Consider the following 140,918-nt stretch of genomic DNA (forward strand, 5'->3'; position numbering starts at 1 on the left):
TTAAAAAAAAAACCAGTGTTCCTCCAGGACCTTCCATGGAAGCAAGTCAGCTGGTGGGTTTGCTGGCCTTACTTTATCGAATCTAGCAGGCCTACTTCTCTGAGCCCTTCGACCCTTTCCTCTACCATCTCCCGTGGCAGGGTTGGTGGTTTTCCTTCACTTAGTGAAGGCCACGGCTTTGGGTAGGCTTTCAAGAACCATACAAATAGCTAAAATTGTTGGTTCCATCTCCCAGGGCCCTTGCCAGGGTCATAAATCCTATGTTGGGAAAGTCCTCCCATCTTGACCAACTCTCCCTCATCCAGCTTTTCATTCCGTCCCCTGCTGACCCAGCATGCTGGGATGAGTCCCATGCATGGTCTCCAGGCTCTGCTGGGTCCTGCCGCTCCTGCGGGGTCCAGCCCCTTGCTTCCTTAGCGGGCCCAGCAGGCCCAGATGGGAGATGTTGTGACTTGACCCTAGTGAGTGGTCTGGGGCCAGCAGGGGGCTAATGGGGAAGACCCTGAGAAAGGCGTGTGTTGTCTTGCCTGAAGTGAATGGACCTCTGTGTCGTCTTTGAGCAAAGGGGAAACTCTAGCTCTTGGGAGGGACGAGTGCACCACTTCTGGAAGACCAGAAGATTCCAGGGGCATGCAGGATTTTAGATATTTGAGCACATCAATCCAGATGTCTTCGTCTTCAAAATCTCAGTCCCATTCCTTCCCAAATCGGATGCTTCCTCTTGGCACACCAGATTTCCTGGAGTTGAGAAACAAACCTTCTCTGGAGCTGCACTGCCTTCAAAATGATTTTTGAACCAGAGCATTGACTATTTCTGACCTTTGGCTTCAAGAGACAAGAGTTTTAGTTTCTCTACAGCTTGGCAAGCAGGTCCTCTGACTCTCAGCCCGGGGCTTCACGGTCTTTATCCACTGTCCTGGCAACCCCTGGCAACCGCCAACAGATACGGGGGTCCTTTCAAGTGCTGCAGATAGCGCCCCCTGCTGGACTCCCATCCCCCCAGCGGGGCGGTGATTTCTCACAGGGCATCACTTCTGCACCAGATGCTCAGCTCTCCCTCTTATGAAAATTGTGACCATTTCAGTTCAGCTGGCCAGTTTGACTCAGCTTCAGACTCTCAGGTTACAAGCCACTTCCTCAGGCTCCTGACAGCAACTATATAGGGCGGCGGCCCCCGGGAAAGTGGGTCTGTATCCCCAATTCTCACGTGGACGCCCTGGAGTCCTCCCAAGGAGTGAGGTTAAGCCCCTTTGGTTAAGTCTCCCCGGAGAGGAACTCAGCCGGGAGCCATAAGGACCAACAGTCCTGCGGAGCAGGCCTTGGGGGGCCATCCACAGTGTCCACGTCTGTGGTTCTGGACTTTGGCTCCGTTCAGCCGAGACTCACCGTGCACAGCGAGGAGACAGTGGAACCGGCTCCTGCCTTGTGTTCTAGCGTGGAGGAGACGCTGCACACCCAAGCCACGCAGTTCTCACTGAAGGAGGAAGCCGGGAGGAAGCTGACGGGTATCCCCCTGGCGAGGCACCGTGGAATGCAGGTCCGAGGAGGCTCCCCGAGAAGGGACCCACAAGCCAGTGAGAGACCGCGGGGCATGCGGGAGTGGTGGGCTGGCATAGTTCTGGGGAAACTCTGAAGGCTTTACATCAAGCCTTTATAAAAGGCTTTATACCATTCAGACAGGAGCTGTGCGCTTCAGCTCCTCCGTCAGGTGTGGTTGGTAAGGTCTGTGGAGGTCTGGGCACGGGGAGGAGGTGGCGCCCCCCCAACCCCCCGGAGCTTGGCACCTGCCCGCCTGCCCTCCTGTGACACCTTCCCTGGCAGGAAGCCCCGAGTCACATGCGTGCCGTCCTTGCGCTTTTGGGCATACAGAGACAGACTCTGGACACTAGTTAACCAGACTTTTCTGGAAAGGGCTTGCTGGGGACTCTGACAGCAGCTGATTCCTGCCCTTCGTTTGAGAACCAGCCCTCCCCTGGGCAGATAAGATGGCAGCCATGAACCCCCACTCCAGGAAGGCGCCCCCATTATTCTGTGTGTGTTGTCATGGATTCAAGATCTCTCCATCAGGTCCCCAGGCCCTGGGAGACGCTCCTTTGTGGGAACAGCGGTGGAATCCTGGCTCTGCCTGGACTTTTCTGTGGGGCGTTTCTAAAAGGGTTTGTCTTTAGGGCTAATTATCGGAACAGGTGCTTGAACTTGAACGTGAACAAAGTTGCTCAGCCGTGTCCGACTCTTTGTGACCCCATGGACTATATAGTCCATGGAATTCTCCAGGCCAGAATACTAGAGTGGGTAGCCTTTCCCTTCTCCAGGGGATCTTCCTGACCCAGGGATGGAACCCAGGTCTCCTGCATTGCAAGTGGATTCTTTACCAGCTGAGCCACAAGGGAAGCCTGTGTTTGAACTTATTTGGTTCCAATCCCTTACTTTCCTGGTGAAATAGAGAAGGATTAAAAAAGCCAGAGTGGATGAAAATCACAGTGCTGGTTACAGATAAAGTGGCAGCTGGTCACTACTGATTTGGGGAACTCACCACAGGACCAAGTAAGCGCCAGTCTCATTGTGATCGTGATGGACATGGTTCCATGTGAACAGGGTAGAAGTGGCCATCCAGGGCATTTACCAACAAGGCAGCAATACCGTGCTTCCCCCTAAGAGGGGGCCTCCTCCGACAAATTTTAACTTTTGTTTTTTATTGGAAAACTATTATTTATTGAGAAATACATCTAAATCACAACAAAGTACAAAGAAGCAGAGGAAATGTCCCATGACCTCAACTCTGAGATCACGTCTGAAATCTTGAAACTGCTGGACTTATTCACACACTTGCACAGGAGACACCTAACATTAACATAAGATCCTATGGTCGACATAACACATTACTCTGACTTTTTCGTTTAAAATTGTGGTATAATCAGGCCCTGGGCCCGGAAGGGTGATGTGGCTGAGGCTTCGCCGGCCTCACTACGTCTGCCATTTTCAATTTTCAGAGTCTGTTGACTGTAATCTTGCTGCTTATATGTACCTGTGCTTATATTCGATCCTTGGCACCCAGCCTCCCGGACAGAAATAAAACTGGGTTGTTGGGTATATTTTGGAAGTGTGCCAGAATTGGTGAACGGAAGAGTCCTTACGTTGCAGTATGCTGTATCGTGATGGCCTTCAGCATCCTTTTCATACAGTAGCTTGGAAAAAATGCCAGAATTCTTCAGTTGCCATCAGATTTAAATATGACAAAAAAGGACTATCTGCCGAAAATAATGGAAAGAATGGTTAATCCTTTTATCTCTGAACATTGAATGAGCTACATTTTCAGCTGCTGTTCTCTATTTTTGTTATTGGACCAATGTTCTGTATAAATAATTAGGATGCAACATTTAATACTCAGAATTTAAATATGTCTGTAACAGTCAACCTCAGTACTGTCACTACAATATTACATTCTGCATATGTCATTCTGTTGTGCCAGATACCAGTTTTTAGTGAGGTATCTTTAAGGCACATAGTAGAAAACAAAATTGGTAAATTATTCAAGTTCCTTTCAGTGTGATTTGGAAATGATAAATCTTTATAGAATGAGACCTTTTTTTTTTGGACTAGCTTTTTTATTGGAGAAAAAAGTTTCAATTTGTGTTGGTAAGGATTGCATTCATATTTAATAATGCTGGCTTTTCCTCTGGCTATATCATTTTGAGCATTAACCAGAGTACCTCTACTCCTAGCAATCTGTAGTTTATTATAGGTGTTTAAACTATTTAAAACAAGCCTATGTAGTTCTTTAGGAGGAAGTTAAATGAGATGTAACTTAAGAGAAAATGTTATGACTATTGAGAAAATGTTCCTATTTAACATAAAGTAATTCAGAATACGTGAGTGGTGTTATCTCTGAAACCTCTGGTTAAGTATGGATAAATGTCTTAAGCAAAAATTTGACCAGCTCTCATTCTCCAAATAAGACTACATGCTTAGAGTAAAAAGAGCTAAACAGAACAATTACAGAATAATAATCTTGGATGTGTTTTTCATTCTTTTTAGTGTTAGGTCTGTACATTTTAATTACCCCAAAATACAAACTGTATTTTTGTTTTTTTTAAAAAAAAAAATAAAATTGTGGTATAATCAAACCATATTATTTAGAGCCCTTAGGAAAGAGCCATTTCACTAACATATAATCTCTTCAGCATTTGGCAAATAGGTATTGAGTACGGTGTGTGTCTGACAGTGTGGAAGTAAGTGTAGGGATTCAGGGCTGAGCAAATCGACCTGTCTCAAGGAACTGAGTTTCTGGGGGTGACTGTGTGGGAGAGAAGACAGAAAACAAAAAGGCAGATATAAATAAAAAGTCACTTCCAGAGAGCAGTAAGTACTTTGAAGAAAACCAAGATAACCGGCTGGAGAGTTCACGTGTGGCTTACTTTTTTTTTTCGGCCATGCCATGTGGCCTGTGAGATCTGAGTTCCCCAACCGAGGATGGAACCCGTGCCTCTGCATTGGAAGTGCACAGTCTCAGCCACTGGATCGCCAGGGAAGTCCCAGATGTGGTTTGCTTTCGCCATCTCTGAGACCCAGACAACGGCAAGGATGCCACCATATGAAAATCTGGGGCATCACTGTTATTTAGCAGAAATGACCTGCAAGTTACCAAGGTCCTGGGGCAGAAATGATCTTAGCAAGTTTAGGAACAGATCAAAGGTTTTGTCTTCCAAGTTCAATTGGAGAGGAGGGGACAATGCCTTCTAGGCGGGCCCCTCGGGTTTCACAGAATGATGTCAGTTACCTTGAGGTCTCGATGCTGGAGTACACAGTGAGACGCCTGGCTGGCCATACAGTGTGATCCCCGCTCTTCTGAGCCCATCGGGGCCCCAGGCCCCGGGAGGCTGTCCCCAGGCTCCGGCCACTTCTCCTCTCCTGGTACCTGCCTCCCGGCCTGCCCCTCTGACTGACCTACATTCTGGGCTCTTCTCGGATGTGCGGCTCAGGGGTTTGCCTCTCTACCTCTGTGGGCCTTTGTCTCTAGGAATGTTTGCCTCTCTCGGGCAAGGGGAGGTGGAGCTGGAAGCCACCTAGCTTTGTGGACTTTCTCTCCTGGGGTGAGTCATGGCCACGGCTATCTCATTCATTCTTTCAGACACTGCTGATTTCAGAAGCATCTCCTGCCAGGCTTTTATGTTTCAAACACTTTCTCAGCTGTTATTTTCTCGAGTTATTGATATTTAATCAATTATCTTTTGTTATGAGTGACACTTAAAAAAAAAATGTTCCCTGCCCTTTTTCTCTAATCCTTTCATGACTCTGAGGAGCTTAGAGGGAATTCAGGTTACAGACAGCCCCCCACCCCTGCAGCCAGCTCCCAGAACTGGGGGCTCCGGTTGGCCTCCCACCCCCTCCTCCTGCCTCCCCTACTCCTGAGGCCCTGGTTCCAGGTGTCTTTCTTGTTGTTGTTCAGGAGTCCTTGGCTGCATCGCTAGCCCTGCTTCCCCAGGGCCGGCCTGCCTTTGGGTTGTGGGGTGTGGACTTGCCTGGGGACATCGTTAAGGACACGACCCACAGGGACTCACGTACCCTCCACAGCCAGCTCCCCCGGGACAGGCCCTCAGTGGAGTGAGGCAAGCCTGCCTTCCGCCCCCAGACCTCCTCAGATCTCCCGTCCTCTCCTGTGGCCCCACAGGAAGTGTGGGACCTGTGACCTCGGGCCCCTAGGAGGCCTCCTCAGCCTGGAAGGCCACTTGCTGTCCCCAGGCTGTGGGAGAAACTGGAGCCAGGACTCCGCCTTGGGTGGCACTGGCCGGGCTCCTCGGGGGACCCGCAGGGCCAGAGGGCTCGCCACCGCCCCGCCCGCACCCAACTCCTCAGACCACTCGGTAACGGGCCACAGCGGCCCTGCCTGCTCCGGGGCCCAGAGGAGGACTCCACCCGGCGTGGACTTTCTGGGCATCAGGCCGGGGAGACTTGCGGTCAGAGGGCTCCCTGAGTGCCCCCTTTGCCCCCCCTGCTCAGGCCAAGCACAGCCGGGGTTCAAAGCTCAGAGGAGGGGGCTCCCAGCTTGGCCACGGGGCGCACATAGGGGAGAGGCTGGGCGGGACGCTCCGGCTCTCAGACTCCACGGCGCCTTTTGCTTCCGGTGTGGCCCCCGAGGAGCTCTACCTGGCCACGCTGTGCCAGGAACGCCCCTTCCCTCTCTCCCTAACACCTCAGAGCATGGGGCCAATCTTCGTGAACTAAGGGCCCAGCCAGGAAGAAGCGCACAGCTTCACAATGGCTTCCCCTTTAATAACAGACTTTCAGGGGGGCCCCCAAGGTGGGAACAGGTGGTGGGCGGGGAAGGGGAAGGAAGGGGGTGAATACCGTTCTTCACTGTCATGTGAATTATTAGCATCAGTGTGGGTGAGGATGCTCAGAAATGAGGAGGTGGTTTGGGAAACTATTTTATTCTTCTTTAAGGGGCTTGATGGACTGTTTAAGAAGGAAGGTTTGTTTTGGGGAAGCACAGTATGTGTGTGATAAAGATGAGTGTGGACAATCAGGAGGACAGCAGGAATCTGGGAGCCCTGGACGGAGCCTAGTTCACAGTGAACACCATCACCCAAGGGACCAAAATGCCGAATGCTGCAGGGACTGCTCTGCTGAGGCTCTGGGATTAAAGTTTGGATTGAAGAACCCAGACTCTGGGAAATGTACGGCTGGGAGAGTGGGAATGGAAGGGAAGACAACAGCCACCTTGGGTAGAGAGTGGGGTTTCCTGGGAGACAGGGAGATTTGATAAGGCAGGTTTCAGAGGATGGAAGTGTCCTGGCCAAGGGGGGACCTGGAAGTTGGAAAGCAGGGTTAATAACTGAGGTCCACCCAGGAGGAAATCTCTCTGAGAGTGTGGTTCTCCGGAAACTTTCTTCCCCGTGGACCATGGAGTACTTCTACACGGGCAGTGTTATTGATTGCCTTCCCTGGAGGGCTGTCAACTCTTAAGCTTCTCTCAGCCTCTCAGTAAAGTTGCTAACAGTCAGCCCACTTGCAAAAATCTCCAGCATCTAGATAGCCCTCAGCACATAGCAGTTATTTAATAAATGCCTAAATGACATTTGATGGGCTCTCTTCACCAGATATATATCAATGTCCAATAAGTACATGAAAAGTGCTCAGAATCAATAATCACTAGATAAATGCAAATTAAAATCACAATAAGATACCATTACATACATACTAGAATCACTAGAATTAAAAGGACTGGCATCAGGTGTTGCCAGGGACAAGGGGCAACTGAAAATCCCATATGTTGCTGTGTGTATGTGCACGTGTGCTTAGTCATGTCGGACCCTGTGACCCCATGGACTGTGGCCCGCCAGGCTCCTCTGTCCATGGAATTTTCCAGCTAAGAACACTGGGGTGGGTTGCAATTTCCTACTCCAGGGAACCTTCCTGACCCAGGGATCGAATCCACATCTCTTGTGTCTCCTGCATTGGCAGGCGGGTTCTTGACCATTGGCACAACCTGGGAAGCCCATCTGTTGCTGATGGGAGTGAAAACTGGTGCAGCTCCTTTAAAAACAGTATGGTAGTATTTTGAAAGGTTAAGCATATTCTTCATGCACATGCGCGTGCGCGCACACACACACACACACACACACACCATATAGACCAGCAATCCTATTCCTAGGTATTTATCCAAGAGAAACGAAAACTATGTTTATGCAAAGACTTGTATGTGAATGATCTTAGTAGTGTTAGTCACAAAAATAAAAAGCTACAAGTAACTCAAATGTCCGTCAACTGGTGAACAGATAACTATAAATTGTAGTATGGAATTCTACTCAAGAGGAATGACATATGAATGAATCTCAAAACATTATAAGAGAAAGAATTAAACACAAAAAACTATGTACTGCCCGATTCTATTTATATGAAACTCTAGAAAAGGCAGGGCTTCCCAGGTGGCACAGTGGTAAAGAATCTGCCTGCCAATGCAGGAGATACAGGAGACTAGGGTTCCATCCATAGGTAGGGAAGATCACTTAGACAGGAAATGGCAACCTGCTCCATTCTTGCCTGGAAAATTCCATGGACAGAAGAGCCGGGGGGGGGGGGGGGGGGCAGTGGGAGGGCTACAGTCCAGGCAGTCGCAGAGGCAGAGATGACTCAGCACACTAGAAAAGGCATGAGTTTTTTTAAAAAATATTATTTATTTCTTCTTGAAGGATAATTGCTTGACAGAATTTTGTTGTTTTCTGTTAAACCTCAACATGAATCAGCCACAGGTATACATATATCCCCTCCCTTCTGAACCTCTCTCCCATCTCCCTCCCCATCCCACCCCTCTAGGTTGATACAGGGCCCCTGTTTGAGTTTCCTGAGCCACACAGCAAATTCCCGTTGGCTATTTATTTTACACATGGTAATGTAAGTTTCCATGGTACTCTTTCCACACATCTTACCCTCTTCTCCCCTCTCCCCATGTCTACAAGTCTGTTCTCTATGTCTGTTTTTCCACTGTTGCCTTGTGAATAAATTCTTCAGTACCACTTTTCTAGATTCCATTTATATGCGTTCAGTTGATTTCAGTTGCTCAGTCATGTCGGACTCTTTGCGACCACATGGACTGCAACATGCCAGGCCTCCCTGTCCATCATTAACTTCCGAAGTTTACTCAAACTTGTGTCCATTGAGTTGATGATGCCATCAAACCATCTCATCTTCTATCATTCCCTTCTCTTCCCGCCTACAATCTTTCCCAGCATCAGGGTCTTTTCAAATGAGTCACTTCTCATCAGGTGGCCAAAGTGTTAGAGTTTCAGCTTCAACACCAGTCCTTCCAATGAATATTCAGGACTGATTTCCTTTAGGATGGACTGGTTGCAGTCCAAGGGGCCCTCAAGAGTCTTCTCCAACAACACAGTTCAAAAACATCAATTCTTTGGCACTCAGCTTTCTTCATAGACCAACTCTCACATCCATACACAACTACTGGAAAAACCATAGCCTTGATTAGACAGACCTTTGTTGGCAAAGTAATGTCTCTGCTTTTTAATATGCTGTCTAGGTTGGTCATAGCTTTTCTTCCAAGGAGCAAGGGTCTTTTAATTTCATGGCTGCAGTCACCATCTGCAGTGATTTTTGAGCCCCCCAAAATAAAGTCAGCCACTGTTTCCCCATGTGATGGGACTGGGTGCCATGATCTTAATTTTCTGAATGTTTAGCTTTAAAGCAATTTTTTCACTCCCCTCTTTTATTTTCATCAAGAGGCTCTTTAGTTTTTCTTCACTTTATGCCATAAGGATGGTGTCACCTGCATATCTGAGGTTATTGATATTTCTCCTGGCAAGCTTGATTTCAACTTGTACTTCATCCAGCCCCGTGTTTCTCATGATGTACTCTGTATATAGGTTAAATGAGCAGGATGACAATATACAGTCTTGACGTACTCCTTTCCCTATTGGAACCAGTCTGTTGTTCCATGTCCAGTTCTAACTATTGCTTCTTGACCTGCACACAGATTTCTCAAGATGCAGGTTAGGTGGTCTGGTATTCCCATCTCTTTCAGAATTTTCCAGTTTACTGTGATCCACACAGTCAAAGGTTTTGGCGTAGTCAATAAAGCAGAAATTGATGTTTTTCTGGAACTCTCTTGCTTTTTCGATAATCCAATGGATGTTGGCAATTTGACCTCTGGCTCCTCTGGCTTTTCTAAAACCAGCGTGAACATTTGGAAGTTCATGGTTCACGTACTGTTGAAGCCTGCCTTGGAGAATTTTGAGCATTACTTTACTAGTGTGTGAGATGAGTGCAATTGTGCAGTGGTTTGAGCACTCTTTGGCATTGCCTTTCTTAGGGATTGGAATGAAAACTGACCTTTTCCAGTCCTGCAGCCACTGCTGAGTTTTCCAATGCTGACATATTGAGTGCAGCACTTTCACAGCCTCACCTTCTAGGATTTGAAATAGCTCAACTGGAATTCCATCACCTCCACTAGCTTTGTTTGTAGTAGTGCTTCCTAAGGCCCACTTGACTTTGCATTCCAGGATGTCTAGCTCTAAGTGAGCTATCTAGGTCATGAAGATCTTTTTTGTATAGTTCTGTGTAGTCTTGCCATCTTTTCTTAATATCTTCTGCTTCTATTAGGTCCACAATATTTCTGTCCTTTATTGAGTCCATCTTTGCATGAAATATTCCCTTGGTATTTCTCATTTTCTTGAAGAGATCTCTAGTCTTTCCCATTCTATTGTTTTCATCTATTTCTTTGCACTGATCACTGAGGAAGGCTTTCTTATCTCTCCTTGCTATTCTTTGGAACTCTGCATTCAAATGGGTATATCTTTCCTTTTCTCCTTTGCCTTTCACGTCTCTTCTTTTCACAGCTATTTGTAAGGCCTCCTCAGACAGTCATTTTGCTTTTTTGCATTTCCTTTTCTTGGGGATGGTCTTGTTCTCTGTCTCCTGTACAATGTCACGAACCTCCGTCTATAGTTCATCAGGCGCTCTATTAGATCTAGTCCCTTAAATCTATTTCTCACTTCCACTGTATAATTGTAAGGTATTTGATTTAGGTCATACCTGAATGATCTAATGGTTTTCCCTACTTTCTTCAATTTAAGCCTGAATTTGGTAATAAGGAGTTCATGATCTGAGTCACAGTCAGCTCCTGGTCTTGTTTTTGCTGACTGTATAGAGTTTCTTCATCTTTGGCTGCAAAGAATATAACCAGTCTTATTTAGGTATTGATCATCTGGTGATGCCCACGTGTAGAGTCTTCTCTTGTGTTGTTGGAAGAAGGTGTTTGCTACGACCAGTGCGTTGTCTTCACAAAACTCCTTTAGCCTTTGCCCTGCTTCATTCCGTATGCCAAGGCCAAATTTGCCTGTTACTCCAGGTGTTTCTTGACTTCCTACTTTGCATTCCAGTCCCCTATAATGAAAAGAACATCTTTTTTGGGTATTAGCTCTAGAATATAATATTTATCTTTCTCTTTCTGACTTCACTGTGTTTAATAGGTTCTAGTTTCATCCACCTCATTAGAACGGACTCAAATGTGTTCCGTTTTATGGCTGAGTAATATTCTATTGTGTATATGTACCACATCTTTATCCATTCATCTTTTGATGGGCATGGTTATAATGGCAATTGCAGTTGCCTGGGGTTCATGGGGGAGGAGATGAATGGCAAAAGAGCAGGAGAAAATGTTTTAGGGTGCTGGAAATGTTCTGTATCTTGATTGTGGTGGTGGTGATAGCACAACTGTATATAATTACCAAAATGCATCAGGTTCACATGTAAAATGGGTGAATTTTATTGAATGCCAACAATAATCAGATATGAATTTTTAAGTTAAAAACTCCACATCTAGATACATCATGAGCAAAGAACACATAAAGTATGGAGCACTTTGAAAATGGCAAAAATGAATGTAAATAAAAACTATAAAGGTTTCCATCATGCTTAATCGCTCAGTCGTGTTGGACTCTGTGACCCAATGGACTGCAGCCCGCCAAGCTTCCCTGTCCATGTGGATGCTCCAGGCCAGAATACTGGAGTGGGTTGCCATGTCCTCTTCCAGCGATCTTCCAAACCTAGGGATCAAACCCAGGTCTCCCACATTGCAGGCGTTATTTACCATCTGAGGCACCAGGGAGGCCCAAAGGTATCCAGGAGGAGAACTAAAGAGAGGCCACAAAGCATGGGAAGGACCTACTGCGAGCCTATGCGCAGTGGGCGAAGACACATGGGACACAACCACAAACACCCAGCAGAACACGGGCGTGGTTTCGTGCTGGTTACACAGCCCTGGCACATCATTTGGTCCTCACCTCCCTGGGAGTTAGGGAGGCTGGCACCGATTCCCCTGCTTTATAGAAACAGAGGCTCAGAGAAAGGGAGTTACTCGCTCAGTTCATTACCGTCGCTCAGTCGTGTCCGACTCTTTGCGACCCCATGGACTGCAGCACGCCAGGCCTCCCTGTCTATCACCAACTCCCGGAGCTTGCTCAAACTCATGTCCATTGAGTTGGTGATGCCATCCAACCATCTCATTCTCGGTAGTCCCCTTCTCCTCCCACTTTCAATCTTTCCCAGAATCAGGGTCTTTTCAAATGAATCAGTTCTTCGCATCAGGTGGCCAAAATATTGGAGTTTCAGCTTCAGTCCTTCCAATGAATATTCAGGACTGATCTCCTTTAGGATGGACCATGATCTCCTTGCAGTCCAAGGGACTCTCAAGAGTCTTCGCCAACACCACACTTCAAAAGCATCGATTCTTCCGCGCTCAGTTTTCTTTAGAGTTCAACTCTCACATTCATACATGACTACTGGAAAAACCACAGCTTCGAGTCGACGAACTTTTGTTGGCAAAGTAATGTCTCTGCTAGCAGAGACATTAATATTCGCTCAGGAAGCCGTATTAAGTAGCAGACAGGAAAGGGCATGCGTCGTTCGAGAGGACTTAGTCCAGTCCGCCTTAAACCTGAGAAACAGTCCCGGGAATCCTGGAAGCGCTGCGGCCGTCTCCTCAGTCCCGCCGGGAGAAGCAGGCTGAGACGGTCGGGGACTGAGCGCTGTCACTCCGCGGGCACGCAGCCCCACCCGCGTCGGCGCCGCCGCGTGCGCGCGCAGTCGGGCAGGGGGCGGGGCAGGGGGCGGGACAGGGGCGGGGCCCCGCGGCGCGTCCGTTGCTAAGGCCTCGCCGCCCCTGGCGACCGAGGGCCGCGGCCCCGCGCACGCGCCTGGGCGGACTCCGGTGCACTGTGGGATGGGAACCCGAGCGGCGCGTCGAGGCCAGAGCGGGCGGCGGCGGCGGCGGCGGCGGCGGGGCCGGCGGCGGCCGGGGAGCGGGGCTTAGGCTCTGCGACTGACGGGGCGCGGCCATGAACGCGGCGGTGGTAAAGCGGACGCAGGAGGCTCTGGGCAAGGTGATCCGGCGGCCGCCGCTGACCGAGAAGCTGCTGAACAAGCCCCCGTTCCGCTACCTGCACGACATCATCACGGAGGTGAGCGCCGGGCCGGGATCAGAACAGCGGTGTGGGCCGGGTCCCCGTGCGCGGACCGGGTGCGGGCCGGGGTGCGGGCTAGGGTGCAGGTCCGGGGGTCGGGGCCCATGTGGAGTGTCGGGGTGCGGGCCGGGAACCGGGATGCGGATCGGCGGACGGTGTTGGGGTGGGAATCGGAGGGCGGGGGCTGGGGGATTCGGACCAAAGCTGGCGTCGGGATCGGACCTCGCGTCGCCGAGCGCTGCCCTTGCCCGAGGATCCCGGCCTCAGCCGGACGGATGACCGGCTGGGCCACCGTTCCGGGAGTGTCCCGGCTCCTGGGGAGCATTCTTATGTCTTCCGTCCTGCCCCACTCTTCTTAGAGCAGATCTTCCATTCAGCCTGGAGGGGCTGTTTCTGTGACCTTTCCCCTCTTGCAGTGTCTGGCACATGGAGACTGCTTACAAATCCCAGAAGGACAGTATTTTTTTGTTAGCGCCCCACCCAAGTTTCCCTCCACCTGCTCCTGCTGTGGTCACCTCATTGTTGTTGTTCCGTCGCTAAGTCCTGTCTGACTCTTCGCAATGCCATGGACTGCATGCAGCACCACCAGGCTTCCCTGTCCTTCACCGTCTCCCTGAGCTTGCTCAAACTCATGTCCGTTGAGTCGGTGATGCCATCCAACCATCTCATCCTCTGTCATCCCTTTCTCCTCCAGCCTTCAATCTTTCCCAGCATCAGGGTCATTTCCAATGAGTCAGCTCTTCCCCATATTGGATGCTTAATCAATGCCTGTGGGTGGATTTATTGAAGGTGGTTGTTGGGGGACCTGGAAGGATGTAACTGTAAAAGAGCAGGGCTGTATTTGCTGATGGATGGCAGAGCATGCCTTGAGATTAGTTGTCTCACTCTCTTGCCCGCTGGCTGGCAGGTTCCTGAGTGATGGGGACTTGTTTGTTGGCACGTCCCGGGCACGGTGTGCACAGAAGGTGTGCAGCAAACACTCACTGCTGAGTGGAGTCAGTCCAGTGTCAGCGCTCATTTCCATGGTGCGCCCAAGTGTGGTGTTGCCCTTGGGAATCCAGGCATGCTCTCCGGACTTCAGGAATCAGGTTCAACTTGCAGGTGTCCCGGGCTCCTACTCTTGCCCATGTTGGTCCTTAAAGTTCACTTCTTGATCCTTCCAACAGGTTTGGCATCTTACTCTTCCACAAACTGTGCTTTGCTTGTCTTTGCTCTCGTAACTTAGCTTATGATGCGGACCTCTCTGTGCTCATAAGCTGTGCTTAAAACTCTCAAAACTGACCCACATCCCCAGGGCTGTCTTGACTGGCCTCTTTGTTCTCCTCCTAAGCTAGTGCAGCACCTAGACTGCCCTGGACAGTGTCTGGGGAAGGGACAGGGCTGTGTAGGGAGCCTCTGGGGGGAGCCAGGCCTTGAGTGGCATCACCTCTTCGTGTGAAATGGGCAGGTGGTGTCCTCTGACCCAGGAGGGAATCCAATCACTTAGCCAGGTGGTGAGTGGCTGACCGCACCGGTTGCTGCCCCAGCCTGACACTTTGATTTTCTGTGTTAGTCCTGTTTTCTCACTGAAACCAGAAAGCCAGGAAAGAGGCTGGGAGGGGGGGCCCTGCCTCTTTCTGTGGGTCCTGGTGTGGGCTTATCATGGTGGATGCTGTCCCCACCTCCTGCAAAGTTGGAGGGGGGAGGAGAGTTCAGGCAGGAATTGACTCCGTTGCCAGGTAGCCAGACTGTGGGGAAGGAGTTCCGTGTTCCCCATCAGGATCTACTGGTCTGCTTTTTTGCTAAACTAAGGTCAAAAGTAATGTCTCTACATGTTTAAAGAAAAGTATGTTAATTGTCACTTATTTGATAAAGATGTTAGAACAATTGACATATGGAAAGTGTTTTCAAATAATTCATGGCGATTCTCTTAGCAAAATTCTTTACTGTTCCTGAGTATCGTGTTCAAATTGCCATATTTTAGAATTTTAGTTACTGCTAAGCTAACTCTGTATCTTTCATAAATTGAAGCATTGATCCTGTGAAATTAATGCCTCTTGTTGCTGGAAATGATTGCTCGCAAGTTTACACTGTCAGCACACTAGAAAAATCTCAAAAGGAGCAAAATGAAGAAGTTCTAGGAATATTAGGTGCTTTTAATATTCCACTTCACACACGAAAGCCTGGCGTGCTGCAGTTTGGGGTTGCAGAGTCGTGGGGCTGCAACTTAATGACTGAACAACAGCTCTTATGTGCTACCTGTCTTATCAGGGAAAATGACAGCACAGCTGTTAGCAGTTTGAGGCGTATAAGCTGGCTAGTTGTAGCTTGGTCTTAAAGAAGGAACTTGGTATTAGTGTGGCACTGTCTTTTCTTTTCTTTTTTTCTAAAAGCATGTCTTATGGTAGTAAGTAGTCTTCATATCTGCCAGGACGCACACTTATAGGCATACTCATCCTTACTACATACGAGGGTAGTCTGATATTGTCCGATCTGTTTTATTTTTTAAAAATAGGCTTACTGCTACCCATTGCATTGACTTTATAGTGACCTGCCACAAGAGAACCTCTGGTCTGAGAAGACCCAGGGCCCTGGTGTGTCTGGGGGTGGGAAGGGGCAGAAAGCATCCCCGCCCCCAAACCTGACTGAGGGGTAGCTGGAAGGTGCAGGTTGACTGGGGAGAGGGAGTGATGAAGGCACCAAAAAAAAGTGATGTGGCAGCAGACCACCCCCAGCCCCCTGGTCCTAGGAAGCGATTGATGCAGTGGTGCGGAGAAGCGCAGGCCGGCAAGTCCCCTTTCTTCCCCAGGTCCTTGCTCTCCACTGCTCTGAGCAACCCTCAGAAGATGCCCGTTTCTGCTTTTGGACCTCTTGGGGCCTCCTTGTGGTCCTGAGGCTGAGTCCGTATTTCCTGATGGCTTCGAAGGCCATCTGGGTCAGGCCCTTGCTGGCTCCCTGGCCTCAGACCTATCCTGTCGAAGGCCATCTGCCCCTTGAACGGACCCGCTTGGCCGCGGACCTTGTGGGACTGTTCATCTGGCCTGGCATGTGCTCCCCCATATCTGCTCTGGTCTCAGCTTGAATAGGCTTTGCTCCAGGAAGTGCTCCCGGACACTGCGGGCCCTCCTACACTTGCATCAGGGGAGATCCTGTGCCCACTTAGAGCCCTGCAGGTCCGTTGTGTTTACGTGTCCTCGCAGCCAGATTGACTTCGTGAGGATCAGGCGGACTCTGCCTGGGACAAGGCCCCTGCACGTGGCAGACGCTGGAACATGTGTCATGTCAGTGGACGGATGGCGTCTGGGTGTGGACAGAGCCTGGTGCCAGCGTGGGGCGGTGGGCGCAGCTGAGCCCCAGGCTGTTCTAGGGTCCTGACCGTGGCCTTGCCTTTTCTTTTGAAGGTGATCAGGATGACGGGCTTCATGAAGGGCCTCTACACAGACATCGAGATGAAGTCCGACAACGTCAAGGTAGGTGGGAGGCGTTCTCCCCAGGGACTTCAGAAGCTGTTGCTCCTGGGCTGACCTGGGACTGGAGCACAAGGCTGGTGGCTCCGGGAGTGCCCTGCGCCCTCCTCACCTCAGCTTCCTCCAGCAGCTGCAGGGCACGCTATGTCAACCTTCAGAAATGCAGCTAGTGTTCCAGAGGGGGGTGCCAGCCCATCACAAAGCTTTACTGAACTTTTATTTGATGGTGGTGGTTATAGAGAGTCAGGAGTTCTAAATCGGACATGCACCTAAAAATAGCTTTTTGTCCAAACAGGAAATTAGGCCTGTTGAACATCCTTAGGATAGTGCAAGTTCTTTTTCAAATATTTTAATATCTGTCTTTCAAATGGAAATCTTTCAGGATAAAGATGCAAAAATTAGCTTCCTGCAGAAGGCCATAGATGTGGTGGTCATTGTCTCTGGAGAGCCGCTGTCGGCGAAACCGGCTCGGATTGTGGCGGGGCACGAGCCCGAAAGGACCAATGAGCTGCTGCAGAGAATCGGAAAGTGCTGTCTCAGCAAGGTAGCGCCGCCTGCCCCTGAGCTGGGAGCTGTGCACCCCCGGGAGGGCGACATGCCGGGAGGGCGACCAGGCAGGAGGGCGACCAGGCGGGGCAGGCAGGGCAGGCAGGCCATCCCGGGCAGTGCAGCGTTGGAGGAGGGGGTTTAACCCTGTTCTTGCTGTCTGATCCCCCCTCTCCTGAAGCCTGGGGGTTACAGCCGTGGTTTAAAGCTCTGTAATGAACAGATGACGGAGAAGCCAATGGCACCCACTCCAGCACTCTTGCCTGGAAAATCCCAGGGATGGGGGAGCCTGGTGGGCTGATGTCTGTGGGGTCGCACAGAGTCGGACACGACTGAAGTGACTTAGCAGCAGCAGCAGCAGTGAACAGATGAACGAGTGCTGGGCGCAGGTTCCCTGAACTGTCGGTGTGCCCTGGGGTGCCCCAGGCACCGTGCCGGGGGTACGTGGCTGGAGGCTGCGTGTCCAGCCTTCCTCCTCTTGGGCCACCTTTCAGGGCCCGTGAGTGTTTCCAGCTCAGGTGGCAGGGGAGGCCAGAGGAGCTGCTTTTCTCTGTCTGTGGGGCTTACTGGGGGTGTCCCTGTTCTCTACTGGCCTTTACAGCCCTGCTCTGCTTCCTGTCCTCCCCTCTCTCTCCCTGGAGGGGTGTGTGTGGAGCTCTGCTGCCTTCAGAGAAACCCAGAAGCCCTCGTGCGGGGGCTGGATTTCCTGGGGTCCTCACCACCGGCTGGAATCTGGGCCTCTCTGGCCTTGCTGTCCCTCTGGGGCCGTTGGAGGAGGCCTTCCACCCCCCACCCCCGGGTCCTCCTCCTTCCTGGGATCTGAGTAGCTCCCAGTGGAGCAGAGCTGGACCTTTGTCAGGGGCATGGCAAATACAGCCCTTGATGGGCTGGAGGCTGGGGGCTCGCCTTCCACGCTGCTGAGGTGGGAGAGGTGGGTTCTAGCCTACACAGCAGGCAGGGAGTGGGGAGTGGGGTCAGACTGGCTCCTGGGGCCGCAGGAGACCCCAGCCTGGTGGGTCCAAGGCTTGGCGACTCAGCTGCCCCAGATCCTGCTCGACGCCCCCTTTCCAGAAGCGATCTGACCAGTGATTCCCGCGGAATCCTGGCGCCTCACGAAGCCCCGCCCCTCTGGTCCTCCGCCCTGGGCGCCCCCCTGGTGTCTGCCCCCAGGTCTTCTGCCCTGCCCGCTCCCTCGCTCACGCTGCCGGTTTCTCAGGGCCAACCGAGCTGCCTCCCCGGCAGCCTGTGGGGTCGGCTGCTCCTCCTGGGGTCCCGTCACGACCCCCCGGCACGCTGCACCGACTTGGCTGTTGTGTTTGGCTGTCTCGCTGGCACGCAGCGTGGCCTTGGCCCTTAGTCTAGTGCCTGGCATGCTATGGCACTCAGCGCAGGCTTGCGGAGAGAGGAAGTGTGTGGGCGAGGGGGACTCTGGGGGCAGTCAGGGGCGCTGCCTGGGGGATTTTGGCATCTGATGGGGCTCCAGTGAGATGGTCGCTTAGGCCGGGCTCTGTGACCCTGTGAGAGGTGTGGGGCAGCTTTGATACCCTTGACAGCACACATGGCCACGCTTGGGTGGAGGGAAGTGGGGTGCGCTTAGCTTGAGTAGACTCTGGTGTTAAGGATTGCAAATGCTGGAGGGGACAGTTCTAGGCGATGCCCTACGTGGTCTGTGATAAAATTCATTTTCTTTAGGAGACAAAGAGTCCGTTTAATGAGCAGCCTTTGCTGACACTCAAGTGTATTACATGAACTCATTTCATTGCAACCTTGCATTTTATCTCCTCCCGTTGGGACCAGCTCTCCAGTGATGACGCGGTGAAGAGGGTGTTGGCCGGAGAGAAGGGGGATGTGAAAGGACGGCCCTCACTGACATCCAGATCCCAGGAACTGGATAATAAGAACGTGAGGGAAGACGAGTCCACGGTCCGGAAAGACAAAGAGGTGAATGCAGGTTACGTGTGTCTAAAATAGCGGGGCCTTTTGTGGTTCAGGTAGAGAATTTATAAGTGACACTGTTGTTATTTGGCTTTTTTCCCAGGATAGAGGAAATTCTGAAATAAACGAGAGAAGTACAAGCAGAGATCAGAAACAGAAAGAGGAATTAAAAGAAGAAAGCAAGCCCCGGGAGAAGGAAAGGGACAAGGCCAAGGCCAAGGAGAACGAGCGGGACAGGCACAAAGAGCTGGAGCGAGACAGGCACCGCGAAGGGGACCGCGAGCGCGCCAAGAACCGGGGGCGGCCGGACAGGGAGAAGGAGCGGGACCGCGGCCCCCGGGAGCGCGACAAGGACGCGGAGCGCCGGAGCGAGGGCAGGAAGGAGAAGGAGCGGGAGCGGCGGCAGCTGCGCAACGGGGAGCTCTGCAGGGACCCTGAGCCCGCTCGCGAGCGCGACCGGCCTGAGAAGAAGGTGCGCGCCCCGGGGCCCCTCCGCCGCCCGCCCGCCTGCAGAGGGCTCGGGCTCCTCTCTAAGACTCAGACCGCTTTTCGCTGCCGTGTGACAAGGAAACGGCATTCGTTATGTCGCCCGACCTAAAACCATGGCCAGCCCGAAGCCCTCCAGAACCCGAGGGCGCTGTCTGCCATGTGCACGCGTGTCGGGGTCTTTTCTGGCCGCCGGGGAGTGGGCGGACCCCGTGGCCTCGTGAGCGGTGTTCCGAGGCCGCCCTCCGTGTGGGGGGCTCTCCCCGGGCCGTGGGCCTGGCCCCCAGCGTTCAGGGTGAGGGCCGCTTTCTAAGTCTCAGAGGCATTAGCCGCTGAGTACAGTGAGACCCCAGCGTACTGAATTCCTGCTCAATTCAAGTTCTTCGGTAAATTTAGGATTTTCCAGAAAATTCATTTGGTTTCAGGCAGTATTTTTTTTTTTTCCCAGGTGTTCAGGTTATTTTGAAGTCTCTGTAGATAGGGTAAGCCTCCTGTTAGGGCTGGCATCGTGGACTCTGGTTCTTGGGGGACGTTGCATAACTGTAAAGTGTCCTGCAACGGCCCTGGAAATTCTCCAGCCACTGGGAAGGAGGAAGCTGAGGTCTGGACCAGTTCAAGGTCCACCGGAGGGGGGTGGCAGGTGGCAAGGGGCCAGGCTGAGCCCCTCTGTCCTCCCGCAATGGCCATCTGGTTTTGTGACTTGGCATCCCCGGGGTGTGGCTCTGGGAGGTGAGCAGGCTCCTGGGACCAGCCCAGCGCCGGGCCTGGAAGCTGGTCTTTTTGGTGGTTCTGTTGGTAATGTTAGCATGCCGCCTGGAACCTTGGGGTCCTCCCAGGAGTGTCCAGAAGTCAGGTAGGCCGCCATGCTGTGTGTGTCATAAAAACCGAGACACCCCCCCATTTTGCCTCTGTTTAAATGGGATCTAAGGAAAGTCTTTTCCTCTGACCTGGCTTTTTGTGGCGCTCAAACATTCTCATGCATTTTGCTGTACAAGGCAGCCCCTGCCTGGGCGCCTTCTCTGCCGTCTGGGCCTTCACTCCCCGTGGATGGGGTACCCCCTGTGATGTGCCCTGGGGTTGCTGGTGGTGTGCCTGCTGCTAGGGGTGGACTCCCGGGCTGTGCTGGACGGTGAGTGAGCATCTGAGACAGGGTGATGGGACCGATCCTGCTCCCAGCTGGTCATCCTTGGCCCGAGTGGGTGTGCACACACCTGTCGTGGTGATCCTGCTGGCCTGGCTCCTTTGTGTCTGTCTGGGGCTCTTCTGTGGAGCAGGGTTTTGGGGGGGGGGAGGCGGCATTCTCCCCCGGGAGCCCCCCAGAGGCCTGAGCTCCAAGGCTTCTGTGAGGGCAGCTCTGGGAGGGGGAGACGGCTCTCACTCAGGTCCTGCCGGGTGGTCTGATTGGATCCCTTGACGTAGAAGAGACGCTGGTGAGATGTTCTTAGTCTGTGAACCCCCGAGTGTGTCCCTGTGTGGCAGTGGAGGTGTGAGGTTGGAGTGGCCACATCGGGGTGCCCCCTCCTTGCGTGTCTGTGGGCAGCTGAGTGCTGTGGGTGGGGGACCCGGGCACGGAGCCCGGCCCACACAGGAACTGCTTTGGATGCAGTCTGCCGCTTCATAATGAAGTCGCGAGGACACTGAATTGTTGAAATATTGAGCAGGCACCCATCGCTTTTCACAGAGGAAAATCTCAGCAGATGTGTCCCTCCTTATGTTGACACGTGCTGAGAGTTGACTTAAGCGCGAGGCTTCCTAAGGTGTTGCTTTAACCTTTTACAGTTTTCACGTCATGTTTGTCTTGAGAGTGCATTCCTGTTGCAGAGTCTGAAGCCTTTGCTCCATCGGGAAGTGAGAGTGGTTTCCTCTCAGAAGCTGGGATGTTGCCCTGGGTGTCGGAGCTCCTGTCCGCACCAGATCCCCTGTGTGTCCCTGGAACGTTTGCGGGAAGCTTGGCCTGGCAGAGTGACTGGGGGCCGGGAGACGATGCTCCCTGCCGTTGCCCGCTGGGCCCTGCCTCTGATGCCCGTGGCCTCCGGGCTGCCCCGCCACCGCTGGGGGTCGGGACTGGGGCACGGTGCTGGTGCTCCCGTGTGAGGGTTTTGTCTTGCTCTCTGTCAGCCTTAGAGAAAGCGTCTTGACGCTTTTTTAGATGTTATGGACTTGAGTAATTCTACAGTTTGAATTTTTTTTTTTTTTTTTTACAGTCATCAAGCTCAGGAGAGATGTCTAAAAAGTTATCAGATGGATCTTTTAAAGACCCCAAAGCCGAAACAGAGGTAAAATTTGAAAAATAACTTCAAGAGATGTAAACCCCTAGCTGTGCTGAAACAGGACATGCTGTGCCGTGGTCCTCCCCGGTGTCCGGAACCTCACCGTGGGGGCCCACGTTTGTTCTGCTGTAAGAGGAATGGTGTCGGTGGTTTCCTGCCTGTGGAGTAGATGGGGCGTGTGCATCCTCTGGGTTTCTGGGGCAGACTCCAAGGCCTCCTCGTCCCTTTGTGTAACAGGTATGACGAGCGGCGTGCAGAGGGGCCGGGTCATAGTGTGGGAGTAGGTGGGGTGGCTCTTCAGGTCAGTGTGGGGGATTAAGTCACCAGGCAGACGGGGACGGAGGGCTGGCTGGAGGGGCCTGTCCTGCTGTGCCTGGCCCTGGGGGACCCTGCACCATGCTCCCCGTGGATGGGGTACGGTCCAGGCCGTGCCTCCTGGGGGTGTTTAGACTCCCCCTGACTTCATCATCCAAAACTGCATCTCAGAAAGTGTATCTGGGCAGCCACAGGGAGGATGGACGGGCATGGAGTGGACGCCGCGGGGCTGGTTGGGGGTCCACACGGCAGCTTGAGAGAGGGGTCGGGTGGGGAACTGCACCAGCGGCCAGAGGGTCGGCCTGTGCTGTCTGCTGTTTACACAACGTTGAGTAGGCCTGCACTCTCAGAGCTGTTCACAAGCACACTGAAATAATCAAGCTTGTATCGACAGAGGCCGAGTCCTCATAAACTCAGCTGATAAGACAGAGATTCTCAAGGGGTGGTCAGTAGGTGGCTGACCTTTTCAGGGCTGTACAAAAAATGAGGAATTCTGCATTTGGAATGAAGGCGGTTTCAGCTTCCTTCTGACCCCACTCTCAGGTCCTGCCTCACTGGTTGCCTTCGGCTCACCTCTCGGAGCGTCTGGGTGTTGCCATGTTTCCTATTGGCTTTCTCCTTGGGCTTCGATAATAGATCTGCTCATGATGCATGATGTTGCTATGTGGGGCATCAATTAATTTTTTTTCCTTTCTTTTTTTTTTTAAAGACTGAAATTTCCACCAGAGCATCCAGGTCAGTGACAACAAAGACGTCAAAGTGGCGATCCAAGAATTCCGTGGAAGGTACTGCACAGTTTATCATATAATGTATCTGAAAGTATTAGACTCTTGGCCTTAACCACAGCATCCACTAGGGAAAAGCTTTTGTGGATAGAAAGCAGTTTTTCCTTTGGAAGGCATGAACAGAGACTGTGCAATAATGATGCAGATATGTGGCTTTCATACCCGCACGCATGTGCGTGCGCCTGCACACATGTGTGAGCTCACGACACCAGGGACAGAGGACACTCTTTCCTGGAGAGCTGTGTTCTGATCTAAAAGATATGATTCAGTGTTATTTTTCCAGAAGTATTTGTTAGTCTTCTGTGTCTCTCTGACTCTTCTGAATGGGTAGGCTAGTTTCATCCTGATACAGGGTGGACATGGAGAGCATCCTGCCCTTAGACAGGTGGTGTTTATGGGTTGTCTAAAACAGTGTTTAAAACAAGAGCAGAAATTGTACCTAGGGGTCATGCTGAAAGCTGGAGCTGATGCAGACGAGCCTGGCCTGGGTTTGCCCGAGAGTGGTGCCTTGTTATGACAGAATAGGGAAAGAGTGCCAGTCTGTCCAGGGCGGGGAGGGACAGACGGAGGCTGGCAGTGCTGGGGACTTTGAGTGGAAGCATGGAGTAACTTTGAATGAGCAGTAGTGGTTCCTGAAAAAGTCATCTTTTCTCTAAGTTGTAAAACTTAAAAGTAAGTGTAGTAACGATGTAGTAGTTGAAATGCTTCACTGAGATATTAAACTTAGATGGTATGTTTCAATATTTGACATTGATAAATGCGTTAGTGAACGTTTTTGTGCCAGGAACTTCGTCTGTCTTTCGGCCATCTCTGTGGGACAGGTTCCCAGGTGTGATTCCTGGCACAGGGGCCAGAATGGACATCCTGAGGTTTCAGCTGCGGTGGACACTGTCGTTGCCCTCTCCCCCACACCTTCTCCCAGGATTTGTTTTGAGCCCTTGCTGATTTCCATAGACGGAGTCTGAGTGTTCTTAACTTGTGTACTCCCTTAACGTTAGGGACATCTGCCAATTTGGGGGGGCTTCCCTGATAACTCAGTTGGTAAAGAATTCACCTGCAATGCAGGAGACCCTGGTTCAATTCCTGGGTTGGGAAGATCTGCTGGAGAAAGGTTAGGCTACCCACTTCAGTATTCAGGCCTAGAGAATTCCATGCACTGTATAGTTGCCAATTTTTAATTAATTATTTGTTTCTTGTATCTTTTCAGTTTTTTAATTCTAAATATGTTTGGTTTCTGACTTGCCTAGGTGTTTAATTTTTATGCACTGGAATTTTTATGCACCACCAGTCTTTTTTTTGTGGTTTGTCCAGAGATTTGAGAGATGAAGATTTGTGTTTTCTCATGTGTCTCAATATTTATACTTTTTGATTGTCTCTTTAATTCATGATATAAAACGAGGCTCTGAATTTGTTTTTTCATAATCACTCACCAGGTGTTCCAGGGTCACTTCCTGACTAATTATACCTTCTCTCCTGCTCTGTGCTCTCCCCGCAGGCCTTTTGGAGTCTGGAGTCTGGTGTTTTTGTTTTACTCTACTGTTTTCTATTTCACTGTCAGTTCCCTGTCATTTTCCTTCTCAAAAAAAAAAAAAAAAAAAAATTGCAAAGCCATTTTATTTACTTATTGTTGCAGAGACATTTTCCAGTCACTTGAGTTCCATGAGTCAGAGATTCCCACCTCCCACGAAACAGACTTGTCAGAAGGTGCCTGCACTTGGGTGAAGCCTAGGCTTTGTTCTTGGGAAGCCTGGATCCTGCTGCTTTCAAGTTAGATGGGGGTTCCCTCTCCAGAAATGTGTGTGCAGTGCTTGGGTGTGTCTGCCAGTCAGGGATCGCTCAGTTGTTTTGTTTTCAGATTTCTGGAAATGGTATCTTTCTTTACCTCATTAATTTTTTGGTGATCACTGTTGGAATATACATAGAAGCTTTATTAATTTATGTGGCTGTATCTTCAATCTAGCCTGTAGTGAATCTTAATGCAGAGTTGTTGCATTGGTTCTTTTCATTTTCTAAGCTGACGGTCATGTCATCTGCTTTTCTTTTCTAATAACCCAGGATGTTTGCATCTGAGTTGATCAGTAAGCTTGTACCGTAAGGTTCCTTTTATTTGGTTTTTAAGAGATTTGGTTATCAGAGATTTGCTGGCTTTATGACATTAAGCTCTACTGAGCTGTTGACAAATCGGTGACTTTCTCTTCCCTGCCCACTCGCTGAGCACGGACCTGATAACCCCAGGTCCTCACCCAGCATGGTTGGCACTGCCCCCTCTTGTAACGGGTAGCATTCGGGCAAGTGTCTGGTGCCCAGGAGGTGTGAGAGACACAGGCGCTCTGTGTTCCTGCTGAGAAGAGAAGCCTAGAGTTTACTAGAAGCGTGGGGGTGGGGAGAGTATCACATTTGTGAGACATACTGAGCATCCGAAAGCCACTCCAGAATCTCTAGAGGATCCAAAAAGCATTCTGCCTAAGAATATGAGAGGTTTTTTTTGCTTATTCTTAACTGGTGAATTGTAGCAAAGTGAAGCACTTTTAGCTAGTGAATGCATTTTATTTCATTTGTTCAATAAATGCAGCATTGCCAATTAATACATATTTTCATTGTGCAATTTCATGTCAGGAAGAAGGGACTCTAGAACCAGTGAAAATAGTCTCTCCCCTGAAAAAGAACGTAACTCTTCCTACAGTAAAGCTAAGAAGGAGCATACCATGAAACAGTTCGGTAAGACTGAGCCCCAGGGGAGGCTGAGAGTGCGCGCTAGCGAGCTGAGACCTTTAGCTGCCGGATCCTCTGCTTGGTCATGGAGCAGACGGAGCCCTGTGGCTGCTGCAGCGGAGATGCACCTGCTTGACTCTGGGAGGGGCCCTGGTGCTGGAGGACTGCCCTCCGGCGGACGGGGCGGAGCGGGGCAGAGGGGCCGCCCACCCGGGGGTCTGAGCCACAGCGGGCCTCCACACCCCTCAAGTGAAGGCTCCCTGCCACGGCACAGGCCCTGGCCCGTGGTCCACTGGAGCCTTCCGTTGTTCTGCAAATGTTTGTGGGGTCCTTGTGCTCATGGAGAGTACGCTCTAAAGGGAGAAGACAGATAAGAAGGAGAGGTCAGGTGTATACCTTCTGTTAGATAATGAGGAGAGGTCAGGTGTATACCCTCTGTTAGATAATAAGGAGAAGTCAGGGTGTACACCTTCTATTGGATAATATGAAGAGGTCAGGGTGTACACTCTCTATTAGATAATAAGGAGAGGTCAGGTGTATACCCTCTATCAGATAATAAGGAGAGGTCAGGGTGTACACCCTCTATCATATAATGAGAGGTCAGGGTGTACACCCTCTATTAGATAATAAGGAGAGATCAGGGTGTACACCCTCTATTAGATAATAAGGAGAGGTCAGGGTGTACACCCTCTATTAGATAACAAGGAGAGGTCAGGGTGTACACTTTCTATTAGATAATAAGGAGAGGTCAGGGTGTACACCCTCTTAGATAACAAGGAGAGGTCAGGGTGTACACCTTCTATTAGATAATAAGGAGAGGTCAGGGTGTACACCTTCTATTAGATAATAAGGAGATATCAGGGTGTACACCTTCTATTAGATAATAAGGAGAGGTCAGGGTGTACACCCTCTATTAGATAACAAGGAGAGGTCAGGGTGTACACCTTCTATTAGATAATAAGGAGAGGTCAGGGAGTACACCTTCTATTAGACAATAAGAAGAGGTCAGGTGTATACCCTCTATCAGATAATAAGGAGAGGTCAGGGTGTACACCCTCTGTTAGATAATAAGGAGAGGTCAGGTGTACACCCTCTATTAGATAATAAGGAGAGGTCAGGGTGTACACCTTCTATTAGATAATAAGGAGAGGTCAGGGTGTACACCTTCTGTTAGATAATAAGGAGAGGTCAGGGTGTACACCCTCTGTTAGATAATAAGGAGAGGTCAGGTGTACACCCTCTATTAGATAATAAGGAGAGGTCAGGGTGTACACCTTCTATTAGATAATAAGGAGAGGTCAGGGTGTACACCTTCTGTTAGATAATAAGGAGAGGTCAGGGTGTACACCCTCTATTAGATAATAAGGAGAGGTCAGGGTGTACACCCTCTGTTAGATAATAAGGAGAGGTCAGGGTGTACACCCTCTGTTAGATAATAAGGAGAGGTCAGGTGTACACCCTCTATTAGATAATAAGGAGAGGTCAGGGTGTACACCCTCTATTAGATAATAAGGAGAGGTCAGGGTGTACACCTTCTGTTAGATAATAAGGAGAAGTCAGGTGTATACCCTCTGTTAGATAATAAGGAGAGGTCAGGTGTACACCCTCTGTTAGATAATAAGGAGAGGTCAGGGTGTACACCTTCTATTAGATAACAAGGAGAAGTCAGGTGTATACCCTCTGTTAGATAATAAGGAGAGGTCAGGTGTACACCCTCTGTTAGATAATAAGGAGAGGTCAGGTGTACACCTTCCTATTAGTTTAGCAGAGTCTTTTGATGGGAGAGGAAGCCTAGAGAAGTGGGGGCGGGGGGTGGGGTGTCTGCAGAAGGTCGGCTCGGGTTGCTGAGTACATGAGCTGCGGGTGTCCAGGACTGGCCAGAGGCCCGTCGCTGGGACAGGCCTGCCTGTCTGTGAGCCTGGGAGCCAGGTGGAGAGGCTGGAGCAGAGGGCAAGTGACCGGAGACCGGGCTCCTGTGTGGCAGGCTGGGGTCTTCGGGGGTTGCGTCTGCCGGGCGGGCTGTTTAAGTGTGAACGCAGCCCCTGGGGGTGTCCAGCAGGACGAAGACCGGCCCAGGCTTGAGAAGCGCCCCCATTAAAACTGCAGGGAGCAGGAGTGATGCGGAGAGCCGCCGGGGGCTGCGGCTGTGTGTGGGTGGCAGGCTGTGATGTGGGGCTCAAGGGTCCCCAGCAAGAAGACCGGGGTGGGGTGATGGGCGTGCTGACGCAGCGGGCGGCCCCTGTTCATGGGGAGAGGAGTCGGAGGGAGGGTCAGTCCTGGATTCCGGAGCCTGACCCTGGATGGTGGTGTTCATGGATGTGGGGAAAGCTTTGGGAGAAGCTGGTTGGCGGATGGGGTGGCTGGGCCAGGATTTCTGTTCTGGAGGCATTGCATTCAAGGTGCCCATGAAACAGCCGGGTAGAGGTGTTGGGACTGCGGGCGGGCTGTGGCCTGGGGTTCAGGGAGAGACCTGGAGAAGCTGGCGTTAACGTGAAGAAGCTGGGGGTTCCCAGGGTGGCATAGGACCTTCACGCAGGGCCTCATCTCGGGGAGCGGGGCACCCAGGATTCTCCCCTCCAGGGAGGCTCAGAGAGGAGGGGGCGGCTCTGAGCAGAGGAGCCTGGCAGAGGAGACACAGGCCAGCACGGTAGAGGGGAGTTTGGAGAGCGGGTGTCCTGAAGCCAGGGAAGGGGGGGTGTATATTACCCAACATCCCGTGGAGTCGGAGAACTGACCATTGAGTGGACGGGACAGCTAGTTGGTGACCTTGGCAGAAACCCCTGTAAATCCCAAAAAGCCAAAGCAACTAAACCCAAAAGCCTTTGCAGTATTTTAATCTGTTGTTAGCTATTTCGTGTCAGCAAGAAAGGACAGTAACATTTCAGCTAAAATTTTAGACCCCATAGTGTCTGGATTAAATAATGAACCAGATCAGGAAACTAAAACTTCAGAAATAGGTGAGAAAAATATATTCTTTAGTTTAAATTCTTCACTGCATTGATAAGAAATATTTACATCTCAGTGTGGTTTTCATTTTTTTAATAAATTTTCCCACCATTTTAATGTTCATCCAATTCTTTTCACAATGTATTGAAGACCCGGAATGACTTGATATTCTGTTTGCTTTAATCTGCTAAGTTTTACGATGAGAAAGAGTAACTCAGCTTGACATTAACCTTTTCATTAAGGTTAACCTTAACATTGACATTGCCTTTTTATGTGTGACACTTCTGAATCTAGTTCAAAGTGCTTTCTTTTATCTTGCTGCTGGAATTTTATGAAATGGTGTAGATAGATAGAGAATTATCTTTCATTTCTCCCGATTGTTCTGCTGTGTTCTATTAAGAAAATGCTCTACAATAAATGGGCTTCCCCCATGGCTCAGCGGTAAAGAATCTGCCTGCAACGTAGGTTCCATCCCTGGACTGGGAAGATCCTCTGGAGGCGGAAATGGCAGCCCGCCCCAGTCTTCTTGCATGGAAACCCCCTTGGATAGAGGAGCCTAGGGGGGCTGCAAAGAGTCGGACTCGACTGAGCATGCGCACGGCCTTGCCGCAGTAAATACTTTAAGACGCCTGCTCGGAGCGCCTGAGGCGGCGTCCCCGTGGCACACCCTTTATGTTTGAGGCTGGCAGCATGACGTGTGCGCACATCCTCATCCTGCTGATATGGTGAGGACAGATGTGCGGATTTGGGATTTCAGTGGAATCATCCGAGATGACAACTGAGTGTCGTCCCCTGTGATAAACTCAGTGCTTCAGAAATGTGGCAATTCTTGAGTGACATTTAAGGGAGAAAATAGTGTAAATCTTGACTTCAGGGAAAGGTAAACATCTTTCTGGACTGAGATGGCCTCAGCTCTGTCTGGTTTGTAAAAACTCAGTAATTGTAACTAGAGTAACAGCAGGCCCGTCTTTCTATGCTTGTGTTCTACTTTCCTTGTTTTTTTGCTTTTCTAAGAGATGTGTATGCAAGCCTTCTGTTCCATCATCAGTTCAGCAGTGACGGTTCGTGGTGGTTCTGTTCCAAGTAGGTCAGCCCTGTGCAGTGTATCTGGGTCTTGAGCAGTGTGGGGGACAAATGACCTACATCGGGGTAGGGCGCTTTCTTATGGATGGACACCCTGTTCTCAGTGACCCCACGGGTGGTGCCGTTCAGCCGCATCTCGTGATGGTTTATTTCACTTCTGCGGGAGCTTTTCTCAGCCCCTCGGGGGTGACGGAGCCGCGGGAGCGGGGAGCAGGCTGGGGGTGAAGCTGGAGTGAGGGCAGCTGGGCGGCCCACGTGGACGCACCTCACCTCCAGGCGCAGACCTGTGTGCCCGCTGGGCTGGAGCGAGCCGCAGGGTGTGCTCGCGAGCCGGCGTCTCCCCGTGGGTGCCGGGGGTGAGGGACCTGCCTGGGGGTCCGTGCGGTGGCTGCCTTGTCATGGGCATGCTGCGCCCAAGGGCTTCAGGGCTGATCAGCTACGCAGCTGCGGAGCCCCCAGGCGGGGTGAGCCAGCGCTGTCCGGAGCGGGCGGGATGGGTTTAAAGTCACGTCGGAGAGCTCCTCAGCACTGTACGATCTTTGTAGACCTTTTTCTGCAGCTGTGACAATAATGGAAGTTGCGCGGTGAAGGAGCACAGAGCGCTGGCCGGGGGCCTCAGACCAGTGCTTTGTGGAGCTGAGGGGAAGCCTGGTGCCACCTGCTGGCCATGGGCTGAGTCCCACGCGCTCGCTGTCCTCGGGTGAGGTCCTGGTGACCTGGGCTTGGGGGCCCTCCCCGCAGGCCCTTCCGCCCTCGAGCCTGTCCCTGCGCCCACCCCGGGTGCCCGTCATCACATGCGTCATCCTGCCCCGGCCGTCACTGGACTCTCGGAACCCAGGGCTTGCCAGCGGCGGTAAACTTCCTTAAGCCTCCAGGTCCAGTGGCGCTGGTCTCTCTCAGTCCCCGTCCACTCCCGGCCAGCACTTCAAACTGAAGCTGTGCCTTGTCACGCTGACTGCTCCCGGGCCAGCCAGCCGGCATTGTTGTGGGGAGTCCCGAGAGAGTGCATGGGCTTGGTGGTTCTTATTTGCCTGTTCAGTTCAGTCGCTCAGTCGTGTCCAACTCTTTGCGACCCTGTGAACCGCAGCACACCAGGCCTCCCTGTCCATCACCAACTCCCGGAGTCCACCCAAACCCATGTCCATTCAGTCGGTGATGCCGTCCAATCACCTCATCCTCTGTCGACCCCTTCTCCTCCTGCCTTCAATCTTTCCCAGCATCAGGGTCTTTTCCAATGAGTCAGCTCTTTGCATCAGGTGGCCAAAGTATTGGAGTTTCAACTTCAGCATCAGTCCTTCCAATGAACACCCAGGACTGATCTCCTTTAGGATGGACTGGTTGGAACTCCTTGCAGTCCAAGGGACTCTTAAGACTCTTCTCCAACACCACAATTCAAAAGCATTAATTCTTCACCACTCAGCTTTCTCTATAATCCAACTCTCACATCCATACATGACCACTGGAAAAACCGTAGTGTTGACTAGACGGACCTTTGTTGGCAAAGTAATGTCTCTGCTTTTTAATACGCTGTCTAGGTTGGTCATAACTTTCCTTCCAAGGAGTAAGCGTCTTTTAATTTCATGGCTGCAGTCACCATCTGCAGTGATTCTGGAGCCCAGAAAAATAAAGTCAGCCACTGTCTCCACTGTTTCCCCATCTATCTCCCATGAAGTGATGGGACCGGATGCCATGATCTTAGTTTTCTGAATGTTGAGTTTTAAGCCAACTTTTTCACTCTCCTCTTTCATTTTCATCAAGAGGCTCTTTAGTTCTTCTTCACTTTCTGCCATAAGGGTGGTATCATCTGCATACCTGAGGTTATTGGTATTTCTCCCAGCAATCTTGATTCCAGCTTGTGCTTCTTCCAGCCCTGCGTTTCTCATGATGTACTCTGCATATAAGTTAAATAAGCAGGGTGACAATATACAGCCTTGACGTGCTCCTTTTCCTATTTGGAACCAGTCTGTTGTTCCATGTTGTTTGCCTTTTCAGGGAGATTGAAAAGTTCAGCAAAGGATTTGTCCATTTATTTCTCAAAACACAGGCACTGTCTTTCCTGGCTCTCATTGTCATGCAGGCTGTCTGAGGAGACTCAGTCCTCCTGCAGCCATTTGACAGTCTGCGATCTCCTGGAGCCTTATCCATCCATCTCTTTATTTTGCCTGGGTTCCCTCATTTCATGTTCTTTTGTTGTTTTCATTATGAAAAATATATGAAAGTAGGATAGAACGATTTGCACCTGTGTGCCTCTCATCTGAACTCGGTGGCCCTAAGGTTCTGGCATGTTTGCTTCATCTATATTGACATTGTTTTATGAATGATTTCAAAGTATGTAAAAGATATTTAAATATCTCAAGTATTCCGTCTGAACACTTCGGCATGCACTTACGGAGCCATGAAGTGACTGTTGCACCTAACACACTGATCCCCCCGGAGCGTCTGAAACCCAGGCTGCAATCTCCCTTTTCATCCTCTTCTTTTTGACTCTTCAACCTCTTTGAATCTGGAATATACCCCCCCCCCAACTTTTGGCCCCAATGTTGACTTTCCAGAGCGGTGTGGTTGCTGGTCGGGTGCAGCGTGTCTGTCCACTTGTTCCTCGTGGTGTCATTTAGCTTAGAGCCCCCCCCCCCACCTCCCATATTTCCCTTCGATCTAAGGCCTGATCAGACTTGGGCTGAAGAGCCTGCTTGCCCTCACCCTGCGTAGGTGACACTGTGCCCTTTGCCTCCCATCCTGTCAGGATGCACTCAGCGTCTCCGCACCCCAGGATACGAGGCCGAGGCTGATCCCTGTGCCAGGCTGCTCCCCTGGTATGAGCCCTGGGTGTCTGCGTTTGCCCTTAGATACGGTCAGCGGCTCTGTGCGGCTAGACGCTGCCCAGAGCCCTGCCAGAGAGCGGGGTGCTTGTGCTGTGCTGCGGGCCACATACTGGCTGGGGCGTTTCCGGGAGAGTAGTGAGATCAGTCCTGGGTGTTCACTGGAAGGACTGATGCTGAAGCTGAAACTCCAATACTCTGGCCACCTGATGTGAAGAGCTGACTCATCTGTCTCCGGATCCCTCTTAGATGTGGGGGGTCAGTGCTGTAGTAATGGGTCAGGTTTCTCCCTGGTTCTTGCCACAATCCAAAGTGTGTCCCCTCAGCCCCCCTGCTTTTGTTTTTAATAGAAATATTTTATTTCTCGGACACTTGATATTTTTTTCTATTTTGGCCAACATTTGCTTGTCCGTCAGTAAACAGTAGGCAGGTGTGCCGGAGCTTCCGACGAGTAGGCCTGTGCAGAGCCAGGGGCGTTTTCCTCTTGCTCCTGCTGTCCTGGAGCTGCAGCCTCAGGTCATGACTCCCAGGCTGGGCCGTCGTGGGGAGACCAGGGGGACTGGTGGTGTCAGGCTGTCCTGGAAATGGGGGGGCCCGGCCTCTGCCTCGGCTGAGTGGGTGGGGCCTGCCCACTTCCCGGCACCCCTTCCCTGCTGCTGATCCCAGAGCCAGGCTTGAGGGGAGCCGTCCAGGTGCATCTTCTCGAAAGCTGCCCCAGGTCTTCCCTGGCGCGCTGGCCGTGGGGAGGCACAGATGCGTAAGGTGCCTGCCCACTTCCTGGGCTCCCCTTCCCCGCTGCTGATCCCAGAGCCAGGCTTGAGGGGAGCCGTCCAGGTGCATCTTCTCGAAAGCTGCCCCAGGTCATCCCTGGCGCGCTGGCCGAGGGGAGGCAAGACACGTGAGGTGCCGCCCGTGACCCCACTGCATGCTTCTGTCTTAATCACCCGCTTTAACTGTCTGACGTCAGGAACGAAAGAAGCTAATACTAACTCAGCTAGTATTTCAGATGACAATGCAGCCAGTCTGTGGAGAGGCAGCGCTGAGTCAGAGCCAGCCGTGAAGCAGAAAGGTAAGGCGGAGGCTGGTCACCCGTGTGTCCCCCACACGGAGTGTCCCGGGGTCATAGCCACAGCCTCGGGCTCCCAGGCCTCTGACCCCCCCACCCTCCTAGGCCCAGCACCTTGTCGTCCACACTCAGGACTGAACGTGGCTGGTGACTTGCTCTTGCCTGTATGATAAACTAGAGGAGCACGTCCTAGTCCCAGCCCGAGGGCAGCAGGCCTTCCTGTGTCCCGACTTCCCCCTGAGCCCAGAAGTGTCGGGGTGACCCAGGGACAAGCCTCAGTTGCTGCTGGGCCACCTGGAGGCCGGGCTGCAGCCCCAGGTTTCCCGTCCAAAGAGGACCTCCCAGCAGCTTGGAGGCTGTCTCCACTGTGACTTTTCTGTGATGTTCTCTGTCTCAAGTCCTCCCTCTCTAGGGTTCTGCTCTCAAGCATGATTTTCTTTCTCAGCATTAAAAAAAAAAAAGTTGTAGTAAAGTTACACATTCAGTATTTGCTTTTCTTAAGAAAAGGTTTTTATTGGAGTACAGTTGCTTTGCACTGTCGTGTTAGGTCCCGTGGTACGGCCCAGTGAACCGGCTGTGCATGCACACACATGCCCCGTTTTCTGGACCAGCATGTGCTTCTTCAGCCCTGGAGTTCCTGCCGGGTGCGGAGGGGCGTCCTGCCCGCAGCCCCCGGGCCGTCCCAGCGCCGGGGCCGCAGGGGTGTGGGCAGGTGAGGGCCGGTGTTTCCCAGCCTGTTCGGCAGAAAGTGTCTGTTGGAGGCCTGCGGTGCGCTTGGCCCTCGGGCAGAGAGCGCCTGAGTGAGCTGAAGGGCAGGCACAGCAGCAGTTGCTGGGGGTGGTCTGTGGGGAGACGTCACACCAGGGTCAGGGAGGGCCTCGGGGCCTCGGGGCCTCGGGGCGGAGCAGGGGCGGGAGTTGGGGCCAGTGGCCGAATTGGGAGCTTAGAGACAGGACGCTGATGCTGTTTTTAGGGGTGAGTGGCTTCATGATTCTCAGCTCATGTGGGAAGCATAGCACGTGGTCCAGAGGCCAGATGGGCCCGGGCTCTGGGGCGATGGGGTGGGACAGAGCAATGAGGTCGCCTGGAGGCGTGTGGACGCCCGAGGGTGGATACGCCCGAGTGCAGAGGAGGGGCTGGCAGCCTTGACCAGGGTGGTGGTGGTGCCCTGGCCAGGGACGAGGGAGGAAGGGAGAGGGGGCCTCAGCCCGGGTGTCTGGGTGGAGGCCGGGTGGTGCAGACAGGGCCCAGGGCCGGGGGCGTCCACGAGGCGGGGCACCGCGCTGTGCTGGGGGCAGGCTGCCTGTGTGTGCAGCACCCGGGGTCAGCTCGGGCCTCCACCGCCCTCGGAGTCCCTGTGGCCCACAGCCCCGCCTGGCTCTGAAGAGGGCCCAGGGCCGCGGTGTCTGGGCCTCGGTGGCAAGGCAGCTCTCGCTCCGGTTCCTTCCCCAACACCCTGCATGTCCTCCCAGGCGGCCCCGTCTTCCAGACTGCCCTCTGTGGGGCCGGACCTCTGGGAGGCAGGTGTCCGAGGCCCAAGGCCGGGCCTTCCGCCCCTAGAGCTGGCCCCTTTGGGGCAGCGTGTCTGTGACTCTGACCTTGGTGTCCGCAGACCGCCCTTGGGTCTGGCCCTCCCCACGTTGACGCGTGCGTCCTCCGGGTCACCTGGGCCGTCCTGGCGGCGTCTGTTCTGTCCTGCATCCAGGGAGCTTTGGCTCTTCTGCGCACGTGTTTGTGCATTCTAAGAGTGTAGCACAGAGACCGTTCTGGGCCACCCACCCCATGGCGCTTCCCTCCTTGGTCGTGGCCTCGGCTGTCACGTTTGTCCCCGTAACGTGGCACTTGAAGGAAGAGTCTGGGGTGACGACTGCTGAGGGCAGACGCCCTCCAGTCTGGGAGCCGATGGAAAGACATTCGTGACTGACTTATGTGAGACGGGCCCCGTTTGCCTGCAGCTGGCTCTGTCACCTCTCGCCTCTGTGTCTGTCACTCATCTCCGTGACTGATACACTTTCTCCTCATTCCTATCTCCTGTTTTCAAGGAATGATATATTATGATTTGTGGTTTTGTTTGTCTGTCTCTCTCTAAAAATAAAACAGTGGCAGTAGGAAGCTGGAAAAAAGACTATGAGGAAATGACCATTTTTCCCCTAATGGACATCCAAAGTTATTACTAGTATATTTTTCTGAAATCCTGTTTTGATCATTTAATATACTGAAGTTTTCTGACAGAAATTTACTCTCTGATGTACTTTTTTTTAGGTGACTGTCCTAGTGATGCAGGTAAGTAATGGCCTTAAATAGATCTGTTTGGTATAAATTGTGTCCACCTGTACAGATACTAACATGTACTCTCAGATTTATGTTTTATACATTGTGTTAGTGAAAGTAGCCTAAGGAAATGTAACCACCAATTTAAGATTTAACTTTTTATGTTTTAAAAGAATGTATTTCAGGAATTTTTTTCTTGAGTATAAATTATATTTCCAATAATCAAATTCTGGTTTTACTATTTTCTAATGTATAAAGCACTTTTACTTTAAATAATAGAGTAAATTTAATTGTCTTAATAGCTTGGGTTTATTGTTTACTGATGAAATCTTTATCAAAATGGACAAAACTTTATTCAGATTATAAAAATAATATGGTACAGAGCCAAAATAAAAAAGTTTAAAAATGCAGAAAAACATGAAGAAAATGAAAAGCATTGGTAATCCCAGTGCTCATAACTTGAATGAAAGTCCTTTTAGACCCCCATCTATGCTATGTAACATACATTACCCACTCCAGTATTCTTGCCTGGAGCATCCCATGGACAGAGGAGCCTGGCGGGCTACAGTCCGCGGGGTCACAGAGAGCGGACACGACTGAGCGACTGGGCACCGCGCTGTTGATTACGTGTGTATTAACATGATGACTATTCTATACGAGGGTGTGACCTGGGACCAGACCACAGTTTCCTGAGTTTCCTAGCGTCTGTCCCTGTGATGATGATGGTGGCTGAGCATCCTGACGTGTGCGTGTGTGCACATATGTGTCCACGTCTGCCGTTAGGCTGTATTTTCCTTTCAGCTACTTGACAGACCTACCTGTTGAGTTCTGTTTTCTTGAGAAGTTGACCCAGTTTGTATTTCGAGTTTGCCTCTGTCCCCACACACCTACCCCAAGTTTAGATACCAAGCGTCTGTTTTAATTTCATCAAAATGATGAGGAAAATTTCATTCATATTTGTTACTGTTTTGATGGCTGTCTCTTCACACATTTATTTGTTGTTTTTTTTTTCTTCCGCGAATTTGCTGGTGGGCCGGCCGCCTGTCCAGAAGGAGACGTTGGAGCTCCCGGCCAGGAGAAGAGCGAGGCGCCGGAGAACCCCGAGCCCCCGCCCGGCGAGCTCCCTGCGGCGGTCAGGTCTGTGCACCCCGGTTCCGCCCCCGCCTCTCCTTGCCGCCCCAGCTCGTGTGCTGCTTGAGCTCAGTCGTGAGCAAGTGTTTGTTCAGAGACAGCAAAGCCCGCTTAATCTTCTTGTACCTGAGGTGCACCTAACTCCTGTAGAGCGTTTCAGAGACTAAGGGAGATTCGCACTCACAGCTAAATTTTGTCACAGGTTTGATTCCTCATAGTTATGTTTACCATTCTTTTTACCTTCATGAGATTAAGAGGTGGGTGCTTTTAGACTTGTCAGGTTAGTGGGATATTCTTAATGTTCTGCAGACCATGTCTTAACTGGCAGGTTGAAGGTGGCCTGGAAATTGGCATTAGCGTAGCTGTTCTTCTGTCCACTCGGAAACGTGCAAGTGTCCTGTGTCTCTTTTTAGGCGGATACCTCGGCCTGGGAGCGCTCGGCCCGCACCTCCCCGGGTCCGACGGCAGGAGAGTGTGGAGGCGCTGACCACGGACAGGTGGGGCCCGGGCAGCCACGTCGGTGTCTCGGCACCTGGAGTCGGGGCGGGGCTTCCCCAGCGCAGGTGGGGCTGGCGAGGGTGGAGCACATGCGGAGGCGGGGAGCACAGCACCTGGGGGGGGCCCTGACCTCTAAGCACGGGCCAGACCACCTCCACACAGGGGTTCGTGCTCTGCAGTCACACCTTTGCCATGATGCGGAAAGTGTGTGCCTTCCATCTCTAGATAAGAGGATTTTCTGAGCATGAAGACAATCAGGGGGGAGATGGGATAAAAGAATTTAAAGGCTTAACTGCACAAAAATTAGAAACAAAAGATAGAAAGTCAGGGCTTTTATAAATTTTACGAATCTCCTTGTGGATCCAGTGTGGACACAGTACAAAACATCAAAGCGAAGGAATAGGAAAAGGAGAACGGGCCTGTCGGAGTGGGCTTCAGCTGGGTTGGGAGGTGGGGCCTGGAGGCGGCATGGGTGTGTCTTTTAAGCCTTGTTGCCCAGGGAAGGGAAGGAATGAGGCAGCATGTGGTAGTGGGAAGGCCCCAGAGAAGTTAAAGAGTTCCTGTTTTTTTTTTTCCCTCCCATTTATTTTTCTTAGTTGGAGGCTAATTACTTTACAATATTGTAGTGGTTTTTGCCATACATTGACATGAATCAGCCATGGATTTACTTGTGTTCCCCATCCTGATCCCCCCTCCCACCTCCCTCCCCATCCCATCCCTCTGGGTCTTCCCAGTGCACCAGGCCCGAGCACTTGTGTCATGCATCCAACCTGGGCTGGTGATCTGTTTCACCCTTGATAGTATACTTGTTTCCATGCTATTCTCTCAGAACATCCCACCCTCGCCTTCTCCCACAGAGTCTAAAAGTCTGTTCTGTACATCTGTGTCTCTTTTTCTGTTTTGCATATAGGATTATCGTTACCATCTTTTTAAATTCCACATATATGCGTTAGTATACTGTATTGGTCTTTATCTTTCTGGCTTACTTCACTCTGTATAATGGGCTCCAGTTTCATCCATCTCATTAGAACTGATTCAAATGAATTCTTTTTAATGGCTGAGTAATATTCCATGGTGTATATGTACCATAGCTTCCTTATCCATTCGTCTGCTGATGGGCATCTAGGTTGCTTCCATGTCCTTGCTATTATAAACAGTGCTGCGATGAACATTGGGGTGCATGTGTCTCTTTCAGATCTGATTTCCTCGGTGTGTATGCCCAGGAGTGGGATTGCTGGGTCATATGGCAGTTCTATTTCCAGTTTTTTAAGAAATCTCCACACTGTTCTCCATAGTGGCTGTACTAGTTTGCATTCCCACCAACAGTGTAAGAGGGTTCCCTTTTCTCCACACCCTCTCTAGCATTTATTGCTTGTAGACTTTTGGATAGCAGCCATTCTGACTGGCGTGTAATGGTACCTCATTGTGGTTTTGATTTGCATTTCTCTGATAATGAGTGACGTTGAGCATCTTTTCATGTGTTTGTTAGCCATCTGTATGTCTTCTTTGGAGAAATGTCTGTTTAGTTCTTTGGCCCATTTTTTGATTGGGTCATTTATTTTTCTGGAATTGAGCTGCAGGAGTTGCTTGTATATTTTTGAGATTAATCCTTTGTCTGTTGCTTTGTTTGCTATTATTTTCTCCCAATCTGAGGGCTGTCTTTTCACCTTCCTTATAGTTTCCTTTGTTGTGCAAAAGCTTTTAAGTTTGATTAGGTCCCATTTGTTTATTTTTGCTTTTATTTCCAGTATTCTGGGAGGTGGGTCATAGAGGATCCTGCTGTGATTCATGTCGGAGAATGTTTTGCCTATGTTCTCTAGGAGTTTTATAGTTTCTGGTCTTACATTTAGATCTTTAATCCATTTTGAGTTTATTTTTGTGTATGGTGTTAGAAAGTGTTCTAGTTTCATTCTTTTACAAGTGGTTGACCAGTTTTCCCAGCACCACTTGTTAAAGAGATTGTCTTTTTTCCATTGTATATCCTTGCCTCCTTTGTCAAAGATAAGGTGTCCGTAGGTTCGTGGATTTATCTCTGGGCTTTCTCTTCTGTTCCATTGATCTGTATTTCTGTCTTTGTTCCAGTACCATACTGTCTTGATGACTGTGGCTTTGTAGTAGAGCCTGAAGTCAGGCAGGTTGATTCCTCCAGTTCCATTCTTCTTTTTCAAGATTGCTTTGGCTATTCGAGGTTTTTTGTATTTCCATACAAATTGTGAAATTATTTGTTCTAGTTCTGTGAAGAATACCATTGGTAGCTTGATAGGGATTGCATTGAATCTACATAATTAAAGCTATATATGACAAACCCACAGCAAACATTATCCTCAGTGGTGAAAAGTTGAAAGCATTTCCTCTAAAACCAGGAACAAGACAAGGGTGTTCACTCTCACCACTACTATTCAACATAGTTTTGGAATTTTTGGCCACAGCAATCAGAGCAGAAAAAGAAATAAAAAGAATCCAGATAGAAAAAGAAGAAGTGAAACTTGCTGTTTGCAGATGACATGATCCTCTACATAGAAAACCCTAAAGACTCTACCAGAAAATTACTAGAGCTAATCAATGAATATAGTAAAGTTGCAGGGTATAAAATTAACACACAGAAATCCCTTGCATTCCTATACACGAACAATGAGAAAACAGAAAGAGAAATTAAGGAGACTACCATTCACCATTGCAACAAAAAGAATAAAATACTTAGGAGCATATGTACCTAAAGTAACAAAAGACCTATACATAGAAAACTGTAAAACATTGATGAAAGAAATCAAAGAGGACACAGAGGGAGAAACATACTGTGTTCATGGATTGGAAGAATCAATATTGTCAAAAAGACTATGCTACCCAAAGCAATCTGTAGATTCAATGCAATCACTAAGAGTTCCTGTTTTTAAGGTGGGACCAGCAGCACGTTTCTCTGGTGGTGGGAATGGCGCAGTCGGGAGGGGAGACTGGAGACGCAGGTGGTGTGGGTTGGGGGCAGGGTGTTGTGGGAACAGAGAGCGGGTGGACGGACTGGCCTCATGGAGAGGGGGCTGGTGGGCTGGTGAGATCCTGGGCGGTGAGCTCCTGGCTCTTTGTCTTTCTCCTGAGCTGACGGTGAGTCTGGGAATGGAGGCGCGGGGCTCAGAGGAAAGAGAGGAGGGGCTGGACTGGACTGGTGGCGAGGTCCTCGTTCGGGGCCGCCCCAGGGACGTTTTGTGGCATCGGGACTGAGGAGGACGTGGAGACGAGGCTCCCGGCATCCAGCTGGGCTCGGGGCTAGGGGTGCTGCTGAACCTACTGCCGAGAGCAGGCCGCCCACCCCAGAGGTCTGCAGAGCGTGGAGGGGCAGAGTGTACTCACGGGCGCCCCCAGGACATGAGGTGAAGGATCCAGTCAGCTTCGCGTGGACTATTCTCCAGCTAGAGATGGGAAGACTCGGGTGGGGTGGGGTGGCCACGGAGCAGGGGCTTGGATTCGGGGCTGAGCGTCTGCTGTCCACGGCGGTGACCAGGCCCCACCGTAGGCCTGTGGCTGAGAGAGGGATGCCAGAGCATTTGGGGGCTCCAGAACCCAGGGACTGGGTGGGGCCTTTCCAACTCTGGGAACCCCACGGAGTTAGGGCAGCAGCCCGGAGTGCAGTGTGAGCCCCAAGGCTGGCGGGTGAGGGTGAGAGTGCTAGTTCTCAGAGAAGCTCAGTCAGTTCAGTTCAGTCACTCAGTCGTGTCCAACTCTTTGCGACCCCATGGGTTGCAGCACGCCAGGCTTCCCTGTCCGTCACCAACTCCCGGAGCTTACTCAAACTCATGTCCATCACATCGGTGATACCATCCAACCATCTCATCCTGTGTCAAATGACAGATGACATTAATCTGTTGTCAGAGAAGCTCAAACAACACGAAATTCATAGTTGGCAGATTTTAGGGAGCGTAGTCTAGAAGGCACTGTAACATAAGGAAGACCACGACCTTCCCCTGCACCTGGAGAATGGAGGCCTGAGGGGGAGGTCAGCTGCTGCCTGAGGGCTCTGGGAGGCCTCCCAGTGCACGTGGGTGAAGACGGGGGAAGTCTTGGGGAGGACTGGGATACAGTTCCAGACGCCTGGGTTGACGGGGGCATGTGACTGGGAGAAGGTTTCTAACGGAACCCAGTATCTCTTTGTTTAGGACAGGGAGTGGTAAAACTGTGTCCAACGTGATCACCGAGTCGCAGAACTCTGACAACGAGGACGACGATCAGTTTGTGGTGGAGGCCGCCCCGCAGCTCCCTGAGATGTCGGAGCTCGAAACGGTGGGTGAGGCGTGGCGCGCGTTGGGGCATCACACGCCGGGCCGAGACCTCCTGCCCTGAGAACTGTGTGCGCGGAGTTCTCCTCTGAAGTTTCAGTTAGTTTTCCACCCTCTTTCACCCAGTCCCCATGATGAGACCCACGCGGGCGTGGTCTTGAGATCTCAGCAAGCCTGAGCCTCCATTTTCTCTGCTTCCTCTCCCGCTCAGGCCCAGGCAGTGGAACTGGAGGAAGATGAGAAGCACGGTGAGTCGTGGGCCGGTGTGCGTGCCCCGGGGGGTGCTCTCTGCTCTGGAAGGACCTGGTGAAGTGAGCTTGGTCTGCACTCGGGGGTCTGAGTAGCAGTAAAGAGGATGCCGTGGACACCGATGCATCCTCGGCGTGTGGTTCATCCTGGAGACGGTGCAAGCCGCTGGGGGGTGCGGGCAGGACCCGGAGGTCAGCAGTGGGCACCTGTGGAGAGGCCGTCCCTTCTTACCCGCACGGTTAGACCGTGGGATGGGAGGGCTCCTGAGGCCTGCTCCAGGTCCACAGTTCTCTATTACTGTTTTCTTCCCACGCACAGTGTCTTCCTTTTTTTTCCGGCTGTGCCATGAGGCATATGGGATCTCAGTGCCCCCGATCGGGGATTGAACCCCTGCTCCCTGCGTTGGCAATGCAGAGTCTTCGCCCCTGCACTACGAAGGAGGTCCCCAGAGTGTCTTCTTTTAGCTCAAACGTTTGTAAAGGCCGAGAGAGTTGTCTGGCGAGCCCTGGGCTGTCACATAGCTTTTGCAGTTAGCGGTCATCTTGTCTTACCTTGGTCTCCACCCGAGGTGACCCCCCACTCCCCACACTTTTCACGTCCTGGAGAGCATCATTTCTGCTGTAAACATGTTCGTTTTTTTTTTTTTTAAAAGAACAAAATCCATATTTCCATTATTGCCTATAAAAAGCAGTCATTCCTGCTTCTTGTATCATCTAGCGCTTGTTTTTCCCCCAGTTGTTCTGTGTTTTTTCCAGGTTCCTTTGAGTCAGAATCCAGGTGAGGGCCCTGTGTGTGCAGCTGACTGGTGGAGCTCTGAATTCTCTCTGTAGAATCCCCCCCTCCCCCGGCTCATGCCCCCGTGATTTATTGTTGAAGAGGCTGGCTGCTTGTCCTTCAGGGTCCTCACAGCTGGCTGTGGCTTGTTCCCCCTGGGGTTGTGGGTTTTTCTTTCTTTTTTTCCATGCTCTTCTGTTCCTGTGAGTTGGTTCTGGAGACTTGGTCAGGTTCCATTGTTTGGATGAGGTGGTGGCGGCGGTGTTGGCTCTTCGTCACGCCCACTGCCTCTGTGCTGGGCCGTGGGTCTCTGGGTCTCGCTGTTGCTCCGCAGGGACTGTGGGCAGTGGCCTCTCGTCCCCGCCCCCCAGCACATTTTGGTCGGTGCCTCCAGGTCGGCAGGCTTTCCCTCCCCAGGCGTTTGCTGCCCCGCGCTCCCCCTTTAGTGATGGGTTTTCCTCACAGGGCCCTTGTCTCCTGGCACCTGAGGTGTGGCTGATGAGGGCTGTGCCGGTGCTGGTGTGGTTTTGATGTCCGTCTGAAGTCACGGCTTTAACACGCTTGCTGGTTTTGTCTCGGCCCACCTGCGTTTTCTCCGCGCCCTTCTGCCCGTGTTTGCCCAGTAGGCTCTGGCGCCCTGGTTTCCGGTGGGACCAAGGCGTCAGGCTCCTTTGTGTACTTCCTTCCCTCCCCGTGTCTCCAAGGAGCCTGGCCGCATGTCACTTCTGGGTTGGTCATTGTATCTAGGGGCTATCTGACTTTTTTGTAAGAAAGTTAAATCCTGAGTTCATGTTGGTATTTTCACTTTAGATTTATGATTGCAGGGTTTTTCCCAAGTTCTTTGATTTGTCCGTGGACATCTCTGCTTGTGCCAGCAGTTATGGTTCCCAACAATGTCAGCTGTATGTTTCTTTACCCTGCATTTTGCACACTCAGCAATTTAGAACAGCACTACCAGTGGTTAATTGGAGAAGGAAATGGCACCCCACTCCAGTATTCTTGCCTGGAGAATCCCATGGACAGAGGAGTCTGGCGGGCTACATACAGTCCTTGGGGTCGCTAAAAGTTGGACACAGCTGAGCGACGAAGCCCATCACGGGACCAGTGGTTGACAAACGTGTGTCCACTGTGAACACGCCAGGGTGTTCTTGGGTCTGATTGCCTCCTGGTTCTTAGTAGCCATCCCCTTAGGGATGCACAGCCAGTGACTCTGTTTTTAAATGGTCAAATAGCTCTTCTCTGTTAGGTTATGCATGCCGATATGATACTGCTACGTTTGTAGTTTTCTTTTGCTTTCGCTCTTTAGGCTTTAAAATTTTTGATTTAATTTTGTTTTATTAATGTAAAATAGTCACATGGTTGCAAGGTCAAACGTCCCAAACAAGGTATATTCAAATGACTTTTCCTATGGTATTTATCTCATGAGTTGATGGCTCTTTCCCCAATATAAAGAAATATTAGTACTTAGTCTATAACAAACTGAAAGAGTTGCTTTGCTCTTTTGTTTTGTAAACAGTATTTGAAACTGTTTCAGTATAGAAAGAGAAAGAACCTTAGCATTCCTCCTCACCCCACCCGCACTTAGTAAGCTGGCTTCTTAGGGCAGAGAACTGCTTTAACATGAAACCAACTGATTTCCAACAGGAGGACTTGTCAAAAAAATTCTGGAGACTAAGAAAGATTATGAGAAGTTGCAGCAGTCATCCAGACCTGGAGAGAAGGTAACAAAATGACTTCTGTAAACACTAGTGTTTAACCTCTGTCTCACACATTTGCTTTCAGGGACTAGGCGCACCCTTCAGATCCTGTGATTGTCAGTGACGTCAGTGGGCGTGTTTCCAAGCCTCCCCCACTCCCCACCCCCCAGTTGGCAGGATAGACGACACGGGGCTCTGGGGGCCTGATGTTGCTCCTCTGCACCCAGTCCCATGCTTGGCCTGTGCTGACCCTGTGCCAACCCCTTCCTGCCAGGCTCGCCCCTTCTCTCTGCGCCGTGGGGGCGGGCAGCCTGTCTGTCCACGTGACCCCAGCTAGTGGCAGAGTGAAAGTCTAGGAAGTTTTCAGATCTGACTTTTGAAACGCGCGTGCCATCTGTGTCTGGTCTCCTTGCTGTCTCCTATCCAGGTGTGTGGCTTGGCTCTGTTAGGACCCCCGCCTGCCTCCCACCAGCCCCTGCCCTGGGGCATGTGACGTGGGGCGAATACCTGCAGGCCAGGTAGTGAGCCTCAGATGCCACCAAGAGCTTTCCGTCGTAGCGCCTTAGAAGTATAAGAATAAATCTTCACTTTTTGGTTTTTTAATGTAAGTTTCTGGGTTTCTTAGCTTTGGCAGGAGCCAACAATCCAGTAAGTTTACATGCAGACACTCACGCAGCCATTTCTCTTTCCTTCTAGTTGAATTAACGGTTACTTGTTTTAGATAATTCTGCTTAATATGTCCTGGTTTGTCACAAAGATCTGGCCTGAAGCAGCTTCGAGGTGACCCGTAGGGCTGACACCCCCCGTTAGAGGGAGCCCCTCACACCACTAGCAGGAGGAGAGTGCTCTGCTCAAAGGGGGCAGGCCCTTTCTGCCGTTGGTGGTCTGTCGCTGTGGAGTTTCACTGTGTCGCCGTCCCTCTCGTGGGCCTGGAGAGTTTTCTGCTGTCCTGGCAGGTCTGTGCAGACCAGTGTGTGCGCCTCAGGCTGGTCCTGTAGGTGGCCTTTGAAGCGTCAGTTGGTTTAAATTTTATAGCCCTTTGTTTTTATGCAGAGCTCACTAGGCCTCTGTTTCAGTTTCCTCTGAGAGTAAATTTCAGATGGGTAAATCCCTTGCCTTCAGAAGATAAAAGGGAAAAAGTTCCCTTGTTCGGTGAACATTTGCTGCTTTGAAAAATATAGTTAGCATTTTTAAAGTTGGGGGTGATGTGTACTACAGCCAGATGGGAAAACCCAGCAAGTTTCTCTGCTTTTTCTTCTTTGGTGTGTTATAGACGTCACATTTAAATTTAACTTGTGGGTCTTCTAAAATATCTTAATTAGATTTTTAAACAATCAATGAAAATGTGAAGGAAAAATTCAAGTCCTTTCTGGACTAGCCGCAGTCCCGGTCTCACCATAGGGCGGCCGCTGACGGGGATTCGGTGTGATGCCTCCTCCTGGGGGTGTGTAACCTCATCTTGTTGTTGGTCTGTTTGCAGCTTTCTTCAGACAGCATGGAGTTTCTGAGACCCTGCCTGTTTTGATGCCTGTAGTTTATTCATTTTAATTGATGAATGGTATTCCAGTGTTTGTTAGTAATCAGTCTCTTCTCTGATGGGCACTTAGGGTTCTCCAACCTTTCGCTGTTGTGCAGAGCGCTTCCGTGGGCTCCTTTGCGTGTGTCCTGGCACACGAGAGCCAGTGTCGGTCTCCAGCAGTGATCAGCAGATGTTTTCTGTAAAAGGCCAGACAGTGAATACTTGAGGCTTCAGAGCCATATGGGGTCTGCCGCAGCCTCTCAGCTCTCCTGATGCCTCCGTAAGCAGCTGTTGCGTAGACGCTAGTACACGAAGGCGTGTCTGCATCCCGATAAAGCTTTATCACAGCAGCAGGACCTGGCCTCGGCCTGTGGTTTGTGGCAACCCTTCCCCCCCCAACTCTCGAGGCGGTGCCAGAACTGGAATCTCTCTGCCAGAACACGGGCAGGGCTTCAGTTTCACCAGGTTCCGTTGAGGCTGTGCTGACTTGTTCTCTCAGTGGAATGAAAGTCCCTGTTTTCACACATCTCTGCAGCCACAGCCGAGATAACGAACATGCCCACGGCCCTCAGAAGTGGCCCGTGTCCTCCATCACCCCTCCCACCTGCTCATTTCCTCCCTCCACCCCGCCATCCCCAGCAACCACTCACCTTCCTTCTGTTGCTGCAGTTTAGTTTGATTTTCTAGAATGGTATATGAATGGACTCATCTGGCATATACTCTTCATTGGGTCTGGTTCCTTTTACCAGTCATAATTATTTTGCAGCGTATCCACGTTGCAGCGTGTATCAGCAGTTCACTTTTTTACCGCTGCATGGATGTACTGTGGTGCGTTTACCCTTTTATCAGCTGAGGGGCATTTGGGTTGCTTCTAGTTTGGGATGATTCCAGATAAAGCTGCTGTGAACAAGTCTGTGTGAACAAGTACTTTCATCCAACTGGGTAAACACTTAGGAGGGGACAGCTGGGTTGTTGTGGTAAATGTATGTTCAGCTTTTTAAAATAACTGCCAGGCTGTTTTCCAGAGTGGTTGCACCACTTAACTTCCGACCAGCAGTTGAGTTCCAGTTCCTCCACGTCCTCATCAACACTTGATTTGGTCAGTTTTAAAAAATTTCTTGTGGTTTTGATTTGCATTTTCTTCAATACTTTGGCCACCTCATGTGAAGACCTGACTCATTTGAAAAGACCCGGATGCTGGGAAAGATTGACGGCAGGAGGAGAAGGGGACGACAGAGGATGAGATGGTTGGATGGCATCACCGACTCAATGGACATGGGTTTGGATGGACTCCGGAAGTTGGTGATGGACAGGGAGACCTGGCGTGCTGCAGTTCATGGGGTCGCAAAGAGTCGGACATGACTGAGCAACTGAACTGAACTATATTAAATATCTTTTCCTGCTTATTTTCCATTCTTTATATCTTCTTTGGTAAAGTGTCCACTTTTTTTTGCCCCTTTGAAAGTTAGGCTGGTTGTATTCTTGCTGTTGAGTTCTGAGAATCCTTCATATATTCTGGACATAATGTAAATGTTTTCTTCTAGTCCATGGCTTGTCTTTTCTTTCCCTTAAAAGTGTCTTTAAACAGAAATTTAAAGTTTTAAAGCAGTCAAATGTTGGTGTTGTATCCAAGAAGTCTTGCCAAACCCTCGGTCACAGAGGTTTCTTCTTATATTTTCTGGAGATTTTATAGTTTAGGTTTTATATTTTGAGTTGATTTTTGTATAGAACGCAAGGTATGGATTGAAGCTTATTTATTTTTGCATATGGTAACCAGATGTTCCAGCATCATTTGTTAAATTGTCATACTTTGCAATTTTTCTTGGCTGATCAGAGAGATGTGCAATTGTATCTTTTTGCTTCTTTAGTATGAATATAAACTCACATTCGTGACTGCTTCCTCTGTGCTAGGGGGGCTTTGTCCATTGCTGTGGTCCTCACAGCAACCCTCTGATGTTGGTTCAGCCTCTCCGTTGCTAGTTCCTTCTCTTCTCGCTGTTTTCTTAGTATCGGGGCCTCCGAGTTGCTAGCTTTTCTGTTCTTCCAAACTAATCCTTTAGACTGTTTAATGGAATAATGCACCCCACCTCAGCTTTCATTATATTGGTCAGATCTTCGTCGCTTAAGGGGTCTGTGAAATGACTTCTTAATTCCAGGCATCCGTGTGCTTAGCTAGCAATGAGAGGTTCCATTATACAGTCCAAAACTTGCCAGGTTTTCTCACTGCCTGGCCTGGGCAGAAAACGACAGCTTTGCAAGGCACGTGGGTTAAATGGCAGAGGCCGCCTGCCTGTCTAAGGGCTGAGGGTTCAGAACTGGCAGAACCACGTGTGGGCTGCTCACAGGGCGGGAAGCTTTGCTGTTGAGAAGGGAGATCAGTACAACTCTGCCTCAATCAACAGCAAATAAACCAAAAACACCACTAAAAAAAGAGGAAAGAAGGGCGGGCAGGCACGGGGGCCAGCCAGCAGTCCCTTCCACAGCGTTCCTCTAGGAAATTGCTATTTCATGCCCATTTTGCAAAGTCATGGCAAAAAGATGCCTCAGATAGCTTTTGTAATTTAAAAAATAGGTCTGTAGTTCTTCTTTCCGAAAATTTTGTGTTTTTTTCCTTTGATGAGACTTTGAAAAAGCTTCTGAAAGAGACACTGGGTAGCAAAGCGTCAGCTTCTGGTTCTGTGGACACTGACTTCTGTTTCCTTCCACTGATCTCTACTCTGTTCTTCCTCTTAATTTCTTCTGGGGTGTACTTTTTCTAGCCTCTTGAGTAAAAGACACTTAACTCATTTGTTTTTAGTCTTCATCATTTTCAACAGATATATTTAAGACTATACATCTCCCTTTAAGCATGTTTTATCCTTAAATTTAAAAATTTTAAATACTAAAGACTGCTTGAATTTTAGTATGAAGTAGTTGGCTGTTGTCGTTTCTTCTTTAGCACATAAACTATTTGGGAGTTTGGCTTTTAGCTTTTAAACATAGAGGTTTTTTTTTTTGAGTTTTTTTCCTCCCCAGTATCTAGTATGATTGTGTGTTCAAAGAATGTGGTCTCTGTGATGCTGGGTATTTGGAATGGAGACTTTGTTTGTGGCCTAGTTTGTGCTCAGTTGTTATAAATGCTGCTCATGCCTGAAGAGTGTGTCCTCTTTCTCTCTCTGGGGTCGCTGGATTCAGGGTGCACAGCGGACTTCACGGAGAGGCGATGGAAAGACTCTCTGTTTGTAGGCCATATCTACCTGTGGTCACTCTTGATTTATATGTACTAATCATACTATTAATTGTTTATCTTCTCTAGCTCATTCACAAATTCAAATAGTGTTTTCTCTGCTCTCACATAGCTTGTAGTGTGCCCTGAGTTTCGGCACTTTGTACTTTTTTGAGGGAGCGTTTTTTTTCAGTGCTAAGGAAATACATATTTGTAATCTGGGCATCCCTCCAGCCTGTCTTTGAAGTTGTGTTGGAAGAAAAGCCCTTTCTTATTGTGCTAATGGACTTGAGGAATACATTATGGAATAAATATGTGAGTCGGATTGCTTTGAGCATTTTTCTCCTCATCCGGACTTACTTGCTCTCTTTTCAAGAGGAAATATAAACTTTGTTAATAGGAAGATACTGGCTCATGCCAAGCATTTCTTTTCCTTCAGATTTATGAAGTTTTTGAAAAAACAACCAGAAAAGCAGTTTTACTACAGTGTTTCTTTCTTTAAAAATGCTTGCTTTTCAGGCTTTATAAATGAAGACGGTTTGGAGTAATAACAGTGGTGTCAAAGATGGTTCACTCACTTTAAAGCACTGTTTAAAGATTTCGCACTCCTAGTTTTTCAGTCTCCTTTTATACAGTCTTCTCTCGGGCGCTATTTTTTTTTTTCTTCTTCGTTTTATATCTGTTCTGTGACTGTAAACTTCAGCTGCTTTTTCTTTTCATTTAAATTCTTTATTTTGAAGTAGGCTCAGAGAGTCTGCTTCTCTTTGTACGTTTCCTTCTCTTCATTTATTTAAAGTTTTGGTGGGTTTGTTCTCTTCATCTTCTTGGTCACATGAACCACGTGTTGTTGGGGCAGCTAGAAGTCACATGTCTCCACAGACAAGAACCTGAGTGTGTGCCGAATTGGACCTCCACATGCTGTTTTGCTGCCCTTCTGAAGAAAAGCAGTCTTAAGGGCCCATGTTACACCCACACGTCAGTAGAGACTGTGGCTGACTGTCCCGAAGAAGCAGTTATCCGGGAATTTGAGAACCTCTGTATCATGAAATGGTTCTTTTTTTTAAAATATGGAACGCTTTATGAATTTGCGTGTCATCCTTGTGCAGGATTGATGGATAAAATTGACCATGTCACAAGCATGTTATATTTTAACAGTAATAAAGAGAATATAGCTAACAGTAATAACCTAAACTCTTATGTAAAAGTCAGGGGTTTGGGTCATATTCTCTTTTACTTTGGTGATCTGAATAGATCTGAAATAGTTATTTCTTATTTTGGTGGCTAGATGGTGCCATTTCATTACAAATTCCATAACCCTGTTAGAAAAAAGCTATTCTACAACCTTGCTTAACCGAAGTCCTGCACCTGATAAATGTATTTTTTGTTTCAAAGTTTATGGTCCTGGTCTTATTGGATGTTCTTGTACTAGGAATATTGTTCCCATTTAAATTTCTGTGGTAGAAATAAAAGGGACATGTACTGCGATATGTCTAGACTGATGAGACTTTTAATAGCTGAACTGGGAAACCACTGAAATTAATTTTAATTGTGAAGGGTTATAGGGTTTTTGTATTTATTTATTAAGAAATAAGCTGATAGTTTTATGTTTTTTAATATGCAGGCTGGAGATTTTGGGTTTTGGGTATAAAATTGAATTGTCACCACAATTATCAACAGTATCGCTTCAGAATATTTACAGATATATGCCTTGGTTATATTATAGACCACAAAAATGATTTGTTATTCAGTCGCTAAGTCGTGTCCAACTCTTTACAACCTCATGAACTGCAGCACGCCAGGCTTCCCTGTCCTTCACCACCTCCTGGAGTTTTTCTCCGCCTGCCTTGGGCGGCCCGCTAGTCCCTGTGGCACAGTGCAGGGCAGCCTCACGAGCAGGTCTCCATGTCTCTGCGGGCCCAGGGGTGACAGAGGCAGCAAGCCATGGTCCCGCCAGCGTGTCCTGTAATCTCAGCACTGCGCTCAGAGTCCCGCCCAGTACCACTGACAACTTACATTGGGCCCTCTGTGCCCGTGGGTTCCGAACCCAGGGATCCAACCAGCCTCAGACAGAAGATATCTGGAGGGAAAAGTGATTCCAGAAAGTTCCAAAAGGCGAAACTTAAATTTGCGGTGCTGGCAACTGTTTATGTATCATTTACACTGTATTAGGTATTATGAATAATCTAGAGGTGACTTAAAGTATATGAGAGGATGTGCTAGGTTGTACAAATACTTGAGCGTCCGAAGACTTTGAGGTGTGTATGGGGGCCCTGAACCCATCCCCAGATGCCCGGGGAGTCTGCACTGCTGAGGGACTTGGGGTCTGAGTGACTGCGTCCTTGGCCGAGGTCTCCTGCCCCAGGCCCGGGTGCGAGCTCTTCCTGCCCCCTTGGGCGGAGTGTTCGGAGGCGGCAGAGCTTGTGCGTGGACTGGGGACCTGTCCCGGGCTCACCAGAAGCTGCCCGCCATGCAGGGGCAGGGCCTGTGCCGTGTGCATGAAGCAAAGCCGCCTGCTCCCTCTAGAGCCATTTGAATCCCAAGGTCCCGTAATTACTCATCTTTCCTTGAAACAAAGAGGTGTATTTCCCGGCAGCTATTCTTATTCTTAGTTATTTTTGTCCTGCCTAAAACATGCCCAATCTGTGCTTACTGTTTTAGGTGAGAAGCACTTTTATTTTTCTGGTCCCATCTCTTTATCGTTCCTTCTGACTTGAAAACAAAGCAGCTCCCAGCGAAGCGCTGTTGCTGGAGGAACCAGGCCTGGATGCACGAGTTAGGTTTTCTTGAGTTTTTAATGTAATCCGGGCAAAATGGCTGTCTTGGAGGGACTGAAATAGAATATGGCCCAAGGGCGCGGCTCTGTCTCTGTCTCCGGGGTCCAGGTTACGGGGATGTTTCAGAGTTGAGGAAAACTAAAAAGGCTTGGCGTTAAAATGCTTCGATTTTATAGCAGCAGCAGTTTCAGTTTAGTTTATAGCAGCAGTGCATGGACAGTTTTTCGTATTGCAGCACTGTCACGGTGTTGTGATCAAGTCTCCAGAATGTTCCTTCTGGCTTCTGAAGACCCTTCCCCACCAGGTGGGACCCTCTGATGACTGATAAAGCCTGTTCGCCTTCCTGTTGGCACAGAGGCCAGGACCGATGGCCACTTAGTGGAGGGCCTGTGTTGTGTCAGGGCTTTGCTCTGTGTAAGCTATACATTTTTAGAGAGTACTCTTAAATCCCTTAAAGAGAGAAAAGATATTAAAGCAGCAATGTGTTTATTTTAGACATTGCTATGTGTAAATTATTTACAAATAAGATACACTGTGTCTTAATACCCTTTCAGGTATACTCCATACGTGTTATAAAAGGCTTATTTGTTAGGTTTTGGTACTCAGGAGTAATTTCCACATATTAATAGTTTGGGAACTGGTTGGGTTTCTCAGTAGCTTTAAAAAGCTTGATTGTGCTACAAGTAGGGTCATTGGCAGTGAAAAAAGATGGATGATTTATTGTAATAGTACAGCCGAGCAAAGCAAAGCAAATGCTTTTAAACAATTTTAAAAGCTACTTGTGAAGAAAAGCAGATTTAGAAGCAGGTCAACCGTTTAAGGTTGTGAGGGGCGCTTTTGAGAACTTTCAGATGCTTCAGAGACGACCGACAGGGGAGTGTCGTGTGAGAAAGGAGCGTGTGTCGTGTGTGTGTTGTGTGAGAAAGGAGCGTGTGTCGTGTGTGTGTTGTGTGAGAAAGGAGCGTGTGCCCCCCGCTCGGGCCCCCCTGCCCCACCTGGCTCTGCTCCTCTGGTGAGTCTTGGCTTCATCTCCAGCCCCGGGGGAGTGAAGCCAGCTCGGTTTCCAGGGAAGGAAGGCCTTCTGCGAAACCTGTCCTGGAGGTGGTGGCCGCGATCACCAGGTCCCAGAGCTGGTGGTCTATTAGCGTGCCAGGCCCCGAACACGTGCCTGTGTGGGGCCACAGTGAGTGTCACAGGACTGTTTCACTTGGAGAAAAGTTGCATGTAAGGGACAAAGAAATTCTGTACTCTGAGAACACCCCCAGATACGTTCCTGAACAGTTTCTCTGAACAGGGCCATTCTCCATCCCTGCAGCAGGGCCACCCCGCGCAGGAAGTAAGCGCGGGCACCTCCTCGGCATCGTGGTCATCCTGGGTGGGGACCGCCCAGAAGGGAGGCCTGCTGTCCTCGCCGCATCCCGTCGCGCGGCACGTGTTCTAATCTGTCCCGTTACGGCTGGCGCGCCCTTGGGTCTCTCGCCACTGTCCCGTTACTCTGTGTAATTAATGCTGCATAGGGGGGAAGTGCTTCCAAACCCCGTAGGTAACCTGTTCTTCACTAATTTTCAGTTTATTCTTTATATCACTGTGGGCTCACCACAGTTTCCGGCTTTATTCTATCATTAATTTTACACTTGAACCGCCTCTGATTTGATGCCCAGTGGGGCACCTTCAGATCGGCTCCTGTGTCCTTTCATTCTGCCCGTGTCGTTCCTGGAGCCCTTCCTTACTCTCTGGCCCACCAGGATTTTCTAGGCTTTTCTTGTGCTGTCCCAGCCCTGGCATGAACTGATTCCTCCTGGTTCCTTTCAGTGGAGAATGGTGTTTAGAAACCATGGTCTGTTCCTAGGGGTGCTCACTGCTTTTCAAGTGTTTCTTCTCTCAGGCCCTCTCGTTGGGTCAGAGCCACGGATGAAATGTGTGTGTGTGTGTGTTTATGTGTACACACGGCAGGGTTTATTCCTCTTGTGTGTGTGTGCGCGCGTGAACATGCATGTGCCAGTCTCTTCCCTTTCTGTATTCTCCTCTCTCCAACAGTGTGAAACCTGGCTCTCATTGTCCTGCATAAATGAACCTATTACATGAATCCCCCTTGTATGGAACCCATCTCCCATTGCTGCTGTTACCCTGGCCTCTGTGGCTTCCCCCACCTTGGGCTCCAGTGACCCTCACTGGAACTCCAGGGTAACTGATGAGCTCCCGGTCACTGATGAGCGGATGAGCTCCCGGTCACTTCTGGACTAGACTGTCTCCCTGCGTGGGTGCCTTCTCTACACAGTCAGTTCTGGTTATTAATTTCTTTTAAATTATCAAGCTTATTGCAAAGAAGCTTTTGATGGAATTTGTTTAAATGTCTGCTTTGTTTGTAGTTTAGTTTTGTTCTTTTTTTAAAATTAACAATACTACTTGCTTGTGCTTTTCTGTTTTTCCAGAAATTTGTCTGTCAGTCTCTTAAAACCACCAGCTTGTTTCTTTGTTCTCCTTTTCACTGAACTCTCCAGTTTTCTTTATTTCCTGCCTTCTGTTCTTTGGGTTTATTCTGTTGTTGTTGCTTTAAATTAAGTTGGACTCTTATTACCCTTGTTTTTGTTGTTCAGTTGCTCAGTTGTGTCCCACTCTTTGTGTCCACATGGACTGCAGCACGCCAGGCTTCCCTGTCCTTTACCGTCTCCTGGAGTTTGCTAAACTCATATCCATCGAGTCAGTGATGTCATCCAAACATCTCTTCCTCTGTTGTCCCCTTCTCCTCCTGCCTTCAGTCTTTCCCAGCATCAGGGTCTTTTCCAATGTGTTGGCTCTTCATATCAGGTGGACAAAATATTCCTTCCAAAGAATATTCAGGGTTGATTTCTTTTAGGATTGACTGGTTTGATCTCCTTGCTGTCCAAGAGACTCTCAAGAGTCTTCACCAGCACCACAATTTGAAGGCATCAGTTCTTTGGTGCTCAGCCTTTTTTAATTGTCTAGCTCTTACATCCGTACATGACTACTGGGAAAACCATAGCTTTGTCTATATGGACCTTTGTAGGCAAAGTGATGTCTCTGCTTTTTAATACACTGTCTAGGTTTGAGATTGCTTTTCTTCCAAGGAGCAAACATCTTTTGATTTCATGACTGCAGTCTCTGTCCACAGTGATTTTGGTACCCAAGAAAATAAAGTCTGTCACTGTTTCCATTGTTTCCCCATCTCTTTGCCATGAAATGATGGAACTGGATGCCTTGATCTTAGTTTTTTGAATGTTGAGGTTTAAGCCAGCTTCTTCACTCTCCTCTTTCACCTTTATCAAGAGGCTCTTTAATTCCTCTTTGCTTTCTGCCATAAAAGCGGTGTCATTTGCATATCTGAGGTTATTGATATTTTTCCCCTCAATCTTGATTCCAGCTTGTGCTTTGCCCAGCCTGGCATTTCACATGATGTACTCTGCATAGAAGTTAAATTAGCAGGCTGACATTATACAGCCTTGACATACTCCTTTCCCAATTTGGAATCAGTCTGTTGTTCCATGTCTGGTTCTAACTGTTGCTCCTTGACTTTGACCTTGATTCCCACAGTTACTGGTTTTTACTTAGCCTCTTTTTAATCTTAATGTTAACTTGTTTTGTGATGATAAGTTATCTGGTTTTAAAAGTCAGTGTTCATTCACTCATCAGCCACTTAATTCATCCCCTGCCGTATCCTGGCCACTGCTCTAGGTGTCTCATCAGAACGGATGCTAACTTATCAGGTATCTTTTGGCAGCTGTTGAGATGATCACATATTAATAGAGTTCCTCATGTTGAGCAGTTCTTACTTTCCTAAAATGATCTTGGCTTTGTTGTTCAATCGTGTCTTTGCTCGCTCATAGATAATTATTTGTCCCCTGCAAAACTATATTCACTTTGCTGATATTTTCAAATGGAAGTTTATATCTGTGTTCCAGTGAAATTAACCTGGAGTGTCTGTGCTCCTCCCACACACGGGGCTCAGCTCGCCGCCCCCACCCCAGGAAGCCCCGGAAGGAACTCTGGGCCAGCTGCCCCAGGAGTCTCAGCGGTGTCCCAGAGCTGAGGTCTGTCCCTCTGTGCTTGCTCGAGTTTTGTCCATGGGAGGCAGGGCGGGGCGGCTGTCTGGAGTGTACTGTCCTGCGACCAGGCCTCCTCCTCCCCTGGTTTGTGCAAGTGGCCTTGGCTGCGGGTGTCTGAAGACGATTCCAGCCTCTCGGGCCTGGTGGGCCGTATCAGGACCTGTCAACAGAAAACCCCCAATCGGGCCCCTGCCCACATGTCCCCTCTTCACAGGGGCGTTGCCTGTCTGCTGGCTACACTGGTCCTCCATGCAGCTATCACCCACCAGTCTCCGACCCGACTGTTCTCTTCGTGATGTCAATTGCCATGAAGGATGCAGGAACTGTAGGGTGAAATTTGTCGAATTCTAGGGTGTATCTTTGGGTTGGCTTTTGGTTGCTGGAGGCACAACTAATATTGAGTCCCAGCTTGAGCCCAGTCTCACCATGACGTCTGCATCCGCGCTTCTGCCCCAAGGGTGTGTGGGACCCCACTTCCTGTATCTGAATGTGCCTTGCTCTTCCTGGCCTTGGGCACACTCCTTACGTTCACTGTTAATTCTGTGAAGGTCATTTCCTGCTGAGGTCGCTGATATTCCGGCTGCTTCCAGTTACAGGTCTTACTTCTTCTCCAGCTCACATGCCAACTGGGAAATCCACTGGGGTTCCCATCGCCCAGTCACGGCCTTTTGGGATTAATGGTTAATTTGGCTGTGATTGTTATATCTGGTATCTTTGGAGCTGTGGTCTGAATTTAGAAGTCCAAATATATAAAAATGAAACTAGGGCCAAACTTGTAAGAAAAGATTGGATCAATAGGTTCCATAGAAAAATGATAAATATTTTAGAAGTCGTTTAAAATGGCGGATTCTGCTAGTTAATAGAGGGATGGAAAGGAAAAGCAAAATAATTTAATAATCCTAATGGGTGTTGCCAGCTATGATTGTGGAGAGAGAAAAGTACTTTTAACGTGTATTTTTAAACTTAGGTTCATTCGCTGCCACTGCCTGTATCATGGGAGGCAATTGTAAAACATACGGCAGGTGAACTTTAGAACCTTGTATCCTTTGAAATTTACTTAAGGTGCATCTGCTCAGAGCAGTCTGTGCATGAGACCCATCCAGAGAGAGTTTGTTAAATATTGGTGCTGGGTCTGCCCCAGACCCACGGGTCAGTCTTTGGGCAGGATGCCGGGGTAGATGTGTTTAAAACATTCCCAGGTGATTCAGGGGCACAGCCAGAAACACAGGCCCAGGGCCCTCATGCTTGGGGAGGAAGGAGCCTGTCCACTCCCTCCATCCTCCTGGACCTGGCTCATTTGGGTGGGGATGGGGAGCTCTGCGCTTGAGGCAGACCTAAAGCGCATCATCCTGACCAACCCCCTGCGCTGTGTGTCCCAGGAACGGCATCTTCGTCCTGCTGCCGTGCAGGCGGTGTGTCGGCCCAGCCTGCTGTGTCAGGGGTGGGGCAGGGCTGTGTCCTGTGGGCCCCTCCACCCTATGCGCTTACCCAGGGCGCTCCCCGCTCGCCCAAGGTGAGAGCATCCTAACAGTGTTTTTTTTTTTTGTTTGTTTATTACAAGAAATACCTGCACACACCTTTTTAATCTCTGAGCTCCTGAGAAATCTAAATAGCAAATACAGGATTGTAAAGAGGCTAAGGGAATGTGAGATGTAATGAAAATGGCATAAAAGGATGTTAGTAACTTTGTCATTGAGGATTTATCAGTTGCCTCTTTAAATGTGGGCACTGCGGCCCTGGAGATGCCATGGGTGGAAATCGTGGCCCTCCTGGGAATGTCTTCTCTAGATTTAAATTCCTTTGCATGCTCGATTCCAGTTTTCTCTGCCTGGCACCTCTGGTCTGGTTTTCTGAGAGTACTCCCGAGTCATCTGTCCTCTTTACAAAATTTTGGGCCACGGGTTTTCTTGCCTCGATGGCAGGACTCAGTAGGAGGCTTGGCAGTTTTCCAGAATTCTGTTTCCGTGGAACTTCTAGGTCAGATGGGCAGCCTGGAGCCCAGGAGTTTGCCTTGCCCCCTCCTGTTAGCGTTTTCTTACTCTATTTATGTGCTCCAGTGTTGGGCACTTATGTATGTGATTGCTGTAATCCCTTGGTGAGTTGACTACTTTATCATCATATAGTGACCATTTTTGTCACTTATTACAGTTATTTGCTTAAAGTCTATTCGGTCTGCTACAAGTACAAATACCCCTGCTCTCTTTTGGTTTCTATTTTTGTGGAATATCTTTTTCTGTTCCTTCACTTTGAGCCTCTGTATGTCTTTACAGGTGAAGTGAATCTCTTGTAGGGGGCAGATACCTGAGTCTTGCTTTATCTATCCCACCCATTCTATGCCTTTCCCCACCCCCCAGTTTTACTGAGATGTAATTGACATATAGCACTGTGTACTTTTAAGGTGTACAGCATAATGACTTGACTTAAATATATTGTGAGATAATTGCCAGAACAGGTTAGCTAACATCCATCATCTCATATAGATAGAAAAAAAGAAGGCAATCTTTTCCTTATTGATGAGAACTCTTAGGGTCTACTCTCCTAACAGCTGTCATATATAATATACACTGTTCACGGTAGTCGTCATTGAACATCATATTTCCAGTATTTATTTGTCTGATAACTGGAATTTGGTGCCTCCAGTTCGCTCTCCCCTCACCCCCTATCGTACAGGACTTGTCTTTCTCTTGTCTTTTTGATGGGGGAATTTAATCCATTTACATGTAGAATAATTGTGCTTTTTCAAATCCTAAAAGATGATGCTGTTAAAGTGCTGCTCTCAATATGCCAGCAAATTTGGAAAACTTAGCAGTGGCCATAGGACTGCAAAAGATTAGTTTTCATTCCAATCCCAAAGAAGAGAAAGAAAGTGAAATTGCTCAGTTGTGTCTGACTCTTTGCGACCCCATGGACTGTAGCCCACCAGGCTCCTCCGTCCATGGGATTCTCCAGGCAAGAATACTGGAGTGGGCTGCCATTTCCTTCTCCAGAATATCTTCCTGAACCAGGGATTGAACCCGGATCTCCTGCATTGTAGGCAGATGCTTTACCATCAGAGCCACCGGGGAAGTCAGTCCCAAAGAAGGGCAATGCCAAAGAATGTTCAAACTACTGCACAGTTGTAATCATTTCACATACTAGCAAGGTAATGCTCAAAATCCTTCAAGCTAGGCTTCAACAGTACATGAACCGAGAACTTCTAGGTGTACAAGCTGGGTTTAGAAAAGACACAGGAACCGGGGGTCAAATTGCCAACATCCATTGGATCATAGAAAAAACAAGAGAATTTATTGATTATGCTAAAGCCTTTGACTGTGTGGATCACAACAAATTGTGGAAAATTCTTCAAGAGATGTGAATACCAGCCCACCTTACCAGCTCCTGAGAAACCTGTATGCAGGTCAAGAAGCAATAGTTAGAACTGGACATGGAACAATGGACTGGTTCCTAATTGAGAAAGGAGTTCATCAAGGGTGTATATCGTCACCCTGCTTATTTAACTTATATGCAGAGTACATCATGCCAAATGCCAGGCTGGATGAAGTACAAGCTGGAATCAAGATTGCCAGGAGAAATACCAATAATCTCAGATATGCAGATGACTCCACCCTTATGGCAGAAAGTGAAGAGGAATTAAAGAGTCTCTTGATGAAGGTAAGAGGAGAGTGAAAAAGCTGGCTTAAACTCAAAATTCAAAAAACTAAGATCATGCCATCCGGTCCCATCACTTCATGGCAAATAGAAGGGGAAATAAGGGAAACAGTGACAGACTTTATATTCTGGACTCCAAAATCACTGTGGATGCAGATGGCAATCACGAAATTAAAAGACGCTTGCTCCTTGGAAGAAAAGCTATGACCACCCTAGAAAGCATTTTAAAAAGCAGAGACATCACTTGGCCAACAAATATGTGTATAGTCAAAGCTCTGGTTGTTCCAGTGGTCATGTATGGATGTGAGAGTTGGATCATGAAGAAAGCTGAGCACTGAAGAATAATTCTGTCAAACTGTGGTGTTGGAGAAGACTCTTGAGAGTCCCTTGGACAGCAAGGAGATCAAACCAGTCTACCCTAAAGGAAATCAGCCCTGAATGTTCACTGGAAGGACTGATGCTGAAGCTGAAGCTCTAATACTTTGGCCACCTGATGCAAAGAGGTGACTCATTTGAAAAGACCCTGATGCTGGGAAAGATTGAAGGCAGGAGGAGAAGGGGGCGACAGAGGATGAGATGGTTGGACGATATCACGGATTCAATGGACATGAGTTTGAGCAAGCTCCGGGAGTTGGAGAAGGACAGGGAAGCCTGGTGTGCTGTAGCCCATGAGGTCTAAAAGAGTCGGACACGACTGAGCAACTGGACAACAACAACAAAGTACTTACTAATGCCACCCTGTTGGTTTTCTGACTTTTTGTAGTTCCTGTGTTCCTTTTTTCTTAATCTTTTTTGCCTGCCTCTGTGAATTCATGTCTTTCCATAGTGGTATGCCTTGGTCCTCTTCTCTTTATCCTTTGTGTATCTACTGTAGGTTTTTGCTTTGTGGTTATTCTGAAACTTACATAAAACATCTTGCAGATATAACAGTCTATTTTACACTGATAACAGCTTAACATTAGTTGTATACAAAAATTCTATGCTTTTACTCCCCCTTCATATGTTTTTATTCCCCCTTCATATGTTTTTGATGTTATGGTCTACCTCTTTTTATATTGTTTATTTATTAGCAAAATTACTGTGACTTTAGTTATTTTTAATACTTTTCCTCAAAGCTTCATACTAGAGTTAAGTGCTTAATACCTCCATCATATTATAACATTAGAGTATTTTGAATTTGACTGTATACTTACCTTCCCCATTATGTTGTATGTTTTCTTCTTACTAATTAGTATCCTTTTGTTTCAGCCTGAAGAGCTCCTTTCAGTGTTTCTCCTAAGGCAGGTCTGGTAGTGATGAACTTCCTCAACTTTTTGTTTGTCTGGGAAAGTCTCACCTCTCCTTTATTTCTGAGAGAGAGCTTTGTTGAATAGAGTATTCTTTATTGGCCTTTCTTCCCCTTCATCTCTTTGAATATCTTGCCCTACTCTCTTCTGGCCTGTAAAGTTTCTCCTGGCAAATCTGCAGATTGCTTTATAGCAGGAAGTTACCAGCTGCTTTAAGAGTCTCTTCTTGTCTTTAATTTTTGGCACTTTTATTGTGATACATCTTAAAGAAGATCTCCTTACGTGTGTGATAAGTTGCTTCAGTCGTGTCTGACTCTTTGAGACCCTGTGAACTGTAGCCTCAGGCTCCTCTATCGGTGGGGATTCTCCAGACAAGAACACTGGAGTGAGTGGCCATGCCTTCCTTCATAGGATCTTCCTGAGCCAGGGACCCAACCCACATCGCTCACGTCTCCTGCGTTGGTAGGCAGGGTCTTTACCGCAAGTGCTACCTGGGAAGCCCAAGATCTCCTCACGTGAAGTTTGTTTGATGAACTGTGAGCTTCAAAACTTGGATGTCCAAATGTCTTCCAGATTTTGGAAGTTCTCAGCCATTATTTCTTTAAGTAAGCTTTCTGCCTCTTTCTCCCTCCATTGCTTGCTTAAGCTTACTTCACTCTGGTTTCTTCACTCTTTCCCCCCCTGGACTGGATAATTTTGAAGGTCCTGTCTGCTACTTCTCACATTCTTCTTCCGCTTGAACTGTTTTGCTGCTGATGCTCTTGTCACATTTTTCATTTCATTCACTATGTTATTCAGTTCCTTGTGAAACTTCTCAATTTTCCCCTGTATTATTTTCCTGATTTGTTGAATTGTCTGTGTTTTTTTGCAGCTCATCAAATTTCCTTAAAGTAGCTATTTTGGGTTCTCTATTGGCTGAATTGCAGATTTCCATGTCTTTGAAGTCAGTCACACTGAAAGTGTATTGGTGGTGCTATATTTTCTTGATTTTTCACGTTCCTCGTGCCTTATGTTGCTGTTCTCACATTTGAAGTAGCAGCATCCCCTCCAGTCTTTACTAACTGACTTGGGAGATAAATACTCCACCAGCACGGCTAGGGATCCCGAGGCTTTCTCGCCTCTTTTGGATGCACTCACTCCCTGTTTCCTGCTCCTCCCTTGCAGAAGTCCTCAGCTTTGGTGCCTTCTCTGTGTCCTGCAGCTCCATGCTGGGTACTCACAGCCTCCCTCTGCCTTCCCAGGAGTGGAGCTAACGCTGAAGGTGTGGTTTCTCCCTTTGCAGACTCAGGATGGCTTTCTGCTGGAGTACACTAGCCGTCCATCAAAGCTCACTGTCACCACCGTGGGGGTCACTCACGGGGAGCAACTAGAGAAAGCTCTCGTGCAGCAACAAAGACCCAGTGCAACAACAACAGCAGCAAAGAGAATAAATGGCACCACAAAACTCAGTGTCCATTATTACATTGGACGTGAAGCTTGCAGTGAACTGGAGCAGGAGGGTCCTTCTGGCTGCAAGAGGGAGAGGTCCTGCCTGGAGCAGTCAGCACCCTACACAGCAGGACGGGGCTGTGGGTGTCTCCATGGAATTCAGGAACAAGGGTGTGAAGTGAGACCTGGGTGAGATACTCTGGAGGGCTAACTGGTGCAAAGAGAAATGTGACTGAATTCTGGAAAGGAGACGAGGTCATCCTCATTTGAAGATGACAGCGGTCTATCAAGTCAGTCAACCCCTTAAAGTTTAAAAAATGTTAAAAAAAAATTTGTAAGGTGGCCAGGAACAAAATAAATACACAAAAGTCAGTATTTTTCCTATATGTCAACAATAACCAGATGGAAACAATGTGTATCAAGCTCTTCCTCCAGAACTGAAAACAAAAATGTAAATTTCCAAAGCGTGTGTGCATTTAGTAAGAATTTATAGTAACTGTATTGAGAAGCCACAGAATTCTACCAAGAAATATAAAAGGCTTGGAAAAAGTCATGAGAGACATTGTGTTCTGCATGGAAACTCAATATAGAGATGTCACTTCTCTCAAATTAACTTGTAAGTGTAGTGCAGTCCCAATAAATGTTCAGTGGATGTTTTGGAATTTGGTGCAGGATGTTCTAGTTTCTGTGAGGAGCTTCCCTGTGGTCCAGTGGTTAAGATTCTGCCTTCAGGGCAGGGGGTGCAAGTTTGATCCCTTACTGGGGAACTGAGATCCCACTTGCTGTGCAGTGCAGCCAAAAGAAAAAGTTTTATCTGAAAGAATAAATACACGGTCATAGCCTTTCATAAAAATGCTTGAAAGGACCAGTTTTAGGCCAGTAATGTATTCTTCACTTTCATTCCTTTAAGTAGAGAAGGACTCTCTTTAGCTAGGAGTCTGAGTTCCACATTTCCCTGTTGCCTCCTCTGTTGGTGTCATTTTGATCAGTCTTCATGTGACAAGATGATTTTTTAATTATTTCCATTTTGGGGTCAGTCAAAAAGACCAGTCCGAAGTTGCATCTTCTCTGTTCTGTGCAGTAACCTCAGGCTTCAGCTGCAGTGAACTCACCCAGCCTTCCAAGAGCATTCCTTGTTCCTTTCCAAGGACGGTAATGTTTGTAGAAGTAGCTGACATTTAATGATCTTTTGATTTCTCTCTGCACCAGGTGCTAGGTGGTTCCATATATGCATTTCTTCTCCTGTAGAAGTTTACCCATTAGTTGTTCTCAGTTGTAGATGATATAATCATTATAACAACAGCTGACGTCAGTAGAGCAATTTCTGTCCCTAAGGAATTGCATCCATCGCTTCATTTAATTCTCACGGGAACGTATGAGATAGGTGTCATCCCCATTTTCTAAGTTTGGAAACTGAGGGGCTGAGGTTACATAGACAGTCTCAAAGGGAGGAGGTCACCCCAGGCTTGCCTGCACCCAGTCTGGGAGTTAGCCTCCTACTATATGGCTTCTCACCTGTGCATTTTGGAGGCTTCCTGCTTGTGTTTTCTTTCTTATCTGTAGTGGCCGCAATGAGCAGGATTTTTTTTTTTTTTTTTTGGCTCCCCGGGGTCTTTGTTGCTGCACCCGGGCTTTCTCTAGTGGTGAGCGGGGGCTGTTCTTCATGTTTGGTGCGGGGGCTGCTTGCTGCTGTGACTTCTCTTGCTGCTGACCACAGGTTCGTGTGGGCTGCAGCAGCTGCAGCGCTCGGGCTCAGCAGTTCTGTGGCCAGTGGGCTTAGGCGCTCTGCAGCATGTGGGATCTTCCGTACCAGGGATTGAACCCCTGTCCCTTGCATTGGCAGGCGGGTTCTTAACTACTGGGCCACAAGGCCACAAGGGAAGTCCCCGTGAGCGATTTTTAACCATCGGGGGTTTTTTTAACAGCATGTCCCTGACTTGGAGCAGTGGCTTTCTGTCTGCTGCCTATGCTCAGCAGTCGCTACCTGCAGCGGTCAGGGTGTGGTAGTGCCATTGGAATCAGTGCTGTTGTTTTTTTTCCTGTTATTCTCTTCATTCCTTGACAGATTAATTACAGATTTCAGCTTTTCAGTGCCACATGTGGGTGACTTAGAATAGTCACAGCATCTTGCTAGGGCACTGTGCCAAAGAAACAGGGCATCTGGGCCCACAGGTACCAGCTCTGGCATCAGAGCACAGAAATACAGTCCTGGCTGGTGAAAAATACTTGATGTATGTTGGTGCAACCACGTCGTAAAGCTCTGTGCCGTGATGTCACACGGCTGAGGACAGACGTGCCCACTGACCCAGCAGCGCCGCTTCACGCCACGTGCGCTGGAGGGTCTTTTGCGTGTGTGTGCTGGGACACACGTGCAAGACGGCCCGGAGCCGTGTGGGACCACCGCGTGTCCACCAGCACAGGCGTGGATGGGGACCTCGGTGTGTTCACACGGCCACGTCAGCATTCAGCAGTGCCGAGGGACAGAGGCCAGCACACACGGATACGGGAGTGTGTGTGTGTGTGAGAGAGTCCTTCCATCCACCCTGTGTACATGGACCAGGCGGCGCGCACGCGGGCAGCACAGCTGGTCAGGCAGACCCGGAACTTGATGCGGCAGTGGCCCCTGGGCCCCGGGGCCTGGCAGGGCTTGCCGTCCTGGCCCCGGCGGTGGCTGCAGGGGGCGCCGTGTCCTCTCGGGTGCAGTCCTGTGTGTTAAAGGGTAAGCTGTTTGGTTCCGGACCGTTGTCCCGAGTGTTCACTGTGACCCACACTGGACATGAGTGTCTGCTTTGCAGAGAAGTCTGACGGAGTGTCTCTGGGTGGACAGGACCCTCGGCATAGTCCTCCTGGGGGTCTCTGCTTTCCTCGTGTGGCTTGGATGCAGGCATTCCCTGGTTTAGGAAGAAAAGGAACTTTGACAAGCTGTATATGAATCACTTCCTGAGGTCATGGGGGAGCGTGCTATTTAAAGCAGATGCCCACCAGCTCTGATTTATTGCCCCTTCTTCGATTCATCGGGTGGGTTTCCTTAGCGTGGGGCAGAGTTCTCCCAGGAGGGCCTGGGACCCCTCAGATCAGTGGCCGAGCAGAGGGCAGCGCTGTGCCTGCTCGTGGCTCTTGAGAGATTCTGGCGAGACCTGCGGGTCAGGCTTTGCAGCGTTATTTTAACAACATGTACTTTCTTCTGAAGCCTAGTGTTGAAATGTAAAGAAACAAACCTCTCAGGTCAATGCCTTTTACGTGTATGACTTACAGTAATAAATAATTACAAATTTTAAAAGTCACTATAAACACAATTAAATGCCCACACTTCTGGGGACAAGTACGTGTGGGGTAAATGCAATTAATATTCAGTCCCAGAGGTACCTGTTCCCCTGAAAGATCCTGGAAAGTCACTTCTTCCGAAGTGCGCGTGTGAAGCGGCCAGCCACACAAGGAAATGCTGTGCCAGAGGTCCCGCTGCCCGGCACCAGCGGAGGCAACAGTCTGCAGCCCGCGGGAGGAGGGAGCCCGCGTCACCTGCAGCGGCCCCCCAGCTCAGCTCCCCGCCCAGAACTGCAGCCTTTCCGTGACGGGCTTCAAGAGCGCGTCTCGAGGTGTGAGCTGTGTGTGTTTTAGAAAGTGACTACAGGAAGCGACGTGTCAGGGAGGAAGGTAAATGACACCCCTACGGGAGAACCCGTCTGCCCGAAGCTGGGCAAACGCCGCGTGGGTTGGTGCTGACCACACAGCACGCGAGTGTCGCCGGCAGGAGCGACATCTGCACCCTCTCCCGAGGCCCGGCGCCCTGCCCTTCGCGGTGGGGACATTTATGTCGACCGGGGTTTGTCCAGGGTTTACTATGTGCGAGGCGCTGAGCTGCTTGCTTTACGTTATCCCATCTAATCCTGCCTGCGGGGTAAATGTTAGTATTTCCAGTTTATTGTGAGGAGACCGAGGCAGGGCAGGTCAGGCCGCGGTCCGGAGGCTGTAAACCTGGAGGCGGGTAGGTGGGCTTGGTCCCCGCGGGTCGCAGGGTCCTGACTGCCCACCGTCCGCCCTGAGTCCGCCCACGTTCCAGCGGGTTGTAGGCACTATTTGGGGGTAATGATACAGTTTCTGTTATTTTTTTTTCTCTTCCATTTTCAAAAATTAAGCATATTTCATATGACTAATTCCTTTGTGGTGTGTACAGTGGTGTATTCTCAGATTTTACTGTACATATTAAAAGTCTATAAAACTGAGGTTTATAATGGTTGCATTTGTCTGGAAAGTTGCTGATACAGCAGAACGAGCTGTGTATAAATCAGAGCCTGTCATCAGTGGGGGTGCTTTTTAAAGCACAGAGTCAGTCTTGACTTACCCACTCTACCTGCTGCTTTAGGTGAAAGCTTGGAAAATGCCAGAATTTTGATATTTTGCAGCAATAGGAAAAGCCTCTCCCAGCTATCATAATCCTAGCCCCAAAGCCTCTTGTTTTAAAAGTCCCTAACCTCTCAGAAGTGAGACTGTGAACTTCAGGGTGTGTGTCCCCTCTGCCACTTGGGGCTGACACAGATTCCTGGCTCGCTGGTCTCATAAGACGCTGTGCACGCTGGTCTCCGTCCTGAGTTCTCTGCTCTGGACAGTTTTGTGTTAGAGTCAGTACGATGCCAGATACATAGGAGTTACTTCACATCATTATGAGTGGGTTTAACTAGAATTTTAAACGTCTCAACTAAGTCAGTCGTCAATATGGTCACTATAATAAAGTTCAGTTTAGTACAGTTGATCAGTCTGACTCTTTGCAACCCCGTGGACGGCAGCACGCCAGGTCTCCCTGTCCGTCACCAACTCCCGGAGTTTACTCAAAATCATCTCCATCGAGATGGTGATGCCATCCAGCCATCTCATCCTCTGTCGTCCCCTTCCCCTCCAGCCTTCAGTCTTTCCCAGCATCAGGGTCTTTTCCAGTGAGGCAGTTCTTCGCATCAGGTGGCCAAAATATTGGAGTTTCAACTCCAATATTCAGAACTGAATTCCTTTAGGATGGACGGGTTGGATCTTCTTGCAGTCCAAGGGACTCTCAAGAGTCTTCTCCAATACCACAGTTCAAAAGCATCAATTCTTCTGTGCTCAGCTTTCTTTATAGTCTGACTCTCACATCCATACGTGACTACTGGAAAAACCATAGCCTTGACTAGACAGACCTTTGTTGGCAAAATAATCTCTCTGCTTTTTAATATGCTGTGTAAATTGGTCATATCTTTTCTTCCAAGGAGCAAACATCTTTTAATTTCATGGCTGCAGTCACCATCTGCAGTGATTTTGGAGCCCAAGAAAATAAAGTCTGTCACTGTTTCCATTGTTTCCCCATCTATTTGTCATAAAGTGATGGCACTGGAAACCATGATCTTGGTGTTTTGAATGTTGAGTTTTAAGCCAGCTTCTTCACTCTGCTTTCACTTTCATTAAGAGGCTCTTCAGTTCCCTTTTGCTTTCTGCCGTAAAGGTGGTGTCATCTGCATAGCTGAGGTTATTAATATTTCTCCTGGCAAGCTTGATTCCAGCTTGTGTTTCATCTAGCCTGGCATTTTGCATGATGTATTCTGCATATAAATTAAATAAGCAAAGTGACAATATACAGCCTTGACGTACTCCTTTCCTGATTTGGAACAAGTCCGTTGTTCCATGTCCAGTTCTAACTGTTGCTTCTTGAGCTGCATACAGATTTCTCAGAAGGCAGGTAAGGTGGTCTGGTATTCGCATCTCTTGAAGAATTTTCCACAGTTTGTTGTGATCCACATAGACAAAGGCTCTAGTGTAGTCGATGAAGCTGAAGTAGATGTTTTTCTGGAACTCTCTCGCTTTTTCGATGATCCAGTGGATGTTGGCAGTTTGATCTCTTTTCTAAATTCAGCTTGAACATCTGGAAGTTCTCAGTTCATGTACTGTTGAAGCCTGGCTTGGAGAATTTTGAGCATTACTTTGCTAGCATGTGAGATGAATGCAATTGTGCAGTAGTTTGAGCATTCTTTGGCCTTGCCTTTCTTTGGGATTGGAATGAAAACTGACCTTTTCCAGTCGTGTGGCCACTGCTGAGTTTTCCAGATTTGCTGGTATATTGACTGTAGCACTTTCACAGCATCATCTTTTAGGATTTAAAGTAGCTCAGCTGGAATTCCATCGCCTCCACTAGCTTTGTTCATAGTTATGCTTCCTAAGGCCCACTTGACTTCAGGCTTCAGGATGTCTGGCTCTAGTTGAGTGATGATACCATCGTGGTTATCTGGGTCATGAAGATCTTTTTTGTATAGTTCATAATAAAGTAGTCAGTATGATAAGGACAGCACATTTTTTCCCAGGAAGTAATTTATCATTGTATTGATTCATTTTAGTCACTTAGCATTTTAATTCAAAAGCACTTTAATAGCCACTACCTTTTTTGTTTTTAATTGAAGTTATTTTGAGATAACTAATTTCAAATGTAGTTGTAAGAGATAACAGAGACCCCGGGGACTTCTGACTCAGTTCTCCCCGCTGATGACATCTGGCGAAGCTGAGTGCAGTGTTGCACCCAGGATGCAGACCTTGATGCCGTCAGGATACAGGACATCTCCAGCATCCCAAGGATCCCTCTTGTTGCCCTTTTATAACCACACCCACCCTCTGCCTTCCACCCCACCCTGTCCCGAACCCCTGGCAACTGCTCATCCGTTCTCCATTTCTATAGTGTTAGTATTTTAAGACTTTATGGAAATGGAATCATGCAGCATGTATATTTTGAGACTGGCTTTTTTTCCACTCAGCATAACTCTTTAGCAGGCCCATCCAGGATGTTGTATGAATCAGCAGTTTGTTCCTTTTTTCTTGCCAAGTAGTATTCTGTGATATGGATGTAGCATAGTTTATACATTCACTCCCTGAAGGGCATCTGGGCTGTGTCCAGTTTTTGACTGCTCTGAGTGAAGCTTCCATATGGAATGAAGCTTCCGTAAACATACCTACACAGGTTTTTGTGTCAACATGTCCTCACTTCTCCGGGATCAGTGCCTAGGAGTACAGTTGCTGGCTTGCATGGCAGTTGCACGGTTAGTTTTAAAGACTTGGTCAAACTGTTTGCAGAGCGGCTGTACCATTTTGCATTCCCACCAGCCGTGAATGAGGGGTCCAGTTTCTCCATATCCTTCCCAGCGTTTGATGTGGTCAGTGTGTTTTGTTTTAGCCATTCTGATAGGTGTGGAGTCACATATCATTGTGTTTCTAACTTGCATTTCCTTGGTGGGTAACGATTTTGAGTATCTTTCACGTGCACTTTGGCTGTCTGTGTGTCCTCTTTGGTGAAATGTGTGTTCTTTTGTCCATTTTCTAACTTAATTGTTTGCTTTTTTGCTGTTGATGTCTGGGAGTTTTTACACCCTGGCTTCTAATCCTTTGCCAGGTCTGTGATTTGAACGCACATCCTCTCGCTGTCTAATTTATCTTCCATGCTGTCAGCAGGGTGTTTTGCCCATGGGCAGTTTTTAACGGTGACAGAGCCCATTTATCAGTTTTTCCTTCAACTGATTGTGCTTTTGGTGTCAAGTCAGAACTGTTTATTTACCTGACTGTAAATCCCAAGGACTCTCTTCTAGGTTTTTTCCCCTAGAAGTTTTATGGTTTTATGTTTTACATTTAAGCCCACGGTCCGTCTCAGGGTAGTTTCTGTGTAAGATGAGACTCGGGTCGGAGCTCCGTCTGCCGTGTGTCCAGTTGGTTTTATGTTTTACATTTAAGCCCACGGTCCGTCTCAGGGTGGTTTCTGTGTAAGATGAGACTCTGGTCGGGGCTCCGCTCTGCCATGTCTCCAGTTGGTTTTATGTTTTATGTTTAAGCCCACGGTCCGTCTCAGGGTGGTTTCTGTGTAAGATGAGACTCGGGTCGGGGCTCCGTCTGCCGTGTGTCCAGTTGGTTTTATGTTTTATGTTTAAGCCCACGGTCCGTTTCAGGGTAGTTTCTGTATAAGACGAGACTCGGGCCAGGGCTCCGTCTGCCGTGTGTCCAGGTGCCGCAGCGCTGTGTGTTGGACGTCTGCATCTCCCCGCTGGCTTGCCGTAGCACCTTTGTCAGAAATCAGGTGGGTGTATTTATGAGGAGGACCTGGGTTCTCTGCTCTGTCCCCTGGATCTGTGTGTCCACCCTGCCCTGACCACACCATCCCGAGTGCTAGCGCTGTGTGGTAAGTCCTGAGATCCGGTAGCCTGATGCTTCCCGCTAATTTCTTCTTTTTCAAAATGTTTCAGCCATGCTAGATCCTGTGCTTTTCTGTGTAGGTTTTAGGACAATCTTGTCCACATCTACAAACCATTTGGCACCGTGGTAGGAATTGTATTAAACCTGTGTATAAATTTGGGGAGAATTGACATCTTTACTGTGTTAATCTTGCAGTTGATGGACAGGGTTTGGCTCTCTCTCTGTCGACCTCCTTTGATTTATTTTATCCACGTTGTGTAGTTTTCAGTACACAAGTTCTATATGTATTTTGTTAGATTTATGAATAGTACTTCTGTTTTCTGAGCGATATAGATGGCAGTGTATTTTAAATTTTGGTAGCCGTGTGTTCATTGCCAGCAAATGAAAGAGCTGCTTTTTGTATGTTTATCTTGTATCCCGCAACCTTGCAGAACTCACTCACTAGTTCTGTGAGCTTTGCCTTTTGTTTTTAGTCCTATTTGTTTAGTGCTTCCGTGTGCCAGGCATTGTGTTAAGGCTTTCCACGTGTTTGCTAAAGGCCAGAACACAGTGGAGCTCAGATCTTGACTCATAAATCTCTTACTCACTTCATGCGTTCATTTGGCAAGCATTTAAGGAGCACTTACATGGACCAGACGCAGGTTCCTGCCCTCTGGGGTCTTGGTCTGAAACCGGATTAGAAGTGACACGAGCAGTTATGTGTCACTTCGTTAAACATGTTTAGAAATAAAAGAAGTTGATCAGTTATAACTTAATGCATCTGACTCATGCTGTCCGTGGGTAAAGCAGGGGCATGTAGTCAGCCTGTGTGGAGTGGGAGCATTTGGTGGGCGGCGGGGGGGTGTTTCCTGAAGAGTGTTGATTTCCCCAGGAAAGGTCCCCAAGCCAAAATACCTGTTGGTTCTTGAGATTCAGAGATGTCAGTGGTAAAGTCTCATACGAAGAGAATCCTAGGTATTGCTTGTGTCAAAGAGCCCAAGAACCCCTTGCCAGAACTGAGTGAAGGTCTCGGGTCACCTCCCTCCTCCCCTGCTTCAGCAGCGGCCGTGTGAGCCGCTCTCCCACCGACCCTGCCCTGGGGCCCCAGGCTGGCCAGCCCAGGGCAGCGGGCCTGGGCCTCACTGCTGCCCCATGGTGGCCCGGCCACACCCTCCGTCGGGACACTCCGGCTCCTCCCTCTGCGGTGGTCCTCCCCTCCCCTCCCCTCCTCTGCTGGCCAGGCAGGCGGGGCTGCAGCCCTGTGAAGTGGGGAGGTGGGACCCTCAGGGAGTGATGCACCCCCGGGCCCCCTTTACTTTGGGGACTGTCCTCTGTGTACCTGCCTGAGCTCTTGTAACAAGAACAGCTGTAGGTTTCCGGTCAGTTGGGAGGTGAAGATCTTGCTGTACCGGCCCTCACGGGGCGCTGCTGACCGAGCCGCGGGGTCTCGGGCATGAAGCCCTGTCTGCAGGCCAGCGGGTCCCGCGCCCATGCCCTCTGCGCTCAGGTGTGAGCGTGCTCCTCTCCCTTCACACTCCTCCCAGGAGAAGCTGCTCGTGTTCGAGTCGGCCTGGAAGAAGGAGAAGGACATCGTCTCCAAGGAGATAGAGAAGCTCCGGGTGTCCATCCAGACCCTGTGCCGGAGCGCCCTCCCCCTGGGCAAGATCATGGACTACATCCAGGAGGACGTGGACGCCATGCAGAACGAGCTGCAGCTGTGGCACAGCGAGAGCCAGCAGCATGCGGAGGCCCTGCAGCTGGAGCAGAGGTGGGGGGGGTGGGGGAGGGGGAGGGAGGGGCGGGGGAGGGGCGGGAGGGGAACACAGCCCAGGGCAGCCAGCGGAGACCCCGCAGCAGAGCAGAGGTGGGGGGACGGGGGAGGGCTGGGTGGATGGGGAGGGGAGGGGGAGGGGCGGGGGAGGGGGGGAACACAGCCCAGGGGGAGACCTCTGGAGAACCGAGCCCTCTCAACCCTCTTTCTTACCTCCTCCCCCAAGGAAAGTACATTGTTTCTTCATTCACAGCATAATGTGCATTTCTCCGTAGCAGCTAGAAAAGAGTTGCTCTTGGTGTTCAGAAACCCTCCAAAGACAGGAAACTGTGCAGTTTGAATACCATGTTTATCATGTGTCTTATCAAAATTCCCAAAGTTTTGTGACTGTAATTTGAAAGTATTTTAAATTTTTTACTTGAGAAAAGTACATTTATATTACTTTTCTCCTCTTTTTTTTTTTTTTTTTATCCTTTTTGAAATTATTTTCCCTCTTTGGATACAATGAGTAATTTACTTTTGTTACCTCCCATTGTTTTAATTAAGAAGCCAGTGTACAGACTTCCCTAGTGGTCCAGTGGTTAAGACGCCACATCCCAACTCAGGGACCCTGGGTTCAGTCCCCGGTCTGGGAACTAAGATCCCCGCATGCTGCACGACGACGATGCAGCCAAAAAGAAAAGCATCAGATGGGAAAGGGAGAGGTCCTCATGAGCCCCGGCTTGTGTCCCGGCAGCATCACGGACAGCGCCGTGGAGCCCCTGAAGGCGGAGCTGGCGGAGCTGGAGCAGCTGGTCAGGGACCAGCAGGACAAGATCTGTGCCGTGAAGGCCAACATCCTGAAGAACGAGGAAAAGATCCAGAAGATGGTGTACAGCATCAACCTGAGTTCCAGGAGGTGAGGGCTCAAAGCTGCAGAGACTCCAGGGGGTCCCTCAACTTGCACGTGAGGAGGAGGCCAGCACTTGGCTCCCCGTGCAGGGTTTCAGTCTGAAGGCAGCGGTGAGCAACTCACACCATCATCCTCCTGGTTTTCAGAGCTTTACCACCTTAGGCACGTTTGGTGTAGGAGAGACCGTGTTTCCCTGCCTTCCTCCACTGGAAACTTGCTAGTTATAAGCGAGCGGCTCTTGCAGACGCTGCCGGTGTGAGACGTTTCTCTGCAAGCCTGGTCTCTGCCGTCGGCTGTTGGGTTCTGTGCCAGTCTGTCCAGCAGGCGAGCGGTGCTGGGACCGCCCAGGACACGGGAGTCCGAGACGGCCAACACCGAGCCTGCTGACAGGACTGCTGGAGCCCCGAGTGAAGGCTGGCTGCACATTTTGACAGGAGCCTTATAAATGCAGTGAGGCCTGAAAAGCAAAGACTTATATTTTTAGCTCACTCCCACTTGCAAAGAGTTCATTTCAGCCTGTGTCTTTATAAAGTATCCACGAACTCTAGTTTTTAACCTCTCTGTCGTTGCGTGTACCTTAACGCAATTTTCTTTTTGCTTCCTATTATGTTTTGCTTATTTTTCCAACCCTTAAAGTTCATGCATTTAAAAAGGAGATTTGACTGCAGCCTTCGCGGGCATCGTCTGACCTAAGATTGTCAGAGGCCGCATCCCCACTTTCTTCAACATCGAGCCCCTGGGCTTCCCTACGAGCACATCAGTGCAGCTGCGGGGTCCCTCATCCTCTCTAGAAGCGAAGCTTCCTCTTCAAGCCGACGGCCCAGGCCTGTTCCTTTGCCCAGGTGTATGCACCTGCGCGCCTCAGAGGCAGGTGGTTAGGGAAATCCTCCAGAAGGAGGACTTAAAAGGATGCACAGATTTGCAAAATTTTTTGATGTTACCATTTTTTTAGAAATTTTTTTTAAAGCAAAAGTTTTTTTTTTTTTTAAAACACAGTTTATATTTAGTTTTTCACTACATATAATATTGTAAATACTGAAGTCTTATATTTGTGTATAAAGGATTTCACAGTTTGGAGACATACTTACGGGTCTTAAAGTCTGGGTCCAGACACTTGTATTCTAGATACTGTTATTTATGATGTAACCCAAGCAGTGTCATTTTAAACGTTAGAATTTCCTCAGCAAGTTTTGTTTCTTTAAAAGATTAGCACAGTTAAGTTTCCTTAGTGTAATTTCCAAAATAAATCTGTTACAAAGGTCGTTCTATGATTTTTGAAGTGAAGCTCAAGATTGGATTATTAAGATGTGCCATTGTGAAACATTGGTCTTTTTCTCCTTTCTGTAGCTAACCATAAAATTCTGTCTGCTGAGATGACACTAAATATTAATTAACACGTCATTGGAGGAGGGGAGGTGTACCAGTTAGCCAGGTCTTCCTCTGTCCACAGCCTCTCCTCCACTGACTCAGGTGACAGCCACCACCCCACAGGGACCCTGTTTTGGGTCAGGTTAAGAAGTCTGCCTTTTATGAATTTGTATGTAAGGCTAGAGCTTTTGTGTTGCAAAAAAATCACATACCTTGTTTGTGAGTCAAATTTTGTATGAAATAGTCTCTCAAATTGTATCATAAAATTTATTTTTCTTTTATACATAAATCATTAAAAATAATCACCTGTTTTTTTCTATCAGTGTATGGGGTTGTGCAGTTCAGTTCACACCTGGAAAAAAGCATTTGGATTTTTAAAACTTCAGCATGTGTGCAGTTTATTTTTCTGTGAAGATAGTTCAGGGAAATTTATGTTTTCACTCATGACACCCCTTTTCTGTATAAATTGGAGTCTTACATTAGGCAGGTAAACACTTTTCAGGAATTTTAAGATCATTCATGAAGTCCTAGGAAGTCGCTGCATGTGGTTATGACTGTACCTCGACACAGATGAATAAATCCTGTTATCTATGATTTCGATAAAATACGCAAATAGGATTATTAAATGTTTTCCTCTGCTTTGGCGTGTTAAGTTTTCCAGAAGCACTGGAGTCATACTTTAGATGTTTTAATTAAAAACAATTGAGCTGATTGAGCTGACACATTTATGTTTAAAGGAAATACAGCAACCTTTGAAAAAATAACTTGGAAACTAAAATTCAAGCTTTCTGCTTTGATATTCATACTGATTTTTCTTCTCAATAAGCAACTTGAAAACTAGTAACTGGAATCTAGGAAGAGAGGTGGTGGTATTTAGTGACGGTGTAAGTGGGGTTGGGGGCTTGGGGGGTCTGGAATCCTTAGTCTGTCGACAGGTGCCCCTGCAGTGTTCCTGGACTCCTTCTCCAAGCCGCCCCGAACTGGCCGGGATGTGTCTTCTGCTGACATGTGCAGCGTGGGGGGACTCGAGTGAGGGGAAGGGTGGCCAGACCTCTCCCGGCTTTTGAATAAACAGCACGGTGTCCCCAGGCACAGGCTTAGGGTGACCAACCTGCTTGAGCTCCCACAAAAACCAGGTTCAGAATGAGACTGCCTTTGGATGTATCTTCCTGAAAGTTTATAAAAAAAATCAAAAAAGGAATAAAGATATTCGGTTTCTCCTTTTTCCTAAAAAAAACAAAAAAACAAGAATGACATTGCCCGTAGGACCCTGTGCTCAGGCGGCCCCCCCTGAAGGGTTTCTGCACAGGCTGGACTACCCTCCCAGCCTCAGGGTCCTCCACCCACTCGCAGGGAGGCAGAGACAGGTCGCCTCATTCCTCATGGCCCGCCGCGTCCTCCGCTCCGCCAGGAGCCCACGGGCCAGAAAAGCAGGTGTGTGAGTCCCAAGGGCTGCCGAGACAGGAGGAAGCCCGCAGCGCGTCCACTCCCTGAGCGAGCTCACCTCCGTCCCATGATGCTCTTTATTAATAAAAAGGCTGCGCGTTTTTCTAAAAAGTGTCTTGGCAAACGCAGTTTAACACGGGCTTTACCGGCGGGTGGAAGGAAGCTCCTGAAAGAACCCCCTTCTGGTTATGTGTGTTTCCATGGATGGAAGTTGAAGAGGACCTTGTTTTTTTTAATTCATTGACAGAAATGATATTTAAATGGCTTTTGAAGCTATAAAAACTAGTGTTTAAGTCCATATTTAGAACAGAGTTCCAGATTGATTATCAGCTTCTTGAACCGAGCAAGTTGGTCTTTCTGGTAAGAAGATGGGGTTCAGAGACTTGCCTGGTGGTCCAGTGGTTAGGACTCCATGGTTTCACTGCCAGGGGCCCAGGTTCAATCCCGGGTGGACAAACCAAGATCCCACAAGCTGATTGCAGGCATATAAAGAGAGCAAATGGGGTGCAGAAGAAAGTTAAGGCTGTAATCACAGAAGGCCGTGCCGGCCAGCGAGGAGGAGTCGGCTTTGTGGACCAGCGTGGTCCAGCGTGCACCCCTCAGGCAAGGTTCCACGGCTGCTCCCCGGCGACCCCTGCTGGCAGCGAGGCAGGGCAGCTTGGAGCACTCTTCAGCACCGGCTCTCAGCCACACATTGGTTAGCTCACAGCATTCGCCTTGCTCCTCGGCGCACTCTTGGATTCGCCATCCATGCTCAGAAAAAGCTTTCAGCATTGTCACTGCGAGGTAACAAGCCAAAAAGACCCATCTCTGCCCTTTACAGTCCTCATCGAGGCCGTCCCTGTTCCTGGATAACAGGCAGCAACTGCAGACCTCCCTTGCTGGGCCCTGGCCTGAACACGGGCGGGGCTGGTTCCTGGGTCTGGCTCTGAACTGTAGACGGAAAGGCCCCCAACAGACCCGAAGATCGCAGGTTGGGCCTGGACACTGACTTGCTCCCATCACTGGTCTCTGTCGGGTCAGTGGATCATACCACAGTGTCTCGAAGCCCAGGCAAGGCTCATCATGGACAGCAAAGGGCAGATGGGACAGTCGTTGAAGCCGGGGGTGGCCTGTCAGTCAGGGGTGCATCTCACTAGCCACCGGGCTTATGGCCGGGATGTGCGCCCCTCCCCCTGTGGCTCCTGGACCTTTCCCCCAGCCTGCTGACTGGCGGAGAAGGACCGGGGTGCACCATGTCGGGGGAGTGCAGGTCCCGCTCCCAGCTGGACCCCGCCTCTCTGGGTGAATTCTGCCCTCGTCAAGGTGTCTCCTCTGCTCAGGCTCTTCTTTCCCCTGAACCCCACAGGTGAGGCAGGAAGCTTGGTGGGAAGGAGGCCAAGGGCCTGGGGAGAGCTTGGACTTTGGGTCTGCGTGACCTGGACGCCTCCCACCCCACCCCTGAGCTCAGTTGCCAGGACAGGGTCACCAGCCCCTCAGCATCAAGGGCTTCTCGAGAGTTCTGGCTCACACGGGGCTCCTGCCCTCCCCTCCATCCTGCAGGGCAGCTGGGCCCCATCCTCAGCTTGGCAGGGGCCCTGCGTCTCCTTCCCACCCCGTGGAGCGAGCGTGGCCCTGATGCACGTTAAGCAGGACTGCTCCCTCTCCCGTGTGCGGAGTGCCAGCTGCGCACGTTTTCCTGTGAGAGACCAGAACCGTGCTGAGAGCCGAGGCGAGTCCTGCTCAGGCCTCCGTCCGAGGACACACAGGGCTGGACGCCGCAGACCCATCTCTGCCTCGGCCTGTGGCCGCTGGGGGGCCTCGGGCCTCCTCGCTGCTGGTGCCGAGGAGGGAGGTGGTCCCAAAGCCGAGCGTGGGGCCCTACGGGGCTGAGGGTTCTCCGTAAAGTGCATCAAGCCCTCTGGCCTGGGCAGGGAGCAGCCAGCACCCCGAGCAGACGCTGGCAACCCTGCCTGGTGGACAGACAGACGGGGCCAGGCGGGCACGGGTCTCCCCAGGGCCCAGCCATCCTCCTGGTCCTAGCCACGGAGCATGGCGGGACGGGAGCAGGCAAGGGAGGGTGCCCACGCCCCCCAGGACGGGAGGCTGCGAACACCTTGGGCGCCTCTGCCCGGGAGGTGGAGAAGGGGGCCGCGGAGGTGGGCCTGGGCGCACCACAGGGCGGGGCCCGAGAGCAGGCAGGCCTGCATGCTGGGTGGGTGCGGGGCACACACGGAGCGTGCCGCCCTCGGGGACACACACTGACCTTTCTCCCCAGTCTAAGCTGGAGAGGAAAGACAAAGCCCCCGGGACGTTACTGAAGGAGTGTGAGCTGGTGACGCACTGTAACACTGTGGGAATGAAGCAGGATGGTGCTGGAATAGGAAAATTGTAGAGTAGTCAATGAAAGAGCATAGGAACCCCCAGCCAGGCACAGAAATTCTAGGAATTTTAACTTCTAATAAATGTGGTACTTCAAAGCAGAAATAACTCAGATCATTGTCCAAATTCATGGCATTGGAGCATGTAGTTCTCCATATGGCAAAGAATATTACATACAAAAATAAATTCCAAAAAATTAAAGAGTTCCAAAAATATGAGAATATCAGAAAAAAATAATCAGAGAATATGTATAGCATGTGTAAAACTGTTTATATAATATACTGATACATGCATTATACTATTTATAAATTTATTTGTGATAATCTAGCTTGTGAGAGGCAGTGTGACACATGGGAACAAAGCCCTGGAGGAGAGCATGGGGACTCGCCGGTGGCCCAGTGGCTTAGGCTCCGCGATCCCGATGCGAGGGGCGCCGGTTGGATCCCTGGTCAGGGAACTAGATTCCACAGGCCCGAGCAACGAGTCCGCATGCTCCAATTAAGGCCCAGCACAGACAAATAAATAAATAAATATAGACATATTAAAAAGATGAGAGCATACAAAGTGCTAAACATTTTAGGGTGAAAAAGAACTTCCTTTTTCAGAAGCCATAAATGAAAAAAATTATATTGATACTTGGCTCTGTAAGAAATAAAAATGTCTACGTAACCAAGCAAAAGTAAAAAATGGCTCACTGGGAGAAATATTTGCAATATCTCTAACAAAGAGTTAATATCCATAATATTCTTTAATAAGAAAAATACATATAGCCCAGTAGAATGACAGAAGGAAGATATAAATAAGCAGTCAATTTGTGGGAGAATCCGGAAACCAGCATTTGGCCTTATTCTCCAGGAATAACAGGGCAGAGAGTTTGGGAATCCAGGCTGGAGAGAGTGACCGGAATTGGGACCCCGACAGGTCAGGGTGCCCGGCCCTCAGCCTAGGGAGGGCTCATTTGTTAGCTGGTTACTTTGGGCAAACGGCCTACATTTCTGCCTCACTTTTTCCCCTGTGTTTGGTTGGGTTCATCCACATGGTTACTGCTTCATAGGATGTTGTCACAGGATAAATGTGTGACTGGTTATAAGGTACAGAGATCAATGATTGGCTCTCTATAAGCGCTGACTAGTATTCAGGTCATGTTGGTGATGGACAGCGAGGCCTGACATCCTGCAGTCCCTGTCGCAGAGAGTCGGGCACAACCAACACACACCCTTTATCCTGTGAGCCTCCCCGGGGCTGAGAGTCAGGCCTTAGCTACCCATTCTCCAGATGAGAAAACCAAGGCCGTGAGAGCACAAGCCTTGGCCAGGTCTAAGTCCCAGGCATGTTGTCTGGTGGCCTCTGGGGTGAGCAGGCCTGGGCTGAGTGTCAGAGCATGAGGCTGGCTCCGGAGCCCAGCGGGGCAGGCAGCTCAGAGGGTACCGCTGGCCTTTGGGCTGAGAACACGTGGCCTGCGGGTCCCCGGGGTGCATTCCTCTTGTTCTGTCATCTGGGTGAGCACATGGCTAAGAAAGGGCGGGTGGGTGATTTCCACAACCCCCTGGGTGTTCTGGCTGGTGCCACGGCAAGGGCAGCCCCGGCCGCTGTGTGCACGGTGAGGGTGCTGTGACCAGCCGCAGCGGCCGCGGGTCACCCCCTGTCCGGTCTCAAAGCGGACACCAGAGCCCAGAGCTTAGTGCTTGGTCCGCTTGTGGGCTGGACCCACCGACCCATCAGGCACAGCGCCAGCGCTTGTGGCGCTTCTAGTGGCCCAGGGAAGTGCTTTCTTATAATAAAAAATTAACTTTCAGGTCAGAGTAAATGTTTAAGTGTGTAATAGTTATATATCTGCCCTTATAGCAATGTGGTTGTAAAATAGAATTTTTAATATATTTTTTTTTTGTGGAAGAAGGACCCCCAGAGGCTCAGCTGCCGTGGGTCCTCGTGCAGCCTGAGGCCTCCCGGCTGCTGGGACTCAAGCCGTCCCGGCCCCCGTGTGGCTGGACCCACCGCGGAGGGGACCTCACCCCCATGTCACCCGGACGTGCCCGGGAGCAGAGCGGAGCCCCGTTCTTCCGGTGGGTTTTCCATTTCCAGGGATTAGGGCTCTGAAGGAAAGCGTCTTTGGGGCAGTTTCAACACAAACACCGGGATGCACTTAAAAATAGAACTTGCAAATAGAAACCCTGAAACCATGGCTTTCAGGCAGGCATTAAGTGCATTCAGCTGGGGGCAAAACCACACCTCCCCGCCTGAATGTGGACCTTGCAGCCCGCGGTACCGGGGAAGGAGCCTGTCCCCTTAGCGGTGGCTTCTGTGTCCCTCTGCCAGCGTGCCCACCAGACAGGGCTTGTGGACCAGCCTCCAGCACCCCCCTCCCCGAGACACTCCTCTGCCACCTGTAAAACTGCATGCCCCTCTCAGGGTACCCCTATTCTGACACCTGCCAAAACAGCGTTTGTGGTTTTAAAGTGAGATTCTTAGACTCCTCAGCGACAGAAGGAAAGGGTCGCAGTTTCTAAAGAGCAGCGAGGTCTCCGGGGTGAGCATTCCCCTCAATGACCCTCCAGGAGGAATCTGGCAGGGCCCTGCCCAAGAGACCCCTCTGGATCTCCAAAGCCCCCCGCTGCAGACACTGGCATTGTGAGGGCCCAAGCACAGGTCGGGGGGTAGAGTGGGCTGAAGTTGCCTGCACGAGTGATTGCTAAACCTTTCAGAACTCTGAGGTGTTGTGTTAAAAATGAAGGAAGTGGATGCTGGAAACTCATTGGATGCTGAAAACTCATCGCCGCTTAGCTTAATTATTTGATCACTTTCTGCTCTAGTCTGCACCTTCGGGGCCACCTGTCGGGTGTGTAGAGTATAGCCTATCTGTACTTTGCCTGATCCAAAGTCAGCTGTCACTTTGGGCTAAGGCTCAAGTATTTACATCAGGGAAACCGGAAGATCTGACCGAGTGAGAGTGTTAATAAAGCGTGCGTATCTGCAGCCATTCCACATGGAATAGCACAAAAGAAATTGAGGCAGTTCATTCCAGTATTCAAAAATGATCATTCAGTTCAGCAGAGTAATCACTCATGTCATTGCCGAACAAGCTAGGATCCTCTGCAGAAATTGGTTGAATATCTTTCCTCTTACTCATGAAAACAAGTGAAACTGTTAACTCACATTCAGGCCAGGGCTACATTTGGCAATTGCAACCGTAGGTTGACTGTGAATACAAGTGTTCAGCAAAAATCCACAAAAGCATTCTATGAGACTTGATTATCGACCTATATGGCATTTATAATAGAGTATTGTGTATTTCATAGGGCTTCCCAGGTGGCTTAGTGGTAAAGAACCCACCTGCCTATGCAGGAGACCTGGGTTCCATCCCTGGGTCGGGAAGATCCCCTGGAGAAGAAATGGCATCCCACTCCAGTATTCTTGCCTGGGAAATCCTGGGGACTGAAAAGCCTGGCGGGCTACAGTCCATGGCACCGCAAAAGAGTCAGATATAGTGACTAAACAACATTGTATATCTTCTTATTTGTAAATTATGTGCTACACATATTTACACCACTACCATTTTGAGAATATATTGTTGCATATTGTCTCACTGATGCTATTTGTCATTCCCCTCCCTCGAATCAGGAGAGGAGAGGTCTCCCGTGTGGTCTCCGGTTCTGCCTGGGCTTCCTCAAAGTTCTGGGCCTCATCCCTGTGGAAAGCAGGGGATCTGGGCTCCAGGAAAGGTCAGAGGCTCCCACCCCTGGGCAGGTCTGCAAACTCTTCTCAGGAGCAGTGATGGCGGGGGTGGAACTGTCTGTCCTCCCTCCCAGACCTGACTTTCCGCAGCGGGGTCTTCAGACTGCATTTCTGCTGGGTCCCCAGGTCCTTGTAAAGGGCCGGTCCGCTGGAGCTGCAGGGGATGCAGGGGAGGTGTGCTGATTGCTTTCTAAGTGACCACACCTGTCCCACTTCCCGACAATACAGCCTCTTGAGATCACAGCTCCTCCAGTCTCTGCTTTCTCAAACAAACAGACTCAGGGGCTTTGGGTGTGGGCCCCTGCCCCTGGATTTCGTGGGCTCAGGGGTTCCGAGGTCCTCCCCGACTTCAGCTGGGTCTCCAGGATCAGAGGAGAGCTGGAGGACTTGGGGGCGGGGTGGGGTGGGGGCACTGCGGCCTCATGGACTCCAGGGGCGGGTCCAGGCTGCCCCCACCCGGGGTCCCGCCTGTGGCATCCCGCACCTGGGAAGGCAGGGGGTGGAGGCGCAGGTCTCTGACCACCCAGTGCCCTTCCGCTGATCCTGCTTGAGCGCTGGTCCCGGGGACCAGAAGGCGGCACTGGGGGTCCCCTGCGCTCTGCTCACACGGCCGCTGCTCCACTTTGCCTTGACGGCCTTCACTGTTTTAGCTTTCCGCCTGGTTACTGTTTGTTCAGGGACTTCCCTGCTGGCTCAGTGGTGAAGCGTCTGCCTGCCAATGCAGGGGACACAGGTTCGATCCTTGCTCCAGGAAGACCCCACATGCTGTGGGGCAAATAAGCCCACGCATGGCCAACACTGAAGCCCGTGTGTCTATGTGCTCTCTGACAAGACCAGCCGCTGCAGTGAGAAGACTGCGCATCGCAACGAAGGGTAGCAACTCGACTGTCGACCTATATGGGGTTTATAAAAAAGAGTAGTGTGCGTTTATTGGGTGGCTCAGTGGTGAGAATCTGCCTGCAACGCAGGAGACGTGGGTTTGATCTCTGGGTCTGAGATCCCCCGGAGAAGGAAATGGCAACTCACTCCAGTATTCTTCCAGTCTTCTTGCCTGGAGAATCCCATGGACAGAGGAGCCTGGCAGGCTCTAAACCATGGTGTTGCAAGAAGTCAGACACAGCTTAGTGACTAAACGACAACTGACTATGATGATTGATTTCTCCTTGATGTATTTTTTCATCCTTTGCTTTTAAATCTTTGTGAATTCTTACATTTTAACAGTGTCTCTTGTAAAGACTCAAGCTGTGTAGCCTTTGTTTTTACCTGGATAATTTACTCCACTTGGATTTATTATTCTGTCTTATTAAGAAGCCTCTCCTTTCCCCACTCTTTTGGCTTTGTTTCTCTGGCCTTGTTTTGGAAACAGGAAAGTGTTTAGCCTCTTTTTCATATTCAGTTTTCCTGCTGCTGCTGCTGCTAAGTCACTTCAGTCATGTCCGACTCTGTGTGACCCCATAGACGGCAGCCCACCAGACTCCCCGCTCCGTGGGATTCTCCAGGCAAGAACACTGGAGTGGGTTGCCATTTCCTTCTCCAATGCATGAAAGTGAAAAGTGAAAGTGAAGTCGCTCAGTAGTGTCCGACTCTTAGCGACCCCATGGACTGCAGCCTACCAGGTCCCTCCATCCATGGGATTTTCCAGGCAAGAGTACTGGATTGGGGTGCTATTGCCTTCTCAGTTTTCCTAGAGCTCTCTAATTTGGGAGTTTTGCACTTAATTTGATATCTAATCTACTTTAATGCCACTAAGTTTGATCAATATCTTTACTTTTTTCCAATAATACAAGGACAACCTCAATTTAAATACTGTATCATCTGATTTTTAGCTGTATCCTGTTGTTTTTTGCTCACAAATTGTTTTTAAAGTTTTTTAATTTTTAAAATTTTATAGATTTCCTTTTTTGAATTTGTTTTTTATTTTATACTAGAGTTGATTTACAATGTTGTGTTTGTTATGTGTACAGCAAAGTGATTCAGTTATACATGTACATACGTCCATTCTTTTTCAGGTTCTTTTCCTATGTAGGTTATTGTAGAATATTGACTAGAGCTCCCTATGCTATATGGTGGGTCATTGTTGACTATCTGCTTTATACAGGGTATTGTGTATATGTTAACCTCACACTCCTAATTTATTCCTCCCCCTCCCTATCCCCTTTGTTAACCTTAAGTTTGTTTTTGAAGTCTGTGAGCCTGTTTCTCTTTTGTAAATAAGATCATTTGTATGTTTGTTAGATTCTGCACATGTGATATCATATACTTGTCTTTGTCTGACTTAGTTCACTTAGTATGATAATCTCTAGGTCCATCTCTGTTGCAAATGACATTATTTCGTTCTTTCTTACTGCTGAGTACTATTCCATCGTATGCATGTATCACATCTTCTTTGTCCATTATTCTGTTGATGCACATTTAGGTCACCTCCACGTCCTCACTATTGTAAACAGCGCTGCAATGAGCATCAGGGTGCATGTATCCTTTCAGACCATGTTTTTCTCTGGATTTATGCCCAGGAGTGAGATTGTAGGGTCATGTGGTAGCTCTATTTTTAGTTTCTTAAGGAACCTCCCATACTGTTTTCCATCCTGGCTGCACCAATTTACATTCCTACCAGTGGAGTAAGAGGGTTCCCTTCTCTCCACAGCCTCTCCAGCATTTATTATTTAAAGACTCTTGATGATGGCCATTCTGACTAGTGTGTGGTGGCACCTCATTGTAGTTTTACAAATTAAGTATTTTGTTGTTGTTTAGGCAGCCAAGGTTTGTCAACATTCATTCATGAATTTACCAATGTCTGCTCATCATTCCTTCTTGCATCTTAGACCTTCCATCTGGAACCATTTCCTACTTTCTATAAGTATCCTTTTTAAAAACTGGTCCTTCAAAATTTCCTTTAAGGAACCCATGATGCAGCAGGCAGAACTGGGTGGAAATAGCTCTGCCATCTCACTAAAGCTTGACGAGCCAGTGGGAAGCATCCCGTCCTCCCTCACTTTGCCTCCTTTCCGTGGGAGGTGGACCACTCACCCAGCGTACCCCGGCATCCCCGCCCATGACATCGCCATCTCTGAGGCTGCTGGCCGCCTTCTCAGGACCCCTGTCTTTGCAAAAAGTTGTGCTCAAAGTGGGACTTAAACTAAACAGACTTCCTCTAGGAAACACACAGAATCACACTGCCGCGAACGTTGCTTTTATGGACATTTCCCTGAGAAATATTTCTCTCTGGAAAAATAAATTCACAGGATGTAATTAAAACCATTATATGTGTATGTTGGCCTGGGCGCGTCTTAAGTGCTTCACCAAATGGGCCACCAAATAAAGAAATGAAGGCCGGCTTTGTTCACGTCTAGGAACAATGAGCTTTATTAACTGTAACCCAGGGCGTTCTTCTGTTCCTTTGTGGATTCAGAAGCAGCCTTTCATCGGGACCCTGGTGCAGGGCACGTGCCTTTGGTCCTGACCCAGGTGTGACCGACTGCTGCCGGTAAAGGCAGAGCAGCCCGCGCAGTGTCACTTGGATGAAGGTGACTGTTTCAGGGTCCACGGACGGCTGAATGGCTTGTGTTTTCTGACTTGCCACCTTTGACAAAATAAAATACATTCATCTTATCTTCAAACATCATAAATTCTAAAGGAGGAAGTGACCAGAGTCATAAGCCTTGAGCTACGCAGCTTAGGGAGCTACGTGGTGTGTTGTCCCCTTTTAAAAGATTTTTTTCATTTATTTATTTTTGGTTGTGCTGGGTCTTCCTTGCTGTGTGAGGGCTTCCTCTAGTTGGGGCGAGCGGGGGCTACTCTCTATTTGCGGTGTTCAGGCTTCTCCGGCTGTGGAGCACAGGCTCTAGGCTTAAGAAGTTGTGGCTCTGGGGGCCCAGTTGCTTCGTGGCCTGTGGGGATCAAACCCATATCCCCTGCATTGACAGGCAGGTTCCCAACCACTGGACCACCAGAGAAGTCCCTGTGTGGGCTCCTTTTCTCGGTTCGCTGGGGAATTCTTCATCCCAGTGTCCTGGTGGGGGACACAGCCAGGGGTGTGCACCAGGCCTCATGGTGGGCGTGTGGCCCAGCAGGCCAGTCACAGTGTTCTCCGGGATGGGTGTGTGACGCAGGCCGAGAGGTTTCTCCTGGAGTCACTGAGTGAGGAGCTTGAAGGCCTGTGGGGATGCAACAGAACAAACATGGAGGAAAGCAAGTCTGGAGAAGGGTGAGCTCTAATGCCAGACCCTGAGCTCCTGGATCCAGCTGTGCCTGAAGACCATCCCACCCTCAACTTCCCATTCTAGAGATGTCTTGGTGGCGGTGATGATTCAGTTCTGTGTTGTTGTCTTGGCTAGGTCACGATGCCAGTTATTTGGTCAACACCCGCCTGGGTGTTTCTGTGAAGGTATACTATAAATGGAATCGGCATCTACAATCCACTGACTTATTTATTTAGACCTTTTGTCTGTGCCATGATCATGTGGGATCTTAGCTCCCCAACCAGGGATCAAATCCACGCCCTTTGTATTGGAAGCACGAACTCCCAACCACTGGACTGGCCAGGGAAGTTCCCTTTGACTTTATTTTATTTTGTTTTTATGTTTTTTTTTTCATTTATTTTTATTAGTTGGAGGCTAATTACTTTACAATATTGTAGTGGCTTTTGCCATACATTGACATGAATCAGCCTCCCCTTTGACTTTAAATTAAGATCACCCTGAATAATCTGGGTGGGTCTTAGGCAATCAGTCAAAGGACTTAAGAGCAAAAACAGGTTTCCTTGAGAAAAATGAATCCTGCCCCAAGACTGCAGCACAGAAACCCTGTCTGAGTGTCCAGCTTGCTAACCTGCTAAAGAGTCAGACAAAAGTTAGTGACTGAGCAACAGCAACAGTTTGCCCCGCAGACTCTGGACTCGACACCCTCTCCTGTCTGAGTTTCTGCCTGCCAGCCAGACTTCAGACTTGCCAGCCTTCACACAGCAAACTCGTCGTCCCCAGGACAGACCCCGAGGCAAGGATTGTATGTACGTGATTAAGGGTGGAAATGGTGGATTCTGACTTTGGCTGGATCCTGGGGGCTCTGAGGGGTGAGCCACAGTGAGTTTGCCCTGCCTTAATAAGGGCTGCCACTCCCAGGGCCTCCTCTCTCTCCCCTGCAGACGTTCCAGAGCCCGTGGGCTACAGCGGGCCAACAGAGTCTATTGTCCTTCACTGGTCTGAGCAGAGCCTCTTCTGACACTCCCTGTGTGAATGAGGGACGCCCTCACCCTCACCTATAGACCATGCCAAAGGCTTGTAATTATTCAGGTGGCCAGACTCTGCCGGGCAGCACAGCCTTTGGAGTCCAGGCTTGGAGCAGTGGTTCCTCGGCCACAGGAAGCTGACTGTGGCCAACTGGCTGGCTGGGGCTCTGTCCCCAGAATGTCCACACACAGGGGAGGTGGGTGCCTGAACTGACGGCCATGTGGGGTCAGGCTGGAGTTTCCCACGCAGTGAGACTGAGGGCTGCCGGGGCAGAAGCCGAGAGACGGCCAGCCTGGGGAAGTCCATCACCCACCAGAACGGGGGTGGGCATGTGCCTGGCACAAGCCAGCAGAGACAGGGAGGGTGCTGGAGAGAGAGAGATGGAGAGACAGAGAGCGAGACCCCAAGCATCAGGGAAACAGTGAGAGACAAAGAGAGAGACAGAGAATCGAGACTGTATGACCCCAAACAGCCGCAGCAAAACACATCCCCTCTCACATCTTTGCTCTGGAAGTGACACTGACGTTCCTGCACACAGAGATGGGTGGGGTCCGTGCTGGCCCCCTGAGCTCGGGTGGACATCGGTCACTTCTTGGACCAACAGAATGTGGCGGGAGTGATGCCTGCAGCTTCCAAGGGGTCATAAGACAGGCGGCCCCCCAACTCGCTCCCTCTCTCCCCCTGCCTGTTCTTCTTTGTCTTCCCCACCCCCGGACCTCCCATTAAAATCCAGTCATCATGCTGTGAGGAGCCCCGAGTGTGGGTATTCCTACTGCAGCCCCAGATTTCAGACTCGGACAGAGTGAGAAGGCCGTGTGAGCAGACAGAGAGCCTGGGGGGATGCGGCCACAAGCCAAGGAAGCCGGGACCACCAGGAGCTGGAAGAGACAGGAAGGGTCCTGCCCGAGAACCTCCATAGGGATCATGGCCCTGATGACACCTTGAGTTCAGACCTCTGCCCCCAAACTGAGCAAGAACATGTTTCCCTTGGTTTCCAAGTGTGTAGTAATTGTCATGGCAGCCATAGGAAGCACACATCCAGAATCAGTGATCCATTTGGAGGGAGGGCTGAGAAGGATGGAGTGAGCCAGGGAGCAGGGGGCTTCCGTGGGAGGCAGGGAAGGTGAGAAGTTAACCCCAGACAGAGAGGAGGCCTTGCAGGAAAGAGACTGGACAGTCCACAGCCAGCATCAGCCTGTGAGCCCTGTCCCTTTAGACGACCCCACCCCAGCTTCGGGGTCTGCCGGCCGAGGCCTCAGCCGTGAAGCGGAGACAAGCCACTCCTGCTGTGCCTGTCCACACTCCTGTCCACAGAAACCACGTGCTGTGACACGCGGTGACACCACTGATGGTGGTTTGAGGCTGTGGCTTTGTTAGCCAGTGACACAGAGAGACACAGACTCGGCAGGTCAAGGAGAGAGACACGATCAGAGAGGCTCCTGGGTCCCAGGCAGCCAGGCTTCCAAGGTCAGCTCGGCCAGACGCCCTGGCCACCCTGCATCCCCAGACCAAACCAAAGACTCCTTGGACTTGATCCAGCTTTAGGGGACATCTGTTCTGTGTTTTGTCACCTGACTGTCTCTTGCAGGACAAGCTCTTAGCTCACAGGGATGCATGCAACCACCCAATGTTGGACGTGGGGGCAGCGGCCCTATGAAGGCCCTCAACTTCTGTTCCCTTGGTTGGCGTGGCTGGCAAGGTCGCCTGGGTCTCTCTGGAATCCCCCACCCTGCTCTTCCTTGATTTCCCAAGCAGTCAGTGTGGTTCGCCCAAACCTGGGTCAGATCACAACACTGCTTGGTAAAACCCGGCAACACAGGACAGGACCGGGCATCCTCCGGCCCACAGAGCCTCCCTCCTGGGTTCAGGAAGGGCCTCTCCCGCCTGCCTGGTCCCTTGATTTTGAGGCCTTTTTCTGTGGTTAACTCCCTACACCTTGCCTCCTGTTCCCCAGCCTTACTCCATCCTTGGCCCTCACTCCCAGGGTGATTTGTGATTCAGGTCCACGACCGGGTGTGAACTTCCTGTGGCCGCCATGACAATTACTACACACTCGGAAACCAATGGAAACGTGTTCTTGCTCAGTTTGGGGGCAGAGGTCTGAACTCAAGGTGTTGTAAGGGCCATGATCCCTATGGAGGTTCTTGGGCAGGACCCTTCCTGTCTCTTCCAGCCCCTGGTGGACCCGGCTTCCTTAACTTGGGCCCACATCCCCCCAGGATCTGTCTGCTCACACGGCCTTCTTGCTCCATGTCCGAGTCTCAAATCTCCCTCTTCGTTTCAGACTCAAAGGCCTGTTGGATTTAAATTCAGGATGACTGAGATCAGTAAGTTAACTACATCTGCAAACCCCCTTTCCTGCAATCAGGTCCCTTTCACAGGTCCCAGAGGTTAGGAGGGGGGCCTCATCTTTTTTGGAGAACACTATTCAATCCCTCACTGGACCACAGGCTCCGTGGTCAGTGTCCACTCTGGCTCACCCACACCAGGCCGAGTGGTTGTCACTTCTGACCATTTCAGTTCAGTTCAATTCAGTTCAGTCGCTCAGCCGTGTCTGACTCCGTGAGACCCCATGAACTGCAGCATGCCAGGCCTCCTTGTCCATCACCAATTCCCAGAGTCCACCCAAACCCACGTCCATCGAGTTGGTGATGCCATCCAACCATCTCATTCTTTGTCGTCCCCTTCTCCTCCTGCCCTCAATCTTTCCTAGCATCGGGGTCTTTTCCAATGATTCAGCTCTTCCCATCAGGTGGCCAAAGTATTGGAGTGTCAGCTTCAGCATCAGTCCTTCCAATGGATGTTCAGGACTGATCACCTTTTAGATGAACTGGTTGGATCTCCTAGCAGTCCAATTTGTTCAATATCAAGTCCCGACGAGCTCTTGTGAGGGAATTAAGACATCTGTCTGAACAGAAACAGCTTTCAAGGGAGCCACGTCTCTGTCCGGAGAGATAAGACGGCTCCTCCCGAGCTGTAAGTCAAGGTGAGAAGAGATGGGGGCCCAGAACGTGCGGTTGGAGGCTGACAGGGAGCCCAGGCACCCAGCTGGTGGGGTGGGGGCTGGGGGAGCCTCTGGTGAACTGGGGGGCAGTTCCCCCGGCCGACGGTGCAGACAGGGGTCGCCCGGGGTGCGCAGACAATTTCCGGTTACGGATTACGAACATTTTATGCCAAGCTACCTTCCAGAAAGATTGGGCCAGACTTCAAGGAGGCGTCTTCTGGGGACATTGGGTGTTTTATTTTGGGGACACACAGATGAGTGGGTGGCTGTGGGGCAGCCCTGAGCTGCCAGATGGCAGCAGGAGGCGATGGGGGTGGGAAAAAGCTAGCGTGCCCCTGGGACCTGGAAGGGGCAGGGACAGCCCCCACTCTGCCAGAGGTAGCGCTGGTCCTGCGTCCACTCAGAATGGCTGTGCCCAGGGTGGTTGCATGATCTGATGATTCTGTCTGTAGATCCACCCGCAGCCTGGTGTTGGTGGGTGTTTTGGGCTTTCTGGACCATAGTGGGAAGGGGAGGCCTGAGGAGAAGCTGCAGGGCTGGACAGTCCTGGGTTTGAGCCCCGGCTGGTCCGCTGTGTGTTATGGGCACAGCACCAAGCCTCCCTGACCTCAGGGCCCTGACAACCAGGGTGAGGGTCAGTGCCACCTCCAGTCCCTGCTGGTGTCGAGAGCACCAGGCCCAGCAGGCAGTTAGGGGAAGGGGTGGGATGCCTCTGATCCAGAGGGATCTCACGTCTATCTAGAGAACAGACAAGAACCCCAGGGCAGCATCAGAGCCAGGCACACAGAGGAAGTGACACCTGCTCAGGCCGTTTAACCCCTTGGAGCTCAGGCCCTCATGAGGGGACAGGGGGCTGGGGGACAGGGTTGCTGAAGCTGGCGGGGACAGAGGTTGCAGCCTGGCTGCATGAGAATCACCTGTGAGCCCCCAAAATCCCCATGCCCAGCCCACACCCGACATTGCTGGCATCAGGATCTCTGGGGTGGGGTGGTACCAGGCCTGCTTTTTCAAAAAAAATAACTGTGGTAAGATATACATAATAAACTTGACCATTTTCAGTTCAGTTCAGTTGCTCAGTTGTGTCTGCCTCTTTGTGACCCCATGGACTGCAGCATGCCAGGCCTCCCTGTCTAACTCCTGGAGTTTATTCAAACTCATGTCCATTGAGTCGGTGATGCCATACAACCACCTCATCTTCTGTCGTCCCCTTCTCCTCCCACTTTCAATCTTTCCCAGCATTAGGGTCTTTTCAAATCAGTCAGTTCTTTGCACCAGGTGGCCAAAGTACTGGAGTTTCAGCTTCAGCATCAGTCCTTTCAATGAATATTTAGGACTGATCTCCTTTAGGGTGGACTGGTTTGACCTCCTTGCAGTCCAAGGGACTCTCAAGAGTCTTCTCCAACACCACAGTTCAAAAGCACCAATTCTTCGGCGCTCAGCTTTCTTTATAGTCCAGCTGTCACATCCATACATGACTACTGGGAAAACCATAGCCTTGACTAGACGGACCTTTGACCATTTTAACCGTAGCGTACAGTTCTGTAACGAGTACATTCAGACTGCTGTACAGCCAACTGCTGTCCGGATCCTCATCATCTTGCCAACCTGTAACTTGTGCCCATTAAACAACTCCCCCTTCCCCCAGTCCTGGTTCCACCATCCACTTCCTGTCTCTATGAACTGACTCCTCTAGTTCTTGTGAGTGGAATCAAGCGGCAGTCTTCAACTTTGGTGACTGGCTTCTTTCACTCAGCATCGTGTCCTCAAGGTTCATGCATGGCCTCCTGTCTGTTTGGATTTCCTCCCCTTTTAAAGCTAGTAATAACCCACCCTGTGACAGGCCACACTGTTTACTCAACATCTCTGATGGACACTTGAACTGTTTCCAGGTTTCCTTGTCTTTCAAGCTCCCAGGTGTTCTGAGGTGCAGGCCCTGTGGGTCTGGACATGCCCCTGGCTCGCTGGAGCGTAGCATGTGGGCACCACGCCCAGCCCTGCTGACACTGGTGCTCTCTGGTGTTATCAAGTCCAAACAGAGCTGGAGGCAGCTCCCTTCCCCCCAGCCAACACCCTTGCAGACCTGCAGCCTGGTGGTACCATCTAGTGCATTTGAGTAACCCCCCTGGGATCATCAGCCCCGTCGCTGTGGCTCCCCTTACACCGACCTGGTCCAGTAATTACAAAGCAGGACAGGCCAGTGGGTCACAGCACAACTGCTGGGGGTCTCCAGTGTCTCCTGTCCTCAGCCACCTACCCCCCCCCCCCCCCCCATTCTGCTGGAGACCTTCTCCACACTGGGTGGGAAGCATGGAAGGAGCCAAAGGAATCCATGCTTACAAACCAAAACTCAGGTCTGACAATATTTCAATAAGTGAGTGTGCAAGAAAATGATCACCTTGTTCACTAATTTATTCAATAATTTGTATCAGGCACTGGGCTATACGTTGATAGATAGATCCTTGACTTCAAGGAAGGAATTAGGCTTCCCAGGTGGCTAGTGGTACAGAACCCGCCTGCCAATGCAGGAGACCTGAGACACGTGGCTTCCATCCCTGGGTCGGGAAGATGCCCTGGAGGAGGGCCTGGCAACCCACTCGTGTTCTTGCCTGGAGAATCCCATGGACAGAGGAGCCTGGCGGGCTACAGTCCATGGGATCGCAGAGTCGGACAGGACTGAAGCAACCCCAGAGCACTGACCCATCAGACTGGCTCCCCTGGGATTCGAACCCGGAGCTAGACCCTCCCTCGGTCCCGCCCATATTCTCGGGGCAGAAGGCCACGCCCTCCAAGTGGGGGCGGGGACGGGCCCGACTAACCCGAGTTCCCAGGAGATGCAAGGAGATGCAAATTAGGCCCCGCCCCCAGGCGGGCATGTTTTCCCAGACTCCTCCGCTTCTTCTGTGGACAAACACAGCCCTGACGAGGCCCGACGGCGCGCGGCTCCGACAGCTCGCCCCGCCCCCCCGCCCCAACCCCACTCCCCAACCCCACTCCCCAGAGCTCGTCCGCGGCAGCGCGCGCCCAGGCGCCGGCGCCCGTTGGGCCTCACGTCGCGTGCGTAGCGGGAGCGGGAGGCTCCAAAAGCCTTTGAGGGAAGCGCGCGCCCGCCGGAAGCCTCGTCCCCGGCACGGCCACTGCCCGCGGCGCCGGAAGCGGTCGCGCGCGCTGTGGTTCCGGAAGTGGTTCCGGCCGGCCGGGCGCGCTCGGAGGCGGGCCGCGAGGGGGGAGGCGGCTGCGGAGGGGCCGGAGGCCGGAGCCCATGGCGGAGGGCGGCGGGCGGGCCGGGCCGGCGCCCGCAGGTAACGTGCGCGCGCGGCTGCCGGGCGGTGGGGGCGGTGGGGGCGGCGGGGTGGGGGGAGCCGAGGCCGTCGCGCCCAAGCCGCGTCGACTCGTGACCGGCAGGGCCTCACGGAGCCGCCGGGGTCGGTCAGCTCGGCTCGCCGGGGCCCGGGTGCTCGGCTTCCCCTCCTGTGGAGCTTGCCTGGTCACTGTCAACCCGCTGGCCTGTGGGGTTGGAGGGGACACCCCCAACCCGCCCCCAACCGTAAAGAGAGGACGTAGGTCATTCTCCAGTTCTGAGCGCACCCAGAGGTGTGGAAAGCCCCAGGGGTCAGCCCCTGAGAGGGCGGGTGACCTTTTCTCCATGCTGCTCCGACTCCAGCCCTAGCACGGGCAAGGGAACGCGATAACGCTACCCCCAGCGAGCTGTCAGTGACACAGCAGGTCCGCAGCAGGGGCCCTTGCCCACCTCCGGGGAGGCAGCCCCGACAGAGTTTAGTTTAGAGGGCTAGAAAGGCTCACGCCCACTGCCCAGAATAGCCACAAGGGTCTCCACCTTGAAATCTTCCTGCTGTGCAGGTGTGAATCTGCAGGGGAAGAGCATTTGCTCGCGTTTGGGAGCGGCTTCCTCTTAACCTGTGGCCTGGGGTGGGTGGGTGGCGGTTCCCCTCCTTGCCTGTTTTGAGTTGGCTCTGGGTAACAAGCGCTTCTGTGTGCTGCGGTCGTTACACGCACATCCAATGAGACACCCTTCCACAGAGTTCACTAGTTAGTAATAAACTAAGAATTTTTTTTACCCCTTACTCCTAAATGTGCCAGAATTTAAGATATAATGTTGATTTGGAGACAGGTGCAACTTTTCGTCGTTCCCTCCATTCATTCATCCAATAAACGGTTCATTGAGGACCTGATACCCCAGTGAACAAAAACATAAACAAAGCCCTTTCCATCCCAGGCTTTGGTTGGTATCGACTAGCCCCAGGTACAGCCAGACCTTAGGGTCCTGGACATCATCTCCTGTGAGAGTGAGGGAAGGACTGAGAGGTGTCAAGTAGGAGGAAGAGGGTTGCCTGCTGCTTCCTGGTGTGGAGGATGGTCTGGTGGAAGGCAGACTGATTCTGCCCTTCACATAGGCACTCTTTAATATCCAGGCGGTGCTGTTTTAGCATTTACTGTGTTGCCGGCCTGGGAGTAGAGGAGTCAAGGTTGATGCTTAAGTGGTGTATTGTTGGAGAAGCTGATCAGAAAAAGGCAAACGTAAAGTTATGTTGGATCTGGAGCTGGGCAGGTGGTGGGTTGGAAGAGGCCAACGCAGGGAGGCTTGGAGGAGAACTTAGCAAAAGTGTTTCAGTCTCCTTACACCTTCTGAATTTTACTCCTCCTTCGAACTTTTCCACTCTGTGGGTGAATAACTCAGTAGAGAATACCTTCTGGAGGAGGATTGGCCTGAGGGCCCAAGGGCTTCTCGATGCCTTCTTGTTGATCTACTGAGGCCGGGTCGTGGCGGTTGCTTGAGGTACCCTCCCTGCTCTGCCCAACCACCTGGGGCCTTTGTGTCTAACCTCTGCTAATGAACTGTCAAATCCTGGAGTGTACTGTGGCCCAGCCTTGTATACAGTAGGTACTCAAAACATTTGATTTGGATATGAAAAGCAACTTCAGGATTGGAGAGCCCACCTGTGGCGGGGTCACATGCTAGGCCATCTGGTACTGTGGGGACTTGGTGAAGCAGTCTGAGTTCATGTTCTTTCCGTCTGCCTCCTGTCTGTGTAGTTAAGTTTATAGAACTCTTAATTATCTGGAGACATTTAGGGCTCCACGGTGAGGTGAAGAGCTCAATTACAGTTGACCCAGAGGGTTGCCAGAGCTCTGCCACAGTCAGAAATCCTTCTCTGACTTCACAGCTGACCCTCCATATTTGAGGTTCTGCATCCGAGAACTCAGCCAGCCGTGTATTGTGTCGTGTAGTGTGTTTTTAGTGAAAAAAAAATTGGTGTGTGGGTGGACCCACGTAGTTCAGACCATGCTATTCAAGGGTTAGCTGTAGGTATGTCACTGTACAAAATTTGTTGACTACAGTTGGCCATTGGGACAACTTGGGCGTCCTCTGCATCTGAGTTTCCTGGACATCCGGGGATTCCACCAGGCACCGACCATGGTGCAGTGTTGTGGTATTTACTGCTGAAAATATCCATGTATAAGTGGACCCCTTCAGATCCAACCTGCATTGTTCAAGAGTGAACAGTACTTGTGGTCTAGTCCATTCAGGATGTGATAGCAGAATAGACTGGATGATTTATAAACAACAGAAATTTATTTTTCACAGCCCTGGTGGCTAGTAAGTCCAGGACCAAGGCACTGGCATATTTCGTGTCTGGTGAGGGCTTCCTGGTTCATAGATGGCCTTCGTATTGCTGTGTCCTCATGTGGCAGAAGGGCCGTGGAACTCTTCAGGGTCTCTTTTATAAAGGTGCTAATCCCATTCATGACAGCTCCACCCTCATGACTTAATTAACCACTAAGGTCCTACCTATCCCTTAATAATCACCTGGGTGTTAGGACTTCCAGCATATTATTTGGCAGAACATTTTGGGAGACACGAGCATTCCATTTATAGCAACTACTCTTCCCATTCCTCACTTACTTTGATGCCCTTTTCTTACATATTATGTTATTTATGCTAAGCTCTTTTCTGGGCAGTTGATTGTTTTATTTATCTTTATATCTAATGAGAGGTAATTTCTACTGTCTAGTAGGGTAGATGTCTTCTCATACATACTGAAAAAGCTGAAAGTGTTTCTTATTTTTATTTCCAAATAAACCTTTAGAATATTTTAGTCACATCTTGTGTAAAGGCCCCAAAGAGATTTGTTAAACCCCTTAATTTATTTGGTATCACTTAAAATTTTCCTAGCATTGACTCTCATCAAAATACACTGTGTGGTTTTCACCATTCATTCTAGCATTTGTTGTTTCTCAGTTTTATAGTCTTCATTATATTGGTCTGGCTTTCTATTTATATCGTTTTATTTTAAAATTTTTTCCTTTTTACTGGGGTATAGCTTATATTCAATAAAATGCACCCATCTGAGGTACTAAAATGTGTGTCACTCACGGGGGCTCCCATGTGGCAAGGCTGTTACCTAGATGAGCATGGCAGAGTCATTTGTGTTATAAGGAGCAGTACTTTTTTTGGTATTGAATTTTGCTAAATTCAAGCATCTTTTTGTAATGTAGGAGAGGATTATATGTTTTTTCCCCCAATACTGGCATTCTTGGAATAAATTAGATAAATAATAAATAAGTAATTAATAATAAATAATTAATGAGTAATAAATAAATAACTTTATGGTGACTTATTTTTTATTTTTTGGCCACACTGAGGCATGTGGGATCTTAGTTCCCTGACCAGAGGTGGAACCCAGGCCCCTTTCAGTGGAAGTTTGGAGTCTTAAGCACTGGACCACCAGGGAAGTCCTGTGGTGACTTTGATGTATATTTTAAAGTTCACTTCGCTAACATATTATTTAGGATCTTCTCTTTTCTTTTGATGCCTCACCCCGCCAAAGTTTTAAATATTATATTCTTGCCTGATTTGATGTTGGGCACATGCTAGCTTTATTCGGGGAGATTTTCTACGTCTCTCTGGCTCTGGAAGTTTCTGGAGGCCTGGGAATGATGTACTGTTGAGAGTTGGAGAGCACCCTCTTGGTGGGAAGAGCTCCCCTGGTGACCCAGGCAGTAAAGAGACCGCCTGAAGTGCTGAGACGTGGGTTCAGTCCCTGGGTCCGAAAAAGCCCCTGGAAAAGGGAGTGGCAACCCACGCCAGTACTCTTGCCTGCAGCATCCTGTGGACAGGGGAGCCTGGCGGGCTGCAGTCCGTGGGGTCGCCACAAGTGGGGCAGACTGAAGGCTGACCCTTTCCTGGGTGGGCGGCGCCCCCTGCTGGTGGGCCCGGCAGGGCCACCTGGAGCTGACAGGCGCCCCTCTCTTCAGTGCAGGTCCTAATCTGAAGGAGTGGCTGAGGGAGCAGTTCTGTGACCACCCGCTGGAGCACTGCGAGGACACGAGGCTGCACGACGCCGCCTACGTGGGGGACCTGCAGACCCTGCGGAGCCTGCTGCAGGAAGAGAGCTACCGGAGGTGAGCGCTGCAGAGGTGCTGTCTCTGGTCTGCGCGGAGCCCCTGGTGCTTTCCAGCTCCAGAGGGTGGGGGCAGAGGGCACTGAGGGAAGCACCATCAGGCTTGGGGGCGGTAATCAGAGAGGGAGGGCGGGGAGACCCCAGTTCAGGTCCAGTTCCGTCAGTGACCGTCTGGTGCCGTCTGGGTGTCCGCTTCCCTGAGGTTACCTCTGGTGCCAGCCTCGTTACTTTTTCAGCAGCGGCCCTGTCCCTTTGCGAGCCTCGTCTGGCTTTTATCCTAAGTTGGGTACAGAAAGTCTCCTTGAAGTATTGCATCGGGTCCACCGTGTATCCAGCCTTCCTGACGGCCCACTCCTGACATGCTCTCCCTGGCTTCTCAGGGCCTCAGGCATTGGCCTGCAGGGCCCAGGGCTCAGCCTCTGGCCCGCTGTCTCATCGCCCAGGGAGATCTGGGTGCCCACCTTCTGGCTCCTTTGGTTGATAGTGCCCTGCCTGTTGCCTTGCCACATCCCGTGACCAGTGCAAGCCCTTCCTTGATTAATAGCATCAGAGTCTTGCTGTCACATCTCCCTCCTCGAGACACCCGGGGGAGCACAGAGACTGTAGGCTGTCTGTGTGTCTGAGGCTGGAGTCTCAAATAGGTTTGAAGCTCATCTGCAGCTGGAAACTGCAGGCTTTTTCTGTGTGTCTGTTTCCCCTTCAGGCCTAGGCTGGCAGCGATTTGATGGGAGAAATGCTTGTGTACTGATACTGATATTTGTACCCTTTTGTGGGTCATTCCTGAGAGGAGAATTTCTAACAACACAGAAATAGGTTTCTTCCTCCACTCCTAATGTCTTAGCATCATTTCATTAGGACGGGTATTTTATTAAAAATAAAAAAGTTTCAAATACCCGGAAAGGATCATCATACAGAACAAATAGATGGATTGCACTTGAATATTTGATATCAATGACTCAAGTCCGAAGAAAACATTAAATTTTTGTGGTACTGCAGATATAACAATAGAATAAAGGAGAGTTAAGCTAGCAGTTAGACCAGGTAGTTTCATATTGCTTTTTCAAGGACTGTTTTTGTTTCTTCTAATAATTGGGTTCTGTGAATCTCTGGTGTTTTGATGGTATTTTTCTGTTGGGATATGTTTCTTTGGTGATGAGTCCTTGGAGTATTCCTTGGCCTCCTTGGCCAGTGGAAGCTAGTTCACAGCTGAAGTAGAACCCTGACCTGCTGCATGTTTCTGGGTCACTGCTTCGGTAATCTGGATCCTGGGGCTTTGTTCAGAACTGGGAGCTTGAGGTGATGTGCGCCTCAGCTGGTGATGTAGTGGGTCCGTGTACTGCACGGCCGTGGCATTCCTTGACGGGGCTCTCACTCTGAGTGCCACTTCCCATGCGGGCTGAGCCTGAACCATGTCCCTCTGCTGCTGCTGGGAAGGGTAGTGAATCCCGCAGGCCATCATGTGTTAGGTGTTAGGTGGAAGGACCATAGTGGTCACCTAGCCCCAGGGGGGATATCGAGGCCCGGGGAGCAGTCCGACCTCTACCTTGTCCCAGGTGTCAGCTGGTGACCAGGGGCCTTGGGGCCCTGTCCTCCATCCTGTGGCCCCCTCCCCGGGCAGGCCCTTCTCTTTGTAGAGCACAGAGCTTTGATGGCATGTCCGGAAATTGGCGCTCTTAGCTCCAGTGCTGTCTAGCTGTGCCTCAGGTTTCCTTGTCCGTGGGATGGGGGCTTCTGCAGCGGAGCACCTGGAGGCGTTCTTAAAGTGAAGGCTGCCCCCTGCTCCCGGCCTCGCAGCCCACCCGGGAGAGGGCGGAAGGGCTGGCGTGTCCCGCACCTCCCAGCCTGGTTCCCTGTGCTCTCTCTCAGCCGCATCAACGAGAAGTCCGTGTGGTGCTGCGGCTGGCTCCCCTGCACGCCCCTGCGCATCGCCGCCACCGCGGGCCACGGGAACTGCGTGGACTTCCTTATCCGCAAGGGGGCCGAGGTGGACCTGGTGGACGTGAAGGGACAGACGGCCCTGTACGTGGCTGTGGTGAACGGGCACCTGGAGAGTGCCCAGATCCTCCTGGAGGCCGGCGCCGACCCCAATGGAAGCCGGCACCACCGCAGCACGCCCGTCTACCATGCCTCTCGGGTGGGCCGGGCGGACATCCTGAAGGCCCTCATCAGGTCAGTGGTGAGGGGCTGGGCCCCGCTGCCCGCAGAGGCCACTGCAGGGCCAAGGCTGTCTGCCGGTGCCTGCAGCCACCTTCTCATTTCTTATTTTCTCCCGATCTCAAAGTAGACTTGTGACAGGATTTGTCTGTTTTGTCTTTTTATTTATTTTTTTTCCATTTATTTTTATTAGTTGGAGGCTAATTACTTTACAATATTATAGTGGTTTTTGCCATACATTGACATGAATCAGCTATGGATTTACATGTATTCCCCATCCCAATCCCCCCTCCCACCTCCCTCTCCACCCGATCCCTCTGGGTCTTCCCAGTGCACCAGCCCCAAGCACTTGTCTCATGCGTCCAACCTGGGCTGGTGATCTTGTTTTGTCTTTTTAAAGTTGCTTCTTAGCTTTATCAGTTCTCTTATTTTCTTACTGGTTAATTTCTATTTTTATCTATCTTTTCCCTGTTTTCCTTGATTTTACTTTACTTTTTCTTTAACTTTTTGAGTTGCATGCTTATTCATTGTTTTCTCGATTAACAGTGTAAACTTTTAAGGTTATTAACTTACCTTTGCCTAGAGCTTTGTTTTTGCTAAACTTGTAAAATAGGTATAATTGAAGTTGTTTTCCTCCTTGTTTTTATAGGTTTTGAGGCTCTTACTGGCTTAATAAAAACTTCTGTGAACTTTTAACTTTATTGTATTGTGCCCAGATAATACAGACCATATAATGTTCATGTTGAAGATTCTTTTTTTAAAAAATTATTTTTTAACATCAGACTGCTTTGTTGTGGATCCTTGTAACAAAGTACAAACCACAGGTGTTGTAGTTTCACAGTACAGGATTGTAGCCTCAGTTAATGCTGTTCAGAGTCGCTCTCTCTGCTTTTTACAGTTTTAACTGTTGGATCTGCCCCAAATTCAGAGAAGTCTGTTAGTATCTAATTACTGTTGTGCTTGTCAGTTTCCTCTTGTATTTCTCATAATTTTGCTTACTGTATTTTGATGCTAATTGGGCTCATAAAAATTCTTATGTATGGATTATGCCCTTTATGAAAGTAAGAGGAAACCAATGGTTTCATTGAAGGCTCATTTACGTAGCATTCTGTCACTTTTAGTTTGAATCTTGTGGGTTTAAGTAACTCTTTGTGTGCTCACTTTTACTATTTGACCATCTGGGATTCTTTGTTTTTTAATACAGTTAACATTATTGCCATAGCTGGTGTTAGGTCTGTTTCTGTTATCTTTCTGTCTTAACTGTACCTTTATTTTATGTCTGTATTCCAGGATATGTGTTTTCTTTGCTTTCCCTTTCTGTTGTTTTAGATGGTTTATGGTCTTACTTTAATTGCACTAATGATTGTCATTTAATCAGTTTGAACGAGATTGCATCTTTAGTCCTGTGCTCCAGTGAGTTCTTTCTACCATGGATGCTTTCTCTCCCCTCCCTTGCTCTGGAGGCAGTTTGTTCTGTGGTTGGACTGAGTGGAGTTTATATAGCCAGTTGTCTGTGTCAGGAAGGACTGCGGAGGAGGACTATAGCATTGTTACAGGCCACAATGGGGGATTCTGAGGGCATCTAATTCAGTGCAGAACATGGTTTTTAAATATAGGTATTGAGAATATATTTATTATATCAGAAGGTTTTACGTATCACATGGCTCTGGAATTGGCTTTTGGAAAGATAAATGAGGGTGACATTGGTTGTTATGTTAGAGGGATAAAGGAATGCAATGCTTTTTGTCCCCCTTCTTTTTAAGGATTTCTAGCCCAAGAATCTAAGCCACTTCAATCCCATGTCTTTGTATCTTGGAGAATGTAAGTCATTAATTTGGAAATGTATCCAGTAGGGTCAGTCCAGGGCTTCGCTGGTAGCTCAGCTGGTGAAGAATCTGCTTACAATTCAGGAGACCCTAGTTTGATTCCTGGGTCAGGAAGATCCGCTGGAGAAGGGATAGGCTACCCACTCCAGTATTCTTGGGCTTCCCTTGTGGCTCAGCTGGTAAAGAATCTGCCTTCATTGCGGGAGACCTGGGTTCGATCCCTCATTTGGGAAGATCCCCTGGAGACGGGAATGGCTACCCACTCCAGTATTCTGGCCTGGAGAATTCCGTGGACTGTATATCCATGGGGTCACAAAGAGTCAGACACGACTGAATGACTTTCACTTTCAGTGATAAAGAACCTGCCTGCCAGTGCAGGAGATTTGAGTTTGATTCATGTGTCAGGTAGATCTCCTGGAGGAGGAAATGGCAACCCACTCCAGTATTCCTGCCTGGGAAACCCCATGGGCAGAGGAGCATGGCAGGCTACATACCATCCGCAAAGAGTCAGACACAACTGACGACTGAGCATAGGCATAGGATCAATCCGTGAAATTTCGTCCTGGTTCCAGAAATCCCGTGGGGCACTTGAGTCAATTCATGATGCACTGCTGCTTTGAATTAGCCTCAGGCTTGACTCTGAGATACATGCCCAGATGCTCTTCTTGATAACACGTTTTTCAGACATTTGTTCCCTGCCGGAGCACAGGATGTTACTTGTGCTGTGAGGCGCCGAGAGCATGTACTGTTGTGCTGTAAAGCTTCCTATGTTCTAAGTGACCCGGTAATTGACTTCTGAAGAATGGAGTTAAGTTACTGAACAAATAACACAGCCTACATGTAATCCAAACGCAACTCCTGCCTTCCCTGTGTCACTGTCCCTCATGGGCAGGGCTCTCTGTCACTGTTGTGGTCCGATATCCCTTTGCAAGCAGCCTCCGTTTTGTTACTTCTCGTTTCCCTTGGTGTTTTGTTTTATAAAGGTAAGGAGTAGTATTTCTGTGTGTGCAAAAGTTATGTTGATTTATGTAGTTGTCCCATGGTTCCTGGCAAGCGATATTAAAAGCAGTACGGGAATTTTGGAAAATACTCAGGATTAAAATTAACTGGATCCCAGCCAGTACGTTTTTATGAGCGGATGAAGGCTGTCTTTCCCACAGCTCAGCTAATACCAGATTGTTGTGTTGCCCAAAATGACAAACATTCTGGAAAACATCTTCCTAAGAATAAGGAGGAAAAAGATTTTAGTGCTTGAAATCTGGGTCTCTTAATTGGTTGTATGAAATGAAACAGCAGTTTCTACCTGGTTTGGTTTGTGTGTCAGAATGGTTCTCTAGACGCTCCTAGGACAGTTTATAGAATGGGTGACATGTGCATTTGTAGTGGCTGATGGTGCTCCATGGCATCAGTGGGGGAGCAGGCTGTCCTGTGAGCCCGTGGGTCCGCGTGCCTCAGCTCTTCCTCAGCTCTGTCAGTTCTGGGGAAGAGACTGATGATGAAACAGGCTTGCCGGCTGTGAGTGTTGGCCCGCGTGTTTACCAAGCCCTGGACCCCTGCACGGCATGGCGGACCCCGTCGTCATCCCTCCTGCCCCCAGATGAGACAGACTGTGCCGACAGCATCTGTGGGGCGTCCTGGGGCCGGGAGGGCGGTGGGGCTGCGTGCACAGTGCTGCCGTCCAGTGTTTGCTCCAGAGCGGCGGTCTCAGAAGCCAGGCTCTGTTCTCCGTGCATGCGATCAAGCGGCGCCTGGTTTCATTGGTCCCAGTGCTGCTGACGTTCCCTTTCGTTCTTTGACCAGGGCGGTGTCTGCCAGGTTTCTCTGTTGTGAAGCTCCTCTTTTCCCCTCTGTGATTAATAAATACTTTCGTGGATAGGTACTTTGTAACCATGTATGTATCTTATTCCTCATCAAATTTTTAATCCATTTATTTATGTCCGACTCATGGTTTCCTGTGGAGTTAAACTTATCCTAGGCTCATACGTACTTTGCCTGGTTCAGCCCTGGGCTCTATCATTTCTCCTAGGAGAATGATGTTGAAAAGCCAAGATCTGGACACTGGGAGTGGTTATTGCTTGTCGGTGTTGCTGCTTGCAGGCCCTCTTACTGGACACATTTCCATCTACATTCCTGTGTCCATTATGCACTGATGGTTAAAGAGTATAGCCCAAGGCCTTAGTCCAGTTCAGCACCTGGACAGCTGTGAAGGTTAGTTCAGGGTGGGGAGAGCACTCCCACCTCTGGGGCTGCTCGAAGCTGCCCCGTGTCATCCTGCTTTTCTCCCTCTCTAAATTTATGATTTTGACATTGAGAGACCTGGTTCTCCTTACTTTTTCTTCAGGGATCGAAACTGCACCCCCTGCAGTGGAAGCAGTCTTAACCACTGGGCCGCGGGGGAAGCCCTCCCCTTACCTCTGGTGTGCTTGCTTCTTATTCCTCGGTGTAACCAGTTCCTGTGCTCCTGCTCCTCCCACACGTGGCTCCTCACCACCCGCACAGGCAGCATCCTTAGCAGGCACCGTCTTGACTAGGCCTGGACTCCGACACTGAGCCAGGCCACCCTCCCTGCTGTAGTCAGTGGCCTCTGCTTAGAGTGAAACAACCAGTAGGTAGTTTGCACTTGGCCTGAGAGAACTTTACATGCCTGATAGAAAGCCATGTATTTGGGTCTCTGAGCTCAGTGACAAGGGCAGGTGCCTTGAGGGGATCATGAAGGCTCTGGTGGATAATGAGGTTTCCAGGTCAGGTGGCTCATGTGTCTGCCTGTGTTCTGTTCACCCTCACATCCAGGCTGCCTCTGAGAGTCAGGAGAGGAGTTCCTGGACAGCTGTAAAGGTTAGTTCAGGGCCGGGGAGAGTGCTGCCACCTCTGGGGCTGCTCGAAGCTGCAGGCCTTGCAGGCGAATCTGCTGCTCAGAACAGTTTGGCTGCCCTCAATGTTCCATGGACCTGAAAGAAGAGCCAGCTTGGTGGGCAGGACAGACGGGCATCAGCTGGACCCACAGTTGGGTTAAGGTGTTTCCTTTTGCTTTCCGTTTTTAGGAATTGCTGTTTAGTTTTTTACATTGTGTATTCACATGGTTCCAAAGTCACATCTGTAAAACAAAGTGTATTAAAAGAAGTCTAGCTTCTTCTCCTCACCTGGTTCATCCCTGCCCTATAGAGAACCATTTAAGAAGTTTTGTGGTTTATCCTTGAATCACTGAAAACTAAGCAGACACGCCTATGTGTCTAAATGTGTGTCATGTGCACGTTGATCGTGGAGCCTTCATCCCAAGGTGGGCAGTAGCACACTGCCTGCTCCTTGTCCTGTGTTCCTCACTTGTCAGTGACCTGGAGACCGTCCCAGCGCAGCACCTGCCCTGCCCTTGTCCCTTGTCGGATGGTCCACCTTGGGTTGGCCACCGATCACTCAGTCCCTCCTGATGAGCCTGTGGGTTGTCACCTGCCTTCCGCTGCTGTGGATGCTGTTTTAATGAACTGCCTTGTGTATACGGCTTTTCAGAGTTTTGCAGATGTTACGGATTTCCCTCTGCAGGGATTGCTCCATTTTGTATGACCCTCAGTAATGGATAGGACTTCCTTTTTCTTTAAAGCCTGGTCAGTAAGCTTTTGGATTTTCTGAAGTTCGATAGGTAAGAAGTGATGTCTCTGAGTAGTTTTAATTTGCGTTTCTGTATGAGCGAGGCTAACCATCCTTTCCTCTGTCTCTGGCTCATGTACCTGTAGGACTGTTGATCCTCTCCTTTCAGAAGGTCTTTATAGAGTAAGGATGTTAACCGTTTGTTACCTTTTCTCCAATTTTTTCACTTATTGCTGTTTTTTTGGCATGAAAAAGTTTTTCTTTAATTTTCATGTTAAAAACTTTGTTTTTATATCTTGTCCTGTTTGATCTTCCCAAATGAACTTTATAATCAACTTATTTAGCTTCAGGGATGTTATTTTAATGTATTTGTATTTATAATCAACTTATTTAGGTCTAGGAAGAGTATTTTCATTTATATTAATAAACTTACTGATCTCTTAATGAGGTTGGGTGTTCTTATCCAAGATTGTGGTATGTTTTTCTTGCTTGTGTCTGCTTTTGTGACTTTCAAAAAAATGTTTTTTTTCTAATTATAAAATACAGTTCTCATGCAAACTTTGGACATTTACTGTTACATTTATGCTTAGCTATCTCACTTTAAAGTTTATTTTGCTGTTAGAAATGAAATATTTGTCACTTTATCTTGTAATTTGTTTTTGTTTGAATATGTAAAGACTATTGGTGTAAAACCTGCTACTTCATTGCTTCTTAATTGTATTTTCATTAATTATTTAGGGCTTTCCAGACATAATCATGTCCTCTGTAAATAGGAAAAAAAACCTCTTCCTTTCCAATTTTAATCAGCTAATTGCTTTCTCTGTCTAATTACACTAAAACTTTAAAAGAAAAACACGCCTTTAGAAATAGTGGGCCAGAAAGTGGGACCGTGTATCTTGCTCCTGGCTGAGCTGCTGCTCATGTTTGCCCGTTAGGTGAGATGCTGACTTCTGGCATGAGGAAATATTTTTCATCATGTTAAGGAAGTATTCTTCATGTTCTATTTTATCAAGTGTTTTTAAACATGTCTAAGTGTTGAATTTTGTCATATGCCTCTCTCGCGTTTGAGAGAGAATTATGGCTTTTTCCCCTTCAGTTCAGTCGCTCAGTCGTGTCTGACTCTTTGCGACCCCATAGGCTGCAGCACGCCAGGTCTCCCTGTTCATCACCAGCTCCCGAAGTTTACTCAAACTCATGTCCATTGAGTTGGTGATGCCATCTAACCATCTTATCCTCTGTCGTCCCCTTCTCCTCTCACCTTCAATCTTTCCCAGCATCAGGGTCTTTTCCAGTGAGTTAGTTTTTCACATCAGGTGGCCAAAGTATTGTAGTTTCAGCTTCAACTTTAGTTCTTCCAATGAATATTCAGGCTTGATTTCCTTTAGGGTGGACTGGTTGGATCTCCTTGCTGTCCAAGGGAGTCTACAGTCTTCTCCAACACCACAGTTCAAAAGGATCAATTTTGATGCTTTTATAGGTGCTCAGCTTTCTTTATAGTTCAACTCTCACATCCATACATGACTACTGGAAAAACCATAGCCTTGACAAGACAGACCTTTGTTGGCAAAGTAATGTCTTTGCTTTTTAGTATGCTGTCTAGGTTGGTCATAACCTTTCTGCCAAGGAGTAAGTGTCTTTTGATTTCATGGCTGTAGTCACTACCTGCAGTGATTTTTGGAACCCAAAAAAGCAAAGTCTGCCACTGTTTCCACTGTTTCCCCATCTGTTTGCCATGAAGTGATGGAACTGGATGCCATGATCTTAGTTTTCTGAATGTTGAGCTTTAAGCCAGCTTTTTCACTCTCCTCTTTTCACTTTCATCAAGAAGCTCTTTAGTTCTTCTTCACTTTCTGCCATAAGGGTGGTGTCACCTGCATATCTGAGGTTATTGATATTTCTGCCGACAATCTTGATTCCAGCTTGTGCTTCCTCCAGCACAGCGTTTCTTGTGATGTACTCTGCATATAAGTTAAATAAGCAGGGTGACAGTTTACAGTCTTGACGTACTCCTTTCCCTATTTGGAATCAGTCTGTTGTTCCATGTCAAGTTCTAATTGTTGCTTCCTGACCTGCATACACATTTCTCAAGAGGCAGATCAGGTGGTCTGGTATTCCCATCTCTTTCAGAATTCTCCACAGTTGGTTGTGATCCACACAGTCAAAAGCTTTGGCATAGTCAATAAGGCAGAAATAGATTTTTTTGGAACTTTTGCTTTTTCAGTGATCTCGCGTATGTTGGCAATTTGATCTCTGGTTCCTCTGCCTTTTCTAAATCCAGCTTGAACACCTGGAAGTTCACAGTTGACATATTGTTGAAGCCTGGCTTGGAGAATTTTGAGCATTACTTTACTAGCGTGTGAGATGAGTACAGTTGTGCAATAGTTTGAGCATTCTTTGGCATTGCCTTTCTTTGGGAGCAGAATGAAAACTGACCTTTTCAGTCCTGTGGCCACTGCTCAGTTTTTCCAAATTTGCTGGCATATTGAGTATGGCACTTTCACAGTGTCATCTTTCAGGATTTGAAATAGCTCAACTGGAATTCCATCACCTCCACTAGCTTTGTTCATAGTGATGCTTCCTAAGGCCCACTTGACTTCACATTCCAGGATGTCTGGCTCTAGGTGAGTGATCACACCATCGTGATTATCTGGGTTGTGAAGATCTTTTTTGTACAGTTCTTCTGTGCATTCTTGCCACCTCTTAGTATCTTCTGCTTCTCTTTGGTCCATACCATTTTTGTCCTTTATTGAGCCCACCTTTGCATGAAATGTTCCCTTGGTATCTCTAATTTTCTTGAAGAGATCTCTAGTCTTTCCCATTCTATTGTTTTCCTCTATTTGCACTGATCACCAAGGAAGGCTTTCTTTTCTCTCCTTGCTATTCTTTGGAACTAATGCATTCACATGGGTATATCTTTCCTTTTCTCATTTGCATTTTACTTCTCTTCTTCTCACAGCTATTTGTAAAGCCTCCTCAGACAGCCATTTTGCTTTTTTGCATTTTTTTTTCTTGGGGATGGTCTTGATCCCTGTCTCCTGTACGAACCTCCGCCCATAGTTCATCAGCACTCTATTAGATCTAGTCCCTTAAATATATTTCTCACTTCCACTGTATAATCGTAAGGGATTTGATTTAAGTCATACCTGAATGGTCTAGTGGTTTTCCCTACTTTCTTCAATTTAAGTCTGAATTTGGCAATAAGGAGTTGATCTGAGCCACAGTCAGTTCCCAGTCTTGTTTTTGCTGACTGTATAGAGTTTCTCCATCTTTGGCTGCAAAGAATATAACCAATCTGATTTCAGTATTGACCATCTGGTGATGTCCATGTGTAGAGTCTTCTTCTTGTGTTGTTGGAAGAGGGTGTTTGGTATGACCAGTGTGTTCTCTTGGCAAAACTCTTATTATACTTTGCCCTGCTTCATTTTGTACTCCAAGGCCAAATTTGCCTGTTACTCCAGGTGTTTCTTGATTTTCTGGTTTTGCTCCAGTCCCCTACAATGAAAAGGACATCTTTTTTGGGTGTTAGTTCCAGAAGGTCTTGTAGGTCTTCACAGAACTGTTCAACTTCAGCTTCTTCAGCATTGCTGGTCGGGGCATAGACTTGGATTACTGTGATATTGAATGGTTTGCCTTGGAAACGAACAGAGATTGTTCTGTCATTTTTAAGATTACATCCAAGTACTGCAAATTCCAACTCTTTGGTTGACTATGATGGTACTCCATTTTTTTCTAAGGGAATCTTGTCCACAGCCGTAGATACAATGGCCATCTGAGTTAAATTCACCTCCTCCAGTCCATTTTAGTTTGCTGATTCCTAAAATGTTGACGTTCATTCTTGCCATTTGTTTGACCACTTATTTGCCTTGATTCATGGACCTAACATTCCAGGTTCCTCTGCAATATTTCTCTTTACAGCACTGGACCTTCCTTCCATCACCAGTCACATCCTCAACTTTTCCCCTTAGTTCTGTGAATATGATGGGTTACGTTAATAGAGTTTCTAATATAGGAACCACCCTTGGAATAACCCCCATGAAGTCATCATGTGTTGCTTTCTTAATGTTTTTGGAGTCACTTTGCTAACATTTTATTGGAGGTTGTAAGTTGATGCTCATAAGTGCAAGTCACTGGTAATTTTTCTTTATGGTATGACCGTTGTTTGGTTTGGGGTTTATTCTATTGTTAATTGCGTAAGATGAATTTGGGGATTTTCCTTCTTTATCTTTGCTTGAAATAGTTAAAATAGTCTTGGGATTGTTGGGTCTTCACAGGTTTGAAAGAATTCCCTTACGAGTTTTCTTGTGTGAGAGGATCCCAAGGTTCTGAACTACCGTGGTGCCTGCTGGGAGTCATGGGTCCACTGCAAGCAGGGGACGCTCCGGTGCTTCGGGCATTGGGCTGTCCCCGCAGGCGCGGTTGAGATCCGCTGACGGTGCTGGCCTGACTGTCCGTGTGTCTCCCTGCAGGTATGGGGCAGACGTCGACGTCAACCACCACCTGACTCCTGACGCCCAGCCCCCTTTCTCACGGCGGCTCACCTCCTTGGTGGTCTGCCCGCTGTACATCAGCGCTGCCTACCACAACCTGCAGTGCTTCAAGCTGCTGCTGCAGGCGGGGGCGAACCCGGACTTCAACTGCAATGGCCCCGTCAACACGCAGGGTTTCTACAGGGGCTCGCCCGGCTGTGTCATGGACGCCGTCCTGCGTCACGGCTGCGAGGCGGCCTTCGTCAGCCTGCTGGTGGAGTTTGGAGCCAACCTGAACCTGGTCAAGTGGGAGTCCTTGGGCCCAGAGTCGAGAGGCAGGAGGAAGGTGGACCCCGAGGCGCTGCAGGTCTTTAAAGAAGCCAGAAGTGAGTGGCCTTAATTCAGCTCTGCCTGGCAGTCTCTTTAAGTCGGTTGAATGAACCAAGTTGTAGCAGTGGAAAAAACCTCCTAATTAGCACTTGGTCAGAACCTTCAGATAGGACTAGGAATTTTTTAGAATGGTCTTCCAGATTAGTTTCTTTTTAAATTCCTGGACACCAGGGATTAATAGCAAGGAATCTGTAATGATACATGTTCTCAGAGTTCCTGGGATTATGTTCTCTTTACTCCTTTTCTCTACTTTGTGATCTGAGATTCTTTCATTCATGCGTTTATGGCTTTTAAGTGTTTGCTTTACAATAGATTTCAAGCTCTTCCTTCTCTAGGGCGCCTCACTCCCCCTTCTTCAATTCCACTCAAATACCATCACTCTGGATTGTGAATTAAGCCTGATTTTTGCTAGAATTAAGTCTGAGGTTTGCTTATTTATGAAGAAGGGCTTTGCCAGGGAATTAAATTGATGCACAGGGAGTTTGGGGTTGATCCGTGGCTTGGTCTCGTTATCATTCTCCGGGACTCAGGAGTTGGCCCTTGGTGCTCCCTCTGACCTGCCCACTCCTGGCCTCTTTCCCACCTGGGTCTTGAGGGCATCTGAGTGACCACCTTTCCCCAGTCCCTTACCTCTTCAGAACTTCTGTGCGTTGTGTTCTTGTTACTGGCTTTCCCTAATCCAGTCATTAAAATTTGCTCCTGTTGAGAGTTGGTTACTGGTCAGTTGGAGCCATGCTGATAGTTAGGCTGCCTGTGTTCATGCCTGTTTGACGAGGCAGGGACACAGGGAGGCTTTTTTTCACCCAGAGTAAAATTCTCAGCCTACCTTCCTCTGTTGCTTGGTCTGTCCCCCTCCAACCCCTTTGGAGCTTTGGGGTGGACCAAGAGCAGAGGCTGACAGAGGGCAAGGGTCAGGGCTCGCAGTGGGCAGCTCTAGTTTCTCTGCCTAGGGAACTCAGCAGAGGTGAGCAGATGCTTGGATAGTGAAGATTCTGCTCCTTGTGCAGATGAAGGAGCAGGTAACAGTCCTTTGTCACCAGAGCCAGCTCTCCTCTGAAATTGGGATGCTGGCAGCAAGCACTGGTGTGTCCTGCCTGCCGTCCCCACCAGCCTCTGGTCTGAGGCGATAGGGGAGAAATGGTATTAACCCCCCCTTCCTCTGTCTTTGCCTTTCCGCCCCCGCGTTTCAGGTGTCCCCAGGTCCCTGCTGAATCTGTGCCGCGTGGCTGTGAGAAGAGCACTCGGCAAATACCGCCTCCATCTGATCCCCTCGCTGCCTCTGCCAGACCCCATAAAAAAGTTCCTGCTTTACGAGTAGAATTCTGGAGCGCCGTTGATTGCAGTGAAGAGGTGGCGGTGACCTGCAGTGCAAGTTGACACCGACTCTCGCCGCGTGACCACATCTTGTGCTGCCGAGTCCCGCCTGGCTGCAGGTGAAGCAGGACTGGCTTTGTTCCCCTGGACGGTGTTCTATCTCAGGTGTTTGGGCATCGGACACTCTTGGGGTCAGTATCAGTATCAGCCAGGAGGCTCCTACACAACTTCATTTTGTGCTTCCTCAGTCTGGAAATTAATGCAGTGGGCCTTGAAGTGTGAGCAAGTTGGGGCTGAGGCTGGAGGCCTGTTGATGTCCTGAGTGGAGAGGACTGGCATCTTCCAGACTGCTTCTGGGTTCACTTCTCAGCTTGTTGGCTTGACTGCAGTCAGATGAAAAGGGAGTTTGTAAAAAGTAGAGTACAGAAATGCAGTTCCTGAACTTGTGAGTTTGTGTTCCCAGCTCCTCTGTTGAACATGTGATGTTTACACACACACGCTTTCCTTGCCACGTCAGTGTTCTCTCCATGTGGTGAGGTCATCGTGTCAATTGGCTTCATTCAAGGATGGTTTCCCGATCACTTGGGTTGGCTTTATGTCTCAAGGTCAGTACCTGCAGTGCTCACAGTCTCTTTAGGTAACGCTCAGAGCTCGACACCTAGCACCACACCCAGCTGTGCCTAGCATCATGCCAACAGTCTCACGAGTTCTCTGCCATTTCACTCTGGGGAGCTTCCAGAAGTCCACTGATTTCAGGAGGCCCACTGCCTCCACATGGACCAAGGACCGTCCAACAGCATCCACTGCCAGTTCTAACGGAAGTCTGCGCACACACTGCGAAATAGACACTTCACTCATCTTCTGGGTGGTTCAGAGCTTTCAGTTCTATGGTGTCCTGTGGACAGAATATCTGGTGTTTGGTTGATTGCGCTTCATTTGTTTGGACCTAATGTCTTGGTAATTGCTTCTAGAACTGAAAAGGGGGATAGCAGTGAGGTTAGAGGTCTCCTGTGGCTGCCGAGGTTTGGGGTAAGGGAGAGGAATGATCTGGGTTATCACCCGACAGCTCAGCTGTGGGCAGGGCTGCGTGGCCAGGTGTGTGTCATGTCGGCACAGGTGGGCAGGTGGCTGCCTCTTTGAAGCATCCAGGTGCCGCTATTTGCAGGGAAATCACATCTGTTTGTTGAGGCCTCAGGACCATTGTGTGGATCCATGGAAAGTGTTTAGAGATGGGCGGATTTCACATCTGTGTTTAGATTTTCTGTAACAGTTGAACAAATGATATGGGTTTATTTAATTATCAGCATTATTGTGTGTATTCACTAACGGTGTCTGGTCATGGTCTTCCGTGATTGAGGAATTCTGAGTATGCCTCCTGGCATGGATGGATGTGTGTTGGAAGCCAGGCCGACCATGTGCACACAAATGAGGTCTGAGGGGAGAGAAGTCATCAGTGATTCAGAAGGGAAGATGCAGCCATTGGAGCTCGTTGCAAGCTGAGGCTGCGGCCTTGGAGGCTCAAAAGCGGGCTGTATGCTGCTGCTTTTGGCTCCGAACCTGCTGGGTGGGTTGCGTTCAGAGCTCTGGGTTCCACCTGCAGCAGGAGAGGCGTCCTGAGAGAGGAGGGGCCGCCGGCAGGTGACTGATGGTGCCTTTGCCACCAGATCCAAGCGCTGCGGGGATTTGGTTCGGGAGAGCGACAGTGTGCCCGTGGCCCTTGTGGTGGGACTCACCGGCTCTGGGCAGTGGTTTCATTGCAGCTGTTGGGGGAGGGCTCTCCCTGGTATAGAGAAGGGTTGTAGGATAGCTGGAGCCGCAGGAGGGGGCGGAGCCACCAGAGAGGGGGCGGAACCACTGGAGGGAGTGTCCCTGGGGTGCAAGGCAGCATATCAAGTCACTTTCTCAGTCTGGCTAGAGGAGTCTCAGGAGCAGTCACTCACCTCACTTTATGCTCCTGCAGCTGCGCTTTGGCCTGGATTCCCTTCCTGGGGGCCGTGCTGCAGGCTCGCAGGACCCTATGTGCCCTGGTGGGCATTTCCTGCAGGGGTTTGTTAGGGACAGAGCCTCCCTGGGGTAGGAGGTGACTCTGTTCCCAGGCCTGGAAAGCAGCATCTGGGGCGCTGCCAGGCAGGAGTGTGGGGCTGCATGGAGACAAGGGCCCCCGGCTGGCCTGGTGGGGTGGCTGTCAGGCTGCTGTGCAGGGTGATGTGAGTGTAGGACTTGTTTCTGGGGTCCTCTAGAAGGACTGGACTGAGTTGATCCTCATTGTTGGGCCTGGCCCAGACCTGGCCAGGGAAGGACTGGGACTGGGGAAGGACTGAGCCAGGGAGTGGGGGCCCCCTGCACCACCCCAGAGCGAGGTGGGCTCAGGGCCAGTTGTCCTTTATAGAGGCAGGTTGACTTTCTGTGTTCAGCCAGCCTTTAGATAATTTTTTCAGAATCCCAGCAACTGAGGTTCAACCTCTAGTTAGAAATTCCATACGTGCGAGACATGACTCTGAAAACAGCATAGCTAGATACTTAAGGCCATTCCTCCTTGTTTTGAGCCTCATGTTACTAAAGCTCCCTTTTTCTGTTGTTGGCAGGGATAGGTAGGGTACAGACTAGGAAGGAGTCATTCTCTCCACAGAGCACTTTATAAAGCCCAGGCTCCAAGCCCCGGGGTGCCCACTGCCACGTAGCCAGGAAACGTGGACTTGGGTGATGAGGTTGTGGCCCAGAGCACCGTGCCCACGGGGCAGGGCACGACAGACCGGTGGGCAGGAGCCGGGCCCAGCCTGGCTCAGAAGTGTCCTCACTGCCCCTGGGGCGCCTGGGGGCCGTCGGGCCGAAGGACTCCTGTGCTCGCGGCCTCGGCTGCAGTGGACGGTGGGGGTGGGGCTGGGGATGTGGGGCGGCGCCGAGATCTCGGAAAGGGTTCCGCTCTGGCATCCTGGTGGGAGTTCCCAAATGTATTTCTGAAACCCTTCAATGTCATGTGTATCCGTGCCTTTTCATATTATTTCTTGTATTTATGTATTTATTTATTTATGTCCTGCCGTATTCCAGGAAAGGGTTCAAGGTCATCATGCTTAGTTTTGATGTTCTCTTTTGATGTTTGATAAGTTTTAGTCAACGTGCGCTTGTTAAACAGGACATTTTAAAAAGAAAGGACAGTTTTTTTTTCAGTACAATTTCCTCATGTTGAATATGTTTCTGTTATCAGGCCTACGTGCCATCATTTTTCCCCTTCTGTGAATTGACTCTTCAAATGGAAGGGTCGTGCAGGAGTCTAAGAGAGGAGCCTGCAGGCAAGGTTGGACCGAGCCAGGGAAAGTCCGCCTTGGAGAAGAAGGCTCTTCTGTGCTGAGTTGCCTGCTGCCTGGCCCTGAGCGGGCCCGGCCCTGGGGAGGCCGCCTTCTGACGGCAGGACAGGCGGACACGCGGGAGAATGTCTGTGAAAGCACTGGCGCGTGAGCCGTCCTGGCGACGTGGCAGCGGCTGTCTTTGTGCACGTGGCCCCTCTCCTCAGTGGGTGTGCCTTTGAGGTGCTGACGGCCTGTGGCCTTGCTGGTCAGCTGGGCTCTGTGCCCCGGGGACAGCGAGAGTCATGGCGACCGTGACACAGGCCTCCTGCACTGGTCAGAAGGGCAGGGACACGCGTGAAATAACATAGGAAGTCAAGTTTACTCCATTTAGAGGGTTGTCTTTTAATCTGAGATTATGTTCTTCCTAATTTGGGTGATAAAATGTCCTTTTATGTAATGAAGGTGATAATAAAGGGCAACATCGTTTTTTTATAAAAGCACCTGGTTGCAGATTAAAATGTTGGCTGCCCTTCCTCAGATCCCAGAACTTCTTTTTAAGTTGGCCAGGCTCTGAGACCCAGTGTCGGGACCCACAGTCTGTCTATAGCCTGTGTTCATGACTGAGGAGTTCCTCCTGGAGTCTCCAGCGGCCTGTCCGTGGCTGAAGGAGAGCCCATGGCTCCGCTGCCTGGTAGTCCAGGCACAGGCCCTGCGGTCCCCAGGCGGGTCAGGAGCGCGTGCTTGTGTCTGCCGATGACAGCACTGTCCCTGGGAGGTGGGCCTCTGGCTACCCCCGAAGGACACTCCCAGGAAGCTAGCGTGGCTCCTCAGTGGGGCTGCCGCTTACCCTGGGCACCTGAGGCACCTGAGGCACCTCAAGGCTTGGCGCTGGTGGTGGGGTGGGCCTTCGGGTGCCAGGGCTCAGGCTGTTCCCCTGCCCCTGGGGCTGCCTGCCAGGCACTCAGCAGCCGGGCCCAAGGGGTCTGGGTGCCCCACCAGCTCAGCTCTCCCTCCTGGAAGTGTCTGATTCGGCTGCCTGGCATCTCTCCCTCACTCACTTAGGCCTCACTCCCCTTCTCACGCTCCCCATCTTTCAACCTGACTCCTTTGATGTGGAATAAAATGACTGAAATGCACACGAGTGGTCAGTGGGATCCTGTCCTTGGAGAGTTCCACGGGAGGGACACGCAGGTTCTGAAGTGCAGTGGTCTGTGGAATAGACGCCGTAAATTGTAGGGAGACGGTTGGATGGGGAAGTGAGCGAGGGTGGAGGTGGCTTCTGTTGCCTTAACTCATAGTTGCTCAGTGTCTGGAGGGCATGAGGATCCTTTCTTTATTAAGTTGCATGGATCTCAGACCTCTACCATGTGATATGTGTGTGTGCACATGTCCAGGTCTGTGTGGTGTCTGAGCGTGACTCTCCCGTGTGTCATCACCTCAGTTTGCTGCTGTGGTTTAGCCAGCAGCACCCCTGCTCCTCCCTGCACTGTTTGCACAGTCCCCGTGGTTTCTGTCTGGTGTTGTGCACGTGCGGTGGGAGTGCTGGCATCAGCCCTGGGTCTTTGCTTTCTCTTTGGTAGTGACCACACTTATCTGCAGCAGCTGGGACCATGGCTGTTGCTGCACTTGGGCCTGGTTAGGAGCTTTCAGAAATGGGATGGACATCTTTGGTAGGTTATTGTAACTGTAATGAATGCTTTACTCCCCGTTGACTCCCCCCAAATGCCTTAATTCTGTGTACTGTTTATCTCATTGGAGAGAAGAATTGATCACGTGACATCTTTGTATATGCACTTCAGGTAGAGGCAGTGGCTTTCTGGAGAGCTTCTCATGATTTGCAGAGAGGGGCATCTGTAAATGGGAGTCTAAACGGCTTCTCTCCACTGCTTGGGGGCCCCCGTGCTCCAGGGAGGCACTCATAGTGTTGCACAGGTTTAAGCTGGGATGAGCCTGTTTTATTGAGAGGGTTTTTAGTCTGAAGCGAAAGTGCCTCTAAAATGTTTGAAAGACATGACTTTCCTTCATGGTGACACTGTCCCTACAGTGCTCTCTTGGGTGGGGAGGTGGTGGGGACTGTGTTATATGTGACTTATTTGACAGTGGGAGGGTGAGTTGTGAAGCTTCGGGAATGAATGAACTAAATAAAGCATTTATTCATTTTTCCGTGACACGTCTCTGTATTTGCTATTAATATTTCAGATATTTCCTTCGTTCCTCACACCAGTCCCCAAGGCCCACCCGCAGACGTACACCTCTCCTGCTCTACTGAAAAATGGCCTCACTTTGTCTCAAAAACCAGCTGCCTGTGTGGCGGGGATTGCTGGTTCTCCTTCACTATCTGTTGTCTGTGTCTGTGATAACAGAATGCACAGTTATAGCTGGAGACTTGAATCCTCTGAATAAAGTCTTCACTTCCCAGACTTCTTATAACTACATGTGGTTGTTTATCATAGTTCCTTCCTGAAATCCCGTTAAAATTACAGGGAATTTTAATTTTTTAAAAAAGCATCAATCCACTAGGATGCCTATAAATGGCAACAAAGTTTTGGAAACTCTCAAGAAAATAGATGAATGGTAAGTGACTTAGAAGTGCCGGAGAAAACGACTTCGTAGGAAAGAAAGGAGAACAGTTGAGAACCTGGTTTTACTGCAGAGCTCCGGGAAGCTATGGGGTCGGCAGTTCCAGGCACCTCTAGAAGTGGATGTGAGGAGTGAAAGCAGCGGGACTGGCTAAAAGCCAGTTTGGAAGCAGCTGTAAGTCTCCACTGCACACAGTCGGGCACTTGTTGCTGTCCTAGCCCATTGGGAGCTGAGACATCAGCCTTCAGTACGTAAAGTCCTCAGCACAGGAAACAGGCCGTGTCCTCCAGGCAGGAAATAAAAGAGAAGGAGGCTTCTTAAGGAGTCTTACCAGCCTCAAAGGAAACACTCAAAAGATACCAGTACTGAATGGGACCAAAAAAAACATACACTTCAAAACAGTGGATACCGGTAAAGAATTCGAGAGAATCCTGAGAATGAAGGTTGTGTCTCCAGATTACAAGGATCAGCTAATACTAACCACGGCATGTGATCAGCCCTGACACATTACTGTGGGATTCCAGATCACTGGGGAGAAAAGATTGTATAACTCAGGGGTCCCCAACCTCCCAGACTAGCCTGCGGCCTGTTAGGAACTAGCTGCACAGCAGGAGGTGAGCGGCAGGTGAGCGAACAAAGCTTCACCTGTATTTACAGCTGCTCCCCATCACTGGCATTACCACTTGAGCTCCACCTGCTATAAGATTAGCAGAGGCATTAGAGTCTAATAGGAGCTCAAACCTTACTGTCAACTGTGCACGCAAGGGATCCGGGTTGCATACTTCTCAGGAGGCTCACCACCCCTGTGTGCACCATCCTGTATTCTCCACCATCCGTGGAAAAATTGTCTTCCACAATGGTTTCTGGTGCCAAAGATGTTGGGGACTGCTGCTATAATTTCTGGAGAGAACAGGACGTACACAGGTTGAGTGAGTTGAGTTCAGCCACTCAGTTGTGTCCAACTCTGCAACCCCATGGACTGCAGCATGCCAGGCCTCCCTATCCATTACCAACTCTCAAGAGTTTACTCAAACTCATGTCCATTGAGTTGGTGATGCCATCCAACCATCTCATCCGATGTTGTCCCCTTCTCCTCCCGCCTTCAGTCTTTCCCAGCATCAGGGTCTTTTCCAACAAGTCAGTTTTTTCCATCAGGTAGGCCCAAGTATTAGAGTTTCAGCTTCAGCATCAGTCCTTCCAATGAATATTCAGGACTGATTTCCTTTAGGATGGACTGGTTGGATCTCCTTGCTGTCCAAAGGACTCTCAAGAGTCTTCTCCAGCACCACAGTTCAAAAACATCAATTCTTTGGGGTTCAGCCTTCTTTATGGTCCAACTCTCACATCCATACATGACTACTGGAAAAACCATAGCATTGACTAAATGGACCTTTGTTGGCAAAGTAATGTCTCTGCTTTTTAATATGCTGTCTAGGTTGGTCATAGCTTTTCTTCCATGGAGCAAGCATCTTTTAATTTCATGGCTGCAGTCGCCATCTGAAGTGATTTTGGAGCCCCCCAAAATAAAGTCTGTCACTGTTTCCATTGTTCCCCATCTATTTGCCATGAAGTGATGGGACCAGATGCCATGATCTTAGTTTTCTGAATATTGAGTTTTAAGCCAACTTTTCACTCTCTTTTACTTTCATCAAAATCCTTCACTTTCTGCCATAAGTTTGGTATCATTTGCATATCTGAGGTTATTGATATTTCTCCCTGCAATCTTGACTCCAGCTTGTGCTTCATCCAGTCCAGCACTTCTCATAATATACTCTGCATATAAGTTAAATAAGCAGGGTGACAATATACAGCCTTGACATTCTTTCATGATTTGGAACCAGTCTGTTCCATGGTCAGTTCTAACTGTTGCTTCCTAACCTGCATACAGGTTTCTCAAGAGGCAGGTCAGGTGGTCTGGTATTCCCACCTCTCAAAGAATTTTCCACAGTTTGTTGTGATCCACACAAAGGCCTTGGCATAGTCACTAAAGCAGAAGTAGATGTTTTTTTTGAACTCTCGCTTTTTGATGATCCAATGGATGTTGGCAATTTGATCTCTGGTTCCTCTGCCTATCTAAATCTAGCTTGAACATCTGGAAGTTCTCAGTTCATGTACTGTTGAAGCCTGGCTTGGAGAATTTTGAGCATTACTTTGCTATCATGTGAGATGAGTGCAATTGTGCAGTAGTTTGAGCATTCTTTGGCATTGCCTTTCTTTGGGATTGGAATGAGAACTGACCTTTTCTGGTCCTGTGGCCACTGCTGAGTTTTCCAAATTTGCTGGCATATTGAGTGCAGCACTTTCACAGCATCATCTTTTAGGATTTGAAATAGCTCACCTGGAATTCCATCACCTCCACTAGCTTTGTTGGTAGTGATGCTTCCTAAGAGGTCCGCTTGACTTCTCATTCCAGGTTGTCCGGCTCCAGGTGAGTGATCACACCTTCGTGATTATCTGGGTCGTGAAGATCTTTTTGGTATAGTTCTTCTGTGTATTCTTGCCACCCACCTCTTCTTAATTTCTTCTGCTAGGTCCATACCATTGCTGTCCTTTATTGAGCCCATCTTTGCATGAAACATTCCCTTGGTACCTGTAATTTTCTTGAAGAAATCTCCAGTTTTCCCCATTCTATTGTTTTCCTCTATTTCTTTGCATTGATCACTGAGGTTATCAGGACACAGGTTATCAGGAATCCAAATAGCTTTGGAACCCTCAAATATGACATCGGACAAAACAGGAATCAGACCTTTCAGAATCCTCAAAATTTGGAAGGACATACATACAAAAGTCATGCTAAAGACTTGTAGTTTTTTGAAAATGTCTGTTCCACTCACCCTTTCTTAAGAAACTTGGAGGATGTACTCTTCTAGACGAAAGAGTACACAAAGAAAGGAGAAAACCTAATATTCAGGAACTGTGGCTCCAACACAAAAGAGGAAGGTGAATCCAGGAGCATAGTGAAAGCTTTGGGGATGGCAGCTGTGTGTTTAGGCCAGAGGCGAGGGGCTGAGACCCCAGAGAAGACATCCTAATTACTAGGATACCTGTCGTTTCTGAACATATTTAGATAGGAGTTCGGAGTGACTTATTGACAAATACCTGAGAAACCAAGGGACATAACTCTAAGGAAGAGAAAAGGTTGGGGAAGAAAGAAAAAGTTACCATGGTAATACTAGACACCTCAGCTGTGATTAATGTTCATGTAGTCATACAACATCCACTACGACCATAAATGCTCTGGGTGGGGGGGTGGGGATGGAGGGGTGGGGACATGCGTATGAATGAAAGCTAAAAAGCAGAATTCATTACAACCAGTGGCAGGCAGCAACAAAGCCCAGTGTTGCTTCTTTCCAAAGAAAATTGATACACCTCCATAGAAGGCAAAAAGGGCATTCAATTCAGTTCAGTTCAGTCGCTCAGTCTGCCCGACTCTTTTGACCCCATGAACTGGCAGCCCACCAGGCTCCTGTGTCCATGAGATTTTTCAGGCAAAAATACTGGCGTGGGTTGCCATTCCCTTCTCCAGGGGATCTTCCCGACCCTGGGATCGAACCCGGGTCTGCTGCACTGCAGGCAGATTCTTTACCGACTGAGCTACAATTTAAAGGGCAATTTTATAAATTACGTAAAAAGACAGGATATATTACAAACAACTTTATGATAGTAAATGTGAAAATGCAGAGGAAACGGACACATTCCCAGAAAAACAGAACTCTTCTAATTTAAGGAGATGTTGGGACAGCCACCTGGGCGGCCACCACTGGAAGGAAGCCGTATTGGAGTCCTTACCGCGGAAATCTCGGCGCGTCTCCTTTAAGAGAAAGTGAAGCCCCGCTCCATATGGAAACACTTCTCTGCGCCGTTCCGGTAACTTTCCGACTGGGCCGGGCCAGGAAGGACCCAGGAGGGGCGTGTTTTCGTGCGTGCGGCTACGTAGGGGCGGGGCTTCCTGAGCCGTCCTCTGGTGACGCGGCCCGCCCTTGGTACGGCCCTGGTCGGGTTCCTGAGAGCTGGGTGGGGCCGTTCTGAAGGGTTCCCTGGTTGTAGGGCGCGTGCTCCCTGAGGCCGTGGGCCGTGCTTCTCCTGCTGCGGGCCCTGCTGCGGGGAGGTGGGCCGGCGGGGACTTGCTCTTGCGTCCCCGGCGTGGTTGGTGTGGAGCAGAGCGGGAGGCCGCTCCCGCGCTGGGCGCTTTTGTAAGAGCGTCTCAGGTCTGGACTCCCCCGCGCGTGTAGCCCGCTCAGGCCCGGCCTGTGAGAAGTGCGGCCCAGGCTGGAAAGACCGGCTGCCCCTGGGCTGAGCGCCGGGAAGCCGCCGTGGGCAGGAACTACGGCGGGGAGGCGTGTGGGAGAGGCTCCGGTCCGGCCTCCGCCTCCCCTGCTCCTGAGCGGACGCGGGCTGGGGAGGGCCTCGAGGCGAAGCGCTGTGGAGTCCACGTGTCAGAGAAACCCTTAGTGCTCGGGGAGGACGGCTCCGGATCGCCGCGGGCGGGGGGGGGCGTTCACCACCCCCATCCCCCACTCCCCGGACAGAGCAGCAGGTGTGGGGACGCCCACGGCAGCCACACCGGAGGCAGGCGTGAGTGCAGTAGCTCCGGCCTCTTTTTGACAACAGAGAAGCCAGCCTGGAGAAGAGCCTTCTGAGCGCAAACCGTGGGGAGGATGCGTTCAGAGAAGGATACACGTTCTTTTTTGCCATCAGAAGCTTCACAGCAGAAAGGCCTGATGAATGCAGTAACTATCAGAGAACCTTCAGTCACGTGTCTAAGCTCATTCAGCAGCAGGAAGTGTATACCAGAGAAAACCGATTTGAGTTCACGGAATGAAAGCTTTTTTCCAAAGGTGTGCCCCGATTTACACTGGAAAGTTCACAGCCTGGAAAAGCGCTAGGAGTGCAGCAAACGGAGGAAAGCCTCCTGCCCAAATGTCCAACTTGTGGTGCACAAAAGCTTGGTAGGTATGACCAGTGGAAGGGAGTTTGAAGCTGTAGGTCCAACCTCATTCACCCCTGGCAGGCTCACCGTAGATTAAGGCTAACCAGCAGCAGATGTGAGAAAACCTTCCGGAGAAGGCCTCACCTTGTGAAGCATCAGGAAGTTCATGCCAGAGAAAGGCCTGAAGTACGCAGGGAACGTGTCTTCTCCTTCAGCGGAAGAGGCTGTGAGTCAGCCGCAGCTTTGATAGCCTTTGTGAAGATGCTGGAAGTTGAGCTCCATGTGGTCAGAGGCCCACACGGGATGTTCCTAAGGAGTGCTGTGTGCGTGGGATCTTTCAGGCGCAGCGTCAGCCTTGCTCACCGGGCTGGGGCTCCTGCCAGAGCTCTCTCAGTCAGTGTCTGTGGCAGAAGCTGTACCACCTCTCTGCCAGTCGGGAGGGACGTGTCACCTGTGATCCCTCGGGTCCTGGGAGGCCCCCATTAGCAGGTTGAGCACAGGGATGGGCTGTATCCCCTTCCTGACTAGCTCAGGCACGGGTGCGACCTGCGTAGACCAGGAGGACCTCAGCTGGCCTCTCTGGCTCTCGGGATGGTTTTCCTTTTTTTCAGGGACACTTGTCCTCAGGTGACTGGATAAATCTGTCCAACTTCTGACTTAAACTTCCTGGGAACTCTTGCTTCCCATTATTCTGCTGGGGTGGAAATAAAGGCATTGTTTAAGCCACCTTGAGCCTGGGAATTTCTGCTTACTGTGTAGGGTGAGCTTAGAACAGTTGGGGGCTGTCAGCATTAAGGGTGCAGGTGAGGGAGGGGAAAGAGAATGAGAGAACTCTCTCTGCTTTTGGCCTGGTTTGTATTGCTGCCCAAGACCTCCTGGGAATGACTGAAGCTTTGAGGCTTAGTCCTTTGGTCTGGAACCAGGATTGTTTTTGGACAAAAAGGTCACCCCAAGTTGGGATGGTTGGTAGGACACCCTCAGTGCCTCTCAGAGCTGCCTGAGTTTGGTCCCTTGAATGCAGGGTGTGTCTCGCATTCCCCAGCACTGCTGAAACTTTTTCCTAGTGCCTGCCTAGGAGCCATGTTCCCTGAAGTTCAGAAACCGACAGGCGTCTGTCATTGGCCGTAAGGCCCGCGGCGCTGTGTAGCAGCCATAACTAGTGCAGAAACACTAGGCATGATAGTAGGGAGCAGGAAAGAGTGCATGTGCGCCTTTTAAATGGACATTCACAAATGTTTGGGTAACTTTGGCTCTGAAAAATGAGAGTGTACAGCAGTTCTCACGATCTCCAGGTGGCATGTCTCTCCTACGACCAAGCTCACTGTCAGTAAATAAAGTTTCTGCAGTGGCTGAGTGCCTAGTCCAGGGCAGAGAGGTTCACTGGGCGGCCCTGGGCCTCTGGACCAAGGCTGGTGGGCGGGAGGCCACCTGTGGGCGTGCCCAAGAAATCCGCCAGGCAGCTGCTTGCAGGGGCTTCTGTGGAACTTGGGAAGCTGGTGGGAGCAGGCCAGACTCCTGGGGAGAGCTGGGAAGCTGCCTGTGGGGAAGTTGAACTTGGTGGGAAGCCAGTTAGGATTCCTAAAGACCCCAATCAGGAAGCTGCCTGCTGGGTGCTGCTGGGAGTTGAACTCCACTGATGTCTCATGCTAACCAAGCACCGAGGGAATCAGAGAAAGTGAAGTGCAGTGGAACCACGAAGAGAAATGCCCTCCTTCCCAGCGTCCCTCTGGCAGCCACTCTTGACAAGCTTCACATCGTTCCAGCTGGCAAGTTAGCAATGCTCCAGGCTCACAGCCGAGCAGTGGAGCTTGGATTTGGGAAGCTTTGGAAGAGGATTCATGTAGTGTTCTCGAGGCAACGTGGCAGGCTTCTTCCTCCAGGGGCCCCAGCCTCCCCTCAGTCAGGGAGTCTGGCCTGTGAGTTGAATTAGGTCCGGGTACTGGGTGAGAGGCAGTCTCTATTACAGTTGTGACTTAGGTTGGGTGTTTGACTGTTTCCTGTTTTAGAGATTAGCCAGTGCTCATAATCTGAGGATTTTTTTTAAATTGTTTAGTCACTAAATCGTATCTGACTCTTTGTGACCCCATGGACTATAGCCTGCCAGGCTCTTCCATTCATGGGATTTCCCAGGCAACAATACTGGAGTGGGTTGCCATGCACTCCTTCAGGGGATCCTCCCGACCCAGGGATCAAACCCGAGTCCCTTGTTTTGGCAGGTGGGTTCTCTGCTGAGCCATCTGGGAAGCCAGTTCCTGAGGTACCATGTTCAAGTAACTGCTGTCAGATCCCTGTGGATCAGGCTGTTTTGATTATGGGTGCACATCTGTTGTCTTTCTTAGCAGACATGCCCCCCCCCCACCCCCGGCCTTTGAGGGTCAATTCCTGCCATTTGGGCTCTCCTCGTCTGGAATCTCATCGTCTCTGTTAAAACTGGGGAGCCCATGTCGGTGCAGCAACCCCCCATCCCATCTGCTGCTGAGGAGAGCAGCTGCGAAGCTTTCCAAGGGTGTGAGCGCTCCTCTTCCTCATGTTTCTCAGCGCCTTAGTCTTCCTGGATCTCCTGAAGGCTGTAGCTGGGAGATGGGTGTACAGGTCACACAGGCTGTATCCAGTCCAACCGTCCTGTGTCTCTAGGTGTTTGAATTCCCTCTTCTGTGCCAGGGCAGCTCTGGCATCTTAGTCTTGCTAAATGTAGACCGTTCCTGAGTAGAAACTTTGCCAGACAACCAGACATGTTGTTTAGAAACACCTCCAGCTGCTCGAGTGCCCTAAATCTGGACTCTAGTCACTTCACCATCCTCCATGAATTTTGCCTCAACTAGTGTTATGTTCCACCCTCCGTGGTTTGACACCCTGAGTCCACTTGACATGTTTCCCATGTTTCTGATATACGTTCCTGAGATGTGTATTAGAAAGGGCTTGCTCATTGGGAAAGACACTGATTCTGGGAAAGATTGAGGGCAAGAGGAGAAGGGGGCAACAGAGAATGAGACGGTTAGATGGCATCACTGACTCAATGGACATGAGTTTGAGTAAGCTCTGGGAGATGGTGAAGGACAGGGTAGCCTGGCGTGCTGCAGTCCATGGGGTCGCAAAGAGTCGGGCATGACCGGGTGACTGAACAACAACACTTTTCTAGGTGTGTAAGCTGTTCTACCTGGAGTGACCAGGTGTGTTCCTGGCCCGCTGGAACGTGTGAGCTGACCTGTCACGTGTCTGGTGGCAACAGAGCAGTGGCTGTGGGTCTTGAGACCCACAAGTCCTCTTTCAAGGCATCTACCCTTGGCAAGGTTTTACAAAGGAATTTCAAACAAAGGAAGAAGAATCTTTTAAGACGTAATGGACAAATGACTTCTCCTGGTGAGGGAGGCTAAGGATAACTGTTGGGCTTAAGATGTCCAATTTTCCTGGGTACAGCCAAAGGTCCCCATTCCCAGCTTCATGCTCCCACACTTTCCCAGTCAGTGTCCGATTTTCCCTTGAGACACTGGTGAGACTGAATCCAGCTGTTGTTCACAAGCAACATAATGAACCTTTCTGTATTATTTTTAGAGTTATCAGCCCTGTGACTGCAAGAAAAAAGAGGTCATTTTGAGGATTGAAGTATTCTGGTCCTCACTGTTGCTTGTCCTGGCAGTTAGGTCACCATGACTTGTTATTTTTTCTCTGTGTACACTCTCGTGCCCTGGAGGCTCTGTTCTACACTGTACTCCCTGTAGTCATCGTTACTACCATTTAGGAAGAAAAGAGAGCTTCTGCTGTCACAGGGGCTCCGAGTCCCCTGCTTCTGTCAGTACTTCACGAACAACCCAAGGCCGTGGCTTGATTAACTGGTGCCAGTGCCTGTGGGCATTCTGTTTCCCACTGACAGCTCAACACTGCTAGAGCTGAAAATCATAGCAGGTCAATCCGCAGGTCTCGTCTCTGCCAGTCTATCTCCTGTGACCTCTCCTGGTACCAGTTCTGTATCAGGGTCCAGTCTAGCAGACAGGAACCACACAATAATTTGAGCAAGGAAGGATCATTAATTATTTCCAGAGGGAAGAAAGAAGATTCTAAGATACCTCACGGGAGAGCACCCAAGGACGGAACAGACAGGGAAGAGGGGGAGCCCTCCCTGAGGCTGGATCGAGACTTTGTCGGAGACGGCGTTGTTTTAACTCAACAGATGGCAGAAAAGTTGGCAGGGTTGATCTAGACCAGCGGTGGCCCATGCTCGTTGGTCCAAGACTGATGGGCCAGAACTCTGAGCAGTCAGAAGGTGGGAACTTCCATCGCCAGCACTCCCTTTGCCCGAACTTGGGATGCCTGCATGATCCATCTGGAAGCTGGCATGGTGGAGGGAGGTGCTGTCCACTTTGCTTAGTACCCTTCTGGGGCATAACTGGGCTTGCTGGAGAGCTGCTGAGAAACCCTCCAGGGGGTGCCCATGAACCTACTAGAAGCTATTTGCAGGGGCGCACTGAGCTCCCCACCAGGAAGCCATCTCAGACTCACTGCGGGGCTGAGCTCCTGGGTTTACAGCGGTCCTGCTAAGCACCTGGGGAACCAAGAGGAAGGAAGGCACCCGGAACCGGGCTTTTGGATTGGGTCCACTGAGGCAATTAGCAGTCAAACAAAGGAAAACAAATAATAGAATTGGGAAGGTGAAAGCAGAACTCGTTATTTGACAATAGGTGTAGCAAATCCAAAAACATTTACAGTTACATTTTTAGATTAGTAAGAAAGCTTATAAGGTTGTTGAATATACATAATCAACTAGAAGGCCAATTGCATCCTGTGCACCAAAACCAGAAAATTAGAAATTAAGACTTAAAAAGTTCAATTTACATTGGCATAGAAATCAAGTACCTAGAAATATGTGTAACAAAAGACATGTAAGAAAACTTTGGGAAATATTCAGAGAAGACACAAAGAGAGTATAAAGTATGTCAAATTTCTCCACATTGACCTATATAGATTTACACAATCCTAATGAAAATCCTTAGTGGTTTCTTTTTGAATTTGAAAGACAGTTCTGATAATCACATGGCAGTATAAAAGGAGGAAGCATAAAAGTCAACAGGTTCTGGAAGGAAAAGGACTTCCTGAGAGGTCATGCTCTCCCGGAAATCAAGACTTAGCATCAAGCTGAAGAGAGAGTGGAGTTCTGTAGGCAGGGACACAAGAGGACCACTGGGCCAGATCAGAGAGCCCAGGGATGGATCAACGTACATGTTTGTGCGTGATTTATGGTGAAACGGACACTGCAGAGTAGTGGGAGAGATGGTCTGCTGAATGATAGTGTTGGAACAATGGGGACCCATAATCACACACACACATGCACAAATGAATCTCCATGTTTCACCATACTAAAAAGTCAATTCCAGTTGCATTATTGATAGATAGGAGAAAGGCCAAAACATGCAAATAAAAAGGAAAATCTTCATGACCTCAGGGTCTTAAAAAAGGCACAAATTATAAACCACAGAGCAGAAGACTGACAAATTAATCTGCATTAAAATGAATTTCTGTTCTTCAAAAGACACTATAAATTGAATGAAAGACAAAGCAGTAAGTGGGAGGAGATACTTGGGATGAGACAAAGGTCTTATTTCTAGAATAAGGAAATAATTTATACAAACCAATAAGAAGGAAAGACTGATAACCAAATAGAAAAGATCTGAACAGGAACTTCATACAAGAGGAAATGCAAAAGGCCAGTGGACACATGAAGACTGTTCCCCTTCAGTGGTGATCAGGGAAACATGCAGGTGGAAACCACAGTGGGAGCCCACACCTAACCGGTCGGCAGAAAGGGCAGAGCCCTCACTGTTGGTGGGAACGTGAAACGGCCCTCAGTCAGTTCAGTTGCTCAGTCGTGTCTGACTCTTTGTGACCCCATGAACCGCAGCACGCCAGGCCTCCCTGTCCATCACCAACTCCCAGAGTTTACCCAAACCCATGTCCTTTATGTCGGTTATGCCATCGAACCATCTCACCCTCTGTTGTCCCCTTCTCCTCTGGCCCTCAATCTTTCCCAGCATCAGGGTCTTTTCCAATGAGTCAACTCTTTGCATGAGGTGGCCAAAGTATTGGAATTTCAGCTTCAGCATCAGTCCTTCCAATGAACACCCAGGACTGATCTCCTTTAGGAAGGACTGGTTGGATCTCTTGCAGTCCAAGGGACTCTCAAGAGTCTCCTCCAACATCACAGTTCAAAAGCATCAATTCTTCAGCGCTCAGCTTTCTTCATAGTCCAACTCTCAGATCCATACATGACTGCTGGAAAAACCACAGGCTTGACTAGACAGACCTTTGTTGGCAAAGTAATGTCTCTGGTTTTTAATATGCTGTCTAGGTTGGTCATAACTTTCCTTCCAAGGAGCAAGCATCTTTTAATTTCATGGCTGCAATCACCATCCACAGTGATTTTGGAGCCCAGAAAAATAAAGTCTGCCACTGTTTTCACTGTTTCTCCATTTATTTGCCATGAAGTGATGGGACCGGATGCCATGATCTTAGTTTTCTGAATGTTGAGTTTTAAGCCAGCTTTTTCACTCTCCTCTTTCACTTTCATCAGGAGGCTCTTTAGTTCTTCTTCACTTTCTGCCATAAGGGTGGTGTCATCTGCATATCTGAGGTTATTGCTATTTCTCCCGGCAATCTTGATTCCAGCTTGTGCTTCCTCTAGCCCAGTGTTTCTCATGATGTACTCTGCATATAAGTTAAATAAGCAGGGTGACAGTATACAGTCTTGATGTACTCCTTTTCCTATTTGGAACCAGTCTGTTGTTCCATGTCCAGTTCTAACTGTTGCTTCCTAACCTTTATACAGGTTTCTCAAGAGGCAGGTCAGGTGGTCTGGTATTCCCATCTCTTTCAGAATTTTCCACAGTTTGTTGTGATCCAAACATTCAAAGGCTTTGGCATAGTCAATAAAGCAGAAATAGATGTTTTTCTGGAACTCTCTTGCTTTTTCGATGATCCAGCGGATGTTGGCAATTTGATTTCTGCTTCCTCTGCCTTTTCTAAAACCAGCTTGAACATCTGGAAGTTCACAGTTCTAACCCTTGGAAATGAACAGAGATCATTCTGTCGTTTTAGAGATTGCATCCAAGTACTAGCCCTAGAACTTTGCAAAACAGTGCAGCAGCTGCTAAAAAGGTAAACTTACCTATGGTATCCTCTGACCATAGCACCCAGCGATTCCACTCCCAGGGGTTTGCCCCAAAGAGATGAAAGCGTTTGTCTACACAAAGACTTGTGTTTACATATTCATATTTATTTATAAGCCTCTAATTACTAAAGGCTTCCCTTGTGGCTTGACTGGTAAAGAATCCACCTGCAATGCAGGAGACCTGGTTTCGATCCCTGGGTTGGGAAGATCTCCTGGAGAAGGGAAAGGCTACCCACTCCAGTATTCTGGCCTGGAGAATTCCATGGACTGTATAGTCCATGGGATTGTAAAGAGTCGGACACGACTGAGCGACATTCTCTAATTGGTGAAATCCCAGTATCTATTGAGAGGAGGTAAACCATGATGCATCCATATGAAGGAGAACGGCCCCGTGATTAAAGGGGCTTGGATTAGCGCTACTGCAGCGACATGAACCCTGGAAACGTGCTTGGTGAGAGGAGCCAGACACAAGAGGCCGCATATTCCAGGATTCCACTTTCATAGAATTTAAACAACGCCAACTATAGTGATGGAAAGCCTCACCTGGTGTGGGGCAGTGAAGTGGTGCAGAAGAGGGGTCACCAGGGGGCGTGAGGCACTCCCAGGGCGTACGGCCCTGTTCCCTGCCTTGAACCTGGTGAGGGCAGCCCGGAGAGACATGGAGGCCAAAGGGTACGGGTCGGTGCACTTTCAGCGTGTGCGGTTTACTGTGTGTTGCTTTACCTCACAGCAGGGCTGTTAAAGTCACACACCTTGTGTTCCATCAAGAAGAAGAAAAGTAAACCACACAACTCTGCCAGTGCCTGATCAGAAGACCGAGATAGTACGCACTGCAAATTACTTTAAAGTAAAAGCCCCATAAGTTTCTAGTGAACCCGTTTCTCCAGCTCTGACTGCAGCCCCTGGTGGGTGCTCTGGTTTGGGGGGTGGTTGCCAAGCCCTCCATGTTGGCCCCCAGCGCCATCTCCTGCCCATCACAGCTGAGGAGAGAAAGGCCATCTCCCCTGGGCATGGCATGCCACCCCGCTCTGCCCCCCGTGCTGTTTGCACCCCTGCCCCTCTGCATACCACAGTCCCCTGATGCTGACCACCCCCTGACACCTTCAGATGGCCCACACAGGCCCCTAAATGCCCCTGGCTCCCCAGGATGAGGGTCTGTCATGCATGGGATGAAGCGTGGCCTGGGCAGAGCCTGGAGGCCTGCTGGCGTGTGTTCAGGGGCAACGGGAAGGGCCTGGTGTCCCAGGAAGAGGGAGGTGGCCGTCAGGAGATTCTGCAGATACAGAATGGCTGGGGTGCCCCCCAGGGGCAGGGGCACTGGAGCGAAAGCAGATGGAGCCCCAGAGAGCATGTGTGGAGATGAGCTTAGGTCTTGCCCCGCAGGACGATGTTTCTCAACATGTGCCCTTTGGTCTCCTGGCAGCCTCAGGAAACACGCCGGAGAGGTTCATAAAAAGTCCGGGGAGCTGGCATTGATTGCATTCATTTCACAGTCTGAAGGGAGTGATAGATGGTGGGCTTCTCAGAGACCTTCTCAGGAGCTCAGTGGTCACATCCTGCAGGCTTCACAGGCCTGCAGAACAAGGCTGTGTTACCTCCCAGGGCTGCCAGCAGGCAACAGGGTGCAGTGTGTCTGGGCTTCAGAGTTCTTGTAGTTTACAAGTTACTGTTTATGTTGAAGTTTTCATTGAAAATTCTCTCTATTATGTTGTGACGGCCAGAATAACGGCTTTCCTCAGATGTCTGTGCTCTCGTCCCTGGAACCTGTGAGTATGATACCTCGAGGGGCAGAAAAGTGTTAGTCTGTCAGTCATGTCTGACTCCTTGCCACCCCAAGGACTGCAGCCCATCAGGTTCCTCTGTCCATGGGATTCTCCAGGCAAGAGTACTGGAGTGGGTTGCCATTTCCTTCTCCAGGGGATCTTTCCGACCCATGGATTGAACCCAGGTCTCCTACATTGTAGGCAGATTCTTTACCATCTGAGTCAGCAGCGAGGGGCAGAAAGGACTTTGCAAATGGGATTAAGGTAGGGGGGAATGAGCTGGAACAGTAACCGGGGTTTTCTCGGGAAACCAGTGCCCTTTGTTCTGAAGAGGCGGCCCCTTCATTGGCTGTGTGTCCTTGGCCCCTCGTACACGGCTGGCTTCCAGTAGGTGCTTTGTAGATGCTGGCAAGTGATGTCTTTCCACAAAAGTGAAAGCATGTTGTGGATTGAAAGAGCCCCTGGAGAGCCTGTTGCTAAGACCCTCGCATGCAGCGGTGGGTCCCCAGGCTCCGCCTCCCCCCAGGGTCTCCTCTCTGGGGTGTCTGGCTTCTTGACCAGCAGCCCTGGGGAGGGGGGGTTGGAAAACGTGCACTTAATCCAAATGCCATATCCATACGGTTTCAGAAGGAATGAGAGCCAAGCTGTGGTGAGCAGTGGGTTCGAGGGCGGCTCCAGAGCATGGAGGGGCCCAGGGCCCCAGAGAGCTCGAGTTTCCAGGCCTATAAAACCCAAACGGGATTCCAGGTGTGTGAGGTGAAACCACACTTAACGTGCATGTAACAGCCAGGTTGGGCGACTTGAGGACAGACCTTGAACAGCTTGGTAGAGCCGCATTGCCAACTTCAGCTATCTCCCGCCTCCCCCTTTGTTGCTATGGCAACTCAGGGATGGTCCCCATCCCCAGGCCCAGGGCAGGGACTCAGAGAATGCTGTGCAGGAGAGATTCTGTTGAACCAGGCTTGAGTGGGGAGGCGGATGGGGGCTCCTTGATGCCTTGCACCATCTCCTGCCCCAACTCTTCCCTTCCATCCTCACCACGTCCACTGCCTGGGTGCATGCCAGCTGGGACAGCATCCTCACGCCTCTCCTGCCTCCTGTCTGCTCCACTCCGTCCTCCCACACTTCTGGAAGGAGCTTCCCTGAAGGTGGCTCCACCTCCCATCTGCCCGTGTGAAAGTGAAAGTGCAAGTTGCTCAGTTATGTCCGACTCTTTGAGACCCCATGGCCTATACAGTCCATGGCATTCTCCAGGCCAGAATACGGGAGTGGGTAGCTGTTCCCTTCTCCAGGGGATCTTCCCGACCCAGGGATCGAACCCAGGTCTCCTGCATTGCAGGTGGAGTCTTTACCAGCTGAGTCACAAGGGAAGCCCAGAAATACTGGAGTGGGTAGCCTATCCCTTCTCCAGGGGATCTTCCCGACCCAGGGATCGAACCAGGGTCTCCTGCATTGCAGGCGGGTGTAAATGGCATCATCTCCAGTTCTTTCCTGGCCCTGCTGCCCCCACCCCCACCCCCAGGTACCCGGAGCCACTTCTTCCCTGCCTCCCACCCACCACATGCCAGCTCCTTCCCACAAGCGGTGCTGGAAACCTTCTTGGGGGGCAGATACCACTTCTGCCGGGATGCCTTCTCTTCCCTCCCAGCTAAGTGGTGGCCTCCCCCAGTCCCCCGTGCTCCGCACCCTGGAGGGTTGTCTTCCTGCCAGGAAGAGCTCCTATCCTATAGACGCTAGTGATTTAAACCCTATAGGGTTGCCAGACAGTACAGGACGCCTAGCTGCATTTGAATTTCAGATGAGCAAGGAATAGTTTGTAACTATGTCCCATGTAATAATTAAATTTAACTGGGCACCGCATATTTTTATTTGTTATTTATGGCAATTCTATTTGAAATGAACTTGGGGATAAAATTAAAGCTTTTACAAATATGTAATTCTGTCAGTGGGAAATCTGATCTATAGATAGGAAAGGGGAGTATTTTGAGAAGCAAACAAAGTAGCTAGAGATACATTGTTTTTAATTTATGAAAATTGAATGAAACTCTTCTAAATTAGCTTTAAAAAATAAGAAAAGCATCAGTTATTTCCCAGGTGCTCACCATCCATGCCTCTGATAATGGTAACCATTGAATAAGCCTGAAAAAATATGAATATTTAGCAAAATATTTTCCTAAAGCCTGACCTGGCTTTACTTACAGATTTACTTTTTGTGTTGTTTCAATATCCTTCTTTTATCATTTCCTTTCCATTTCAAGTGCTTCCTTCAGTCATTCTTTAGGGCAGCTCTGCTGTCGACAGATCCTCATAGTTTTCCTTCATCTGAGAATGTCTTGGATCCTGTTTCATTTCTGAAGGGCATTTGCACTGACGGTTCTGTTCAGTGCCTGACAAATACTGTCCCACTTCCTTATGGCCTCTGCAGGTTCTTTTTATTTATTTATTTTTATATAGTGAGAACTTTCATATCTGGAATTAGCCAGCTGGACTCAGTTTAGATGATCCCAATTTTGTTGGCAACATCCAAAGCACCGTAGTCAGGAGCCAGCTGAACAGATGCCTCTTCTCTCCATCAACCTGATCAGGGTGTTGACCTTAGGCACATCAGTGTCATAGAACTTCTTCACAGCGTGTTTAACTTGTTGCTTGCTGGCCTTGACATCCGCAGTGAACACCGGTGTACTGGCTTCTTCTGTCTTCCTCGTGGCTGACTTGGTGGTGATGGGGGAACTTGATGACGGCATCGTGGTCAAGCTTGTTACTCCTGGGAGTGCTCCTCCCAGGGAGTGCTCCTCCCAGGATGTTTGGGCTGCCTCCTGAGCAGCAGTGTTTTTGGCCAATGGAAGGTGACGCCTGGATCTTCTCTTTTTTGTGGCTGTGGACGCCTTGCAGCACTGCTTTCTTGGCCTTCAAGGACTTGGCTTGGGCTTTGGGAGGGGCAGGGGCTTCCTTCTTCAAGTTCGGTGCTGTCTTTGTGAAGAGCTGGCTTCTGCAGTTTCTGATGAGAAACCATGTCTTTCAGATTGCTTTTCTCATAGAGATTACATGTTCTGGTGCATATTTCTTTGGGTTTATCCTCTTTGGTGCTTGATTAGCTTCTTGAATCTGTAGATTTGTGTATTTTGCCAAATTTGGGAAAATTTCAGCCATTACGTCTTTGAGGATTTGTCAGTCTGCCCCTCTTTCCGGGTCTCTGATGATGCGAATGTGGCATCTTTCATTATTATTTCCCACAGACCCCTGAGACTCTGCTGTTTTAATTTTTAAAGTATTTTTTCCTGTTGTTGAGATAGCTAATTTCTGCTCTCTCTTCTAGTTCACCAGTTATGTCCTCTGCCTTCTCTAGTCTGCTGTGAAGCCATCTAGTAGTTCCAACCCCACCCCCCCAAGACCCTCAAGCTTTGGTTATTATATTATTCAGTTCTAAAATTTTCGTTAGCTTCTTCTTCATATCTTCTGTTTATTTGCTGAGGCTTTTGTTTTTAAATTTATTTCCAGTGTATTTGTGATTCCTTGTTTAAGCATTGTTATGATGGTTGCTTTAAAAGTCTTGTCAGGGAACTGCCCTGTGGCTAAGACTCTGTGCTTCCACTGTACGGGGCCAGGGTTTGATCCCTGATCAGGGAATTAGATGCTGTATGTTGCAACAAAGAGTTCACATGCTGCAACTAAAGAATTTGCATGCCATGATTAAGATCCCACATGCCACAACTAAGACCCAGCATAGCCAAGTAAATAAATAAAATTTTTAAAAAAGAGCTTTGTCAGATAATTCCAGCACATGTGTCATCTTGGTGTTGGCATCTGTTGACCATCTTTCCTCATTCAAGTTGAGATTTCCTCAATGTGATTAGTGATTTTCAGTTGTATTCCAGACATTTTAGGTATTCAGGATTTTATTAAAACCTATTTAAGCAGGCACCCTCTGCCACCTTGTCACTGGGAGAAGGAAGTGTGGCCTTGTTCCCGTCAGGTGGGACTGAGGTCTGGGTTCCGCTCTTGGGTGCTGTTGACTCCACGGGGGCTGGAGGGGATGCCTCCCCTGGGACCCTGTAGGGGAGGGTGGCTGTCCCGTAACCACTGGGCAGTGGTGAAAGTCCTGGCTCTGCATGAGGCCTCCTCTGACTGTGCCTTGAATGATGTGTAAGCTGATTTCCTTTTTGAGGGGAGGCGGGCATGCTGGGATTTTAGTTCCCTGGCCAGGGATTGAACCCAGGCCCTTAGCAGTGAAAGCACCAAGTCCTAACCACTGGATTGCCGGGGAATTCCCTGCTGATTTCCTTTAGACTATAGGGCTTCCCTGGTGGCTTACATGGTGAAGAGTCTGCCTGCAATGCAGGAGACACGGTTTCAATCCTTGGGTTGGGAAAATCCCCACTCCAGTATTCTTGCCTGGAGAATCTCCATGGACAGAGGAGCCTGGGGTCGCAAAGAGTTGAACACAATTGAGCATCTAACACTTGAAGTCTATGTCGTAGCTCATCAACCACCTCAGGGGAAGCCCTCAGCCCAGTGTCACCTCATCACTGATGCTTAGAAGGACCTTGAGGATGTTATCATAATCTTTACAGAAAATGAAATGAAAAACAAAAGCAGTGGCTTCATAGAGCCAAGACATCAAGCAGAGGCTGCTGGGGCTGGTCACAGTGTCTGAGTCCCATATGGTCTTCATGCTGAAGGAGATGGACGCACCTGACCTAAAGCAGGTCTTCCTGTAGACAGAGAACCTGCCGCAGGGGCTTTGGGGGCTGCAGGCCTGGGGCCACTTGGGACTCCTGTCTCAGAAAGGTCATCTGTGCTCTGGGTCCTGCTTTCCTCATTTGTAAATCAAGAGAAGGGGCTCTCTCTGGTGACTGACTCTGAGCGTCTTCGATATTCCTCATGCTTGTCAGTGATGGCAAACAATAAAATGATGGAAGGCCCACAGAAGTGGGGAAACTGAATGTACTCTGGTGGTTAGCACGTGGGGAGCTTGTGCAGGGTTTGAATCCAGTTTCCATGAGTGATGAAACAGCATGAAGTCGTGGGGGTCAGCAGTTCACAGGATCACTGTGTGATCTGTCTGGTTTGACTCTAGAAACAATTAGCATTTTCCCCCAGAGGCCCTTAAAGTCTAAGCCAACTCACATACCATCCAGCTCACTGGCCAGTCGTGGGGCATCCTGGAGATGGGGGTGAGGCCTGGGGGCGGCTTGCACGTTGTCCTCAGGGTTGGGCCCTGACTGTGTCCCAGGCAGGCCTGGAGAGGATGCAGCATCCCCGAGGGCTTCACAGACCCTGAGAAGCTCTGTCCTGTTTTGACCACACCACGAGGCATGTGGGATCCTAGTTTCCTGATAGAGATGGAATCAGCGCCCCCCTGTGCTGGAAGCTTGCAGTTTTAACCACCGCATCGCCAGGGAAGTCCCCTGGCCTGCTTCTAACATTGCAAAAGTCCAGGAAAGAAAGTGCTTCATCCAGGGAAGAAGAAAGTGCAAACTGGTGTTGGGATGAAAGGAGGACTTTTCAGGTACTTTAGGGAGAGAAACCTTTGAATCTTTTCTGCAAAATGAGCAGGTTAAGCAAAGAGCCATCATGGGATGCAGGAGTGAGTGCCGCCCTGAGGAGAGAACAGGGGCGGGGCGGAGGGCTGGTCCCTCACCGGATCCTGGGGAGCTGGGGGAGGAGACGTGTGAGGGCAGCCGGGATGCTGCCCGCTTCCAAGGGCATCAGGGCTGTTGTGGGCAGAGCTGCTGTTTGGGATGTTTGTGATCACAAGCCTCCACTCAGTTCAGCAGGTGGAACTGTTCATACCTGTTCAGACCTACATGGCTTCTAGAGCCCCAGGGACATCCGGACCCCAGGGGATCTGTCCTCTGCTGGGGGGGCTCCGAGCAGGCACAATGCTCACAGCCTTTTCATTCTGGCAGGAAAAGAGTTTCTCAGTAATTACCCACTCCCCCCCCACCCCACCCCCCAGTTCCCAGATGGTGCTAGGGGTAAAGAATCGGCCTGCGGATGCAGGAGATGTAAGAGACTGCGGGTTTGAGACTGGGCCGGGAAGACCCCCCGGAGGAGGGCATGGCAACCCACCCCAGTGTTCTTGCCTGAGGCAGCCCATGGACAGAGGAGCCTGGGGGCTACAGTCCATGGCATTTGCAAAGAGTGGGACACGACCGAAACGACTTAGCCCATGCACACCCCCCAGCTCATCAGAGCCTCTCCAGGGCTCGGACCCCTCTGGCAGGGGCATGAGGTGTGGGGAGGGGAGCGGGTTAGGGCTCAGGCCTAGAAGATTTGGGCCCAGGTATGAAGACCCTTGAAGAGTGACCGCCTCAGCTCCACCACCTGCTGCATTTAATCCAGGCCGCAGCCAAGTTTCCAGAAAGTTAAACAGGGCTTTTATCCTGAGTTTATTGTTCTTTGATATGTAATTTGACCTGATGTAGGGCTGAGCAAATGCATTGTCTTATTTCACCCGTGACATATTTATTGCAGAGAATTTTCAAATCTGTGGGAACGTCTGTTCAGGCTGTTTCCTTGGGAAGAATTTAAAGGGAGACGGGTCAGCTACCGAAAGCAGGGACGGAGGAGCTCAGCGGGGAGAGAGAGACGGTGCAGGAGGAGAGGCGTTTAGGAGAGGGAGCTGCTCTCACAGCAGTTTACTGCTCTGCTTGTTCTCAGCAGCATCGTTTTCTAGGTAAGGCGCGCCCCCCTGATAGGTTTCCCCCCTCCCTTAGTGAGATGTGAACGGAGTCTCCTGTCCCTTCAGCGGGAGGGGCTTGTCCTCAGCCCTGTGAGCTCAGCCTGCGTCTCTTTGCCTGCAGGTGTGTTGTCCACGGCTTAGGCTTATTTGAGGGGTTAAATGAAGCCAAGCAAGGGATGCACAGGAAAGGAGTACGGCTTAATCAGGCATCAGGGCTGAGTGTGTGTGTGTGTGTGTGTGTGTGTGTGTGTGAAAGGGGTCCCCATAGGAAGCCACACTTTAGCAGAAATCTGATCTCAGGGAGTTTTCTAGAAGTGTATGCTAGTCGCTCAGTCGTGTCTGGCTTTTTGTGACCCCAAGGACTGCAGCCTGCCAGGCTCCTCTGTCCATGGAATTCTCCAGGCAAGAATACTAGAGTGGGTTGCCATTTCTTTCTCCAGGGGACCTTCCTGACCCAGGGATTGAACCCGGGTCTCCTGCATCGCAAGTGGATGCTTTACCATCTGAGCTAGTAGGGAAGCCCTTACTAGGAGAAGGGTGTGAAATAAAATTCATATTTTCTAGCAAGGCAAGAAAAACTTCAAACAAAAATTCTTCTCTGCCCTTTGGCCCCCTCGCGGCCCTCACGGTGTATCGTGTCTGCATTACTGCATGGACCGAACCTCCCTGTGGGTAGGAACACCCGCTCAACCATAAAGAGCAGCCTTCTCCCAGATCAACAAGATAACTCCTTAAACGGTAGCACTCCTTCCTGATCTGAAGGAGTCACGTGACCACCGGGGTGACATCTAGATCTGGACCACGTGAGCGGCCGGTAGTCGGTCGTTTGATGTACAGCCCTCTGTCTCCAGCTGTGTCTTGATTTCTAATCGGCCTGTCTGTTCTCAGAGCTTTCCGAGATGCTCTTGCCCAGTTTATAACCCTCAAGTTTGGCTCATATAAAATTCTCCAGTTCTTTCTTAGGTTGACTGATTAACGTTTCATCAGTGACAGGCAGGTCTGAACACAGAGGAAGTGGGGAGCTTATGCAGACTCCTGGGGTGGAAGGGCACCCAGTTATCTCATTCTCCCCTCCCTCCTTGGAGCTGGGCTGGCCGCCTCCCCTCAGCCTCTCCAGTTGCAGGTAGAGACCATGGAGCACCTGTGAGGCCTGCTGAGCACTCTGATCGTCATTGAGAAGCTGCCTTGAGAAGCTGCCTACTGGCTTAAGCTGGGAAAACCAGGTGGGACTTGCATTTTGAAAGGAGCATTCTGTGGTACTAGTGGTAAGGAAGCTGCCTGCCAACTCAGGAGACATAGGAGACGTGGGTTCAACCCCCAGGACCAGAAGATCCCTTGGAGGAGGGCATGGCAACCCACTCCAGTATTCTTGCCTGGAGAATCCCATGGACAGAGGAGTCTGGCGGGCTATGGTCCTCAGGGTCACAAAGAGTTGGACACGCCTGAATCGACTTAGCAGGCAGCATGCATCCTGGCTGTGGGAGCCAGCCTTAACGACCAGCGTAGGAAAACGATTTGACTATTGCCCAAGGCCGGCTTTGATCCTGGCAGCCTGGACCATGGTGGTGGCTGGTGGGGGGGCAGTGGCAGAGGATGGAGAGAAGTGAGTGGGTCTTAGAATTGCCAAGGAGGTCAGAGCTTCTGATTGTGGTTGGCTGATGGGATAATGAGTGATGAGGAAAGGAAGGTATCAAGCACCGCCCTATGAGTCTACCTTATGGACTCCTTCCGGGGTTGGTTCCTTTGTCCTTCTCTCATTCAGCCTTTCCTGAGGCAGATTGAATTGCACCCCTGAAAAGGGTGTGTCAAGGTCTTACCCCGGGACCTGTGAACGGACCTGTGAACGTGGCCTTGTTCGGAAGCAGGACCTTTGCAGAGGGAAATCAGTTATGACAAAGGCCTACTGGAGCAGAGTTGGCCCTAAAGCCAATGACTGGTGTTCTTCAAAGAGGAAGGAGCGGGAGGTTTGGACACGGAGACTGAGAAGAGACTTGGAGGGGAGAAGGCTGGCTTGTTCTGTTGCAGGAGACGCCAGGGCTGCTGGCAGCCTGTGGAGCCTGGGGAGGGGCCTCTAATGAACTCCCCCCAGCACCTCCTGCAGGAGCCAGCTCTGCAAAGTTCCTTGGCTTTGGACTGCTGGCCTCCTGACCGGTGAGAGCATGCATTTCTATTGTTTTAAGTGCCAACTGTGGTCATTGTCATGGCAACCCCAGGAAATGCAATTCTTGGAGCATCTCTGAGCCCCCACTGAGCAGCAACCACTGTGCCCGGGAATAGGACCTGCTCTGGGACTTTCAGCTGGTGGCCGAAGAGAGACAGCAGGGTGGCTCGTGGAAGGAAGGGGTTGTCCTGTGGGCCCCGGGGAGGGGCTCCACCGGTGACACGGGGATTCTGGCTACCAGGTGACATGTCCTGAGGCCTGTGGACTCAAGAGGAGCGGGATTGTCCAGAAACATCTGAACGATTGGGAGTGGGGAGGGCAGGCAGACGGTGGTGAAAGGTCATGGTTCAGGGTTCAAGTTTAACCCTAGCATCCTGGGCACGTTCGGAGTCAGCCTTTGGATGGCACGGATGCCCCTTGGGCCCCCCCCAGCCTGGCCTCCCCAGGCTGCACCCTGCATGTGCCTAGACCACACATTCTGCATTGTTCCCAAAACTGCTTCTAATGAGCCTCGTTTTCAGCCTCTGTGGCCGCGGGCCTGAGGTGTGTCCACATTCCCGTAAAGTGTTTAGAGTTTATTCCAAAGCAGGGAGGCTGCCCTCGCCCTTCGATCAGACTTCGAGCGTGTGAGCCCCTTCTGGCAGTCTCCAGTTTCACCGACTCCTCCTCCTCGCTGTCTCCCCCTACCCTCCATGGTTCCCGCCCCCGGTTCCTGCCTGAACCCCCGTCCCCACCCTCACGAAGTCCAGGGTGGAGGGGGGACTGAGGCTGGGCCCACGTGGCTCCATCACAAGCCTCATCAGGCCCTGGCGACCCTGCGACGTTACTCATGGTTTTCAAGAGAATATTAATTTCCACTTTAATTGACTCCCCCTTGGCGGGGCCTGTCCCCCAGAGGCAGCTTTTAGAACTGTTCTGCTTTCCTCTCAAAGGAAAAGCACGGCAGTGGCCAGCAGCCTTTTAGAGAAGGACTTTGGAACGAGGAAGTCTTCTGCCCTAGGGGTGCCGCCCATCTGAGCAATCAGACCCCCTCCCGGATG

General features: G+C 49.8%; 2 protein-coding genes across 7 annotated transcripts; both read left to right on the top strand.

The window, feature by feature from the left end:
- Positions 1 to 12,746: 12,746 nt before the first annotated feature.
- Positions 12,747 to 74,984, top strand: TRAF3IP1 (TRAF3 interacting protein 1). Of its 5 annotated transcripts, none has more exons than XM_065917170.1 (17): positions 12,747 to 12,968; positions 16,352 to 16,420; positions 16,800 to 16,961; positions 18,761 to 18,904; positions 19,002 to 19,370; positions 21,589 to 21,660; positions 22,679 to 22,754; positions 25,371 to 25,472; positions 33,321 to 33,383; positions 35,643 to 35,663; positions 36,701 to 36,788; positions 37,196 to 37,279; positions 41,429 to 41,552; positions 41,760 to 41,796; positions 44,216 to 44,292; positions 71,906 to 72,129; positions 72,869 to 74,984. In XM_065917170.1, the coding sequence occupies exons 1-17, from the start codon at positions 12,846 to 12,848 to the stop codon at positions 73,032 to 73,034; spliced, it is 2,001 nt and encodes a 666-aa protein (XP_065773242.1). In that variant the 5' UTR covers positions 12,747 to 12,845; the 3' UTR covers positions 73,035 to 74,984. The 5 variants fall into 5 exon arrangements, with proteins under 5 accessions (XP_065773242.1, XP_065773246.1, XP_065773243.1 ...); XM_065917174.1 differs by lacking the exon at positions 25,371 to 25,472 and adding an exon at positions 28,328 to 28,423 and having other exon boundaries at positions 33,282 to 33,383; XM_065917171.1 differs by lacking the exon at positions 33,321 to 33,383.
- An 18,370-nt stretch (positions 74,985 to 93,354) lies between these two features.
- On the top strand, positions 93,355 to 116,976 carry ASB1 (ankyrin repeat and SOCS box containing 1). 2 transcript variants are annotated; one of them, XR_010660823.1, is made up of 6 exons: positions 93,355 to 93,459; positions 97,441 to 97,582; positions 99,448 to 99,750; positions 109,610 to 109,995; positions 111,190 to 111,504; positions 116,800 to 116,976. XR_010660823.1 is itself a non-coding variant. In XM_065917175.1 (5 exons), exons 1-5 carry the CDS (start codon positions 93,420 to 93,422, stop codon positions 111,315 to 111,317), a joined length of 999 nt encoding a protein of 332 aa, XP_065773247.1. In that variant the 5' UTR covers positions 93,355 to 93,419; the 3' UTR covers positions 111,318 to 116,742. The 2 variants fall into 2 exon arrangements, 1 of the variants encoding a protein (XP_065773247.1); XM_065917175.1 differs by lacking the exon at positions 116,800 to 116,976 and having other exon boundaries at positions 111,190 to 116,742.
- The last annotated feature ends 23,942 nt before the right edge of the window (positions 116,977 to 140,918 follow it).

This window comes from Muntiacus reevesi, chromosome 1 (genome assembly GCF_963930625.1).
Source record: "Muntiacus reevesi chromosome 1, mMunRee1.1, whole genome shotgun sequence".
Taxonomy (NCBI): Eukaryota; Metazoa; Chordata; class Mammalia; order Artiodactyla; family Cervidae; genus Muntiacus; species Muntiacus reevesi.

Bases quoted from the DNA above. Each gene is read 5' to 3' on its own strand.
- TRAF3IP1 (XM_065917174.1), top strand. From the start codon at position 12,846: ATGAACGCGGCGGTGGTAAAGCGGACGCAGGAGGCTCTGGGCAAGGTG. The intron at 21,661-22,678 runs GTAAAATTTGAA...TTTTTTTTAAAG, and splicing joins ACCCCAAAGCCGAAACAGAG to ACTGAAATTTCCACCAGAGC. The intron at 41,553-41,759 runs GTGGGTGAGGCG...TCTCCCGCTCAG, and splicing joins AGATGTCGGAGCTCGAAACG to GCCCAGGCAGTGGAACTGGA.
- ASB1 (XM_065917175.1), top strand. From the start codon at position 93,420: ATGGCGGAGGGCGGCGGGCGGGCCGGGCCGGCGCCCGCAG. The intron at 97,583-99,447 runs GTGAGCGCTGCA...GCTCTCTCTCAG, and splicing joins CAGGAAGAGAGCTACCGGAG to CCGCATCAACGAGAAGTCCG. The intron at 99,751-109,609 runs GTCAGTGGTGAG...GTCTCCCTGCAG, and splicing joins ATCCTGAAGGCCCTCATCAG to GTATGGGGCAGACGTCGACG.